We start from the raw sequence: 144179 nt of genomic DNA on the forward strand, positions 1-144179 counted from the left end.
ACATGGGACAAATGCATCCGATCCTGTACAGGCAGCACAACCCATCATAATGACTAAGGCAAGATGTGCATATTGCTGCTCACCTGAACATCACATTAGTAAGTGTCCCGAGTTCATTCAGAAGACAAAGGATGAGAAAATAAACTGGATAAAAGCAAACAAACGGTGCTGGCGTTGTGCTAGGACTCATCAGGCCGCAAAGTGTGACCTGAGGAAAGCATGTGCCACCTGTATGGGACTACATCTACAGATCCTATGTGATGTAAATAAGAGATCTAAAACTGAAACTAATCCTGTAGTGAGGACACTACACTTTGATAGACCTAATGATTGTCCCAGTGTCCTTTTAAAGGTTGTGAAAGTGCTCCTGCGAAATGGCAAAAGAACTCTTGAAACATATGCAGTACTTGATGATGGCTCCCAGCGTACCATTCTTCTAACATCAGCTGCACAGCATCTCAATCTAACTGGGGAAGCAGAGAGATTATCACTTAGAACGGTCCATCAAGAAGTTGAAACTATTCAAGGTTCTTCTGTAAGTTTCAAAATCTCACCCATCGCACATCCAGAGAAAACATACACAATTAATAATGCCTTCGCTACAAGTCACTTAGCACTTTCAGGCCACACCTACCCCGTATCCTCTCTTCAACGGAGATACAAGCATCTTCAAGGTATCCCATTAACCTTTACTAACAAAGCAGCTCCACTACTGCTCATAGGCTCTGATCATACCCACCTTATTACGCCTATTGCACCAGTTAGACATGGACCATTTGGATCTCCTGCAGCAGTCAAAACCCGCTTAGGATGGACACTCCAAGGTCCAATCACAGACTTCCAACCCCAGAGCAGTTCCACGCATGCCCAATGTTTATTCACATCTTCCAGTTCAGGTTCAGGAGAACCGCTCCAGCACATCCTTGTGTCCGCTGATGGCTCTGAATTCATTCAGCCACTTCATACTCTACCATCAGCAGTACCTATGTCGTCACCGGCAGTGCCACTATCACCAGTTCCACCGCCTGTGGCTGCCATTCCGCCAGTGGTCAGGGCGCTGCCTGCTCCTGCATCACCTGGTCCTGCCTCTGCCAAGCCCCGTACATTGCCCCCAGCACCTGCAAAACTGCCCAACGGTCTGCAGGTCTGGGTCTGCCGCTGCATCCCACGCGGTCGGCATTTGGACCTGCTTTGCCGCCACCGCTGGCTACATGGTCGGCCCCCTGAACTGTCTGGCCTGCATTGTCGACCTCTAGGTCGACCCCCTGAACTTATAGTAGACCTGTAGCATGTCTGATTCCTCTGCCCCCGCTTTGAGAAAAGGAGCATCTCTAATCCTTTGAACATATTTCTCAGTAGAAATATGGGAGCGGCTGTTGTAAAGGCTCACCTTCTAGCACATTCACTTCACCAGATGCACCTTGTTTCTTTTCCTCACCTTTGATTGGGTGTGGTGCTTGGCCTTAATTGCACTCACCTACCCCTCACTCTTTCTTCACTCCCACATGGGGCGGCAGCTGAGAGAGAGCAGTCCATGTGTGTCTTTCTTTCCTTTACCCGTTATACAATAAAACGACAAAACCTGCAAATGATGACTGCTTATTCTCATTCTAATCCGATGAGCCCATGATGAACTGAAACCCTGAACCTTCCTTCCTCCAAAACAATCGTTGTCCGGTCTTCTTCCTCTAGCCCCCCACCCCGCCCGGAACAGGATTTTCCAGAGGCTTAATATCCAAGTGTCTTCAGGCAATATACTGAACCCTGGGTTTCCTCTAATGTGTGTGTGCGCGCGCGTGTTTGTGTGCGTGTGAGTGTGTGTGTTATTAGGTGAGGCTTGTTGGCATTATATGCATACCAGTCGAGTGTTCCTCTCATGTGGCTGATGTGATCACACACAGATCTATTTCTTGACTCTTCATTTGTCTCCAGCACCTTACACTGCTGAGCTCTCCTCTCCAGATGAAGTGGCAGGAAATGTGCAAAGTGGACGCAGCATGTTGCTTTCATGGGACCTCAAAACTTCCTGTATCTCAGACATAACAGGCCATTATGGAAGTCATCATAGTGACACTACTGTAGTGTTGTCGGTTCATTCACAGCATAAACGGACTGGTTCTCTTTGAGATTGCATTTAGATTAGTTTAGTAAAAATGCCAGTGCAGCAACTGCACCATTCAGCTGTACTGTAAACAGGAGTTTGTGATGATGCACACACAGATTTACACTTGATGTGCACAAATTCACCAAAACTGAATCAAAGATCATTTAATCTTTAATCTCCTAGATAAAAGGTCAGTCTTAATTATTTATGACCACTTTATAACACTCCCTTTCTTCCTTCATCCTCCTGTACCATCACAATATTATGAAGGTCATTTCTGTTCTCAGTCCTTTAGCCCACGGGTTCTTGTGTGACAGAAGCAGATATATTAAGTAAAAGGGGTGAAGAGACACCGTTAAGCTGCTGTTGGTGCCAAAAGCCATCTGAAGATTATTAAGCAAATGGCTCTCTGTTGGATCCATACTCTCAACATCCTATTAAACAACTCAAGTCTGCAGGTTGCTGGGGTCAAAAGGAAGCGCTCCCTTTTTGTATTAAGTGTGTGACACACATGTACAGCCTCGTCGGTGGACACGCACACACAGTTCAGACCATTAAAGTGCTGTGATGACTCTTCAGAAGGCAGATTTTAAACTGAAGGAAACAAAACCAAAAGAAAAATGACACTTAGCTGCGTGTGGCTTCATTTAAGCACCAAAGTCACTCAGTCTGCTTCGTGTGATCGGTAAATGAACCGGTTTTTTTCTCCTCTCAGGAGCTCAGTCTGGGTAGAGCTTTTTTTCTCCTCCTCTCTTGTGTATTTCATAGTTTTTCTCTGACCTGTCTTCCCAATGTGATGTTTGTACAATGTGTGTATAGTCGGTTACATGTACATGTAATGATGCAAGTGACAACTGAAGGCATAATCAATCAATCAAAGCGTTTTATACAGCATGCCTCATTCACCCATTCACACAGGCACGATATTCTGCACTTAAGTGCTTTCACACACATTCATTGGAGAGCAACTTTGGGTTTAGTTCCTTGCTCAAGGATATTTGGCATGCAGCCTGGACCTGCCAGGGATCGAACCACTGATTAGCAGATGACCTGCTCTACCTCCTACAGCCAGCCTGTCTGCACGAACGCTAGCTGCTCGTTCAGGACCTATTAGGACTGAAAGGTTTTACACTAGCTCCAGTAAACTAGGCCCTGTTTACTGGTACTCAATCAAGCCCATCATTGCCATAGTCATGAAATCCTCAGCTGGCAAAAGTAAAATACGGACACTGGGCACTCCTCCTTCACAGAGGTGTGTGTCAATGATTGTTAGCAAAGAAACCAATAACTTCATAAATATCAAGATCATTTTTAAAGCTCTTAGAAAGCTGAAAAATAGGAGTTGTACAAAAATATTTGTGCTTCTCCAAAATGTCCATGTGAAAGTAATAATGGATTGGATTTATATAGCGCTTTTCAAGGCACCCAAAGCGCTTTACAATACCACTATTCATTCACACACTGGTGGAGGCAGCTACAGGTGTAGCCACAGCTGCCCTGGGGCAGACTGACAGAAGCGAGGCTGCCATATCGCGCCATCGGCCCCTCTGGCCAACACCAGTAGGCGATAGGGTAAAGTGTCTTGCCCAAGGACACAACGACCAGGACAGAGAGCCCGGGGATCGAACTGGCGACCATCTGGTTACAGATACGCTTCCCAACCCCCTGAGCCACGGTAACCAAAGTAACCAAAAGGAGAAACTGCACATGATGCAGCAGCCTGAACATGTTGTCCTGTGCCTCCACTCTGCACCAGTCTTCAGCAAGCATAACACAACACAAGTCAAATTAATGAGAATACAGTGTAAAAAAAAGTCTGAATACTGTGTTTGAACAGGAAGGGCAGCAATGACCACTCACATTTGTGTTGAGGTGGCAACAGAATATCCACTGGAAAACTTAGTTTCACTTAAAAACGTCTTTAAATTTAGGAGCGCTGAACTTTGTTATGGACAGATTGTCAATGACCACATAAAGAAACAGGAAGAACTGATTTGAAAAAATGTTTTTTTTAAAAATAGCTTTATTAATGTAATTTTGATAAATTACAAATGTTACTGACATGCTGGTGTAAAGCAGGTTGATAGTGTGGTACAGTCTGGAATGAAAGTGTTTGGCTAAATTAGCAGTATGCAGTACAAAGTTAGCTCCGGTCAGTAACAGGTTAACTAAACACACCATCAGGAAACAGGAACAAACCAGTCTCTTTCCAAAGCTATACCAGTCCTTGTTTGAATAATATAATATTACAAACCCAGCTTATTACGCTTGACTTTAATTTGATTGCTTTCACAGAAAATTATTGTTTATAAAAAAAAAAAGTGCAAAGGATGAAAAAACACAAGCAGACAAACATTAATATTTAGGGTTAAAATGCTGAACACCAGAATACTTATAATAATAATTTTTGGCAAATGTTTTTAGGTTTTTGGTCGTCATTATTCAGCCTTAGAATGAGTGTTATCATAAACAAACCAACGTGATTCGATTTATATGAGTAAACCTAACCCTAACCCTGAAACAAGCCCCTGTTAGAAGACAGCTGTTAACAGTGAAATCAAATATCAAGTCTTCTGATCTGTCACAGATTTGAGTTTTGATAGTGTTTCATCCTGTGTTGGTCGTTAACTTATCACATTTTGAGTTTTAACGAATAATTTCAGCTATGCAATAAATATATGAAAATTCACAACACGTCTGCTATGCAGTATTCATGGCAGCACAAGCAAACACAGCACAGCTAAAACACAGGCAGACTAAAAACATCAAACTTTACCAGTTTGACAACAAGTTCAAGAGTTACAGAAAATGAAGGTGAACAATGAAATGAGCTGAAGACTAAACTGTTCCCATGGAACCATGGCTGACTGTGACCTACACCCGTTTCCACACCTTGGCTCGTGTGATTAGGTAGGGGGTCCATTGCCCCTCTTGGGGGGGACACTCCCACAGGGCTTAAATCTGTGACTCTCCACAATTTGACCCTAGAACTGAAGAAGCTTCTCGGATGAGAGGTGAAACGTCTTCAAGCAACTTAAAGAAGTCCAGAGGCTTTTCTTTCCGAGCTCCGTAGACTACGATGACCTGGATGACTGAGGCTTCACAGACATGTTCCCATGGAAGTGACACATGGACAAACACACCTGCTATGAAATGACTGAAGTAACAGTAGTAATATTTGCATTTCAAATATTCTGATCACATGATTCAGACATTATTCCATCTTTAAGTCCTAAGTTTAGGTTACGATCAAATCATTCATTCATTTATTCAGTAGAAAGTAAATAAAATACTTTCAAACGCTGCATTACTACATATGCTTTACAGAAAAGTTCTAAACCTGTTTTAACATGATGTAATCAGCTGCAGTGTCAGAGCTATGTGTGCAGACACGGATAAAGCCTGCTTCTCTTTCTGGGTCACCTCTCATTCGTGATGATGACAGATGTGCCAGTGCGGTGTGGGGTCTCTCTGTGGCTCTCAGGAGATGAGCTGGAGCTGGGACTCTGGCTAGTACAGTTGTAAGACACCATCTCTTTACCTTGGTAACAATGGCCATCTGTTATATTGCTCAGTGAGGCAAAAGGGGAGGCCTTAATAGGACCAGGTTTGCCCAAGACTTGATGAAAGTTTAAAGACATATATGGAGCTCCTATACCTGTCAGCATTCTTGTGTCGTCTGCAGATCTGGACTGTGGCTCCGTGGCAGCTCCAAACTGCTGCTGGTCGTCAGCAGGTTGATGATATTCTGCAGCAATGTGACTGTAAGGGGTCTCCATCATACAGAGCATCTTCTTCTGCTCAAGCACTATCTGCACAGGGAGCGACTGGCCTATGCCATGCAACAAGCCACCATGCTCACCTTTACCAAGTACCAGGCTGCTGAGCACAGGGCAAGCCAGGGCCCTGTCACCTTTTGCATAATGTTGCATGTCCTGGTTTAAAGCTTTACTCCCCTTTGCGGCATGAGGCTGGGCATGTGGACAAACTTTGCTATGGACGAGTGTGTAATGTTCACAGAATTCGTCCTTTAGCCTGCTGTTTGAAAGATGGTTCATTCCACTGGGACAATCATCCTGGTACCTACGGTCAGCTGCCAGTACAGGCCCTATTAAAGAGAAGACATGTTCAGAAGTTGGCTTGCACCTTAATTAAAATGACATGAGCACTCTGCTGAATGGCTCCTAAGGAGTTTACAGTGTTATTCATAAGATGTCAGACTGTCAGTGTTTTAATGAATCCACCTATGATGTTATTGACAAATGCATGTTTTCCTGAGCTTGCATTCACTACTGCAGACTAAGCTTTAGTTTAACATTCTTCCATTCTGAAAACAACATGAATTGTGTGGATATGAATATGGACTTGCAAGTTAAACACCAGACTACAAAAAATGATTCTGTTGGCTTCAATATGGACTTCCTACTTGTGTTTGTGTAGTCTGGCATTTGTTCAGAACCAGAACTCCAGACCCTCAGTCCTCACTGGACCATTATATTTCAAACAGCTTGTGAAGCCCAACTCCTTTACCACTGCTTTCACCAGTTGCCTCTTCAGGAGAAACTTAACTGCTGTTTCCCTGTGTACAGATTGTTCTGCATAGAGCCAGCAAGCTATTTTGTGTTCTTGGGAGACCTGTTTGTGGGCACCTTTGCCATCAAGCTGCCTCTTCTAAGCCTGGACATGAAGGAAAAATACATACTTCTAGCTGCTGGGCTCACTCACCCGTCTTCCTGACCTCACAGCGCAGGCTTTTTCTTTTTGGAAAAAAAAGATCTGAATGACAAAATTCATCAACCACTGGGAGGTGGCACGAGCATTCTTTATCCCAAACGGTAGCACTTTAAACTGGTATAAGATATCATAAGCCACAAATGCTGACATCTCACAAACACGTTCTGTCAGTGGTACCTAACAGTACCCTTTCAAAAGATCAACCTTACGTACTTAGCCCTACCCACTTGGTCAATGCAGTCTTCCAGTATGGGGAAAGCATCTGAATTCGTGACATGACTGACCTTCCTAAAATTCACCTTCCAAAAATGATCTGATCATCTGCTGGTTATTAATATCTTGTTAAATGGCATGAGTCACTGTGAATTAGTCACCACCAGCACTGTGTGTGTGTGTGTGTGTGTGTGTGTGTCTGAGCATTTTAGTTCATGTTATTTGTTCAGTTAAATGTTTGCATGCTCTCTGTCTTTTGTTCATCTGTTCTGTGACAGAGGGGAGGTCAGATGAATTTGTGTAAATATCCCTCCTTAGCAGCTAACAGTACAGGTGAGCTCCACGCCCCATCTGCTGGCTCAATCACACCAATCTGGAGCATGTAAAGCACTTCCTCCTTCGCCACCTTCCATTTGTGAGGGGACAGATGATACATGTTGTTTGATTGGGACTGCCTCTCCCACATCCACATCATCAACAATCCTATCAGATATTCCAGGCACATCCTGAAATAGCTCAGAATAGCAGTCAACTACCTCCTGCCTCTGGAGCTGCTCTGGCCTCTGTGTTATATAGTCTGGCATTAACAACCTCAGACCCACATAGCAAGCAGGTCTGGCCCAGATTGGTGTCATGGCAGAGTGTATGTCAACCAGATGTGCGCCATGTCTGACAATGATGGCGCTATTTATGTTCCTTTTTTCCTATTTTAGTTAGAAAACCCAAATGCCATGTTGCAATACTATACTGTTATGGCAGCCAACGTTTCAAATGCAGATTTGACAGGTTTGTGAGTGTACACTTTATCCAAAACCTAGTGAGGGTTTACTCATGTTTGCCAGTGAGTGGCTGTAGCTCAGGAGGTAGAGCAGGTCACCTACTGATTGGAAGCTTATTGGTTCGATCCCTGGCTCCAACAAGCTCCAACAAGGTCCAACAAAGTCAACCATTATGTGAGCAAAAGGCTCATCCTCAACTGGAAAAAGTTGTAATGGTGTTACTGGGTTAGATACACTTGGCTCTTCGACAACCTGACAAACATGGCAGCGGCACCAAAATAATTTCATATCCTTCCACATACTAGGCCAATATAGGTGTTGGCTAAGTTTCTCCAAGGTTTTCTTTGCAGCCATGTGTCCAAACAATGACGCATGCACCAACTGCAAAACCTCCTGGCGACAACACTTTGGCAAAACGACTTGTTCTGTTGTGGCCCGGTCCTCATCAGCTGGCCTAGAAGGAGGCCTCCACTTCCTGAACAATGTGTCATTGTGAAAATAGTAACACTTTGGCACATCTTTAGCCTCCTGCACTTACTGCTGACCTCATAGCATGTTCCAGGGAAGGATTATTCTGCTGCTTCTGCACCAGAGACTCCCAATTCAGAGGGTCCTCCTCATGTTTTACTCACATGACCTGTTTATCTCTTCTGACAGCTGTGAAGAGCACCCATTCCTGGGTCATCACCTATACCACCACATGCTTTATTCCCATCAACAGATTGCACATCACAGCCATTCCAAGTGCTTAATAGGGAATCAGAGAGGTTAGTAAAAGGGTGGTTCACAGGGGGGCCACACATGCAGGAAAAACTTCAGGAAACTCCAGCTCTCTTGTCTTGGGGGAATCCACTGCGTAATCACTGACAGACAGAGCAACTTTAACCCAGGCCACATCATTGGCCATAATCAAATCGATAGATCTAAAGGAGAGATTTGTGACTCTGCTACATTACAAAGCCTGTAACCAGCTCAGATCTCAGGTAAAGCTTGTATACCTGCAGGATCTCATGACCCCTCCTACACCTCGCACAGTGGTGAACTGTGGGAGACAGTGGCCTCAGACATAAATCCATCATATCCCTGTAGTTCATTGAGAGACTCCCGAGCTATTGTTACAGACCTACCGGCCTGGTATTATTTTGCCTTCTTGGTAACCAGGGCACTGATTTTTCTTGTGACCTAATTTATGGCGCCAATAACAACGAGGCTCTGCAGGAGAATTCTGGCTCCTACTTTGGAATAGAGCTGATCCACTGGGCTGTTGTATCAAACTCTTTTCTTGTCCTGACGGGTGCCAGGTCCTGCTTCCACCCTGACCATATGGACCATCCTCACTCCTATCCTCATTAACTCTCCTCCTCCCCAGACTGACTCCCACCTTAAATCCATGGGCAACTTCATAACAATCGTCCAACTCTGTGGCCTCCGGGGGCTCACAACATCACATTCATTGAGATAAAAGTCAACCTCCCTGGGAGCACTCACTTTAAATTGCTCCAACAACATTAGGTCCTTCAACTTATGATGATGACCAAAAGCCTGAGATGAATTTATCCAACAATGCAAAGCAACTTCCTGTCTATGCCACATATCCAAATAAGACTCACTTGGTTGTCTCCCCAGCTCACGTCACTGCCTGCGGTAAGTTTACGGAACACCTACCATAAGAAGGCGTCATATTTCAAAAGTGGCATCTAGCGCTGCTACTGCTCTGAACCATCAAAGCCCACTTGTCTTCAGGCCACCCACTATCTATAGCAACTTTTTCAAACATCTCAAAAAACACATCAACAGCATCTTCATCAAATGAAGGCATAAAAACACGAGCTCTATTCAGATCGAATCTATCATCACCTTGGCTTCCTTAGCTTTGTTCACCTCTCATTTACCTAATCTCTCCAGGCAAGTCCCTTCCCTCTTTTAACTCTTTCCCTCCTTTTGCTCCATTATTTGCTGTCACTTTTCTCCTCCACCAATTTTCTACGTTGCCTTTGCTCTAACTGCACTTCTGGCCGCAAAACCTCCATTAGGTGCAGCGCAATTGCAGGTTTAGCCAGACCTTCCTCCAGCGAAACCTCCTCTTCTCCTGCCAGATCGATCAATTCATCCTTCTTCAACCTCCTGAACTGCTCGCTATGTCCACCTGTTCCTGATGTCCTCGTTTATAGCCACTATTTAAGGTAGCATCAGTCCTCGCTGGACCATTATATTTCAAACAGCTAGTGACGCCTGGCTCCTTTACCACTGTTTTTGCCACTTGCCTGTGAGAGAGAAACTTGCCCGGTTCCCTGTGTACAGATTGTATTGGAGAGACCCTTGCTAGAGAGCGATGAGCTATTGTGTTCTTGGGAGAACATCTTTGTGGAATTGAATTTTTTTTATCACTGTAAATAAAATCACTGAGCTGTAAAAGTGAGTCCTGCCTGCCCAGTGATCCTTGACGCCCAGGCTGCTTCCACCACAAATGGTTTAGTGTTAGGTCCCCACAGTGGCAATTCTACTGAGGTGGTTTTAACAGAAGTGGGGTTGGGTGAGAGTAGTTAAAATATGGTAAAACAAAATCTAGAATATGGAATGTCAGAATGAGATTTAATCATAGAAACCTAGACTATAAATCAAATTAAATAAAAACGTAACCTTTGTATTTGTTGGCTGCTGTGGAGTTGCTGATGTTCCATCCATCAGCCCCTTTACTATGCAGGGAGCCGATGATTTGTTGAGATAGCTGAGAGGAGGGAACTGAGCTGGGCAGCTGGCTCTGAACGTTCAGATGCTGATGATGGGATGGGTAATGGAGAGTCAGATTGTAAGTGGGGCTGCAGGACACCTGAACTCCTTCAGGTCTCAGGTTGGTTCTCGTCTCCTTGCAAGGGGTCATTGGGTACAGGGATCTGTCTTTCAACATCCCCTTTTGTGACGAGCAGTATGAGAGGTCCGGCTGGAAGAGGCGAGGAGCCTTCTGATGTTCATAAAAAATACAGGGATGGTTACTATCTTAGGATAACACTTTATTTCAGTATTTATCAAAGTAGCTCTGTAAGACAATAAAATATTTGATTATCTTTTTCCTACTAGATCCCTTGTAAGCCAAAAATGGTTTGAATTGTTCTTTGTTCACTGTAATCATCAGGGTCAAAGCTCTTCTGAGTAAAATTCAGCAGAAGCTTAAATGACATCTCAACTTATTCACTGTCGGTGGGTAAAACATTCTGTGTTAGTTCAGAAAGTATTCAGCACTTCATGTGCTTCAGTGTTTGTCATATTCTAAAACTGAATCCTTATTCTAAAAATTCATTTTTCATCTCAAGATTCTACACACAATACCCCATAATGACAACGTTAAAGAAATTGCTTCAAAGTCTTGCAAATTTAGTAAAATTAAAGAACAAAAACATAACACGTATATTATGTACCTGTTGTACATCTTGTTTCCACTGTTCATCTATCAAATGTTTCTACAACTTGATCAGAGTCTACTTGTGGTAAATTCAGTTGATTGGACATTACATGTAATTGGATTGGAAAGTACATGTAACACATTTTAATAGTTGGGATACAGATTTGAATATTTTCATGGGTACTGGACCACTGAACTTGCATTTCTTCACAACCTTAAAATCTCAACATGAATAATCACTTACATATATAATAAAAAAAACCAATTACATCAACAAAAAAATAAACAGAATACACCCCCAGCGGATGTGATTCAGCCCACATCTCAAAGTTGTGTGAGTCCAGCAATAAAATCTCTTCTTGTAGAATGTGCAAAGGAGCAGTGAAGTGCTACTCTGTCCTGGGACTTAAGTAGAATTTGTAAAGTTCATGGCTTGTCCAAAGAATTTCAGTTTCTTCTCAGATCAATCATCTCAACAAATCCTGGAGGGGTGGCTCGCCATCTTTGGACTGGTACACCCAAAAAACCTGAGAAAAGTAAACAACAAAACGGGTTCTCCTGAACCCTCAAATAGGCGAGGGTGCGGCGTCAGCACAACCAGAAGAATCCCAGCAATAATAAAACTCTCCTCCAACTAAACAACAGTTGCCTGGCAGCTTGTTTCCTCAGCAAAATCCGACTAAAGAGGCAACAACGTTTCTCACTCAGAGGACCTGACTTTTTTTCTCCCCCCTCTTCTTGATCTCCGTAGCTGCTTCAGGTAAAATGCAAGGAGGCAGTACTCCCAAACTGTATACTTTACAGACCATTGGGACATCATAAACACCGGCTCTTCAGTTATTTAAAAAATAATTTTACTTAATTAAACTTGATAATGAAAAAAAAGTCAACCTCAATGATAATGCACTGAAACCCTTAGTAACTAGGGTTACACCCACACCTGTCTATGTAAGGTCCCACAGTTGACAGTGCATGTCAGAGCACAAACCAAGCCATGAAGTCCAAGGAATTGTCTGTAGAACTCCAAGACAGGGTTGTACCGATGAGAGGGTCAGTCTGACAGAGCTCCGCTTGATCTGTGGAAAGAGGAGACCTTCCAGACAACCATTTCGGCGGCACTCCACCAATCAGGGCCTGTATGGTAGAGTGGTCAAGGTGGCCATTCCTCATTAAAAGGCCCATGACAGCTAACTTGGAGTTTTCTAAACAGCACTAGAAGATTGTCAGACCATAAGAAAAAACATTCTCTGGTCTGACACGACAAACACTGAACTTTCTAGTGTCATGTCTGGAGAAACCAGGCTCCGCTCATCACAAATCCGTACAGTGAAACTTGGTGACAGCATCATGTTCTGGGAATTCTTTTCATCACCAGGAACTGGGAGACTGTAATATAACCACTGGTGTGGCATGCAGCCAGGAAGTGGACCCCAAAGCAGGACTTGTCATAAGACAAGACTTAAATTTATAACAACTGGCAACTGACAGAGCAACAAAAACAATAGTGGAGCAAAATGATCAGAAACTGGGACTAGAGGTAGGCACAAACCTGGGTTTCTAAATATGAGGAAAACGAAATGCAGAAATAATACCTAAAACTCCAAATGCTGGGTCCCAGTCCCAGGATCAAGACTGAGATTAGTCAAGGTTGAGGGAAAGATGAATGCAGCAGTGTACAGCAGTGAAGAGTTGCTGTAGCACAGCTGGTAAAGCAGGTCGCCTACTAATCAGAGGGTTGGTGGTTCAATTCCAGTCTGTATGCCAGACTAGGGCAAAATACTAACCCCAATTTAGAGTCTGAATGTGTGTGAATGTTAGGAGTACTGACATAGAAAAAAGTAATTGGGTAAATGGGTGATTAAGGCAAGTTGTGCTCGTAGTGGAAAAGTACAATATAAGAACCAGTCCAATTGTTATTTGCAAACATCCTTGATGCTTCAAGTACAGTCCCAATCAAAAGTTTAGGACCACTTGATAAATGGCAAAAACTCGTATTTTTAACATGGATCTTAGCAAGTTGTTAAGATCCAGCATTGCAAAATATGAGTTTTTGCCATTTTTCAAGTGGTCTTAAACTTTTGATCAATCCATCTCTAATAATGGGCTACATACAACAGACCTTTGAGGTGGCAGAAATTATGGCTTATTTGAGGAGTTTCATTCAGGTTTCAGAGCCCATCACAGCACAGAAACAGCTTTAGTGAAGGTTACAAATGATCTTCTTATGGCCTCTGACAGTGGACTCATCTCTGTGCTTGTGTTGCTAGACCTCAGTTTAGCACGATATTTTTTTTACATAGATTAGAGCAATTCAATTCTGTTCAGTTCAGTTTATTTTATATATTCCCAAATCACAACAGCAGCCGCCTCAAGGTGCTCTATATTGTAAAGTACTGACTATGTATTTATACACCACTCTGCATTTAATCATTATTTATTATTAATCTCTGGCTCGCTTCCACACTGTGCCTTTTATCCCATTTTCCTCCCATCATCCCTAACTGGTCGTTTCAGATAGCCACCCCTCTTTAAACCTTGTTCTACTTGTGGTTTCTTCCTTTTAAGAGTTTTTCCTTCCCACTGTCGCCAGGTCCTGGGTCATAAAGGTCATCTCATTGTTGTGGTTTTCTCTGTATTATTGTAGAATCTTAACCTTCCAGTATAAAGTGCCTTGAGGTTACTGTTGTTGTGATTTGGTTCTATATACATAAAAATGGATTTAAGGGAATTTAATAACCTGCCCCAGAGCTTCCAACACAGCAATAACCTTAAGCACACAGCCAAGATAACAAAGAAGTGTCTTTGGGACAACTATGTGAATGTCCTGAAGTGGCCCTGCCACTGCACAGACTTGAACCTGAGTGAACATCTCTGGAGAGATCTGAAAATGGCACCAATGCTCTGCATCCAACCTAATGGAGCTTGACAGGTCCTGCAAAGAAGAATGGAAGAAACTCCCGCAAAATAGGTTTGCCAGACTTGTTACATCTCAAAAAGATATGAGTGTGTCATTGCTGCCACAGGTGTTTCAACAAAGTACTGAGCAAAAGCTATGAATTCTCTTGTTCATCTGAATCTTTATTTGTTTATTAATTAATTTCTATTTGTGTTATTTCAGTTATTACATTATATGTAGTATAGTATGATGATGTATAAGGCAAGACAGGCAAGACAAAAAATAATATAGAGGCTATATTTAAAAATAAATAAATAAATACAATAAAAATATAACAAAAAATCCTCCAAACATACAGCACCTGGAACACAAAAATTAGAAAATACTCGGCTACCTATAGTGAGAGAGAGAGAGCGAGAGAGAGAGAGAGAGAGCGAGAGAGAGAGAGAGAGAGAGAGAGAGAGAGTGTGTGTGTGTGTGTGTGTGTGTGTGTGTGTGTGTGTGTGTGTGTGTGTGTGTGTGTGTGTGTGTGTGTGTGTGTGTGTGTGTCTTTATCACACATATAGTTGATAATGAGGGTGGGAAGCTGTAGTGATGCCCCCAAAAACCTGGAAGGAGAAAGAGATGGAACCAGGACAACTGTGCCATCCACGGCCCCCAAGAGTACCAAAGACTCAATGCCAAACATTTTCCGTACATAGGCTGTGAATACTTGTACATGTTATGGTTTTGTTCTTTTTATTTTTAAGAAATCTGCAAAAATTCAAAGCAAATGTTTTGGACTTTGTCAAAATGGGGTATTGTGTGTATTTTTTGAGGTCAAAACTAATTTAATCCATTGCAGAATAAGGCTGTATCATGACAAAATGTGGAAGAAGTAGAATGCTTTCCAGATGGTAAATGGCCTGTATTTGTATAGCGCCTTATAGCGCCCTAAGGACCCCAAAGCGTCATCCTGTCATCCACCCATTCACACACTGGTGATGGCAGCTACATTGTAGCCACAGCCACCCTGGGGCGCACTGACAGAGGCGAGGCTGCCGGACACTGGCACCACCGGGCCCTCTGACCACCACCAGTAGGCAACGGGTGAAGTGTCTTGCCCAAGGACACAACGACCGAGACTGTCCACTGTTGATATCCTCCTCTGCTCCCCTTCATGTGGGGTCCCACAGGGCTCCGATTTAACACCCTCACCCCAGCCCACCGCCTTTCACCCAGGGCAACTCCAGACTGAGACAGAGTCCAGCCCCTCTCAAAGAGACTGGTTCCAGAGCCCAAGCCATGCTTTGAGGTGAGCCCGACTATATCTAGTTGCTACCTCTCAACTTCACGCACTGACTCTGGCTCCCTCCCTGCAAGAGGGGACATTCCATGTTGGAACTGCTAGTCTTGGTAGCTACGGCATCTCCTGTGCATGATGGGCCAACAGGAGGATGGGCCCATGTTCCTTTTCGGGCTGTGCCCGGCCAAGCCTCATGGATTAAGGGCCAGCCACTAGACACTCAACCTCGGGCACCCTCCACAGGCCTGGCTCCAGGGCAGGGCACCAGTAACCATATTGCTGGCAGGGTGAACTGTTCCCTTGATCTTATACTCAGAGTGTTTTGAATAGTTCTTTATCTGGTCCTTCACCCAGGACCAATTTGCCATGGGAGACCGTACTGGGGGCAAAAGCCCCCCAACAACATAGCCGCCGGGATCCCTGGTACTCACAAACCCCTCCACCAAATCAAGGTAGCGATTCACAGAGGAGATTGGCAGACTGGGGTGGTGGTTCCCATCTTTGAGAAGGGGGACCCGAGGATGTGTTTCAACTATAGGGGAATCACAATCCTAACCCTCCCTGTAAAAGTCTTTGCCAGGGTGCTGGAAAAGAGAGTCCATCTCTTAGTCAAATCTCGGACACAGGAGGAACAATGCGGTTTTTGTCCTGGTCATGGAACACTGGACCAGCTCTTTGCCCTCTCAAGGATATCTGAGGGTGCATGGGAGTTTGCCCAAACAGTATACATGTGTTTTGTGGACTTGGAGAACTCATTTGACCATGTCCCTCAGAGTGTCCTATGGGAAATGCTGGAGTATGGGGTGTCTGGCCCAACAACTGTTGCAAGAGCTTGGTCCACATAGCTGGCATTAAGTCGGACCAACTTAGACGATGTACTCAGCCAGGCCTGCCCTTTGTCACAGATTATGTTCGCACTTTTTATGGACAGAATTTCTAGACGTAGCCAAGTGGCGGAAGGTTTTCATTTGGGTGCTCTCAGAATCTCATCTCTGCTTTTCGCAGATGATGTGGTTCTGTTGCTTCATCAGGTGATGGCCTCCAACTCGCACTGGAACAGGTGGAAGCTGACTGTGAAGCCGTGGGAATGAGAATCAGCACCTCCAAATCTGAGGCTAACGTCTTCAGTCAGAAAAGGATGGGTCAGGGAGGAGTTCCTGCCCCAATTGGAGAAGTTTAAGTATGTCAGGGTCTTCTCTTCTTAGGCTGCTGCTCCCACATTTCAGCCCTGGATAAGTGGAAGAAGATGGATGGATGGATGGATGGATGGATGGATGGATAGATGGGAGAAGAAGAGCAGGAGATTGACAGATGGATTGGAGCTGCAACTGCACTGATGTGGCTATATCGGTCCATCGTGGTGAAGAGAGAGCTGAGTGTAAAAGCGAAGCTCTCAATTTACCGGTCGATTTACGTCTCTACCCTCACCTATGGTCACAAGCTGTAGGAAGTGACCGAAAGAATGAGTTCGTGGATAGAAGCGGCGGAAAGGCCTTCTCCAATGGGTGGGTGGCCCTGAGGAGTTCGGCCATCCGGCAGGGGCTCAGAATAGAGCTGCTGCTCCTCCACATCGAAAGGAGCCAGTTAAGGTGGTTCGGGCATCTGACAAGGATATCTCCTGGCCCCCTCTTGGGTGAGTCCCACTGGGAGGAGGCCGGGCAGCATGTCCCAGGACATGCTGGAGCGATTATATCTCTTGACTGGCCTGGGAATACCTTGGTTTTATCCCGGGCAAGCTGCAGGAGGTGGTCGGGGAGACGGAGGTCTGAGCTTCTCTGTTTAAGCTGCTGCCCCTGCCACCCGATAAGTGAAAGAAGATGTATGGATGTTCTATTTTTACGCTTGTATGAGCAGATATGTGTTGTTATTGTTTGTTTGTTTTTTACTGTGTCTTATATTTATTCTGCTGTAGACCACTTTGGTCCTTTCTGGTTGTTTTAAAGTGATTTAAAAGTAAAGTTGGTATGGTGGCTCACACAAACACAGTTTCCCTAGTTTTGTAGTTTGCAATATTAATATTTCTGTAATGAAACTGATATATTATTTTTTGCTATAAGAAAGGTGGGAAATATTTCATTTATTTCTATATTTCTCTGGAATCTTAATAATTTCTAGGTCACGTGGAAGTCCTACCTCAAGATAGGGAGCTTCTCTTAGTTTGGTCTTCATCTTGACTGCTTTGGTTCTGAATTGTCTGCTGTGGTCCAGAGAGGAAGTGAGACTTACACCACACTTAGTGACTTGACTCTGATCTTCAGATAACTGTAGTTCCTTGCTTTCAATGTCACTGTGTACAATAAAACAGGTATATAGTCTGCATTGTTTCATGCAGGTTTTACATTTTAGAAGGAGGCTGCTGACTCACGTGAGGACGTAGTTCACACTGACAATACAGTGAGGTCTGGATGAACGGCTGTTGTGGACAATGGTAGCGTAACTCTGCACCCATACCCAACCTCCATGCTTTGATAGCAGGCGGTAATACTTGGTGGTGACCTGACCCTTCACCAGCACTGTAGTAAACACAGAGATAAACTGGTCAAATCTCCCTATGTAATTATCTTTAGGTTAGTTCTTTTAATTTAGTTAGCATCTAAAATTATTATTTATTTGTCAGTAACCATGCACAACAACATTGTACCAGATTGAACTACTTTTCATCCTCAAGGCAAATACATACAACATTAATCAAGCTATAAATGCAAAATACAAATCAAAGACAATGTTTTAAACTCCTCACAAATGTTCACACATAAGTCACTCCATCCTCCCCCATAAATACCACTGAAAATATTTAAACTTACATAAATGATGAGCGTATCGTAGATGGAAAATGTCACAGGCATGAACGTGGTGGTAAAGAGTCTTGTCTATCAGGTCCTGAGGCTCGTAGCCTGTCAGCTCTGCCACCCTGACTCCCCAGAAAAGAATAACAGGTCAGGGCTGATTTGAACATTCATATGTGGAAGTGAATCATAATGTTCATTTAACAGCCCTAAAATGTTTTAAAATAGCTTTTTGTTAAGCTTATATACCAATATTTTTTTAAAGTGAATATCGTTTAAATTGCTTAATGTATTATACCTGCATTAATCCTTATTACTAGATTTATCTTTACGTTGCTCATTTATTGTGACGATGAGTTTTAACAGGTGACAGAATATCATAATGTCATGGTTTTCCTTTATCTACCCACCTTCTCAACATGTCTCCTACCTCATGTCCAAAAAGATGAGCTTGAAGTCCAGGCTGGCTCTGAACATGAACATGTTACTATGGAGTTTGATCTCAGTGATACCACTGGGAGGCAGGGAGTGTCCAACTGCTACCAGGCCCATAGTCTGATAGCATGAGTCATAGAGCACCATGTCCACCATGTACTGACGCACTTTCAGGTAGCCACTGCAGTGGATGACCTGGGAAACAACGGTAGGAAACAAACGTCAATGCATTCAAAAGGAGCTGGGACTTTTCCAAATCAAACTTCATTGTTTAACCAAGTAGCACTTTATGAAACAACTTTTATAGGATTAAATTTTGACAGTTAAACTATCATTTAACAAACCATAATGTTCAAATCACAGTCACCCAGATTCCACTGTGAAATGCAGCTTTCGTATTTGCGTGCATTTCATGTGGATCACATGCTCCTTTTTGTCGGATCTGATCTGGGCTCTAGAGAGGATGCTCAAGAAATATGTGTGCCACAGATGCACTGATTGTGCCCCTTTTAAGTTAACTTCTCAGACATACAGTATCTCAAAAATGAAATGTGTTCATTTAACAATTTAAAAACAACCCTCCTGTGCCGCTCCAATAGTAGTAGTAATAATGGTAATAAATATTTAATATTTTCAATATTTTAATATGTAAATATTTCAATTTTACTTCTATATTACTATAATATAAATTTTATAATATTTTTATAAAATGTAATTATTCAAATTATCAGAATAATATTGAAGTATAGAACTACAGCTTTAATTTAAGGGGTTAAATAAAATGATACATGCACTGGTACTGAAATAGCACTTTAATATAGCACCTCATCTAAATACACAAAGTGCTGTCTTACTACAAGCCTTATTCACACACACACACACACACACACACACACACACACACACACACACACACACACACACACACACACACACACACACACACACAGGAAAGTGCTTTTAACCTAACACATGCCTCCTCCACGACTCCTCCCGGCTGCATACCCTTGGGAACTATACTGGAACCCGAGTTGCCCTTGATGCATCTATTGCAGTGTAAATGAGTGTCAGAATGTTTGACATTCATGCACTCCTTACATAGAAAACAGCAGCTTTTTGAATTAATGAGTAAGCTTATAATTAACTGTTTGTTTAGCATTTACATGCATGTGGACATTGGAGCACTTCGCTCTCGCTCTGCAGGCCTACTTGTTGTTCCTAGAGTATTTAAAAGTAGAATGGGAGGCAGAGCCTTCAGTTTTCAGGCCCCTCTTCTGTGGAACCAGCTTCCAGTTTGGATTCAGGAGACAGACACTATCTCTACTTTCAAGATTAGGCTTCAAACTTTCCTCTTTGCTAAAGCATATAGTTAGGGCTGGACCAGGTGACCCTGAATCCTCCCTTAGTTATGCATGTTTCGTATTCACTCACCTTTTTCACTCACTATGTATTTATACATCACACTGCATTTAATAATTCAGTATCATTAATCTGGCTCTTTTCTGCAGCATGTCTTTTGTCCAGTCTCCCTCCCCTTGCCTCCAACTGGTAGATGGCTGCCTCCCTAAGCCTGGTTCTACTGGAGGCCTCTTCCTGTTAAAATTGAGGTTTTCATTCCTACTGTTACCAGGTGCTTGCTCATAGAGACAAAATAGGACAAAAAGTGTGCTTTAAAGTTCCCTGGAGCTTGTGTGCTATAGCATACTACAAAAGCAATCCAAGAGTTTTGCAAGGCAAGAAAATTGAATATATGTTAATGGAAAGTAAGTCATCTGATTTCAAGCAAAAAGAGCATTGCTTTCAATAAGTTCAGATGAAACTGAAGGCAGAGAGACCCACAAACAAAAAGCCAATGAAGGCAGCTGGAGTAAAAACCTGACAGAGTATCTCAAGGGACTAGACAGAGCATTTATTGATGTACATGCGGACATGGGTTTTCATCCAAGCATTAAAGACACAAACACACAATGTGTGCGGTGTGTCTGTGAACAATCTATACACTGAACTGTATTCAAAACACCATGAACATCCAAGTCAGTTAGTCAATCAGTAAATCTATTACAAAGGACGGGGGTCTTTGTTTTTCGTTAAAAAAAAAAATGCTAAAAAAAGGACTGGAAAATCATCAATAGGAAAAGGGAAATTTATTTTCATGTCACAAAGGAACCAAGATAGGAAGAAATTAGAAACAAACGCACCCACTGAACTTTGGTGTCCTTGTTGGCAGATTTGTCATCCACTGGCTTTACATACCTTATATCCTCCACATGTCAGCCCTGCATTTCGTTTGGCAAGAACACACTTCATCCTCAAGAAGAAGGACCGCTCAATTTCATACTCTGTCAAGAAACAGACAAAAAATAGTTCAGAGGCATTACGCATGTTATATTATTTATATTATGTTCCATTTTTAACACTTCTTCAACAACTTCCATTTCTCACCCGGTTGCCACTGCACAACCTTACCATAATCCTGTCCAAAAGCTCTGGGACAAGAGTTTCTTAGGAGTACAGTACAGTAAAAAATTGGGGTGGGGGTGGAATGCTCTTACGAAAGCTTTCTTTGTCTTTAAGCAGTTTACAGGAATAGTGTCCAGGCTTGCAGGTTTGTGGAAAGACATCCAAAGCTGGTGAATGGTGGCTACTTTGTGTTCCATTCTCGATCACACTGCTTCAGTAATACTGAAGTCCGGGATCTGGAGAGGCCAATCCATAGCTGGTGGTCTTTCGTTGTCTTTTTCTTTCCATGTATGCTTTTACTGTATTGGCAAGATTTCTGGAATCATTTTCATGCTAAAAAAGAAACCTCTTGCCAATCAGGTGCTTTCCAGAAGGTATTGAATTGCATTGTGGATCTAAATTCAAGCATTTGGTGTATCTTTTGTGTTCATAATACCATTAACTATAACAAGATCCTTAACACCACTGGCTGTACCCCCAAAACCATGACTGAGTCCCCACCGTGTTTATAAATGGCTGCAGATAATCACTGTTTTACTTATTTTCCTTTGTCCTCTGTAGATTCTGACAATGATTTGAACTAGAAATTTCAAATGTAGACTCATTACTCTGTAAGATTTGTTGCCACAGAGCCCAGGCGTTGCCGATTTGCAAAAGTAAAAACTAACAACTTGATTACCCCACATACATATTTTATGAGGGTTTTTTTTTACTCAGAAGTACCACTGCAGGACTTGGTTGTGCATTAGCAACAAAAAGTTTAATTTGAGCCTGAGAGGGTTAAGAATGGCTTCTTGACAGCCAGACTTGCACTGAGATTATTTCTGGTGCGACTTCAACAAATAGTAGATGGATCAAGTGAAGGGGCAGATACATATCTCAGGTCGCATGTCAAGTCTTCACTGGATTTTTTTCTGTTTCATAAAGACAGAAATTTGACCCATTTTCATCTCCTGTACACTTTTGTTTTGTCTTCTACTTGTCCAGTTATCTCATTGTTTTAGGATATATGACACAGCATGCTGAGATATACCAAGTTAATAGCTAATAGCTCTTTGTGAATTGTATGGTTACATTGTAACTTTGGTTCTCTGAGTAAGAGACTATATCTATTCTTTTACATATTCCATATGCATGGGAAATGAATGGGAAGGAAGTACCCGAAAATATATATGCCTGCTGCATGATATCTACAACCCAGTGAGACAGTCTGGCCTTTGACAAGCGTCTACCAGGACTCCAAAGTTAAAACAGGTAAAAAGCTGATCAGTCTTCCTAATGGTCTGAGTGCACCTAATATACTCTGTCAAGACTCAGACAGAGCACAGAGCAGCCTGGCACAGGCTGTCTTCTGTCCTGAGTTGGCCTGTAGGGTTGGTACGGAGGATAAACCCTGCTGCTTCCAGTAAAAACCTGCAACAGTCTTTATGGACTAATCACTAATCCTTCTGGAAAATGTTATGTCTATCAGAACAGCTGTTTTGAGGGAAATTCAGTTCAAATCAGCATCCTTGAGGCTTGAAGGCAGGTTGGTGAAGTGCACAAAGGTCTGAATCCAAATCCCATAGGGGAAGTGGGGATCTAGACTGGTGAATTGTCGCCCTCTGGGTACCTTTTAAAACTGGGAGCTGATTCATTACCACTGAGTGGAAATGAATCACCTCTGATTCACTCCGGATGAGTGATCATATTGGTCACTCAGCTGGAGGTGAGTGACCAATATAATCTGTCTTGATCAATGCCACAATACCTCGCAGGGTAACTGCTGATTTGCACGCCTCCAGTTAGGATTGCAAGAACTGCAGGATGATCTCCACTGTAGCCTCATGGTTGGCCATCTGGTGGGCCATGCATCAGGAGCCAAACAGTCCCCAGTGATACAAGTAGGCAGTCCTAGTGGGTTCTTGCATAGACTCTTGCATAGTTTGTACCACCAGTTCTGGTAGCCACAAGGCAAGGAGCCTTTTCCTCAGGGGCCACACATCAGTCTGTGGGAAAGGGGAGAATAGTGTTCCATTCACCTAAGACAGGAGTTTCCTTCAAACCAGGAGCTGGCTTGTCACAACCTGGTTGCCAGCTTGCAGAGGATGTTAGAGTCTAGGCCCCCTTCCTGTTGATGTAGGCTGCTGTGACTGTAGTTACTGTGCTGTCTGTACTGATGATGACATGATAGCCTCCCAGTCTTAGCAGGAACTGCTGGAGTGCAAGGAACAGAGCCATTAGCTCCAACACATTTATATCCAACACATAACCCTGCTCTAATTTGAGAGTACCTTCAAAAGTGGAGAGCTCAGTGGAGCCTCTGTGGCACCAAAGTCCCTGCCTGATGAGACTGCTGTGGGCAAAGGCCCAAACTCAGAAGGCATTGCTGAACATGCCATGAGGCCCATGAGGCAAAGAGCATTCCCCAGCTGACCCAAAAGTGTAGCCTGAAGAGGGCGAGCCAATGTCTGAGTGGCCCTGTTGGAGTCCAGAGTCATACCTAGAAAAGTTGTGACCTGGGATGGGTGGAGCTTGCTCTTTTGGTAGTTCAGAAGCCAACCCACAGGCTGGACATGTTCTAAGAGCACAACTACATGGCTGCAAGACTATTGTTCTGAGACTGCACAGACCAGCCAGTCATCCAGATAATTCAAAATTCTGAGACCTCACAAACTCATAGGTGCAGGAGTAGTTGTTACAGGGACTCTGTGTGAGAACTGTCCATGGTATCCAAGAATCACAGTGGACATCGTCCATGGTTTGTCCCTAAAGCCAACTGTGCTGCCCTCTGCTGACCTGGTGGCACAGTGAGACTGTATGGAGAGTTCAAGGCCACTCTCAACACACAGCTCTGCATGGATAAGTACCCAGTTCCACACATTGAGGACCTGTTTGCATCCCTTGCAGTAAGTTAGACTTATCAAATGCCTAACTATAGATTGATGTAGAAGAGAATTCAAAGAAGCAGTTGACAGTTTACAGTGCTTTGAGGTTCTCGAAAAGCGCTATATAAATGCAATCCATTATTATTATTATTATTACTCAAAAAGAGCTATTCTGCTTTAATTGTTTCCCCTTTGGGATAACATCATCACCAGGCTTATTTCAAAAGGCTATGGACCAAGTGCTTTTTGAACTACCATACACTCATTGTTACCTGAACAATGATGCTAAGCTATTATGTACATTTCATTCCTGACAGTGGCTACACTGTCCTGAATGAATTGCTCAATAAAGAGAAGAAATGACAGTAGACATCATACAGATACAGAGAAACTGGCAACTCATTGGTAGAAAAGCTTGCTGCTGCATTTGAGAATGATAGATAAAGAAAGAACCTGGCATCCCAGTGCCAGAAGGGTTCATTACAGTGAACCCTTCTGGCACTGGGATGCCAGGTTCTTTCTATATCCATCATTCGTAAACTGCAGCAGCAAACTTCCTACCACAGAGCTGCCACTTTCTCTGCACAGATGTTTAAAAAAAAAAAAAAAAGGCACCGGGTTACCAGTTCCCCTTCTCTCTATCCCTCCTTTGGGAAATGCAGCATGCTTTTTGGCACCAGAATGCCAGGTTCTCTTCCCTCATTCGCAAGCGCAGCAGCAAGCTCCTCTCCCAACGAGTTGCCAGTTTCTCTGCATCTGCTCTCCCCCCGCTTCAGGACACCTACACCAGGAGATGCCGGACTAGAGCAGCGCAGGTACTGAAGGACCCGTCCCATCCTGGCAACAAACTGTTCCAACTTCTGCAATCTGGTAGAAGGTTCCGCATCTTCCGGGCAAGGACAGAGAGACTCAAGAGGAGCTTCTATCCCCAAGCCATCCGTGCCCTAAACACACACACCCGCCCTCTCACATCATCTATAACTGACTGAGACAGGACTCTTCCAGACACTAAACCAAGGCACAATGTACATTTCAATTCCTTTAATTTTAAATATGTTTATATTGTCTATCCTGTAAAATAGTCAGATATCTATTCATATTAATGTACAGAATTCACCTGCTTGCTGCTACTACTGCACATTCACCCAGTACATATACTATATGTGTGTATATATATATATATATATAATGTTCTTCCTCTACACCCCCCCCCCCCCCCCCCCCAATTTTTGCACATGTCGAGGAGCGTGTCAGGCTACATTTCACTGTGTGTTATACTTGTATAACTATGCATGTGACAAATAATAAAGAACCTTGAACCTCTATAATTGCAAAAAGCAGCACCGAACCCTTTTAGCACTGGGATGCCAGCTTCTTTCTATATCCATCATTCACAAAATGCAGCAGCATGCTTTATAGCACTAGGATGCCAGGTTCTCTTTCTCTATCCCTCCTTTGCAAACAAAGCAGAATGCTTTTGACATCAGGATGTCTGGTTCTCTTCACGTATTTGCAAATGCAGCAGCAAGCTTTTGGCACCGGGATGCCAGGTTCTCTTTCTCTGTCCCTCATATGCAGCAATAAGCTTCTCTGCAGCTATCACTGCAAAAAGCAGCAGGGAACCCTTCTGCCTTCAGGATGTCAGTTGTCTGCCATCTGTCGTTTGCACAAAACAAAAACAAAAAACTTCCTGATACCAGGATGCCAAGTTCTCATACCAGTTTTTTGCTCTACTGTCCCCCCTTTGCAATTAGAAGTAGCAACATTTTCTGGCTCCGGGATGCCAGTTCCTCTTCACTCTATCCCTCTGTCACAAATGTAGCAGCAAGCTTTCCTTTCTGGGATGCCAGCTTCCCTGCATCTATCAATCTTTCACAAAATCTAACAGTGCACATTCCTGGCACCGGGTGCCCAGTCTCCTTCACCATATCAGTCATTTGCAAACACAGCAGTAAACATTCCTCACACCAGGATGACAGTTTCTCCGTTTTGTTCCCTCCTGTGCAGAATGCAGCAGCAAACCCTTGTGGCACCGGGATGCCGGGTTCTGTCCTCTATTGCTCCTTTTAAGAGATCTGAACTCCACCATATGCATAATTCCTCGAGGCGTCCCTTTTGAAATCGGCACAGTAGTTATTGCTACCTTACCCAAAGCAAATTAACCAGCCAGGCATCCCCTCTCCATCTTCTGCCCCAAGACAAGCTCACTTAAGCGTTTATGACCCCTCAAGCCATTACTTCAAGTCTCAAAATCCCAGCATACATCACTGTTAGAGCTTCAGTTCCGAGTCAAGTCATGTTGCTACATGATGAAGGGTTCCCCTTAATCATCTATCAAGGTCTTTCGTAATTTTGAAATTCCTTTGATCTCTTCTCCTGCAATTTCTTCCTAATTTTTCGAGCTCATCCGCTCCACTCTATGGAATCCTCCACCACCTTATTGAGGCCATGGGCTACTTATCTTCGCTAGCCTGACTACCAGTTATATTACTGCAGAGGTCTTTGACCTTTGTAAAGCACAGTTATTACTGCTTTTAGGGGATGCCTTCTTTGGGGATCTGCCATGCCCAGGAGCCGCGGCCAGTCCCCTCCGAGGCCTTCCCCAAACTGCAGCTCAATTCATGTTTAAGCCATTCACCTTTGTCTACTAAATTCAATTCAATTTTATTCAATTTTATTTATATAGCGCCAAATCACAACAAAAGTCGCCTCGAGGCACTTCATAGGTACAGAGAAAAATCCAACAATCATATGACCCCCTATGAGCAAGCACTTTGGCGACAGTGGGAAGGAAAAACTCCCTTTTAACAGGGAGAAACCTCCTCGGGGAGGGGCAGCCATCTGCTGCGACCGGTTGGGGTGAGAGAAGGAAAACAGGATGAAAGACATGCTGTGGAAGAAAGACAGAGGTTAATAACAGATATGATTCAATGCAGAGAGGTCTATTAACACATAGTGAGTGAAAAAGGTGACTGGAAAGGAAAAACTCAATGCATCATGGGAATCCCCGGCAGCCTACGTCTATTGCAGCATAACTAAGGGAGGATTCAGGGTCACCTGGTCCAGCCCTAACTATATGCTTTAGCAAAAAGGAAAGTTTGAAGCCTAATCTTGAAAGTAGAGATAGTGTCTGTCTCCTGAATCCAAACTGGAAGCTGGTTCCACAGAAGAGGGGCCTGAAAACTGAAGGCTCTGCCTCCCATTCTACTTTTAAATACTCTAGGAACAACAAGTAGGCCTGCAGAGCGAGAGCCAAGTGCTCTAATAGGGTGATATGGTACTACAAGGTCATTAAGATAAGATGGGGCCTGATTATTTAAGACCTTGTATGTGAGGAGCAGGATTTTGAATTCTGGATTTAACAGGAAGCCAAAACAGGAGAAATATGCTCTCTCTTTCTAGTCCCTGTCAGGACTCTTGCTGCAGCATTTTGGATTAGCTGAAGGCTTTTCAGCGAGTTTTTAGGACTTCCTGATAATAATGAATTACAGTCGTCCAGCCTGGAAGTAATAAATGCATGAACTAGTTTTTCAGCGTCACTCTGAGACAGGATATTTCTAACTTTAGAGATGTTGCGCAAATGGAAGAAAGCAGTCTTACATATTTGTTTAATATGTGCATTGAAGGACATGTCCTGGTCAAAAATGACTCCACGGTTCCTCACAGTGTTACTGGAGGCCAAAGTAATGCCATCCAGAGTAAGAATCTGGTTAGATACCATATTTCTAAGATTTGGTCACATGGCAAGTGGATGTTTACCACAAGTTGGTGCAGTAAGACAGAGGAGCTGCCACACAAATATATCACCCCAATGTGGCGAGTGTGCTAAATAATTGAGATGAGTTGGGGCTGGAGGTACTAAATTCACCTATTCCACTATTTCAGCCCTATTAGGGCTGGCTGGCTGGCAATTCCTGGTGGTTTGTTCTGAACTTTGCGATGCCAACAAGGCCCTTGACTGACTTCATCTGAAAGGTTACCCCAGACCTGGTCCAGTGGATGGAGCAGTGCAAAATGCCTTTCTTGAAGGTGAAGAAGGCTCTCTGTGGGGAACCACTGCTCCACACACCAAACCTTTCCCTCTCTTTTATCCTGCAGACTAACACCTAAAGCAGAGGCCTGCCGTCAGCAGATAAGGGGCGGTCAACTGCCCAGTTGTGTACATCAGCTGGAAACTGTCAGAACTAGAAACCTGGTATAGTACTGTTGAAAAAGAGGGCTTGGCAATCTGGTGGGCGGCACACTCTCTTTGTTATTACCTCCTGAGATGCCCATTCACCCTATGCTGGATTGTACCCCACTGCAGTGGCTCTGTTGCATGAGAGATGCCAACACCCAGATCACCCAGTGGATTTTGAAACTTCAGCCTTTTAAATTCAAGGTGGTCCATAGGCTGGGGACTCAGGTAGTTGTAGCTGATTTCCTTTCACAGGAGGCAGAGTTGGCTTGTACACACAATCCGAACATGGGGCACATTTTCTTAATTCTATGTTGTTGTTTTCAAATTCTATGTTGTTGTACTTTTTCAACATGTTCAAAATAAAGATTCAATCAATCAGTCAATCAATCAATCAATGAACTCTGCAAACATGGGCATATATTATAAATTTTTAAAATATCTTTTGTATGTATATCACATCATAACATCATTGTAGTAGGAGGGGTGTTACAGATGGTGCCAAGGGAGGCTGGCCAACACAGACGGTTCTAATCATGCATCCCATACTTCAGTAGCACACCGCAACCGGAGGAGAGACAAGAGGAGCAGCCAGGCATGGACAGCATCGAAGAACAAACAGTTAATTCACTTCAAGAATAAAATATCAACTACCACTGTGTGGCACACAATGGAGAAATAAGGTCTTTAAGTACCTGGCAAGAAATGTTGCTGTGGGGCCTGGCGGAGACTCAGCACTGCTGTCATCTCATCATGGTCTGATGGGTGGATGTACTCAAATATACTGTTTCCTGTTAGCTCCACCTGTGGCACACACATTTGGAACATTTAGTGATTAGTTGCACAAATGCATTAAATTCATATAGAAACAAAAGAGTGTTCTATTTATGCCATGTCTGAAGTGTGTTGAAAACTCAGTTGTTACATGACACATGCTTCTATGTTACTTATACATTTTTCTCCAGATTGTTTGGTTCAGAAAATCTAAACTTATTCCTGGGTATACTAGTCCACATGAGAGAGTGCTGAGGTGGATTGTCTTACCTGTGACAGACCAAGGTGCACTGATGCCGTTTCTGATATGTACATGATTTTTCCATCTGATGCAACAACAAAAACAAACCCATCTAGAGTCTGAGGGAGAGAGCAACAATGAAGGTACTATTAACAACAAGTTATGTTGACGATAACTACTAGACCTGCCCTGAGGTCTAGTAGGACATGCATAGATATGGGTCTGCTGTTATAGTCCATAAGAAAATCTGAAGCCGGACTGAAACTCTTGAAATAAATAAATTCCTCTGTGGATGATCAGTTAGGTGTTTACAGCTAAAAGGAGGGTTGGAGATTGGCCTATAATTAGCCAAGACAGTTGGGTCAAGTGATGGCTTTTAAAGTGATTATAATTACTGCCAACATAAAGTTCATTAACTGAAAGAAATTTTTCATATTTAAGATTGATGAATAAATTAATGGTAGGGCTTCTTTGAGCAGTCTTGTAACAATACAGTCTAAGAGATCTGTTGATGGTTTGGAGGAAGCTGAAGTTAACTCAGAAAAATAATTTGGAGAGAAAGTATCCATCCATCCATCTTCTTCCGCTTATCCGGGGCAGCAGCCTAATAAGAGAAGACCAGACCTCCCTCTCCCCGGCCACCTCCTCCAGCTTATCTGGGGGAACACCAAGGCATTCCCAGGCCACCCGAAAGATATAATCTCTCCAGCGTGTCCTGGGTCTGCCCCAGGGCCTCCTCCCGGTGGGACATGCCTGGAGCACCTCACATAGGAGGCGCCCAGGAGGCTTATCAGATGCCCAAACCACCTCAACTGGCTCCTTTCGATGTGGAGGAGCAGCCGCTCTACTCTGAGCCCCTCCCGGATGGCTGAATTTTCCACTCTATCTCTAAGGGAGAGGCCAGCCACCCTTCGGAGGAAGCCCATTTCTGCTGCTTGTATTTTCGGTCATTACCCACACCTCATTACCATAGGTGAGGGTAGGGAAGTAGATCGACCAGTAAATTGAGAGCTTCGCTTTTACACTCAGCTCTCTACACCATGATGGACCGGTACAACGTCTGCATCACTGCAGCCGCTGCACCAATCTGAAAGAAATAATTTAAATAAATAGTAATAGCATTCTGCAATTCTGGCAATAAAGCTGATGACAAGTTTAGTCCCACTTCTGGGTCCTGCATTTTGGGTCCTATCCTCCCTCCCACACACAGCTTCTCATGACAGATTTGAATTGAATCAGTTGGGTTATCACGTGTCAGTATAACTCTGGGTCTTGCCTGCACAAAAGCTCTGGCTGTACAAATAACTACCATATACCACAAAATGTGACTTCATGATCAAATTAGTATTTCGCACCCATCCATGAATCACCACCTTATCATGATGGAGAGGTTTGTGTGCCTATAGGGGCTATGTTGTCTGGAGCCCCTGGTAGGGTCTCCCAAGACAAACTGGTCCTAAGTAAAGCGCAAGAAGAGCACAGAGATGTCGAGCTCAATGCACAACTGGAGGTCTACTGGAGAGGGGTTAAACTCTTTTGTTGGACTTATGTGATAACCACAGTCTGCATAACTAACACCATGTTTGAACATAATTTATGTGTAAGTGTGTATGGCAGCAGATCATGGTAGACTGAAGATTGATGTTTGAATTTGTAATCGTACACTATATTGCCAAACTTATTCCATCGTTTGCCTTTCATATGCAAATTAACTTGAGTGGGATCCTATTCTTAATCCATGGGGTTGAGTATAATATCAGTCCACCCTTTGCAGCTATAACAGCTTCAACTCTTCCGAGAAGGCTTTCCACAAGGTTTAGCACCTTAACGCCTAGTGTGTCATATTTGTTACATACAGGGTTTTTTGTGAGTTTTTGAGACTTCAACATCATTAATGTGATACTTTCCCCCCCTGAAAAACCTCAATAAATTGCACATTTTTAAGCAAAATGCCACATGTAATAAATATGCCAAAATTAAAAGTCATGCATGGAAATTAAAATGTAATTAATTTTTTAAAAGACATTTTTTCTGATGGTTCAATAAACTCCTTTTTTTTAAATGGTTGAGAAAGCCTGGCTTGCAGTCTCCACTCTGCCAAATGTCTTTTGGTGGGTATTTTGCAGCACTGAGAGTTTCTTCCAGTGGAACTATGGGGCCGTGCCTGGCTTCTGAAAAACAACGCCACAGCAAAATCCCCCTCCACCAAACTGAGTTGCTATCATTCCCAATCTTTTTCACCTTTTTAACAGTTACCTTTGGAATATTTTGTAGTGAGGTCAATCAATCAATCAATCAATCACTCAATCAATCTTTATTGGCAGACTTCATGTCCATAAGAACAAGACAGAAACACCCCCCCCCCCCCCCCCATAAAATAAAACACAAGGTATAAACCTTAAAAATATATATATGTATATACATATAAACATATAAAGCATTTGTAAAAATATAAAACCATAATATACATAAAACACAATTACTTAAAAGAAATCAATAAATACACAAACACTTCAACCAGTGCTTTCTCAGACTGGATGAGTAATGGGAACCACTCACTGTCGGATCTGTGAGCGCTAAAATTATACTGTTACTAGAGCCATCCAGTCGTTCTCTAAAATTGAACATTAACTTTCTTAAAAGTGTTTTAAAAGTCCAAACACCCACAGCTACAAACATCTGGCTGGCACTACCCCTTCTAGGTAACCTGCAAAGGATTCTCATCGCATCATTTTATGCAACATGCAGCTTCTGCATGCTACATTGTTTGTAGGATGACCACGAGGGGGCAGTATATAGCGGTGTGCAATACGCTTTAAACAAAGCCACTTTAACTGGAAGTGAACAAAAGCTGAATTTGCGAGCAATAGTATTTGCCTGCACATAGAGCTTACACCGCTGTCTGTATATGTCGTCATCATCATTCATTTGCTCAGTAATAAACCTGGCTGGAGCCTACAAAGCCACACCCCTCCCCCACATTGGACAATCGGACCATCTCTCCCTGTTCCTCACACCTAGGTATTCACCACTCATCCAACGTGTGAAACCTGCTGTGAGGACAATTAAAGTGTGGCCAGAGGGGACAGACGCAGTGCTCCAGGACAGATTTAAAAACACAGACTGGAATATGTTCACGCACACAGACCTGGACCAGTATGCCTCATCTGTACTGGATTACATCTCCGAAACCACAGACAGTGTCACCACCCAGAAACGGATCACCATGTACCCCAACCAGAAGCCTTGGATGAACCGGGATGTTCGTCTCCTCCTGAAGGCCCACAACACTGCCTTTAGGTCAGGAGATGCACACGCCTACAGCACAGCCAGGGCTAATCTAAAGAAGGGCATCAAAAAAGCCAAACACCATTACAAAAAGAAGGTAGAAGAACACTTCTCCAACTACAACCCCGACGCATGTGGCAAGGACTCCAGCCCATCACACACTACAGGACCACCAAACCCTCCCCCGCATCCTCTGATGTCTCCTTCCTCAACGAGCTCAACAACTTTTATGCTCGTTTTGAGCGAGGGAACCCCACAACCACAACCAAAGCAGACATGACGCCAGACCACCAACCTCTGACTCTCTCCCCCACCGATGTAGGAGCGGTGCTGAGCAGGATCAATGTCCACAAGGCTGCAGGTCCTGATGACATCCCCGGGCGTGTTCTCAGAGCGTGTTCTGGGGAGCTTGCAGGAGTGCTCACAGACATATTCAACCTGTCCTTGGCCCACGCTGTGGTACCGGCCTGCTTCAAATCCACCTCCATCGTCCCGATACCCAAAAACTCCAACCCATCTTGCCTCAATGATTACCGCCCAGTAGCACTCACCCCCATCATCACTAAGTGCTTAGAGCAGCTGGTCCTAGCACACTTCAAATCCTGTCTCCCCCCCACCCTGGACCCCCACCAATTCGCATACCGCCAGAACAGGAGCACAGAGGATGCAGTCTCCATCGCACTGCACTCTGTCCTCTCACACCTGGACAACAACAACACCTACGCCAGAATGCTGTTTATAGACTTCAGTTCAGCGTTCAATACAATCCTTCCCTCACAACTCATCAGGAAACTGACAGACCTGGGCATCAGTTCCCTCATCTGCAAATGGTTACTGGACTTCCTGACCAACCGCCCCCAACATGTCCGGCTGGATAACCGCTGCTCATCTACAATCACGATGAACACCGGTGTACCACAAGGCTGTGTGATGAGCCCTTTCCTCTACTCCCTCTTCACCCACGACTGCAGACCTGCTGATGGTTCCAACACCATCATTAAGTTTGCAGATGACACCACGGTGATTGGCCTCCTCAGTGACAACGATGAGGCCGCCTACAGGGAGGAGGTGGATCGTCTGGCTGAGTGGTGCGACACAAACAACCTGCTGCTTAACACCGAGAAGACCAAGGAGCTCATCGTAGACTACAGGAGGAATGCTGACCCACATCCACCCATCCACATTAAGGGGACGGCTGTGGAGCGTGTGAGCAGCTTCAAGTTCCTGGGAGTCCACATCTCCGAGGATCTCACCTGGACGAACAACTGCTCCAAGCTGGTCAAGAAGGCTCACCAGCGCCTCTTCTTCTTGAGGACTCTGAGGAAGAACCACCTGTCCTCAGACATCCTGGTGAACTTCTATCGCTGCACCATCGAGAGCATCCTGACCAACTGTATAACAGTCTGGTACGGGAACTGCTCTGCCTCGGACCGGAAGGCATTGCAGAGGGTCGTGAAAACTGCCCAGCGCATCGCCGGAGCACCACTTCCTGCCATAAAAGACATCTACAGGAAGCGGTGTCTGAAAAGGGCTGGGAAAATATCAAAGACACCAGTCACCCATCACATGGACTCTTCACCCTCCTGCCCTCTGGGAGGCGCCACAGGAGCCTCCGGACTAAGACCACCAGGTACCGGAACAGCTTCTTCCCCACAGCTGTCAGACTCCTGAACTCTGCCTCCTGACATCTGACCCACGTTAAACTCATGGACTGAACATACACACACCCACAATGGACAACTGTACCCTCAAACACAATAATAACATGGACTGAACCACCACTCACAACCACCAGCACTTTATATAGCCTCTGTAGAAACTATCTACACCCTCACTTATCTTAACTGCACTACTGTATAGCTCTGTGTAAATAATCATTCTGTACATTCGATAATCTTTAATCCTACAACTGTTTACAACTTGCATAGTTCCCATTTCTGTATAGCTGTATATCCCAGATTCTGTAAAGTTATTTATTTCATATTCTGTATAGTTTTTCATATTTATATCCTGTCCATAGCCTGTACATAGTTTGTACTCACTACAGCCTGTACATACTTATAGTTATAGAATATTCACAACATACTTCATACCGTGTACATTATAACATACCATAATAGACCCATTTCTGTAATATACTCACATATCTATATTATTGCTAATATATATTGTAATATCAAGTCAAGTCAAGTCAAGTTTATTTATAGAGCACATTTAAAAACAACCAAGGCTGACCAAAGTGCTGTACAGTAAATACAGATAAAAATACAATAGAACACAATTTCGTAATAACACCTCGCTGATAAAAATAAAATAAAAATATATAAAACAAATAAATTAAACCTTTCTAAAAGCCAATGAAAAGAGGTGAGTTTTAAGAGCGGTTTTAAAAGTTTCTAGGCTTTTGGAGAATCTGATGTGAGGAGGTAAACTGTTCCACAGTCTGGGTGCAGCCACAGCAAACGCCCTCTCTCCCTTTGTCTTTAATTTATACCTGGGAACATCTAAAAGCATCAGGTCGGCTGACCTCAAAGATCTCCTGGGGCGATAAGTACTAAGGAGTTCTGACAGGTAAGAAGGTGCAGTGCCATTTAAAACCTTAAAAGCCAGCAATAAGATTTTAAAATCAATCCTAAAGGCAACTGGGAGCCAGTGGAGAGAGCAGAGAACCGGAGTGATGTGGTCTCTTTTTTTTGAACCGGTCAACAGGCGAGCGGCAGCGTTCTGCACCAGTTGAAGGCGATGTAGACAGGAACGATCTACATCGATATATATCTATATCACTAAAGCACTTCTGGATGGATGCACACTGCATTTCGTTGCCCTGTACCTGTGCATGTGCAATGACAATAAAGTTGAATTCTATTCTATTCTATTCTAAAGTGACCGAGGTATTCCACCTTTTTATGAACTTCAAGAGTTTTTGGGCCAGTTTAAACAAAGGGAAATTTAGCTGTTTATCCTGCTTGGTTCTACATATCAAAACAGCACTTTTAGCAGAATCTTACTTTATGTCATATTGCACACCATATTCAGTACAGACATTGAGAAGATCCTGTAACCCAGCACTGCTTGGACTAAAAACAACCAGGTCATCTGCATACATAAGATGATTTATCAATGTTTTACCTAATATACACCCAGTGTTACAGGCTCTCAGCTGTATGGACAGATCATCAACATATAGATTAAATAAAATTGGAGACAAAATCCCACCCTGTCTAACACCATTGCTGACACCAAAGGGGGAAGAAATACTGCTTCCCCATTTAACCTGCATGTTCTGATGAGCGTACCAGTAAGAGAGAATCCTCACCATGTATTGAGGAACTCCCCGTGTCTTCAGGTTATCAAAAAGTTTTCTGTGGTTCACTCGATCAGAAGCCTGAGAGGCATCAATGAAACACATGAGGACAGATGAATTTTTAGCCCTGTACAAACTGACTATTTCCTTGAGTGCATATATGCACATGTCAGTGCCGTGCTTTGGTTTGAAGCCAAACTGATTATCCAGAGAAGAGATGAACACACTAACTCTGTCAAACAAGATTCTTTCTAACGCCTTAGATAAAATACTGGCTAGTGCAATCGGCCTGTAATTATCCAAACAGCTCACTTTTGCAGCTTTGTCCTTCATAACTGGTACCAGTAAAATACACAGCACTGAGTCTGGTAATATGCCATGAATCATAAACCCAGTGAAGCAGAGCGCTAAAAGAGGAGCTAGCCTTAAACTAGCATGTTTTAAATGTTCTGCCGTGATGTGATCCAAACCAGAGGATTTATTATCAGACAACCTATGAATGGCTTCATATACTTCATGTGTCCTTACATTTATTGTCATTACTCATGTCAAAATTGTCCTCATATGGTTCACTTTTTATACAGTTAAACAATGCACTGTAATGCTGTCTCCATAATGCTGCAATGTTATCTGCCCCAGAAACACCTTCAACAGTTGATGGTAGAGATGGTTTACAGTTATTAAGAGCTTTCACCTCTTTCCAAAAATCTGCCATATTATTACACAGCATTTTCCAAAGAATCCGCTCTCAGCATTTGCTCATGTTTAGTTATAAAGCGAACAGCGTACTTATATCTGGCATTCGCACATTTTTTCTGTTCAAATTCTGGGCCTTGTTTAGGTCTTCCAGCCATGGCCCAACATTTATAAGCTATGCGAGCTTCATCATGGTACATGGATACATGTTCTTTCCAGCCAGGTCTGATGTTAGGTTTCTTATGCTTATATTGTTTATCAAGCAGTGTACCACTTTCATGCAGAGCAGTCACTATATCATCATACACATGCAATAATCCTTTCTGTCATCGTTGTATTTTTACTCAGTTGTATATAGTATTTGTATTTGTATTCTATTTTTATCTTATTGTATATTTATTTTATTTTATTCTACAGTATATAGTATTTTATTTTATTCTATTCTGTACAGTTGTGTACTGTATTTATTCTTATTGTATTCTAATTTTTGCCTCATAACTTTTGCACTGTCCACTTCCTGCTGTGACAAAACAAATTTCCCACGTGTGGGACTAATAAAGGTTATCTTATCTTATCTTATCTTATCTTATCTTATCTTATCTTATCTTATCTTATCTTATCTTACACGGAGCAGAGTAAATGTTTATGCACAGCATTCTTACAGTTGACATCTTTACACAAAATAGCTTCTTTGGGCAAAGAAATGTTGTTCAGATGTATATCGGTATCACTATGATAAGCTAAGAAATCATCTTCACCAAATGTTGACCAGTCTAATTTTACACTGGTAGCAATATTAGCAATATTATTTCCAGTTGTTGCTGGCATTTGTTCCACATTCACAGTAAAACCAAAAGTGTATGGTCTGACAGAGTTACCTCATACCTGATAGTCATGTTTGCTAAAGCTGCATGTCCATCAGCTGTACAGATACGGTGGTCCAGCCTGTCACGGCGGGGCGAGCTACGCACAGTAGCTCGGCGTGCCTGTGTAGCGTGCTGACTAGACCCAAGCGCAGCTACGGCTAGCGGTGGGTTTGGAGCAGACACGCAGTTATTCTAGTAACGATCAGTGCGCGAAGCGTGGCTTCGGAACTGTCGTTACAGACAGAGAGCGAGCGGAGCCGGGAAGAGAAAAAGGATTGAAGGGAAAAACACTCACGGTTGCTGAATCAGGTGGAGACTGACGTCGGCAGAGTTTCGGAGCTCCTGACACGAAGAGAATGATGTCTGAGCGGCGAACAGGTGGGTGGCGTCTCTCTTTTAACCCCGGCCCCATGATCAGCTGATCACAGCTGTTCACCGGCTGACAGGAACCCCCCCCCCGAGGACCGGCACCCGACAGGCCAGGACGGCGGCGACGGAAATCCGAGATGAGGGAAGGATCCAAGATGAAGCGGGACGGCACCCAGGAGCGCTCATCAGGGCCGTAGCCAGCCCAGTCCACCAAATACTGGACCCCCCGGCCCCGGGGACGGGAGTCCAAGATCCGTCGGACAGTGTAGACAGGACCCCCATCGATGATCCTGGGCGGGGGCGGGGCCCGGGAGGGGGGCGCCAGCGAGGAAGTGACGCGCCGCTTAAGCTGCGAGACGTGGAAAACCGGATGGACCTTCATGGCGGGTGGAAGCCGGAGACGGTAAGCCACGGGGTTGAGCCGGGCAGTGACTTCGTACGGGCCGACGAACCGGGGAGTGAGCTTCTTGGACTCACCGCGCAGCCGCAGGTGCCTTGTGGAGAGCCAGACGCGGTCCCCCAGCTGGAAGCGGTGACCCGGGCAGTGGCGGCGACGATGCTGCCGGGTGTACAGAGTGTTGGCCCGGGTAATGGCAGCCCGCGCCTTGATCCAGGCCTGACGACAGCGGCGGACCATCCGTTCAGCAGCAGGCACGTCGACCCCCGCTTCCTGATGGCTGAAGATAGGAGGATGAAAACCATGACAGACCTCAAAGGGCGAGAGACCGGTGGCGGAAGAGACGTGAAGGTTATGAGACAACTCAGCCCACACCAGGTAACGAGGCCAAAGCGATGGTTGGGCGGAGACGAAGCACCGTAAGAAGCGCCCCAACTGTTGATTGGTCCGTTCAACCTGCCCATTGGTCTGAGGGTGATAACCGGACGAGAGGCTGGGAGACGCTCCTGCTAACTGCAGTCGAGTTAGCAGGCCGCACGCTACACCGGCATGACAGAAACAGCGACTCAGGTAAAAGCAGAGGAGGGGGGCTATGTGTTTACGTGCATAATGAGTGGTGTTGTAACAGCAGGATCATTCACACACACTGTTTTCCTGATTTGGAGGTTCTGGCAGTCTCGTGCAGACCTTTTTACATCCCGAGGGAGTTTACAGTAGTTATTGTGATAGCTGTTTATATACCGCCGGATGCTAACGTTAGCACGGCTCTCAGCCTCTTGCTCAACACCATAAACAAACAACAGCTTGCCCACCTCGATGGGGTTTTTATTGTCGCCGGCGACTTTAACAAAGCGTGCCTAAAGACTGTGCTTCCTAAATTTGTCCAGTTTGTGGACTTTGCTACGAGAGGAGAACACACTTTGGACCATGTCTATTCAAACATCAGGCATGCTTTCAGAGCGACACCCCTCCCCCACCTGGCTGGATCTGACCACCTCTGCATGTCCCTCACCCCCACCTACACCCCCCTGCTGAGAAAAACAAAGCCCCAGACAAAGACAATAAAAACCTGGCCTGAAGGAGCCCTTTCTCAACTGCAGGACTGCTTCTCAACAACTGTATGGGATTTATTCTCCAGCCACAACCTCCAGGAGTACACGGACACTGTACTCTCGTACATCAGGAACTGTGCTGACAATGTCACCGTCAACAAAAGGGTCAGGGTGTTTCCAAATCAAAAACCCTGGATGAATAGCGAAGTGCAATCCCTCCTAAAAAGCCGCAACACTGCCTTCAAGTCAGGGGACAGGGCTGCGTATAGGGCGGCCAGGGCAAACCTGAGTAGAGGCATCAGGAAAGCTAAGGCTGCCTATAGGAGGAGGATTGAAGATCACTTTGCTGACAACGACCCCAGAAAAATGTGGCAGGGGATCAATCACATTACCAACTACAGAAGCAATAACCAGGCAACATCTAGGACTGATGCCTCACTGGCTGAGGATCTAAACCGTTTCTTCGCCCGCTTTGAGACGACCAAGCCCTCAGCTGCCACACCACTTCCACCCGCCCCCAGCACTGGCACACTAACACTTAGGGAGCACCAAGTGAGGTGTGTTCTAAGGTCAGTGAATCCCAGGAAGGCGGCAGGTCCTGATGGAATACATGGAAAGGTTCTCAGAGCATGTGCTGACGAACTGACCGGAGTCTTCACTAAAATCTTCAACCTTTCCTTGTCATCAAACACCGTCCCGCCCTGCCTCAAAACCTCCACCATCATCCCCATCGCCAAGAAGACAGCTGTGGCCAGCCCAAATGACTACAGGCCTGTTGCACTTACGCCTGTAGTGATGAAGTGCTTTGAGAGACTGGTCTGTCAGCACATCAGGGCCGGTCTGCCTCCCACTCTGGACCCCCACCAATTTGCCTACAGGACAAATCGTTCCACCGAGGACGCTATCACCATAAAGCTCCACACTGCGCTGAGTCACCTGGAGCACCGAGGAAGCTATGTGAGAATGCTCTTTCTGGACTTCAGCTCAGCATTCAATCATATCATCCCGGAGATCCTGGTCCAGAAACTGTCTCACCTGGGACTCTCCACCCCCATCTGCCTCTGGATCAAGGACTTCCTGACAAATAGACCACAGTCTGTCAGACTCGGCCCCCACCGGTCCAGCACCATCACACTCAGCACTGGGTCTCCACAAGGATGTGTTTTGAGTCCCCTCCTGTTTACGCTCTACACATCCGACTGCTCCCCTACCCATCTCTCAAACACCATCATAAAGTTCGCGGATGACACCACAGTGGTTGGACTCATCTCAAGGGGGGATGAGTCGGACTACAGAGATGAGGTCAACAGACTGACTGAGTGGTGTTCAGTTAACAACCTCCAACTGAACACCACGAAAACTAAAGAACTTATCTTGGACTTCAGGAAGGGCAGAGCAGACCCCACTTTACATTCACGGGAGCTGTGTGGAGAGGGTACACTCCATGAGGTTTCTGGGCGTGCAGATCTCTGATGACCTCTCCTGGACTGCAAATACCACGGCGGTGGTAAAAAAGGCCGAGCAGCGTCTCCACTTTCTGAGAGTGCTCAGGAGGAACAACCTGGAGGAGAGGCTGCTGGTGACATTTTACAGAGCCACCATAGAGAGCATCCTAATGTACGGCATAAGAACATGGTATGCAGGGTGCTCAGCTGCGGACAGGAAAGTACTGCAGAGGGTCATCAACACAGCCCAGAAGATCACTGGCTGCTCTCTGCCCAGCCTGGAGGTCACTGCAAACTCTCGGTACCTCAGCAGAGCTGGCAACATCATCAAGGACCACTCTCACCCCAGCAACCAACTGTTTGAACTATTACCGTCAGGCCGACGGTACAGGTCACATAAAACCAGGACAAACAGATTCAGGGATAGCTTCTTTCCCAGAGCTATCACCGTAGTAAATAAGCACAAAAACAATTGAACCTATTCCATACCGTCACTGTCATTATATTATGCTGCTATTCATACTGTCATCATATTAATGCTGCTATCCTGTATATATTGTACATACTATTGTTTGAGTACTTACGATTGTTGTTTTTTTTGTACTTTTTATATTTTACATTTATATTTATTATTGAAACTTGCACCAAGGGAGTGGCACTCCAATTTCGTTGTACTCTGTACAATGACAATAAAGGCTATTCTCTTCTATTCTATTCTATCAGGCGGCAAAAGGCTTTCCAGAACCTGGCGGTGAACTGGGGCCCCTGATCGGAGACTATGTCCTTGGGGAATCCGTGAAGCCGGACGACATGGTCCAGGAGGAGCTCGGCCATCCGTTTGGCGGAGGGGAGGCCGGCCAGGGCGACCAGGTGCACCGCCTGAGAAAACCGGTCTACAAAGGTGAGGATGGTGTCAAGACCGTCCACAGATGGGAGGCCGGTAACAAAGTCAAGACCGACATGGGACCAGGGCCGTCTCGGCACAGGGAGAGGGCGAAGGTCGCCAGCAGGCGGCTGGGTGGAGGACTTGGCCCGAGCACAGGTGTCACAGGCGGAAACGAAGTCATGGACGTCCCGAGTCATGGAGGGCCACCAGAAGGCACGACGGAGGAGCTGGAGGGTCCTGTCGGGCCCTGGGTGACCAGAGAGCGGGGAGGAGTGAGCCCAGAGCAAGGCCTCCTGACGGCACCGGGATGGTACATAGAGCCTCCCAGTCGGGGTGTCAGGCGGAGGCGGTTCGGCGGTCAGGGCATCCCGGATAGAGTCCTCCAAGGGCCACCGAAGGGGGGCAGCGAAACAATGAGACGGTAGGATAGGTCCAGGGTCTGACGTGAGGCCGTCCTGGGCGAACTGCCTGGAGAGAGCATCTGCCTTGGTGTTCTTGGAGCCAGGGCGGTAGGCGAGGTGGAAGTTGTAAGGTTCGAAGAATAAGGCCCAACGGGCCTGCCTTGGGTTGAGCTGCTTGGCAGAACGAATATGGATCAGGTTCTGGTGATCAGTTCAGATCAGAAACGGTTCTTTCGCTCCCAGGAGCCAATGCCGCCACTCTTCCAAGGCCCACTTGATGGCCAGGAGTTCCCGGTCACCGACACCGTACCGTCGCTGCGTGTCAGAGAATTTCCTCGAGAAATAGCAGCACGGGTGAAGTTTCCCATCTGGGCCGTGTTGAGAGAGGACGGCGCCAGCGCCAACATCGGAGGCATCCACCTCCACCACAAAATCTCCGGCAGGATCAGGGTGGAGCAGGACTGGAGCCGTAGCAAACCAGCGGATAAGGTCTCGGAATGCCTGTTTCGCACCAGGGGGGAGGCAGAAGGGCTTGGGCAGGTTAGCTGGTTTGGTGAGGGATGTCAGTGGGGCGACAATGGTGCTGAAATTGCGGATAAAGCGCCGATAGAAATTGGCAAAGCCCAGGAAGCTCTGTAGCTGCTTAAGGCTGGAGGGCTGAGGCCACTGGGTCACGGCTTGGACCTTTTGCGGGTCCATGGTCAGGCCATTGGAGGAGATGGTGAAGCCCAGGAAGGTGGTGGACCGCTGATGGACGGCACACTTTTCCAGTTTGCAGAACAGCTGGTACTCGAGCAGCCTGCTCAGCACGGCCCGCACATGGCGAATATGGTCCACTTCGGTGCGGGAGTAGATCAAGATGTCATCCAGATAGGCAAACACCAACCGGTCCAGCATGTCCCGCAAGACATCGTTGATCAGATGTTGGAAGACAGCAGGGCTGTTGCAGAGGCCGAAGGGCATCACCAGATACTCCCAGTGCCCGTTAGGGGTGATGAAGGCCGTCTTCCATTCGTCCCCTTCCCTAATCCGCACCAAATTGTAGGCGCTGCGTAGGTCTAGTTTGGTGAAGATGCAGGCCTGGGAGAGGGAATCGAGTGCGGTGGATAGCAGAGGAAGAGGATGGCGGTTCTTAACAGTGATTTTATTCAAGCCCCGGTAGTCTATACAGGGGCGAAGCCCGCCGTCTTTCTTCTTGACAAAGAAGAATCCCGCAGCTGCAGGGGAGGTAGAAGGGCGAATGAAGCCCTGTTGGAGAGCCTCAGCGACGTACTCCTCCATGGCTTTGTTCTCTGCGGGTGACAGCGAGAACAGGTGACCACGAGGAGGGACCGCTCCCGGGAGGAGCTCGATGGCCATGTCGTAGGAGCGATGAGGAGGGAGAGCAGAGGCTCGCTTCTTACTGAAGACCTCAGATAGGTCATGGTAAGCCGGAGGGATCTTATCCAGATCAATGGGCTCCGGGGGTGACGCCTCTTCTGACTTTGAGTCCTTTCCAGTGCGGAAGAGAAGGCAGCGGCGTGAACACTGGGGACCCCAGTCCAGGATCTGGCAGGAAGACCACGAGACGTGGGGGTCATGTTGACGGAACCAGGGGTATCCGAGGATGAGAGGAGAGGAAGTGGCCGAGACTACTAAAAACCGGATCTCCTCCTGATGATCCCCGACAGACATGCGGACTGGCTGGGTCTGGAACTGGATCGGGTAGGGTTGGAGTGGTCGCCCGTCTACTGAGGTCACCGGGAGGAATCGGTCGACGGAAGTCAACGGAATGCGAAGCCGAGAGGCCAGTTTTTGATCGATGAAGTTCTCAGCGGCTCCGGTGTCCAGGAGGGCTTCAGATGAGAGCCATTGGTGTTTCAGGTGAAATGTTACCGGTAACAGAAAACGAGAGGGGTCAGAGGAGTGGGAAGGGCCAGGTGGGACACCCCCGCAGTCTACCTGGCGTCGTCGTTTCCCGGCCGTAGCGGGCACTGGGGACGACGGTGTCGAGCTGATCCACAGTAGGCGCAGAGGCCCTCACGCCAGCGTCTCTCTTTCTCCTCTTTGGGGAGTCCACCCAGCTGCATGGGCTCCTCGCTGGATGTGCTGCTTGGGCTAGCCGTGGCTCCATCAGAGGGGGGTGGAGGTCGCGAAGACGTGGTCCTCTGAGGCTGGAAGGGTTTGAAGACCCGAGGGGTATGGCGAGGCCGTGACATCACACATTGGTCAATCTTCAGTGCGAGGTCCACGGCCTCATTCAGGGTTTTAGGGGCCTCACGGCCGGTCATCTCGTCTCGGATGTAGTCAGCCAGTCCCTCCAGAAAAATAGAGCGCAGAGAAGCGTCTCCCCACTGTAGCTTAGCGGCCAGGGTGCGGAATTGAGAGGCAAAGTGACAGACGGGTCGGCTGCCCTGGCGTAGATGAAGCAGCTGTGACTCCACTTCCACTTCGCTGCTCGGGGGAACAAACGTCTTTTTTAATTCCTCCACAAACAGGGCATAGTCATTGCAAGCTGCCGATTTATTGTAGTAGAGAGCCGCGGCCCATTCCTGAGCCTGGCCAGACAAGAGAGAGGTTAGTAGTGCGACCTTTGCACGGGCGGTGGCGTATTTAGTGGGCTGACACTCGAACAGCATGTCTAAAGTGGCAAGCAAACCATCAGGCCGGCCATCAACTCCGTTCCACTTGTCTGGTAGTCCAATCCGGGGTTCCGCGCTCACCGGCGCCGGCTGACGTTGCAGCGAGGTGATGGAAGTGGAAAGTTGGAGGACAGTTTCGGTGAGGGACTCCACTTTTGTGCACATCCGATCTACCACACCGCGAAGATATAGAACTTCGGCTTTCAGCCGTTCGAATTCCGCTGGGCCTATAGCGGGCACAGACATCCTGTGGGGCGAGCTACGCACAGTAGCTCGGCGTGCCTGTGTAGCGTGCTGACTAGACCCAAGCGCGGCTACGGCTAGCGGTGGGTTTGGGAGCAGACACGCAGTTATTCTAGTAACGATCAGTGCGCGAAGCGTGGCTTCGGAACTGTCGTTACAGACAGAGAGCGAGCGGAGCCGGGAAGAGAAAAAGGATTGAAGGGAAAAACACTCACGGTTGCTGAATCAGGCGGAGACTGACGTCAGCAGAGTTTCGGAGCTCCTGACACGAAGAGAATGATGTCTGAGCGGCGAACAGGTGGGTGGCGTCTCTCTTTTAACCCCGGCCCCGTGATCAGCTGATCACAGCTGTTCACCGGCTGACACAGCCATGATGTACTATGCCAGGCTTCACTTATGTATGTATAGCTGTCTGCAGGCAGTAACACTTTGGTAGACAGGATAAGATTGTTAACTTCACAAAAGTGGGTTAAGTGGTCAGCAAACCGAGAACTGCTGTCTGTGAGATCAGCATTAAAATCACCCAAAACATATATACTTGAATACTTGAATAAATAAAACCAGCCTACTGAGGTATTCTTGCTCATTTTGACAAGATTCATAGGGAGTATAAATATTAAGAATGATAAAACTGATATTATTCTGTGTATATTGTATACACCAGTCTACATTCAGTCTAACGGGCTTTATCACAGGGTCTATTTTTTTGTCCCAAAGCACAGCAACCCCTCCAGGTATTCTGCCTCTGACTATAGCTGTGCTGAGATCAGTTGTTGATTCCCCCACTCCCAAAAAACTTGCCTTTAGACAGTTAAGTTTTCCCAGGTCGTGTTTGGACAACCATGTCTCCTGCAAGCATAAAATGTCACATTCTGCAAGCAGACTGTCCACAACAATCCGTCGAGCTCTATCCTCTGCACTCTGTCCCAAACGTAGACCATGACAGTTGTAAGATAATACCCGGATAGACATCTTCATGTTGATACGTTGGTACCAGAAGGCGCAGTTATCTCCCCTGCTGGATCCACTGTGCTTGGCACCACAGTACCGGGCTTACGAGGTTCATAAAAACGCCGGACCAGAGCCCCTTCAGGCCAGAGTTCAGGATTGTACATTTCACCCACATCATTACATTCAGCAGTAACCTTGAAAGAGCCGAACCTGCTACGTTTACTAGCAATTTTTTGACAGGTCACATCTCTTTTGAGTTTCTCTCTCAAATACAGAGCAAGAGTTTCTGCATCTACATCCAGGGCAAATTTAGTGGCAAATACGCTCACCAATTTAGTTTTCACAGTTCTGATTGTACTCACAGCTCCAGGGCCGATAATCGATACAGGTCCAGGCCTCTTATTGTGTCCAGTGGTAGCAGCATGCATTCCTGAACCCGAATTAACCTTCTCCAGCTTGTGACGAGGCTTGCCATTTTTCACAACTTTACTCCATTGTGGGGAGCATGTAAGAAGCACTGTCTCAACGGGATCCTCCGTTGTTGCAGTAGTTTCCATATTACGACCTGAGGCTGTCGTCGGAGCCCGATCTTGACCACATAGCAACATCTCCGGACAAAACGCTGAAACTGTCCCAGTCCTTGAAGCAGCCAAAGCTCCAGCTCTCTGCCTTCCGCGCGGGCCGCCTTTACTTCGACTCCCCCACTGCTCCTCTGGGTGTTTCCCCAGGGCAGGGGTCAGCAACCTTTAACATCCAAAGAGCCACTTGGACCCGGTTTCCACGCAAAAGAAAACACTGGGAGCCGCAAATACTTTTTGAAATCTAAAATGAAGATAACACTGTTTATATTGTTTTTTTTTTACCTTTATGCTTTGTGTGAACAACTAAAGTAAGTAAGTAAAGTTTATTTATTAAGCGCTTTTCACAGACAGGCAGTCACAAAGCGCTGTACACAAATATTAAAATAAACAATACAATCAATAGACATTATGCACAATGTAAAAGATCAAATGTAAATAATGTAAAGAATATAAAATACTCAGATCAACAAAAGGCTTGTTTGAAAAGACTAAAGTGTGTTGCTTATGAAATCCATGAAGTGCTACAGAGCAAATTACATTTTATTTATGTAATTAACACATTTTGAACTCTTAAAGAAATATAACAAAAGGAAAGCTGAACTGAAATGATCCATGTAGCAAGGAAAAACTGTTGTGAGCCGCCACCCTCATATCGCCTTTGGGCTTTTGGAGCCTTGACCTGACTTTTAAAAAGTAATTGGAAAAAAACCACTATGCTGCTAAAAATAAATAAATAAATAGATATTTGCAAAAAAAGTCTGGCGCTGAACAGAAATTGTCGCGCTATGCTCCTTTGTTTATTGTGCATAAATAGTGAATTGTCCTGACACGATATTGTGTTTCGCTTCTGTTATTATGGTACATTGACAAAAACATATACCGTATTTCCCGGACTACAAAGCGCACCTGAATATTAGCCGCACAAGCTAAAATCAGGGGAAAATCCTGTTTTGTACATACATTAGCCGCACCTGACTAAAGGCCGCAGGTGTTTCAATGTTGACTTATCATATGTAAGAGAATATGCACAAAGGGAATTGTCAGGAAAGAGATGGCTGTTTGGAGACACACCCCTTTTATTAATATTTTGAAAAACAAGTTATGGGTACATATTTGCACATGTAGTACATAACAGTAACCTACAGCACACCAGAACAATAGATTCAGACTACCTTTTAGGCTCAGGTGCAGTGACACAGCTTTAACAAGAAGAAAAGTCAGTCATTCACCATCTTTCTCTTCTTCCTGCCCACTGAAACCACCAAAGTCCTCTTCTCCAGTGTCGGATACGAACAGGCTCAGGATGGCTTCGTCATCCACTCTCCGCTTCTCTCCTTCGTTGTCACTTTCAAAACCAAAGAAATCCTCGTTGTCAGAGTCGAACACCCTCAGAAGGGCCGTGGCGGTGTCCTCCTCTCCATCATGCAGCAGTCCAGCCCTTAGAAATCCGTTGGTGATCGTGGATGTTTTCACACTTTTCCACGCTGTCAGAATCCACCGGTGGAGTTGGGCATAACTTGCTTTTCGCAAGTTTATCGCCGCTCATCATCCACGCCTCCCGCTGAACGCGTAGCGCTACTTTGAAGTTTGTTTTTCGCGCTACTTCGTACGGCACTACGTTGCCTGGCGGACGGACACGTGACCAACATACCACTCTTGAACCCCGATCCTTCCGCCAGGCAACGTAGTGCCGTACAACAGCAGAACAAACAAAACAAATCCTCTTACGATATGACAACAATCATGGACAATCCATAGAAAAGCCGCACCTGACTAAAAGCCGCAGGGTTCAAAGCTGGTGCAAAAAGTAGCGGCTTATAGCCCGACAATTACGGTACTTTTATTCACAGGATAAAACAGTTGTTTTGTATCACTAATTGCCCAGTACGATTACAGCATACAGTCTTATTGTCACTGCTACATTTCTGTAACGCGTACCAGAAATTATTTCTACTACTAATTAATTACCATTGAGTTCAAAGGTCCTATTAATTAACGGTTAACGAATGTGTATTTATGAAGAAGATTTGTGAGACTGGTAAACTTATGATACGTACGATGGTCTTTACTTTCTACACGTGCATTTCAAGGTCCTGCACCCATCCGTCGGTAAACTGTACCTGGGCTTGTTGCAGTGACCTGAAGTTACTAAACTTCACGAGTGTATGCACTCACTCCAAGAACTGTGTAATTATAAATATGAGCGTGGTGAAAGTTGGGCAGCACGCTAACGTCTTTTGTCCCTCTGTGTGCTCGTAAGGATCTGACACTTTCACTGGTTTGATTTTTTTCCTTGTATCTTTTCTTTGACTTTTCATTAAGTCTGTCTTTGTACGGACCGGCATTGTTCTCCTTCGTTTTGTACATACCTTTTTGGGGGGCAAAGAAAAAGCAAGAATTTATTGGAACCGGAGAATGAACGTTTTGCGGTGCTGCAAATGCTTGCATTTGATGCGGTACTTGGATTGTTTTGCCACGAGTTCCCGGCATGCAATGCGCGAAAGTCACGTGGTCTTTCAGTCTCTATACTGTTGTGTTGGTGTGTGTTGGGCTGTGAGCTGAAAAGCTACAGCCGGCTGTGTGCGCACAGCAACCGTGTGTGAAAAGCGGTCAATAAAGAGATGCTGAAAAGCGTGTTCATGCAAACATCGTCGGGTCTGCTGTGATATGTTTACAATAAGACTTATGGTCCCAGGACTGTAAGCTGTCATCTGTGAGGCGTGAGCGGTGTTTGTTTTTAACATAGTTCAGGGTGGAGAACAGCTGCTGACATAATGTGGATCCGAAGATCCATAATTGGCCTACCTGGGGTTGAAAGTCTCGATAAATGCACGGCGTTTCGGGGGGTACACCGCTTCCGCGAGTGTGACGCTTATTTTCAGCAATGAAAAAATAATAAGATATAATTTTATTTTTATATTTCAAAATCACAATAATCTTCCAATTTAGAACTACAAGTTAAAAAAAGAACTAAACACAAATAAAATACACTTCAGCTAAATACCTAAATACTAATTTATTTTCCCAAACCACCCGGAGCCGCAAAATAAAGACTAAAGAGCCGCATGCGGCTCCGGAGTCGCGGGTTGCCGACCCCTGCCCCAGGGGAAAGTGGGAAGCGGTCCCTGACCCCATTCAGTGTAACATGCTCAGCCGGTACCTCAGGCCGACACTCAAGAGCAGTCACACGTTGGTCGACCTCCACAGCATTGGTCATAACTTGCTCGCAGACATCCGCCTGTAGTTTAACTACATGTTTTAAAGCACCCACCTCAGCGCACAGCTGGTCCATTCGCTGTAGTAGACAACACATCCATGCTGGAGTATGTAACAGGCGGCAAATCATCCAGGTGATGAGAGACAAATCTTGGGATATTCTCCCCACACTCATTCAGCACTTTAAGACATAAATTAATATTTATATCAGCGGTCCCCAACCTTTTTTTTTGCGCCACGGACCGGTTTGTGACCGACAATATTTTCACGGACCGGTCTTTAAGGTGTCGCGGATAAATACAACAGAATAAAACTAGTACCGGTACCGAAAAAAAGAAGATTTATTCATAACACACGTGAAAAGACCCAGGAAAACCGAGTTAACGAAAAAAAACGCTAACAAAATAACGCTGAAAACCGATAAAAACCCTGAAAACCATACATTTCACACCCGACTCTCACTCTCGCGGCCCGGCACCAAATGACTCACGGACCGGTACCGGTACCGGTTGGGGACCGCTGCTTTATATCCAACGACTGTGAGGTAGTGAGGCAGAGCTCAAACAAAACTTTCTTGGAGGCTTCAATCCCCTCAGATTCAAATGTGTTCGTGGCCAACAACAGAATTTCATCCTGACTTAAAGTTTTGATTTTTACAGCAAGGAAATTAAGTAGCTCATCCTCTACAATTACCTTTCCATCAGTTGTTTTATATGATCTGGTTTTAATCGTAACCGTATGAAAGTCGGAGCTACGTCTGCACCACCACCTGCTACATCCGCCATCTTGCCCACAAGGTATTTTCATGACTGAACTTGTTGCACAAATGGCATCCTATCATGATAACATGTTAGAATTCACCAAACTCCTCAGAGTGACTCTTCTTTCACAAAAGTAGAAGCAGTCTAACTCATGCCTAGGTGCTTGATTTTATACACCTGTGGCCATGAAAGTCATTCTGACACCTGATAATGATTTGGATGGGTGAGTGAATAGTGTCAACATAGTGTAATTTCAGATTTGCAGCTGCATGTTCTGGACTCTCGGGTGAAGAGAAGATGTTCCACACCTCTGTTGGTGAGGCGGCTATGCAGATCTGTAGCCTGAAATCTTTGGTGCTTGTCATGACAGTATTAGCCGCGCCAAACAGTATTACTGAAAAAGCTACACATAGCTTTTGGCACTGATGGTGCTTTTCCAGATGTGCAAGCTGCCAATTTCACAGGCACGAATGCACCCCCTTCCTATCAAAGGTGCAGGTTTTGAACTGAGTGCTGATAACAAGCTGGAGTCCTTAGTCCTGACAAAAGTTAATTTTAAATTAGCTTTGGCCCAGAGAAGATGGCAGTGATTCAGAATCATGTGTATTCTTCTTTGTATGATAGAGATTTATCACTATAGGTGAATCACATTTTGCACCCTCACTGTGAAAGTCTATGCCACGAGAAGAAGATTCCGTTCATTAGTCAAACCTCGGATACAGGAGGAACAATGTGGTTTTCATCCTGGCCATGGTACACTGGACCAGCTCCTTATCCTCTTGAGGATACTTGAGGTTCAAGGGAGTTTGCAAAACCAGACTACGTGTGTTTTGTGTACTTAGAGAAGGCATTCAACCCTGTCTCTCGGAGTGTCCTGTGGGAGGTGCTTCAGTTTGCTCAGTACTTTGTTCAAGTACCTTGGGGCGATCGTGGCTCAAGAGTTGGGAGTTCGCCTTGTAATCAGAAGGTTGCTGGTTCGAGCCCCAGCTCCGACAGTCTCGGTCGTTGTGTCCTTGGGCGAAACACTTCACCCGTTGCCTACTGGTGGTGGTCAGAGGGCCCGATGGCGCCAGTGTCCGGCAGCCTCGCCTCTGTCAGTGCGCCCCAGGGTGGCTGTGGCTACAATGTAGCTGCCATCACCAGTATGTGAATGGGTGGATGACTGGATGTGTAAAGCGCTTTGGGGTCCTTAGGACCAAGTAAAGCGCTATACAAATACAGGCCATTTACCTTTGACCACAATACAGCCTCAGTTTTTTTTGAGTATGATGATACATGCTTGGCACACCTATTTAGGGCAGTTTCTCTCACTCTTCTTTGCAGAACCACCAAAGGTCCATCAGGTTGGATGTGGAGCATTGGTGCACAGTCACATGCATGTTTAGATCTCTCCAAAGATGTTCAACCAGGGTTAAGCCTGTGTGCAAGTCTGCAAAGAGTTCAGTCTCTGTTTCATCTGACCAGAGTATTTTGTTTCTCATGGTCTAAGTATCCTCCAGGTGCTTTTTAGCTAACTCCAGGCAAGCTGTCATGTGTCTGGATGTGTTACTGACTACGATGACCTGGATGACTGAGAACCTTCACAGACACGTTACTGAGTAATGGCTTCCATCTGGCCACTCTACTATGCAGGATTGACTGTAGGAGTGCTGCAGAAATGGTTGTCCTACTGCTAGGCTCTCCACAGAGCAATACTGGAGTTTTGTCACAGTAACCATCAGGTTCTTATTCTCCATAACTAAGACCTTTCTATCCCAGTTGCTCAGACTAGTCGGGTGGAGGTGGCCAGCTCCAGAAAGGGTCCTGGTGGTTCCAAACGCCTTCCATTTATTGATGATGGAGGGCATTTTGCTCATTTGGATGAGGTGGAATTTGAAGACAATTCAGGTAAACATACCTTAATGACTGCCAAAAGCTGCCGGTTCTCCCTACAATGCTCTTGTCCAATGTATAGTCCTTATGGAAAAAGATGGATGAGCTAGAAAGCTTGGGTCACACTGAAACATGACGTGAAAAACACTTGTGGCCTTCATCAAGACATGGCTCTGTATCCAGATCAGGAGAAGGAGCTGGCACTAACTGCATCCCTTTGTGTCTGGACCGTTCAGTGGAAACCACCAACAAGCAATGGGGAGGTGTGTGCTTCTACATCAGAAACGGTCCTTTAACACTGTGGTGGCTCATGAGAAGCTCTCGTGACATTGAGCTGTTAACAGTCTCACTCCGACGCTTCTACTTGCCCTGTGAATTTCGCCAGATGTGTTTCACAATTATTTACACTCAACAAAAATATAAACGCAACACCTTTGTTACTGCTCCCATTCCCCATGGGATGGACGTAGAGACCTGAAATTCATTCCAGATACACAATATAACCATCCCTCCCAAACAGTGGTCACAAATCAGTCCAAATGTGTGGTAGTGGGCACATCTGCTATATTGAGATAATCCATCCCACCTCACAGGTGTGCCACATCAGGATGCTGATCTGACATCATGAGTAGTGCACAGGTGTACCTCAGACTGCCCACAACAAAAGGCCACCCTGGAATGTGCAGTTTTGTCTCACAGCAAAATGCCACAGATGCCACAAGCAATGAGGGAGCGTGCAATTGGCATGCTGACAGCAGGAATGTCAACCAGATCTGTCGCCCGTGCATTGAATGTTCATTTCTCAACCATAAGCCGTCTCCACAGGCGTTTCAGAGAATATGGCAGCACATCCAACCGGCCTCACAACCGCAGACCTCGTGTAACCACACCAGCCCAGGACCTCCACATCCAGCAGGTTCACCTCCAAGATCGTCTGAGACCAGCCACCCAGACAGCTGCTGGAACAATTGGTTTGCACAACCAAACAATTTCTGCACAAACTGTCAGAAACCGTCTCAGGGACGCTCAACTGCATGCCCGTCGTCCTCATCGGGGTCTTGACCTGACTCCAGCTCGTCGCCGTAACAGACTTGTGTGGGCAAATGCTCACATTCGATGGCGTCTGGCACGTTGGAGAGGTGTGCGCTTCACGGATGAATCATGGTTCACATTGTTCAGGGCAGATGGCAGCTGAGAATGTCCCAGTTCTTGCATGGCCAGCATACTCACCGGACATGTCACCCATTGAGCATGTTCGGGATGTGCTTGACCGGCGTATACGACAGCGTGTACCAGTTCCCACGAATATCCAACAACCTCGCACAGCCATTGAAGTGGAGTGGACCAACATTCCACAGGCCACAATTGACAATCTGATAGACTCCATGCGACGATGTGTTGCACTGCATGAGGCAAATGGTGGTCACACCAGATACTGACCGGTTCTGGGTCCCCAGACCCCCAATAGCGCAAAAAACTGCACATTCCAGGGTGGCCTTTTGTTGTGGGCAGTCTGAGGTACACCTGTGCACTACTCATGATGTCAGACCAGCATCCTGATGTGGCACACCTGTGAGGTGGGATGGATTATCTCAATATAGCAGATGTGCCCACTACCACACATTTGGACTGATTTGTGACCACTGTTTGGGAGGGATGGTTATATTGTGTATCTGGAATGAATTTTAGGTCTCTACGTCCATCCCATGGGGAATGGGAGCAAAAACAAAAGTGTTGCGTTTATATTTTTGTTGAGTGTATTTAATCTGTGTGACGATGCCTCTGTTGCATCTCTGCTGATTGCTGATGTAGCACAGAGGCTTGACACAATTTGTCCAGATGCCCAAAAGTGCGTCATCTTTGATTTTAAACATTTAAAACTGAACATTTGTGACAAGTTGTGCGTCCACGTCGTTGCCCCTGCCTTCCCTTCGATCACCATACCACAGCAGTGTGTATTTATTGCACCCATACACCCTCTTCATGGAGACTCCCATGTGAGGTATAACTTGTGAGATGCTGGTCAGAACACAGCATCTCATCTCTTCAGGCTTGCTTTGGCTGGTATCATTTTTATAATACATGTGGTAACAACATTAATGATCTCTGTTAATCTGTCTCATCCGATGTTCCCTCTAATGTTTCATGTGTCTGAGCGAACACACAAACTCCCTGAGCGTCCCTTGGACCACTGTGAGCAACAGCAGACGTGTGCACTGTGGTCACGCCAGCATCCAATCCATCCAAGTTACATGTTTATTAAAATAATCAAATTACTACGGAGCCCCGCAGGGGACATGGGAGAAAAAAAAATTAAGACAGACTTTTGCGAGATCTCGCAAAACTATCTCGGGATCTCGCAAAACAAACTCGGGATCTCGCAAAGCTTTTGCGAGATCTCGCAAAAGTTTTAGCCGCATTCTTCCCGTTAGCTCGAAGCTAACGGGAGGTCGAGACCTACTACAGCTGGGAGGAACACCGCTTTCCCGGCACATCGTGCCTCGACCTCCCGGTCGGCTTCGAGCCGGCGTCCGAAGAATGTGGTTAAAAGTTTTGCGAGATCCCGAGTTTGTTTTGCGAGATCTCGCAAAACTTTTGCGAGATCTCGCAAAAGTTAATTTTTTTTTCTCCCATGTCCCCTGCGGGGCTCCGTAAATCACAGCATTTATGTTAGACTACTTTTAATTACCTGCTTTAGTCCACTTACAATGAAAATTTAAATAAATCTTGTTCATGACCTGTGCAGCATTTTAACACTATTGGAAGGAAAAGTAACCTGAACTCCAATTTCGAAAACACAACTTCTTCTTTTTTATTTTTTTATTAAGCTCTGACTGTATTATGAGTCTGTGGTCTGGGAGAGAGTCCTGTAACTCTGTCTGCAAATAACAGTAAATAATGACCAATGCTGGGCAGTTAATTATATAGTTACTTCTTCAAAAAAGTAACTGAGTTAAGCAAACAAAGTTTTGCAGCTTTTACCTAAAAATGCAGCCAAGGCGTTTTTTAAACAAACATTTCAAACTATTTACAGAACAATCAGCTGTTCTGCATCAAATCTGATGCCACACAAATTATTTGTGCCGCTCCAAAAAATAATTTCTGTCCACTATGAGATGAAGGAGAACAGCAGCCTGATACCTGCAGGCCTGACAGCAGCAGATGTGTCACTGCTGTAACACCTGTGACACTCAGCAGGCGCCTCATTGTTCAGTAAATATAAACAACGACAGTATTCAGGAAGAAAAACAAACATTGCAGATATTTTATCATAACTCTGGTTTTACGTGGCCGATCAACACGATTTAAAAACTGGTATAAAGTCCACACTTTGTCCGTCAGTTGTTCCGTCTGTCCTGCTCACATCTCCAATGGTTGTACACGTTGTCATTAACGTGGCTTCACTCCACATCAGCCGCTTTGCTAAAACACCGGCACATAAGGACGCTGTCATAGCCTGTTAGCCACGTTGATTAGCTGCATACGAATGTGAATCGCATCATTGGCTGGATTATGGCATAAGGTGGCATCGTTCTAATCCCATCCAGGAGCAGCCAGTCACTGACTAACATGCAGAACAGAATTGTTAACGGATTTATTTTCATTTCAATTCAGGTTAGATTTTTTTTTGTGTGCAACGCAGATTTTCTGTGCGCAGAGAGCGAGCCAGCATTGCGCAGCTTAGAGGGAACATTGGACTCATCATATATCACTTTTGTCTGGACTCCACCTAAAAAGTTATTTATCCAAAAAAGAAACGTTGGATAACCAAGGAAATCAAAGCATTCATCAATAACAAAGAAACTGATATACAGATGTGGAGACGTTCCTGAGAAAAAAGCTTTCTCCAGAGAGGTACGAAATTAAAAACGCTAAACAAAGTATAAGGCTAAAATTGAGGTGAATTATAGAAATAAAAACCTTACAGCTCCCTGGCAGGGAATCAAAAATATGCCCTCCATTAATCAGTATGCTAATGCATAACAGCTGTACTTGCATGACTAGTAATGGAAACCTTTGAAAAGATCCTAAAAAGTATTATTGTGTCCTTTAAGGTCAAGGTCAAGTTTATTTATATAGCACATTTCAAACAGCCGATGCTGCACAAAGTGCTTAACAATATAAAAATGGTATTACAAAGCAACAATGTAATACAATATTAACAATAAAAAACAATAATAGGACAATAAAAGAATTAAAACAATAACTAAACTAATTCAAATAAGACCAAAATGCTTGGGTCATAGTGTGTTAAAAGCCAGGGCATAGAAATGTATCTTTAGTAATGATTTAAATTGCTCAAGTGTTTGTGCAGATCTAATATTTAAGGGGAGACTATTCCAAAGTCTGGGACCTGCCACAGAGAAGGATCTATCACCACGAGATTTGAGATTAGTCCATGAGATGGACAACATTAGTTTTGAGCTAGACCTCGTGGTTTTTCCTGGAGCATAGGCAGAGAGGAGCTCAGGCATTAAGTGACTTAAAAACAAAAAGTAAAAGTTTAAATTGGATCCTGTAGGAGACAGGAAGCCAGTGTAAAGAAGCTAAAACTGGGGTTATATGCTCTCCCCGTTCGGTACCAGTTAACAGGCGAGCAGCTGCATTTTGAACCATCTGAAGACGATGGATGGTGGCCTGATCTAGACCATAACACAATGAATTGCAGTAGTCCAATCTGCAAGTAAGAAAAAGGTGAATAACACGCTCAAAGACGTTAGCCGGGAGGGATGGCTTTACCTTGGCTAGCTGTCTTAACTGAAAGAAGCAGGACTGAACTGCTGCACTCACCTGCTTATTCAATTTAAAAGAACCATCAATGTAGACACCAAAAAAAAACCCAGACACAATAAGCAGTCTGAGACATGAAAACGGAGAACTTATACAGTATATATAAATCGGTCCACCACTCATTTACACATTTGCCAGTTCTTTTTAGTATGTAAACCAGGGGTGGGCAACTCCAGGCCTCGAGGTCCTGCAGGTTTTAGACGTGTCCTTGATCCAACACAGCTGATCCAAATGGCTAAATTACCTCCTCAACATGTCTTGAAGTTCTCCAGAGGCCTGGTAATGAACTCATCATGTGATTCAGGTGTGTTGACCCAGGGTGAGATCTAAAACCTGCAGGACACCGGCCCTCGAGGCCTGGAATTGCCCACCCCTGATGTAAACCAACAGCTGCTGGACTTGGTATGAGAAAAGATTTATAATTACGTTTTCTGATGACACTGTCCTCTTGTCCTTGCTTCAAGGCAGGGGCGGATCTAGAGGGGTGGCATGTGCCACCCTAAACTGATCTCTTGCCACCCCTATGCATATGACAGTGTTGTTTATTAAAATAAGGTAGCATTAACACTTTGATCCCAGCAGCAATTAAAATTGAATAAAATTGAACTGACCACCACCACAAATGGTTCAGCCCATAGCGTGGACCGGCTTTACTTCTTGTTGTCAGTAGCAACAGATGCCTATGACCGTGCCAGAGCACATTTGAACAACACCATGGGCATTTCAGATTTTACACAGGTGGTGGGTTGGTCTGGAAATGGAATGAAGGTGAGTGTTATTAACCCTCTGTGGTCCACGGACACGCTGCACCTCCAAATCACATGACTGATGTAAGCTGACACAGCAACAAGCTGCAGCCACGCTGAGTCTGTGTTTCAGCTTGTTTTGAAGGTTCGGACTTCAAAGTATACACCAGTTTTTACATTTTAATGACAGGCCACTAAATCCAGAGTTATGATTAAAAAAAGAAGTATAAGCAGTTTTTAAAAAAGCATTTTCTCAGGACAGCATAAAAAACAGTAAAGAAAGAACAAAAGCCACCTCTTTCCTATCGGTGGAAAAATGTACCATAGATAAATAGTTGTATATAACTTTACTGTTTACAAATATGTGCACAGCTTTTTCAAAATTTACACGTTAAATTTGCATTTCAAGTTATATATAATAAATCATTTACTAAACATTTCTGTGTTTTTCACAGTAAAATAATATAACTACTACTAGGATCTTATATTTTGTGTGTGATTTCAGATCAGTTGTGTTAATACAGTATGTCAATGAAAAAATAACTGCAAATTCAGACACGTGAGGTTGAGCTGAAAATGATGACAAAAAAAACATTGTGAAATACAAATGTAAAATCAAAAGCAGTGAAAACTGGACATTTTGGACCTCAGAGGGTGAAATCATGAAAAAATTAGATTTAAATTCTTGTTCATGACGGTGCAGATTTCTGACATTTGGTGTAAATTTAAGCAACAATTTTATTTTTTCTAACAAAAACTTCAGTTAGACTTGTGTTTGTATGTGAACCGCCCCATGTTGTGTAGCTTTCTGGATTTTATACTTATTGGGCTACATATTTATTCATTCTACAGGCTGTACAGTACATCTAATCAAAGTTCACATGTGTTATGTAAATGTTTAATTATGTGGGCTACAGAAATAACTAAGTTATAGAAACACGTGTATACTTACTGCATTTGAATCATTTAACCATATGTAACACCTGCATATGAGTTTGTTTTTTTAAAGGCTTTAATTTGGCCACCCCATTTGATTTCCATGCTTCCAGGTCCTGAGCCTGTCCATGGCCCTGTTTTACCCAAATTTGTGAAGTGGAGGTTACAAACAGAGCAGTCTTTGACCATCAACTCAAGTTTGATATGAACACATAGTCCTTCATAAAACAGGTTCAACAGAGAATATACTTGTTAAGAAGATTGAAATCTTTTAATGTTAATAAGAAAGTTTATCTTGTGCGTTTATAGAAAGTCTTAAAATGTTCTTTTATTCAGTGTTTTTCTATCAAGGGCAGAAACTCCCTCAGCAGTACTGTTAAGCCCTGCTCCAAACTCACAGGGAGAAGAGAGCTTTGGGTTCACTCTGGGAAAATAAAGAAGGCAAGAAACATGATTATCCATCCTAGACATATTTTTTCATCTGAGTCCAGGATGTTGTCTCAGGTCACCGTAACCTTGTAACCGAATGTAGAACAAACAGAAGCTTAAAATCCTTCCATCCCTCAGCCGTTAGATGACTTAACGCTGACAGGGAGTATTTAGACGTTTGTACTTTTAATATATTTATTCTTGACCTCATGGTTTGTTGATCTGTACCTTGACATGCATCAGTGCTTGTGATTAGTATTTAAAGACTGCAGGTTGTGTGAGCAGGTAGTTTGGATATGCTGTAAACAAACTGGGGTTAATAGAGTTATCTGAATCTGTCATCAGGATGGCTGTGTGCAGGAGGAAATCATCTCGTGTGTCCCAGGAAACTGTTAGCTATGTGCTGACACCATCATTTAATTCATATGATATTCTTATCTTTCTTCTGCAGAGATATGAGGACCATATTGCATCAAAAGTCATTCCCAGATGTGGTGTAAAATGCAAATGTCAGAGGAACCCAAATCATTTAAGGAAAAATAATCGTTTAAGTCCAAATTTAGCTCTTTGTCATATCAAAGCACACCAGCACTCGCACGCAGTAATCTCATTTTACACACGGCGTCAGTTTCATACAACACGTGATAAGTTAGAGGAAACTGTGTAAGAGCATAGAACGATGACATGGTGGGTTATTGGTTATACTGACTTGTAAAAGGTGGGTACCCAGCTCCTTTGCCATGTTGTCCAGAGGACTGAACCTTGTTGACTGCCCCCATCCATCACCCAGACCTGCACAGAGAGACAGACACAATCAGAGAGACAAAGGCTGGCTCCATCGGTCATACGAACCAGACTACGGGACAAATTAAAAATATATCTTTGACAAACACGCACACGGTCACTAGAACAAAGTTAATGTCACACATTCATTTTCTTTTTTACATGAAGAAAATATTCTTTCACAAAGTTTTTGGGCAAATGAAGCCGACCTTAATAAGATTAAATAACTGAAGCATCAGACATGCTGATTTTTTATTTCACTACAAAGCCAAGCAGTGGAAACTTTATTTATTTGATGCTGATGCCATCAGAAGAGTATTAAAATAATGTGTCATGATTTATATACAAAAGGTTGTTGGAAATTTGTCATTGTTTGTTTTCATTGGAAGAAAAAACAAGTTGGGTTTTTCGTAATTTTTACAATCTGGGTGGAATTAAACCAAAAATATTTAATCTCTAGAAAAACTTTTAGAATATTTGGCACATTTTTCTACTATAAATGTTTATTTATGTGTCTAATTAAGGGTAAAAACATGATATTTGTGACACTGTTGCTGCTGTCCAACATACAGGATCAAAAGAGTTCAAAGCACTTTGCACAACTTTCCTCATTCATTGAATTCATACATGTGCTTTTTTCTTTGTTTCTGTTTTCCATTGAAGTGCTTTCTATCTGACATTTACACATATTTATAATGTGATGGCTGCATCGGAGAGCAGCTTCGAGGTTCAAGGATATTTGGCGTGCAGACAGGAGCAGATTGAACCACTGCTGTTCTTCTAGAATCGGACCGTGTAGTATTAAACATAATTCAATTTTCAGATCAACAGGAAATCTCTAATGTTAACTTTCCTTTTCCAAGACTATTCTCCCACCTATGCATGAGATTTGCCTTCAGCTGTGTATTCTGTATGTTGGCCAGCTGACATACAAAAATGAATCAGTGGGAGTATTCTGAATATTCTGAAAATATGTATTTTACTATATAAAGTTATTACAGTGTTCTATAATTGAATAACATTATTGACCTGCATCCTTCTTTGTATACACAATGGAACGAATTACTACCTACTGTATGTAGGTATGCTGTGCCGTATTTACACAGTATGTGTGGGAAAATCTGAAAACGGACAATAAGGGGGCGATGAAATATGAGAATCGGCCTGAAGCGTTAAGGCTTGACATAATTCATCTAAACTCTTTTTTGTCACCTCGTCATGGTGGTGTCCCAATCACACAGTGGAAGGTTTGGTTTGGTTTTAAATCTATGACTTGGAAACTAAGTGAAGCATTTTCAGGCTACATAAATATGGAACAGTTCATCTCTGCACAGTCAGGTCCTTCAAAGACAGAACTGTAAACCAGTGTCTCTGCTAATCAAGCAGTTTGAACTAATTCTGCTTTTAATATCAAAGTTATTTCACATGAAATCTGCTGAAAGCCAGTGAGTGAAGAGATGTGAACACAAAGTAAGTGTTTGAAAAAAGAAGGAGAACAAAGTTAAATTGTTGTTGTTGTTTTTTTACATATTGGAGTGAATTGTGTTATTGTGTCATTAATACAAAAACGTCCAGTTAAATTTCTCTAACTATGCCAGTAATCCAGACATTTGCTGCCAGCACAATAATGTCCTCACAGTCAGTCCTGACTCCAGGCTCTGCTGTGGACTGGTGTGTGCATGGAAAAGAGACAGAAGCAGCTTTACATTGAAAAAGGTTTTATACTGCAAGTATAAAAAGTTGACCTGCCATCAAATGACTTAATATATGTTTCTGCATTTTTCACACTGTATGTCCGTGCTTCACGCTCCTATCATGAAATTTAACCATACGTCTGGGACAGACACATTTTAGCTGTTAAAAGACATGAAAAGTATCCAACAAAATGAGACATAAAAAGCACATTTTTAAAAATCCATATTGAGACAAGTGAAACAAATAAAAAAAAAAAACAGTGAGGTACACTCTACAGCGTGTTAATACTGAAGAAAGGTTGTCTCGATGCATGCTCGAGAATCTGGGCACAGAAATCAAGTTGATTCTCTTCATCCAGGTCTGAAAATATCCACAAAAACAGGATCAAGTTTCTGGGAATGCAAAAAGTATTCTCTGAATTCCAGTAAAAAAATAATGCTATCCTCTATTAGAGGTCGAATAAACTGTAAAGAGTAAAGAATATTTCTCACAACCTCAGTTTGAGATTGTTGGTATTTTCTCTGGATTGTTGTTCACTCTCTACATTACAATATAAATATAATGTCATAAACAGCACAAGAAGCTCATTTCTCTTCTGCAAAGACACCTGAGTGACCTGCTGTCCCAGCACCCATCAGAGGTCAAACCGAGGTACGATTTCTTCCCCAAGGCCGCTGGAACTACAGATGAAATCAAATAGCAAAATCAGAATAGCCACTGTGTAGCTTTCAACATGAGTACTGACATGATACAGTTTCACTCTGCAATACTATAGCTTTTACTTTTGAAAAACAGCATATATATATATATATATATATATATATATATATATATATATATATATATATATATATATATATATATATATATGGTTTTTACATTTATTTTTATTTATTTATTTTACATTTATCAGTTGGACATGTTGGTATTTGAAATTATACTACATTTAAATTAGGGTTGTTGCTTTTTTAAAACAAAATATTAAACCATTCAAATAAACTGTAAAACAGTGATAGGAGTCATCTCACAGCCCGCCAAGCGTCCACTGAGGAAATAAAAAAAATCAACAGAGTTTTTATTTTGCAACAGTCTCTGGAGGAGCGACTGGAATCGGGTTACACTTGCCTTCATTACTCACAGAAGGCTGAAACGACACTAGTCATCTTTTAATAAAAAGAACGTGTGCGGACTAAAGAGTAGTACACGTGTACCTAATACTGCGTAAACTGTAATGTTCATTTAAATGGAAGGAAAATAGAGCAAAATAGGTCATATTAACCCGCAACACTTAAAAAGTCACGTAATCACACTACTATAATAGCATGTAATTATATGTAATTATTTAACGTAAAGAATGTTTGTATGTTCACATTGTTTTGATGTCAGGTGAGTATTTCTACTTTGCTTCAAAGCCAAACTAATGTGACGGTAACTCGATTTCAATCCTTTGAGTTCAAAGTTTATTTTGCACAACGACACTGATGAGCTAATAAGACCAGAACAGTTTTACAAACGAACAACAGATATTAATAATTAATAATAATCAATAACGCAATAAGATCACGTGACAAATATATTTCAACGTGTATGTGACAGCAACAGAAGTGAAATGCATGCTTGTGTATTTCTTTTGAATTTATGTATATCTCGGTATGTGGGTAATATTTTTTAACACATGTAAAACTGACAATTTGATACGAAAAGATGTTTTTTCATGTTTACATTCCACTTGAAATTTCAATTGAATGAAATATTTTCTGTTTTTTAACTGCAAACAGAGAAAAACAAGAGTCCTGCATTGTAACTGTTACAGTTGTTGTAATCCTGTTCGTTTTAACAGATGACGCTGATGTCAGCCTTCAGGCGGGATAAATGCTGTCAGATTATCCCGAGGCTCCCGATGTGGAGCGTTTAGCTTCAGCCAAAATGATGCCAAACTAAACTCTGAACATAATAAACATTTAGCAGAAGAAATAAGCTCTCCGTATCAGAGCGATGCAGTGAAAGAAACAGACTATCAGAGACAAACGAAGCTTCCTTCGTTAAAAGCAGCCTCAGCCGTGCAGTAACAGGCCCACGCTTATCGCTGCGCTCACTTTAACACAGGCTCAGCGCTGCTAACACGTTTGACTTTGTCACATTTACAGACACGAGTCATTCTTTCACAGATCCACAGAAAGTACAGGCCACATCTGGAAGCTGAAACCCATTTTCAAATGTAAAAAGAATGCAAGCTGCGATCTCTGCTGGCGAGAACAACAACAACAACAACAACAACAACAACAACAATAATAATAATAATAATAATAATAATAATAATAATAATAATAATAATGAAGCGCTTCATAACCTCGCTCCCCCATATTTATCTGATCGTCTCCATACAGAGAGTTTCCCTTCTGTCTGTTCCACCTGCCCGCCTGACTACCGTGGGGCTACCGTGGGACTTGTTCTGCCCGAGTCTTTGGATGCACTTTCAGCAGATCTCCGGACTACAGACCTCCTCTCTACTTTAAATCGCGTTTTAAAACCATTGATTCTAAGTCGATTTTAACCTTGTTTAGTTTTTATACTTTCATTTTTGTTTTTTTATTTTTCATTTACCTTTTGTTTTTATTTTGTTGTACTAATGTAAGGTGACGGCTAGAAATCAAATGTATTATTATTATTATTATTATTATTATTATTATTATTATTATTATTATTATTATTATTACATTCTATTTTTATGCAATATTATTAAACCAAATAAAGCTCTCCGTATGGAGACGATCAGATAAATATGGAGGAGCGAGGTTATGAAGCGCTTCATTATTATTATTATTATTATTATTTCAAAGATCGTTGGACTTCCAGCATGAGAACACGTTTGTGCTGAAACACAGCGGCGTCCCTGAGCAGGACTCTGTCTTTCGTCTATGACGCCTTTAGAAATCCACGTCTCGTGCATCTGTATGATGAAACTTTGTTGTCATTCGTGGATTACAGCTGGATTAGTCTTCAAACTCGGTAAGAATCCACGCGAGAACGACCAACGGGCAGGTCAGTGACTGAAGCAGACTTTCCGAGTGTTGACAGAGTTTTCCCGCACTGCCCCAGTGCCCACGGGCACTAATGAAATAATTCATCTTGATAAATGAGTCGTTTGAAGCAGACATCAGTGTTTAAACTTCCAATCTACTGTGTGCATCTAACTAACAAAATAGTGATTAATAATTATTGTTATTATTATTGGAAGAAAACCTCTGTCTGAATCGGCTACAAATGAAAGGGTGTCGGGTGCCTACCGTCGGGGAGAATGCTCCGCATCCGGAGGTAGCTGCTCGTCAGCCGGATGATGGAGGCCTTGTCCAGCTGGGAGGTGATGGCCGCCGGCAGAGGCAGCAGCTTGGCCAGCTCATAAAACTCTCCGTTCTCTTTCTCTCTGCGCTTTTTCGCGGCATTCTTTGATTTTTCCTTCATTTGAAGAACTTTCAGTTAAACGCTGCTTGCATGAAAACACGCGACGAGTCAGAAACACGGCGTTTCCGTGAGAACGATGTGCTGAGTGCCGGAGAGGTCCGAGAGTCCCGGGCCTCCTATGCCCGTGCAGCAGCGCAGCTCCCAGCCCTGGCAACTTTACACTCTCACCTGTGCCACGGCACGCGCTTTCACAAGCTGCAGTCCAAACTCGCGAATGCCACGTCCACTTCACCCGGTTTCCGCGGCCCTCTGAGCTACAGCCTTACAACTATTCAAGCACAGTCACATCAGAATATAGACAGCAGACCTGTCTCTCCGCCCGCTGCTCACTGTGTGTGTGTGTGTGTGTGTGTGTGTGTGTGTGTGTGTGTGTGTGTGTGTGTGTGTGTGTGTGTGTGTGTGTGTGTGTGTGTGTGTGTTTCTATTTGTCCTGTAGCTCTGCAGTAAAACCAGTATAAGTCTTCTGCGCACTGAACCTTAAAAAATTAAGAAGATAAAGAAATAAGAAAATATTTTACACATTAAAGTTCACTAAAAATCACAGTTTTGCCACTAACTGGTCTAAGTGCAACCAAAAACCAGTTCAGATGTTTTAAAGTAGCAAGACTATTTCTCAACAAGCAAACACAGGTCACAATGTTAACAACACAGAACACACAACAACACATTTACTGAAACGTTATGAAGGCCTCAGCATAGCAGGCGTTTCCCCAGACAGCTCAAACATGAAGCAGAATCCTGCAGACTTCCTGGAGAGGGTCTCTGTCAGTGAATCATTCATGCCACCAAAACTGTAACACTTATTCCACACAATAAGATGACAAAATTGTATTATTTTAAAATAATTGTATTATTGTAAATCATTCTCATTAGCAGAACAAGAAGGAAAACCTCCTGACTTCTGTTTCTTCCCTTTGCCACACATCCACACAGCCTCCATGTTCACGACCTGCACCTGTGCGCTCACAGCGTTTGATAGAAGACGTGAGAAACTACATTCAAGTTTCTGTCACACGTGTTTCAAAGGTTGCCCACCGAAAGGACTGATCTGTGACGACTTCACCAACAGAGTGATTCTGACACATGTTGATGATGTTGGAAAGAAGGTCAGCGGTCAGAAGCCCGAGTGGGTAAATGCTAGTTCAACAATCGTTTTAGTGCTCCAAGGTGTCACAGAATCAATTCATCAAAGTCATTTTACTTTATAACGAGAGGAATTTCATCCTAGCCACAGCAGCTGAGTGTGGACTGGATAGTAACTGGAAGAAAAAGGTTTCTTACATTCCTGTAATCAGGCCATTTATTTGCACTGGCAGTAACAGCACGGCTATCGTTTTCTGCACGGCTGTCTGTGGTGATGGATGAACATTGCTCTGGCTAGTTTGGAAAAATCTTTCCAAAGGTACTTCCTGTAGACTTCTGAATCTGGGCTTGCAGTGTTTTAACAACCAGATTGGACAGTTAATATGTTTTATGTCATTAGTTTCATCGACACGTCTGTTCATTATTAAAACACCTTGGTACAATATGACATAATTCAACTGGATCACACACTGCAGCCTCGAAAGTACACAAAGATTTAAACCAGAGAGCAGAATGTTAAACAGCCTGTGCCATATTATTAAATACAGCAAGTACCAAATGTGTTTCTACAATACTGTCTGCATCGTTACTGTGAATTCCATCCGTTTAGATTAGCCAGTGTGTAAAGCAGAGCATGAAAGGAATTAAAATGAACTGTTTGATTAATCGGAGGACTTTGAGTATCTGTCACTTTTATGGTTGGTGTAGGCGAGCAGCAACTGTTGTGTTCACACACTTCCATACATTCATCATCGTCTGCATTACAATACAAACTGCAAACATTAGTGAAGCATGTCTGAGTGATTCACTCTAATATTCTCCTCGTGTAAGAGAAAAACACAGCTGGCAAAAAGTAAGCCACAAAACATTCCCGTCCACAACGTTCATACTCGTGTGCCTCGTTAGCAAATCCACTACCTTGGTAACATTTGAAGAGAGCTCTGTGCTGCTGAGACGGTCAGTAAATCTGGTCCCAGTGTCCTCCAGATGCACAGTGAAACTAACCAGCAGTGTTCAGGCTGTTAATGCTCCACAGGTAAGAGTTCTGTTTGAGTAAAGAAGGCCTGTAGTTTAATTTTGTTCTTGTAAATGAATCCAGGGTTTGTATACTAAACTTGTGAAACTGCCTCTGCATGTGTGAGCGCTCTGTGTCCCATGGTGCTTCTCCAATGAACCTTGGCGCTGTTTTGTGATCTCAGGTTTGTTATTTTAATCAATTAGGTCATCAGAACTGCTCTCTACTATTTAAAACATATATCAACACTTTGAAAACAGACTCCTACTCCAATCAGTGACGTTATCAGATGACTGTTATGGGGATTAAAAATCTCTAAAAAACAAAGCAGATCTGGTGATTTGGCACACAGAGCAATAAAAGAAACATTTTAAGTCAAGTGAGTTTTTTTATTGAGTGCAGTCTCAGTGCTTAATGTCAGATGTTGTTTAAATGTATGCAGTTTAAAGTTGATACATTAAAGGTTACTGTCCCATATCTCACAAGAAGGATGATAAATAATAACAGACACATGGACATTTATTTAGTTTGCAAAAGGGAAATTCATTTGCTTGGTTTTATTGATTATTTTTGATATGTGTGCAATTGATGATCACCGAAGTGCAGAACACTGTAAAAGTTTATTCAGGGCCCCAAAGTGTCGACCAGGTATCGCAGGCTTCACAGTTTCAGGTTTCGAGGTTGATCTGCACAAACAGAAATCTGACTCCAGACGATCACAGACCGAGAGCGTACCTGCCTGATGCAAAGATCCGAAGACGACTGAACATTTATTCCAACATTGAGCAGACGGCTCATTGTGACTACGAAGGGCCACACAGGAAGGTGGAGAGACCGGACGACTCACATTTAAAGAATTTACTTCTGGGTCACTGAGCTTCAGTAAACTAAATGAAGTATCCTTCCACAGGAGTAAAATCACACTGTTGCCTTTCATGTTAGCTAGGTAGTATAATAATAATTGTATAGTGCTTCTCAAATCCCGTATCAATATTAAAAGATTAAGATGGAGATAAACTAAGAATGTTCAAAAATATCAAATCTATACTAAAATATATTTATAAATATAACCTTATGATATAAATGAGCCTTTAACAATGAGCTGAGGCAGAGCAGTCCTCACAGCAAACGCTCAGTGGCTTCTGTCTTTAAGCTTGACGTATGAAAAGCTAGCACATTACTGCCCGAGGACCTGAGGCTGCACATTGGTTGGTTCAGGAACAACAGCTCGTGTCAGTAAAGATTTGAACAGTAAAATCTCAACGTTAGTTCTCAAACTAATGGGCAGCCAGTGCAGAGCCATTAAGACTCTGCTTGGTTTTCTTGGTTCATGTAAAAAGCCTGAAGTTAATTTCTGATACGTAAAAGTTGAAATACCATGACTGAGAACCTTCACAGACTAAAACTCAATATTCAACTCAAGTCAAGTCAATTTTACAATATAAAGCACATTACAAACCAACAAGCGCCGACCAAAGTGTTGTACAATTTGGACAATATCAAAAGAAAGACATTATTTAGACAGGTTTAACAGCCTGGAAATAAACTAGGTTTTTAAATGAGTTTTAAAAAGATCTGCCTATTCCACAGTTTCAGCTCAGCTACTGCAAAAGTCTGGTCTCCTCTATGTCTGGTATTGATCGAATGCTGCTGTTTATGTTTGTACAGGTTGAGATTCGAGTCAAATATCACACCAGGTCTCTGACAGCTGATTTTATATAAACCGATAAAGGATGAGACGAGAGGATCACGATGGTCTGAACACAAGATCAGTTTTGTATTTTAATGTCAAAACATCTCCAGTGGAGCACAGGTCAGACGGGACAGCGATAACAGAATCCAGAGCTGTTTTGGATTTCATTTCAAAAGTTTAGAAAGTTAAGACATTCTACACTACATGCTGTGGTTTTATTTGCAGTGGGATGAGCAGGAGGTGGGTCTGGGTTCAACCTGCGGCCCTTTGTCACACGTTTCTTTCCCTCCACTTTCCTGTCAGTCTTCACCGTACCCATCCAATGAAGTCAGAAAAAGGCCAAAATAATCATTAAAAACACAAAAGATACAGCACTACAGGATTTCAAAAAAGAATCCAGTGTTATACAGAAAGAGCTCTGGAGCTCTGAATCAAAGTGCTAACCGGATCATAAATGAAGCCGTTAAAACCATCGAGTTAATACTGAAGCCCTGCATAAAGTCCAAGTAAATGGTAAATGGCCTGTATTTATATAGCGCTTTTCTAGTCCCTAAGGACCCCAAAGCGCTTTACACAACCTGTCATCCACCCATTCACACACTGGTGATGGCAGCTAAATGTAGCCACAGCCACCCTGGGGCGCACTGACAGAGGCGAGGCTGCCGGACACTGGCGCCACCGGGCCCTCTGACCACCACCAGTAGGCAACGGGTGAAGTGTCTTGCCCAAGGACACAACGACCAAGGCTGTCCAAGCCGGGGCTCGAACCAGCAACCTTCCGATTACAAGGCGAACTCCCAACTCTTGAGCCACGATTGCCCCAAGTTTACACATAGTCATGTTGTTTTAAATGAAATGACACATAGTTCACAGACAGGCTCATCTTTTTCTACGATGTGATTTGAGCTGATCTTAAAAATAAAGTCATTTAAAATATGAGTCTTGCTGACTGATGTCAGGCTGCCATCTACTGGAGTGGAAGAGTTTGCACAAGTCGTGTCTGGGGAGGAGGGCCCGTATTTCACTGGTAGATTGGATTTAGAAAACATAAACACATTACATCCTCCAATGTGTTTGTGTTTCATTTAGGTGTGTATACCATCAGCATAGCACAGGTGGAAAGTGTCAGAACCAGAGCGCTCAAAGACAAAGAAGAAGAAAAGACATGATGGGTAATCACAAAGATTCACATTGCAAGGAAAACCCGTTACACCATAAGCAAGTTGAGCCTGTGACATTTTCCAACTATTTACTACTTCATTGTTCAGTGTGGGTGGCTGCTCTGTGACTGTCAGCCAGTCTCTTCTTTCTGATGATGCGAGGGATCTGAACTGAGTTTCTTTAAAGGAAAATATATTTGTGTATTTAAAGCACACGTACACACTGCAGTGGCTACACAGCCATAATATCACATCCACTACAGACAAAGTTACAAAGTCAAATGCGATCAGATTGACACCTCAGTGTCAACTATAGATGTTCAATTTGTGTAACTGGGATTCCTGTGATTAGAGCTACTTTGTAACTGTGAAATATCTCATATTAAATGATAAATGGAAGGTTTTCTACTCTACCTGACTCAAACAGCTTTAAACTACTGGGCTCATTATCCTATTCATACACACACTTTCAGTGCTCTCTGTCTGTACTCTGATGGATGCACCGGAGAGCAGCTTGGGTTTCTCCCAGGAATATTTGTCATGCAGACTGCGGCAGACAGGAATCAAACCACCAACCGTCACATTTTTATTTCATTTAGTTTAGTGAGTTCATGTTCTTACTAACTTGGAGTAACTGTGGCCTCATAAAGTATTCTCATTCTAAACTATGACACGTATACAGAGCTAATGAGAGGGGGAAACATTTTTAACATACTGAAAAAAACCAATCATTAAAAGTATAGGGCTTTAGAGCGTGATGTCACAGGAGGGGGCGTGACCGCCGAGGCGCCATTTTAGCAGGCCAAACAAAGGGCTAAAGGAGCGAAAGCATCAGCAATGGTTCGCCCTTGTTGTGTTGTCAGTTGTTAGATCACACGATTGGGAAGAGAACAAGCTGGAAAATTTTAACCGAGACCAGTAACACAGAGCTCTGTCTGACCATGTTAATCACAGTGTTTTAAGTATGAACAAGTCTTCTCTCTGGACAGGCTGGAGATCTGCTGTACTTTCCTCGGGGAACCATCCATCAAGCCAGAACCCCGGCAGGAGTGAACTGCTCCATCCACTTAACTCTCAGCACCTACCAGAGAATGTAAGCTTCTTCTTCTTCCCCTTTTTACCCCAAGCCCTAAAAGGCTGATAGTAGCAGATAAAAATTTTGCGAATGTGCTAACTGGAGACCGAGGTAGTTTCAGATTGATACCATAGGTCAGGGGTCTCGAACTGCAGGCTTCGAGGGCCGGTGTCCTGCAGGTTTTAGATCTCACCCTGGGTCAACACACCAGAATCACATGATGAGTTCATTACCAGGCCTCTGGAGACTACAAGACATGTTGAGGAGGTCATTTAGCCATTTAAATCAGCTGTGATGGATCAAGGACACGTTTAAAACCTGCAGGACACCGGCCCTCGAGGCCTGGAGTTCGAGACCCTGCTGTAGGAGCATCTACTAACTCAGAAGAGTTCAAATTCCATGGCGTTGACCACATTGATATGAAAGTCTGCAGAGACTCTCACTCGGAGGGAGTCTAGGCTGAGCCCTATGAAAGTAATGCATTGAGTTGGCGTCAATGTGCTCTTTTCCATGAGCGGGGCCACTGCTGCCTCGGTGCATTTCACAAACACCCTTGGGCTCAGTGAGAGACCAAAAGGCAGGACTACACACTCGTATGCCATCCCCTGGAAAGCAAATCTCAGATACTTTCAGTGTGGGGGATATATGGGGATGTGGAAATAAGCATCCCTCAGGTCGATTGATGTGAACGAGTCGCCCGCTCGTACAAACCGTAGCAGCGAGGCGTGTGTCAACATCCTGAACTTGTATGTCCTTAAATGCCGGTTCAGGGCACGGAGATCCAGAATGGCTCTCATCCCCCTCCCCCCTTTCTTTGGCACAAGGAAATACCTTGAATAAAATCCACTGTGCATTTCCTCGGGAGGGACAACTCTTATAGCTCCTTTGTCTCTCAAGGTGGAAATTTCCTCCAGGAGAAAACTGGCGGACTCGCCCGGAGCACGAGAGTAAACGAATTCTTTGAATTGTGGTGGAGCGACACTGAATTGCAGCCTGTAGCCCTTTTTCAATGTCCTCAGCACCCATGCTGACTGAGTGCAGGTGGCCCAGCTCTTCATGTGGAGAGACAGAGGGCTCACTGGCCACTCCACCGAAGATGGCGTTTTGGCGCCCCCTTGTGGTCGCAGCGCGAACCACACGCCATTTTGGCGTCCCGTCACCTCTGTCACAGGCGAGCGAGGTGACGGGCTCATCTGCGTCATCACAGCCATGGAAACGCGAGTCTCCACGGGCTGCGTTATGGCAGACGGTGCTCTGTTTTTCAACATTTTTTTTCATGTGTTTTGCAACACTCGACAGCGCCCTCGGCAAACTGCCTGGATGCGCGTGTCGGGGCTTTTTAATACAGAATGCACGAAATAAGTGCCCGTGAAACAACACTGTGAACTTTAGCAGAGTGAAGCTGACCCCCCACCCACTTGAAACGTAAAGGCAAATAGGCGGAGCGGTTAGTGCTACGTTTGTGCAGATTTGTGCAGGTAAAATTTTCGTTTGTGCTGCTTCTGTTTTAAAGATATTAATGAAAATGTAAAGGTCAACCAGCCCCCCCACATTACCCAAATCCAACAAAAGTGGTATCAAACGTTTGTGCTACGTTTGTGCTGCAAAGATTTTCGTTTGTGCTGCTATCATTTTAAAGATATTAATAACAATTTCTAGAGGTCATCAGAGGTCAACCAGCCCCCCCACATTAATTAAATCAAACAAAATGGGTGTCAATCAACTGTGCTACGTTTGTGCTGGTTTGTGCTGCTAAAATTTTCGTTTGTGCTGCTTCTGTTTTAAAGATATTAATGAAAATGTAAAGGTCAAAAGGTCAACCAGCCCCCCCACATTACCCAAATCCAACAAAAGTGGTATCAAACGTTTGTGCTACGTTTGTGCTGGTTTGTGCTGCAGAAATTTTTGTTTGTGCCGTTATTATTTTAAAGATATTAACAAAAATTTCTAGAGGTCAACCAGCCCCCCCATATTAATGGAATCAAACAAAATGGATGTCAAACGTTTGTGCTGGTTTGTGCTGCAAAAATGTTTGTTTGTGCTGCTAACATTTTAAAATGTTTAATAAAATAACGTCTTGATGCGTGCTTAATCATCCAGGTAAGTAAATCCCAAAAGGTTGATTCTGTTCATCTGGACATTTTCAGTTGGAGAAACGTTTCGTCACTCATCCAAGTGACTTCTTCAGTCTCAGCTGACTGCAGGTTTCCCCAACCATATAAACAGTACATTTGCATAGTGAAGGAAACTAGCGCCACTGAATGAACAATGTGCCGGGGGGTTAATTCCATGATTGTTAGTATGCAAATTCTTATGACCATTGATCAATGACAACTAATCAAAGCCTATTGATCAATGGCCATGAGTACCATTCACAGAAAGTGGGGAATGGCTACAATCACAGCATTGTAGGATGGCGAAAGATGTACCCTTGGGCCCCCCTTCTCGATCCAGAGATGGTCAGCATCCTGACAGCCCGATGGACGAAGCTGTCTCTCAGTCTGCTGGTTCTGGTCCGGAGGCTCTTCAGTATCCTTCCTGATGGCAGCAAACTGAAGACGCTGTTGAAGGGATGAGTGGAGTCACCTGTAATGGAGACGACCTTCCAGATGAGGCAGGTGCAGTAGATCTCCTGGGGAGGGAGGCAAGAGAGGTCCCCACAATGCTCTCGGCTGCTCTCACTACCCGTTGTCATTTTTTCCTGCAGAACCCAGTGCAGGAGTCATACCACACAGTGATGCAGCTGGTGAGGATACTCTCAACTGTGCCTCTGTAAAAGGTGCTCATAATGGGGGTTGAATCTCTTGTGCTTCTCAGTTTGCAGAGGAAGTAGAGTCACTGTTGGTCTTCTCCACATTCAGGGACAGGTTGTTGTTGCTGTACCACTCTGGCAGATGGTTAACTTCACCCCTGTAGTAGATCTCGTCGTGGGTCAGCAGAGTGAAGAGAAGGGGGCTCAACACACATCCTTGGGGAGCCCCCGTATTCCGTGTTCTTGGGCTGGAGGTGTTGCTGTCGACCCGTACTGTCTGCTGTCTTCCTGTCAAGAAATCTAGCAGCCCGTTATACAGCAAGGTGCTGATCCCCAGCAGATCCAGTTTGTGAATGAGTTGCTGGGGAATGATGGTGTTGAATGCTGAACTGAAGTCTATGAACAGCACTCTGACATATGAGTCTCTAGTGTTCAGATGTGTGAGGGCTGAGTGAGGGGCAGTTGAAATTCCATCATCGGTTGAGCGTTTTGACCGGTATGCGAACTGAAATGGATCCAGGTTGGGGGAAAGCAATAATTTGATTTGATGCATGACTAACCGTTCAAAGCACTTAACTTAATAATGATGGAGGTGAGTTTGACAGGACGGTAGTCCTTAAAGCAGGAGATAGATGACTTCTTGGGTTCAGTAATGATGGTGGAGGGATCTCCACACACTGTCTGGGGATTGTGTCACCACGGTCTGTAGAGTGGGCTTGTAGTCTGTGATGGTTTGTATTCCTTGCCACTGCCTCCAAGTATCTCTGCTGTCGCTGAAGCTTTGCTGTAGCTGATGCCACGTGACAGGTTTGCCCTTGCTGTTCTTAGACTCACCTAATTCCCGGCTCTGAAGGCTTGCATTTTTCAACTTTAGGAGCATTTAAACCTGACCTGTGAGCCATGGTTTCTGATTGGCCCAGACAGTGATAGTCCTGGTCTCTGTGACATCATCGATGCATTTTGGGATGTAGGCAGTGACAGTTTCTGTATATTCCTGAAAGTCTGTGGTGTTGTCGTGTGTGGCGGCCTGTGGTGGAAAAGCAGTGCCTCTGAGGACCCTTCTGGCCACACCTGTACCTGCTTACGAACTGGTTTGGTGACTTTGACCAGGGGCCTGTGGGAACCCATGGCACACCTAGATTTCTGCCTGTACTGACCCTTATGCAAAATAGGTGGAATTAAGACAGTTCCAAAAGCAAACACAACTGATCAGTGCTGAGAGTGGTCCTGTTGCTGAGGTTGGGATGATCCTGTAATCTCTTATGAACGACCTCCAACGCTTCTATGACTGGGATGCAAGTGAAGACAGATGTAACATCTCTCTCTCACTGTACATGTACTGTTTATAAAATTAGGGAAACATAACCTGCACAAACAAAATAATTTGCAGGACAAATGTTTGACATCAATTTTGTTCGATTTGAAGAAGGTAGGGGGGGCAACTTCACTCACGGGTGTTTATATGGTTGGGGAAACCTGCAGTCAGCTGAGACTGAAGAAGTCACTTGGATGAGTGACGAAACGTTTCTCCAACTGAAAATGTCCAGATGAACAGAATCAACCTTTTGGGATTTACTTACCTGGATGATTAAGCACGCATCAAGACGTTATTTTATTAAACATTTTAAAATGTTAGCAGCACAAACAAACATTTTTGCAGCACAAACGTTTGACATCCATTTTGTTTGATTCCATTAATATGGGGGGGCTGGTTGACCTCTAGAAATTTTTGTTAATATCTTTAAAATAATAACGGCACAAACAAAAATTTCTGCAGCACAAACGTAGCACAAACGTTTGATACCACTTTTGTTGGATTTGGGTAATGTGGGGGGGCTGGTTGACCTTTTGACCTTTACATTTTCATTAATATCTTTAAAACAGAAGCAGCACAAACGAAAATTTTAGCAGCACAAACCAGCACAAACGTAGCACTAAAAAAGTAGACCATTTTGGCCCGTTTTGGAGCAGTCTGGGGGGATGGTGACCTTTGAATGACCTATAAAATAAAGTTTAATATCTCGGAAACAGAAGCAGCACAAACGCTAATTTTACCTGCACAAATCTGCACAAACGTAGCACTAACCGCTCCGCCTATTTGCCTTTACGTTTCAAGTGGGTGGGGGGTCAGCTTCACTCTGCTGTGAACTTTGGCTCTCTTTCCCTCTGGCGGGTCCGGTGACAGGAACGCCGGCCCGAGTTAAGCACTCTGTGTGGAACATGTCCCGTTGAACTTGCTCTGGAACGGAGCTGGGAGGCGGCAGGGTGGCCCATGAAGGGGGAAACTGGGTTCAGACTCCTATAAACTACTAACCTATACTTTCACTGCTCATCGTCATATAGGAATGTTGAGTCATATTGCAGAAACAGTCTTTTTTCTTGAAAGGAAGATTGATCCACTGTAATGTAAGGTTGGTCCAGGACATCTCCGAACTGAAGACAGTCACTCCTCTTCTCCACTCCAATAAAACCTTTAATTCAGTGGAGCATCATTTTATGTTGACGGTACCTGAATTTTCTTTGTGGAAATAAATTCAGGTGACTATCCAAAGGCACCTCTCCCCCTATTTAATACACACACACACACACACACATACATATATATGGAAGAGAGAGAGAGAAAATGAATTACACAGAGAAAATGTAGGACGCCATTAAGTCTGTCCCATCTCTCTGTATGTTTTCATACTGGTCACTTAATTTAAAAACGTGTAATGAAAGTCAGCGGTTATTTCAGTAACTCTTATCTGTGCTTCCTGTGGGCAAACCTGCTGTTCTAGGCTCCAGGACCTCACCTGCTCAGGTCTTCCCATCTGTGAATATCACCCTGTTGTCTTGTCCCACAGCAAATTCAATTAATGACCCTGGAAACACATGAATTTGAAAATAATCAAACGTTTTTTAACAATCCCCAATAGGAATAGAAATGAAATAAAAAAAAAACATTTGGCAATAAAAATGTAAATCAAGTTCAAAATAACAAGTTTCCAGAGTCCATGGTGACGTCACTAATGCACTGCAGCTGTGATGTCACGGAGGGAAAGCTCCGTTTTACAGTCTGTGTTTCACTTGATTCCGTGTCTGTGAAATGCTTTTACACCCTAAACGTGTTCACAGAGCGACGCTGGTGACCGTCAACAACTTTCAAGGCCGTGACTTGTTTCCGATGCTGGGGGAGAGCTCCCGGTGTCCCGGTACAGCAGCCGAACACGTCTGCGTGTTTTCTGTGAGTGGGTTTGTTGAGCCTCCGCTGAATGACTTCTCCAGCGCATGCGTGTCGCTGGTCCCGACAGCGAGCAACGTCCTGCTCCTGTTTTCCTCTCGGACCATCTGACACGTGTAAAACGCTAAAGTCCCCGTTTGTGTCTCACTACATGTCCCGTGTTCTGACGCTGGTGTGAGTTTCCAGTCGGACATAATTTGGAAAACACTTGTGAAGTCACACGTGTGGCTGACCGGGGTCGTCATCGAGCTCGAGTGGAGGTGTGTTGGGAGGTGAGTGAGTGCGTGGGGTTGTTGGATGTGGTGATGTGGAACATAAAGCCGTCGCTTTGCTATGGCTGTGATGGAGCTGTCACGGCGTCTTCGTGATCCGAGCACCGCTTTATGACCGAGCACCTTCACCGGTGCTCCGTCAGCCCATCCTGATCCGGGACCATCCCAAACACCGTTCGGGTAGAAAACTCTGTTCGCAGCGATGCTTGCGGTGTGGGCTGTGCTGTGTGTACAAGCTTGTATGGACTGAATCTGAACGTTACGAGCTTCTGTGGGTGCTATTACTCCTTCTGACCAGAGGTGTCGCTGTGTGAGCGGTGAAAGAGGCGGGAGAAGCTAAGAGTTTGTCTGCTCCACACAGCTGATCCACAGACTGGCTCAGTGGGATGATCAAGTGTTCCCAGTTTGCTCCAGCAGACTTTGGCCAGTTTAAGTAAGACACAGCTCAACAGCGCTCACCGTGCAAGAAAAGGAATTTGATATAGGAATGATCAGATAATGAATTCAGTAACCTTCAATGTGTTGCTTTAACTCTAATACCGGTAATATTCTCTGGACTTGTGTGCAGACTGAAAAGATGCCAAAGAAAAGCAAAACTCCGAGTGTGAAGAGACGGATCGCTGACCAAGAGCAGCCCGCTGTCAAACGAAGCAAAGAGGAGCAGAGCGACACTTCACCCCTTTGCTTCCAGAGCCCAGCCACACTGTTCGAGAGCCTCATCCAGCCGATGGGGACAGATCGGTTCTTCTCAGAGTATTGGGAGAAGAAGCCTCTTCATCTGCAGAGGTCTGATCCTGGCACAGCCTCGTACTACCAGTCCCTGTTTCAGCTGTGTGACCTGCAGAGCCTGTGTTCTCAGGGTCTCGAGTACTACAGGGACATCAACGTCGTTCGCTGCGTCAACGGCAAGAAAAAGCTTCTGAACAAGGAAGGCCGAGTGAAGCACAGTGTTCTCAATAAGATCATGAGTCAGAACAAAGCCACCGTCCAGTACCACCAGCCGCAGAGGTTCAAGGTGAGTGTCATGGCTTTGCTGCCTTTGGACCAGTTTGCATTCATGGTTCATCCACCTGTTTCCTTTTTGTGTATGCAGTGTGTTTGGTGCGCTGCCGATACATGGCCAGCTGTGATGAGCAGTTGTTGTCTGCACAGCTGTGTTGGCGCCCTCGCCTCTGGACCACACACATCACCAGTACATGAAACTGAAGACGTTTCTATGGCCGAGCATTGTTCACAAACCCGTGTCTGGATGTTCCATGTACACATTTCTCTCAGACCATCTCATTTCCTTTTCACCAAACAATTTCATTTCTTGCCGAGCACCTTTGTTTCTTCTTTTCAACATCCACCACCTCATGTTAGACTAAACCAGTAGCACTGCATCCTGGTCTCCCATGAGGCCTCACGGGTGGGGGCTCAGTCAGGCTCGGCTCACTGTTAGTCTCTGCAGCCTGTTTGCTGCTGTGCTCAGTCGTGTTTCGTGTGATATCTGTGTTTCTCCATCCATCCTGACCACCTGATCTGATGTGTTGTTGAATGTAGTGGGGGATTTGTCTCCCACTGAGTTTCTGCCCTGTGCTCATTGATCTTCCCTCCTCCTCCTCATCTGTGTCTCTGTGGGGATTTTCCTCTTACTGTCCTTTGAAGAGTAGCTCTGCCGGGCTCGTCCCAGTTGTGGATTGTGACGTCCTTCCGGAGTTCCTTTTTCCAGTCTAACCCCTCGGATTGTGCGATGTGCATTCCTTTTCACGTCACCGTTTACTTGTGTCCACGTGGGTGTCAAAGATAGGAACTGTGTGCCGCTGTGTGTGGATATTGTGTCTTATTTCTGCTTTAATGTCACCCTGGACATGTCTGCAACCACTCCCAGCACATCTAGTTGAATTGCAGTTTCCTTGCTGAGTATTGGCTCTCCTGTTGCTTGATGCAGTGAAGTCAGCTGGCATTACAGATCTACTTCACCAACGGTACATGTCACTGTGTTTGATCTCTCATTACAAACGTATAGTTTGGCTCTGATTCTGTTTGCACACATCTCACTGTTGCTTTCCACTGTATTCTCTACATGATCGTCCTGAGGCACGCCTGTTCCTTAGCAAAATGACCCCCACGTTTATCTGTTTTCTCTTTCCCATCTTCACAGTGTTTGCTTGTATTAAAGTTCCCCTCCATCGCTGCCATCTGCAGCTTTACTCGTTCACACTGTTCCTTGATCTCTGAAGTTCAAACCAGTGTCACGTTGGCTTCTTGCAGCAACTTTCCCTTCACATAGTCGAACATGTGTCACCGAGGCATCCACCTCCTCGGTCAGCTTTCCGTCTGTGGTCAGCCGCCTCGTCGCCCTGCAGTCCAGCACGACACGCTCGGCGTAGCAGTCAAACTTCAGCAAAGGCTTGTTGTCATATTCCTCGATGAGCCTGTGCTTATAAGATTTAACTCCGGCTCGGCGCTGTCACATGTATGCGACACAGCTTTTGTTCAGATTAAAGTCTTCACTCCAATCAGCCTGAACTGTTTAATTCAACACCCACTGTGAACATAGGCCAGATTTCAAAGATCATGACACTGTCCAAGTACCTGTGGAGCTAACACTGTGCATGTGGAGGCCGCTCTCAGCAGGTCTTCTGTGTGTTGTCAGGATGAGCTGTGGAGGATTCAGGAGAAGCTGGAGTGCTTCTTTGGGGCTCTGGTGGGCTCGAACATCTATATCACCCCAGAGGAGTCGCAGGGCCTTCCACCTCATTATGATGATGTAGAGGTACAACAATAACTGTGGATGATGTGAGTAATGTGCGGTCCAGCATACGTGTTGCTAATCTCCATGGTGCTCTGTGCACAGGTGTTTATCTTGCAGCTGCAGGGACAGAAACATTGGCGTCTTTATAATCCTACTGTTCCACTGGCAGCTGAATACAGCGTGCAGTCAGAGGACAGTATTGGCATCCCAACTCATGATATTATACTGAAGGTACAGCACTTTATATCAGCTAAAGCAAGTATGATCTGATTCTGCAGTACATCTTCTGTTCAAGGTTTAATGTTCATTTTTATTCAAACGTATGATCATCTTTGGGAATGTCTTTGTAGGAATGGGCAGGGGTGCAGAAGTCCCTGGAGGAGCAGTAGTAATGGTTCCTTAAACGTTTCTCCCACAGAGGCGGAAAAGAAAAGGAGCTCAAATCAGACGTGCTTGACTCTGTTGTCTTTGTTAAATCCAGAATCAAGGTTGAAATCCTTTGTCTCGCACATGGTCTCAAATAATCAGACCCAGTCGTATCTTACAGACCTCATAGCGTGGTATTGCTTCAAGCAGAATGGGAGGCAGAGCCTTCAGTTTTCAGGCCCCTCTTCTGTGGAACCAGCTCCCAGTTTGGATTCAGGAGACAGACACTATCTCTACTTTCAAGATTAGGCTTCAAACTTTCCTTTTAATAAAACATGTAGTTAGAGCTGGATCAGTGACCCTGAATCCTCCTTCAGCTACACTGCCACATGAGAACAAAGGGCTGGGTTTGAATTAGGAATTTCATGTGAATTTTACTGATGGGTCAGTGTAGCACAGACCTACTGCTGGAAGGCCAAGATAATTCTACTACAACAGCAAGACGCAAGTCACTAAGTGAGAAACAGAACCCTCTCATAGGATGTGTCCCTATAAAACACTACAGCCCCCCCACCAACAGGCTGGGGAGGTGGTCCGAGACAAAGGAATGTCTTTGATCCTGCTGCTTGAACTAAGACTTACAAATTTAAGTAACACAATGACAACATGTAACAATTTGACTCAACATTTACAAGGATGGGTCACATTCCAAGTATTGCCTCATTGTGTGAGGACTACTTGTGGCTGATGTCACTATGAGGTCATACAGTTATTATGAAACAAAGATACTTTTTGAAGTTTTTACACAGAACAAAGATTTTTGATTTGAATTCTTAAACTAAGTTTGAACAGTCATGTCATTGCTTTATTATGTGAGACATAATTGAACTTATTCTGTGTTTATATGTACAAAACCTTTAACCGAGACCAGTAACACAGAGCTCTGTCTGACCATGTTAATCACAGTGTTTTAAGTATGAACAAGTCTTCTCTCTGGACAGGCTGGAGATCTGCTGTACTTTCCTCGGGGAACCATCCATCAAGCCAGAACCCCGGCAGGAGTGAACTGCTCCATCCACTTAACTCTCAGCACCTACCAGAGAATGTAAGCTTCTTCTTCTTCCCCTTTTTACCCCAAGCCCTAAAAGGCTGATAGTAGCAGATAAAAATTTTGCGAATGTGCTAACTGGAGACCGAGGTAGTTTCAGATTGATACCATAGGTCAGGGGTCTCGAACTGCAGGCTTCGAGGGCCGGTGTCCTGCAGGTTTTAGATCTCACCCTGGGTCAACACACCAGAATCACATGATGAGTTCATTACCAGGCCTCTGGAGAACTTCAAGACATGTTGAGGAGGTCATTTAGCCATTTAAATCAGCTGTGATGGATCAAGGACATCTAAAACCTGCAGGACACCGGCCCTCGAGGCCTGCAGTTCGAGACCCTGCTGTAGGAGCATCTACTAACTCAGAAGAGTTCAAATTCCATGGCGTTGACCTGAGAGGTTACACTTAATGAAAATCTCATGAATCCAGTGACTTGACAACAAGGCGATGTAGAATTTTGAAAGTGATTTGTTTGTTTGTTTGTTTGTTTTTACAAAGTATCAACTTTCATAAAAAAAAAGATTCTGTTGAAATCGCACTTCCTTTTCCTTTATTGGCATGTCAGGGAGTAAGTGTGCAGTAAAACTACTGCCCACTGATCCGGCACACAGACTCGTACTCGACTCAGTAGAACAGACGTCTGCTCAGCAGAGTAAAGTCAGGGTACATCATCAGGTTTTCAGCCAATAAGAAACAGAAGAACTGGTCCTGTTCAAAGCTCCAAACACTGATAACAGATGGGTTTGATGATGATTGTTTCTGTCGTGCTCAAACAAAACTGGTGTGTGAATGAGATCCAGAAGAGTTCTCTGTTGCTAATCAGTCCCACACTGTCTCACTGTCCCCGCCTGCTGTCAGGTCATGGGGAGATTTGCTGTTGGACGTATTTCCCAGCTTACTGTGTGGCCGCAGCAGGAGGGAAGTCAGCCTCAGAGAGGGGATGGCCAGAAGACTCTTACTGGTAATCACGACAGTATGAACACCATCTCTGTATTCCCATGACATATTATTCCAAACTGATCCTGACAGATGCTTTTTCTGTCTGTGACTGCACGCTGAAGAATCTATGGCAGTATATGAGATGGTTTCATAGTACCAGTCAGGAGTTTGGACACAGCTTCTCATTTAATGGTTTGTCTTTAGTTTCATGACTGTTTACATCGTAGAGTCTCACTGAAGGCATCCAAACTATGAATGAACACATGTGGAATCATGCAGTAAACAAAAAGTGTGAAGTAGCGGTCAAAGCCAGCCTTTGCTTTGCTCACTCTTTCATTCTCTCCATGAGCTTCATGAGGTCGTCTCCTGAAGTGGTTTCCAACAGTCTTGAAGGAGTTCCCAGAGATGCTGAGCACCTGTTGGTCCTTTTGCCTTCACTCTGCGCTCCATCTCATCCCAAACCATCTCCACGGGGTTTAGGTCAGGTGACTGTGGAGGCCAGGCCATCAGGTGCAGCACTCCATCACTCTCCTTCTGGGTCAAACAGCCCTCACACAGCCTGGAGGTGTGTTTGGGCTCATTGTCCTGTCCTGTGGCTGCAGGATGCTGTGGTAGCCATGCTGGGTCAGTCTGCCTTCAGTTTTGAATAAATCCCCAACAGCGTCACCAGCAAAGCCCCCCACACCATCATCACACCTCCTCCATGCTTCACAGTGGGAACCATGCACGTAGAGACCATACGTTCACCTTTTTAGCAATTTTATGCACTGACTGACCTTCAGTTCTTAAAGTAATGAGGGACTGTTTCTAACAGTTGTCAAACAGGCCTGTCAGCTGTGCACCAACCTGACACAAACAACAGATGGTCCCAACGTCATTAAGAAGGCAAGAAACTCCACAGATGAACCCTGACAGGCTCACTGTGAGGTGAAACCATGTCAGGTGACTACATCATGAAGCTCACTGAGAGAAGGCCGAGGGTTTGCAGCGCTGTCAACAAAGCAAAGGGCGTCTACTGTCAGGAATCTGAAATATCCATCCATCCATCCATCCATCCATCCATCCATCCGCTACCGCTTATCCTTTTCAGGGTCGCGGGGGGCGCTGGAGAATCTGAAATATATGTAGAGTTATTTATACATTTTCTCTTTGCTACATAATTCCACCCGTCATGCTTATTATATTAATGTCTTCAGTTTGTATCAGTTTGAAGAAGTAAAAATAAAGAGAAAGCATTAAATGAGAATCTCTGTCCAAACGTTTGACAGGTAGTGTGTGTAACATCTGCAATGTGCTGTTTTTAATTGACTCATAATTACTTAAAGCTGTTCTGTGATCTTTTTCCCTGAAACTGGAGCAATGTTGAGGTAAACGGGTCCTCATAATGCACTGCTTTCATAGTTTTTAGAAGATTTATCTTCTAAGAATGAATATAAAACGAAAATAGCTTCAGAAGAGAGCGAGGTCTGTATTTGTGCCTCTGTCATTACAGCTCAACTTCTAATGCTTTCTGAATTATGTAAAATATGAATGAGATGCATTCACAGTCACATGCATGTCTGTGTGTAGAGCAGCAGTGCAGGCCTGCACACCAACCAGCGGCTGGCCGCCAGCCTCAGAGCTCTGGCTGACGAGATGGAAACTGGGGCGCAGGACCTGGGCTTCACTCACATGAAGAGAGACTTCATCATGAACAGACTGCCTCCTTACTGCCAGCAGCAGCTGTCTTCACCATGTATGTCATGGATGCATTCAGATCGATTTTTCAGTGATGTACATTTGTGCATATAAACATATGGTGTGTGTCACAGCTGGAAAGAGTCCTGCCTTGGAGGATACAGTGATTCTGACCTTTAAAGACCATGTGGTAATAACAGTGGAGCCCCGCCCACAGAGCACAGTGAGTCCTTTAAGGCTGTAAGTACAGAAATGTGCAGCCCTGTTGGGGTTCTGTGCGTGCGCTCTAACAGTGTGCTCTGAACTGTGTGTGTTTCAGGACGACGCCACAGAGCTGGTAGTATTTGTCTTGCATTCTTTGAAGAACCAGAGAGAAGGTCACATGATGGGCGACAGCTGTGATGACCAGGAAGAACGCAGCATCTCCACGGTAATGCCATACCTCGCTGATGGTCCTTTCATATTCATAACACATGTTCAACAGTGTTCTGCTGCAGAGGTGCAGAAATCCACCGCCACAGATATTTATCCTCTGTGACGAAACCTCGAACAGCCACGAAACAGTTAGTGTGACCCGCGAAAACCGAAACATTTGTCCATGTTTGGTTTAAAACGAGTGTTTTTAAGGGTTTTTATCCTCAACTGTAAAAGCTGGTCGGGTGCTGTCACTCGGATCAGGCAGTGTAGGAGGTTCACACTGACACACAGGTGCTGCTGCTGAAGAACTGGACCAGTTCAAGTCTGTGACCTCAACATAAAGGTCAGAGGTCATGTTCTCTGAAAGTCTTGTTAATGCCATAACTGGAGAACAAGCTGGCGTAAGATTTTGACCCGATAGGTGTGTGTACTGGGAGGCTGAGGGTTAGCACTGGCAGCTTTATTTATACAGCACCAGTTCACAGCAGTTATCTCAAGGTGCTTTACATTCCAAGGTAAAGACCCCAGACTGTGAGGCTGAGCGTCACATGCTGAAAATATCCACCAATCAATACCAGTGAGATGTGCAGCTGTGTTATATCATCAGGTATTTGAAGAAGGACCTGGGTTTACCTTCTGATTGGACATGGACAGTGAGACAATGAAGCGCACTATATGGATGTGTGTTGAACATGTGTGTTGAAAAAGGTCTCCACCCTAACCATATGTCTGTGTCTGCAGGGCTTGCAGTTTCCCCTGTCCTACCTCCAGGCCCTGCGGCAGCTCCAGCTGGCAGAGCAGCTGGTTGTTGCCCAGCTTCAGCTGCCCACACAGGAGGACAAACTCAACCTGGCCCTTGCTCTGTGGAGTGAGAACCTGCTGCGTGTCCTGTAGTTCACCTGCAGTCAGCTACTGATGTACACCTGATTGTTATCAAAACGTCGTATTTGTCTTTGACCTCTTTTCCTGAATAAAGCTGGTATTTAAAGATTGACCTTTACAAAGTTTTGACAGTTACTGCTTGAGTTCAAATGTCTTCTTGTATAATGAGGATTAACAGGAACGTCACTGGGAAAACCTGCATGGCTCTGTGTGCCTGTGCAGTAACAGTAGTAATAGCTGCTCACTGCTGTAACCATAGACTAGACTTGTAAAATCGACGGGCTCATCTAGTTTGTTTTTAATGTAATTATTGGTTTCTGTTATTAGTTTGAGTGTGTCAGTAATACAGCAGTGCCAGGAAAACACAACTGGTCATTCCTGCGACGACGTGCATACAAAAACAAACGGCGCCTAATCGATGCACAAACACAATCCGCCATCACAGTCAGGAGACCTGACCCCAAGCAGGAGACAGGGAGGCGGCCCACACGGAGCGGTCGCCATCATCATGATCTAATGTGACATATATGCATGATTGTGTCATTTGTATAAAATATTATAAGCTGTTTATGCAAAGCTTCATTAAGAATGGTGCAACCGTACAAGACGAGATGCTACAGTCATGATGAATGTAGATGTTGGCCAGTTCATGGAAACACTGATACCAGAGACCGAGGCCAATCTTCACAGACAGGTTCATAACATTTTTAGGATTTCACCTCTGAACATCACAATAGTGGTTTTTCAATGAAGATGTGATTTAAGAGCAGATTTTCAGCTTGGTTTCACAAGTATTAAGTAACTATTTAATTACCATTTCCACTGCCATCTCTTTACAGCTCTCCATTTTCAGAGGCTCAAATGTAATTGGGCAAATGCCATGTCCTTCCTTGAGATGCTGCTAGACCTGTACTGCAGCACCTGTGACCTGCTGGTTACAGAGGGATTGAATAGGACGGCTGAATCTGCAGCACATGAAAGGAGGAGGCGACTTGAGACACAGCAGTAGGGCTCACAACTGTTTGACTTGGAGCATGTCACAGGCATAAATGCAGAGGACTGCATCAGGATCAAATGTTTTCCAAATCGAGCATGCATATCATCGTTAAGATTTCAGTGCTGAATAAGGCATGGCTGCTTTTGACCGAGGACAAAGGAGGAGGCTGGGGCCAGGAGACCAGAGGAAGGAGGGATGGGCTGAAACCGGCCAACAGTAAGACCGACAGCCGCAGTTCTAAAAACAGACGATTAACTCTCCGAATTTATTTCAAAATGTTTTATGTTAATGAAACACTGTGAGATCACCACTGAATTCGTGTTCACCCACAAACACCGAAAAATGATTGTTATCTTTTTTTTTTTTAAAGAAAGGTTTGAAAGTGGAACCAAAGTGCGAGCGTCACAAACATCACCGGGCAGATTTCACCGGCGTACCCGGGAGCCTCCAATGACAGGTAACGCTCGACAACAACATCAAGGTAAATGAATGTGTTTGTGTGTTTGTGTACAGCCTGTGTGTTTGACCGCAGAGCTTTACGTTCACAGCCTAAACTGGGACGAAGCATTTGGAGCTGCCTGAGCGAACATCGAGTCAGCGCAGGGAAACAAACGTCCGGCGAGCCTTTGTGCTAATATTTGTTTCTGTAACACGGCAAACACGCTGTGCGTGAACCGAGCCTCAGCTACTTTAAGTGTGCAGATCGTGCAAGTTTATAATAATACGAGTCACAGATTCGGTATGTTCACTCATAATAAAGCTGCTGACGGCCTGACCAACATTTAGTTATTGCTACAAACCGACCAGCTTGTAGGAATAACTAAATGTTGCACGGCTGACAAGAATTTCCTTTTTTTAAACCTCGGATGTCTCTGTTATTTGGGATTTTTATCCTCTTTAGCAAAATGCGCTGCGCAGTGATTTTCTCGGATTGTTGTGCAGCAGCTGGCGGGCACGGAGCTGACCCTGACTGTAGTCACAGCTCTTCACTGGCACAGTGCTGCTCTTCTGTCTCGGTGCCCACGTTTGAGCAGCTTTGAAAACCCTGACCAGGGATCATTTGGATGGTCAGCATCTGTGGGCCACTTCTGCAAATCATCAGCGGGTTTCCCACAGTCGAAATTTCCACAACTACTCCTGTGAGTGGTTTCAACTTTGGGACCAGCTACAGCCAGTAAATCGCCCTTTTAGTGAAAATGTCTGGAAAGGGATTTTGCATCGGTGGAAGGAGCTCACTGTGTCCTTGCCAGATTTGGTTTCTAACAAAGACAACACATGACAACTACAAAGTCATCGCATTTAAACAGACAAACACACCATAAGCTCTGAACAGCAGATACTGTCCACCTGTTCTGTTTGGACAAACCTGCTGATGTTTGTCTTGCAGTTGATGCTGGCCTCTCTGTCCATGATGATGTCACATGGTTTCAAGAGCAGTAAGCAGGACTTCAACTTTGGACCATGGAAAGTGACTGCTTCCAAAAACCACATCATGAAGTCCAAGGACATTGAACGGTGAGATATTTGTCACATTTTAATATCATCTAAGCTGTGTCGGGACTGTCAGAGTACCAAACAGTAGAGTCTGTGTGTGTCCACATGAGTCGTGTTTACATGATCAGCTGTTTTTGCCTGTTTATTGCATCACAAAAGCTGTAACACGTCCTCTTCATCAGACAGCAACGCACCGAGCATCATCACATCTTCTCGCTGTGATGTGATCACATGGTGGAAAAATAGAAATAACCATAAATGAATAATGTAGACACTGAAAGAAGCAGCCGCGACACGTTAAAGAAAACAAACTAATATTGTTGCAGGCGCTGCTCGATTTGTTTCTGATGTTTTGAATCCTCCCAAAACGACTAGAATAGATGAGAAAACCTGATTGATATCAGTCTTCACTGTTTGACTTTCCAGGCTAGCAGAAGACATGAACATGCCTTCTCTTCCAGAGATGTTGTTTGGAGACAACATACTGCGCATCCAGCACACGGACGGTTACGGGATTGAATTCAATGCTGTTGATTCCTTGAAGAGAGTCAGCAACATGGAGGATAGCGTCAAGGTGGCGTGTGCTCAGGAATGGCAGGAGAGCAGGTAAGACGCTCACTGTTAGCTTCTGTCAGATAATCTTCTCTGCTTGGATAAAAACCCACTTTTAGACCAGTACTTGGGACTCGGCGTGCTGCTGTGTCTGTCTACGGCGTTCTGCGGCAGATTTTCTGCGACGCCGCTGCGTTGCACCAATTTTCTGACTGTCAGCTACTGTCCAATGTATTTGACAGGTCTTGGTGTTTCAGTCATACCCTAGAGAACAAAGTGTGGTGCGTTCATTCTGTCAGCTAAAGGTGTAGTATAGGCTCAGGGTCACACTGGCTTACTGAGCTAAACATCTTGGATGATATCCCTTCCAGAGCTGATTCTGAACACTCTAAAGATGTGATCCGACCTTATGACTGGACGTACACCACAGACTACAGAGGCACTCTGACAGGAGAAAGCATGCAGATAAAGGTAGGCAGGTTTGACACTGTTCACTCTTCAGTCACAGGTTTGTAAGAAAGTGATGTGAGGTTTTCGTGTGAAGGTGTCTGAGACTGCCGAGCGTATTGACATGGAGAAGCTTAAGGCTCGGGAACACATCATGTTCTTTGATGAGGTGCTGCTGTTTGAAGATGAGCTGCACGACCATGGAGTCTCTATGCTTAGCGTCAAAATTGTGAGTGCCGTCTTCCTGTCCCGTGGGACTGCCAAATCCAAATGAGCAGCCGATTTAACACTGATGATGACGATGATGTTTCTTGTTGATGCAGCGAGTGATGCCGACCAGCTTCTTCCTGTTGATGCGTTTCTTCCTGCGAGTGGACGGAGTGCTGATTAGAATAAACGATACTCGACTATATCACGAGGTAAGTTGTTTCATCACCTGAGAGTGTGCTGCCAGACTTCATCACGGGCAGGTGACAGACTTCAAAGTGACTCACGTGATGTAACGTTTGGTTTCAGGCTGGGAAGGATTACATGCTGCGAGAGTTCACTACGAGGGAAAGCAAAATCTCAGAGCTGAAGGTGAGCAGTGACACAGAGCTGTGATTCTGTTATTTGTTTCCACTTACTGGCTTCTTTGATCCAAAGCAGAGCCCGAATATTTTCATGTTCACGAAAGGCTTTGTGTGAGTTTGAACGTCGTCTGGCACTTTATTCTAGCACCGACTCCTTTTGGATTTGTTAATAACTATCGTAGGAAGGAAAAATATATGTCAATGCTTTTGCATTCTTTCGGAAATGTAGCTGGGTAATTATGTCATTGGCATCGGTGAGCCACTGTCAATATGTGACATATTGAAGTCGCGTTTGAATTTGCGCTTGTTTTTTTGCTTTCACTTTGCAATCGTGCGAACTGTGTATAGAGAGCAACAGCACTGATCTGTGAGTGATGATAATTTGCACCAATTCCTCTGACATCGTCTTATTAATCGTTAGCTTACTATGCAAACATGACAAGTGAAATCTCCTGCAGCTTAAACATGTGAGAGGTTGATCGCGCAGAGAATCGCTGAGCTTATGTGAGTCCGTGTGTAAAAGCAGCAGGATATATATTTTAGTTCTGCTGAGCCAAATAAGACAGGTCAGGGTGAAGAAGTGACAACCAAAGAAAAGCTTACCACAAAACGGAGAAGTTATGACAAATCAGACTATAAGGCAAAAAGAAAGTGCAGCTTTATGGTTTCATGGACAAAAGAATTTCTGTGGCTGCAATATGACGAGCTAAATAACCAGGGCTGCACATAAGTGGTCCGCAGGTGCGCATTCGCTGTCAAAATAAAAAACACGCACAAGATATGAAGTTGCAACGCGTGTTTGCGTACATAAGATTTTCAGGAGGAGGACAGACGTTTGTTTAAAACTCTTAAAGATGTCGAAGAAGCTCCTTTAAGCAATTACTTTGGTGTTCCTCCACCTCCAAACAAATGTCAGGAGTCCGAACCACAAAAGAAGCATGTATTCTCGGAAAAGTGGTTGCAGGAGGTGAGCTGGCTTCAAACAAATGATGAACGCACAGAGATGTGGTGCAGAATGTGCCGTGAAAATCCCACTCTAGGACAAAAACAGCCTTTTATATGGACGCAAACGCGCGCTGCAACTTCTTATCTGGTGCGCGTCTTTTATTTTGACAGCGAATGCGCACATGCGGACCACTTATGTGCAACCGTGTAAATAACATAATGTTCTGCCGGGTGTGTTGTTGGTTTTCTCTCGATTTCTGAGTCGACAAGCGCCTTTGTTACTGGGACCAGTCATTTTAAGAAAGACCCCATTAGAACCCATGAGAAATGCAAGAAACACATTATTGCTCAGTCTGCAATATCTTTCCCAGAACAAACACCAATCGCAAATAACATATTAAAAATAAACCTGAAAAATCTGTTTAGAACAGCTACTATGTTGCAAAGAGTGAACTACCACTGGCAAAATTTAGCAGTCTTTGCAAACTTCAAAAAGCAAACGGCCTCAATCTTGGTTCCACTTGCCTCTTACCGTGACTTCAGTGGAAATGTCAGATTCAGGCTCTGACACAGACTGATTCGTGTCCTACACAGTTCTTACAAGTTCATAGAAATTTCTGTTCAATTAGAACCAAGTATTTGAGTTGATGATTGTCATTTTTATACAATGTTGTAATTTGTTTTTCAACAATTTTTTGATTAATGTTTTGTTTCCGTTACAATATTATACATTAATGTATAATATTGTAACGGAAACAAAACGAGAAACAAAACATCAATCAAAACATTGCTCTCTTTTTTATTCGGGCTACTTAAATTTATTTTGGGCTAAAACTGAAGAGTCCCTGCCCGAAGGGCTACCAGGGAGTTTGAAATTTTGCGAGGCCTGATAATAATAGTACATTTTAAAAGCACCTTTCAAGACAACCAAGGACACTTAACAAAGAGTAAAACACATAATAGATCAATAACAAGATGAAGAACAATAAAAACAAAAAAGCACAAGATAAAATGAACAAACATTAGGTTCACAGTGAATATGCAGATTTGAACAGATGGGTTTTGAGTTGAAATTTAAATTGGGGGAGAGAAAGTGTTTCTTATATCTGGGGGAGAGAGTTCTTCAGCCTGGGAGCGGAGCAGCTGACGGCTCTGCTTCCCATGGTGGTGAGGCGGAAGGAAGGCACAGCAAGCTGGACAGAAGAAGAGGATCGAAGTGAACGGCAGAACAGGTGGTGCTTAACAGGTCAGAAAGGTAAAAAGGAGCAAGGTCATGAAGGGCCTTGAAGGTGAGCAGAAGAAGTTTGTATATTATTCGGAATTTCACAGGCTCCCAGTGAAATTCCTGAAGAACAGGGGTGATGTGCTGGTAGGAGGGGTTCTGGTAATAATCTGTCTGGTAATAATGCAGGCAGCGGAGTTTTGAACCAGTTGAAGCTGATGGAGGGATTTTGGGGGGAGACCATGTAAGAGAGAATTACAATAGTCAAGGTGGGAGGTAACGAGACTGTGGATGTAGACTGGGTGCAGGATGTAATCTGTTAATGCTGCATAGATGGAAATGGGCAGGTGAGATTATTGATGTGAGATTTATAGGACAGTGAACTGTCTAGGATGACACCAAGGCTCTTAACCTGAGGAGAGGGGAAAACTGGAGTTATCGATGGTGAGAGAGAAATGGTTCGCCTTCAAAAGGTTGGATTTGATGCCTGTAAGGTGGATTTCAGTTTTATCCTCATTGAGCTTTAAAAAATATAATCTACTGACTGGACTGGTTAATGTGTTAGAAAAGGAAGGATACCACAACATGAAATGAAATGAAAATAATCACAGGCTGAATTCAAAGACAAGCTGTAAATCAAAGTGAACAAAAATGTGCACCAGGCTAGTGCTTGTTGCCAGAATGGGCCTCAGTAGTGTTTATGCCGCCACATGCATGCCTGACAACATGGGACCATGCTCCTCCAGTGCACTAGCAGCTCTTCTCACAGATCTGGACCGAGCTCCTGGACAGTCCGAGGTGCAACCGAACTATGATGTCCCTGAGGTGTTCAGTTGGATTGGGGTCAGGTGAGGGTATCCATGGACATGCCTCCGTAGACCATCACTGACCCACCGCCAAACCGGACATGCTAAACGATGTCCTCCATGGATGTCCTTCAGGGTAAACTTGCCAATCAGGCTCCTCGGTCCTGGGCAGCAAACACAGCGCCCCCTAGAGTACGTCATGTCCTCGTGAAGTTGGTGAAGTCTGTTCTGCTGCTTAGATGGAAACAGGATAGAACAATATGAATGGGTGAATAAAGCATGTTGTATAGATCACCTTGAGTGCTGTGGGAGAGAAGAAAAGTGCTATATAAGAATCAGTCCGTTTACCAATACTGTGTCGATGGTAGTTTTGCTAAAAAGATGTCAGACTCTGAAGCTTTCTGTGGTCCCCTCTCCACCTGGACTAGTAGCGTTCTCCTGTCTGAGCAGTGTCCAGAAAAACAACGTGGGTTTTATTGGCAAACTTTGTGGGAAAACCTGGACAGATGGTGTCCATCTGTTTCCCTATGAATTAATGCTTCGGGTTTTAACAGGATGAATCTGTCTTTATTAACAGGTTACATACCACGGACTTCCAACCCTTACTTGATCCAGCTGCCTTGGCTAATTATAGACTGATATCTTATCTTCATTATAGACGTTTTGAAAGAGAAGTAATCAAAGAGTTAACTCATCATCTCCAAAAGAGGAATATTATACTTGGTCCTAAAAATGTTAAAAGTTGATGTCCAACCTGATACTTTGCTCAGATGGCCTCAGGTGTACTTTCAACAAATACGTAGAGCTCGCCTGATTCATTTGTGCAATGTCATTAAAGTTAGAAACATCCTGAGTCAGAGTGCTGCTAAAAAACGGGTTCATTATTCTCAGGATGTCCAAAACATGACCTGAAAAGCCTTCAGTTGACTCAAAGCTCCGCCCACTGGCACTGCAAAGAGATTATTAGCTTCTCTTCAGTGGCTCCCTGATAAATTCAGACTTGAATTTAAAATCCTTCTCATGTTCAAAGTCTGTTCAGCCACATCCTCAACACCTCACAGTTATTATCCTGACAGCACGTCGCTCTCAGACCGCTGGCTTACCTGTGGATACTTGTTGGCTGATGTATCAGTAGAGGACGCTCCAAGCTATCAAAATGTAGGATGAAATATTTAATTCTAAAAAAAAAGAAATCAGAACAAAACAGTTAAATTCATGTTGTAGAGGGCTAAGGGTGACGATGGAAATGTACTAAAACTGTATCACAACAACAATAATAATGAAACCAGCGTCAGACAGCTGCCTGTGCCCGTCCTGGGACGAGATGTCAGTGTGCAGAAGAACCCCAGCATGTTAGCAGTGTGTTTGCAGAGGAAGCTGGGAGCTGTGGTGAGCTCAGTGTACTCGTGTTGTCTGAAGCAGCACCAGGACTGCTCACACTGACATGCTGACTGTGCTGCACCATCACACGTTCATGATGCTGTTTATACAGCATTTAGGATTTTTGTTTTTCATGGGTGATTCTGAAGTACATTATTATTTGTTGTTTTTTATATAAATATGAATATTCAGATCAATTTTTACTTTAATATGTGGTTTTTATTTTGACTCCAGATTAGTTCTTCAGTTTGATTCGTTGTGTCCTCCTCTTCAGAATGTTCCGGCTCCACTGTTCACCGATCCCAACGAGGTGGCCCAGTACTTAACCCTGAAGATGACCGAGTGTGAGAAGCTGGAACTTCCTGTGCTGCAGACTCACACAGCTGATAATAAAGTCATTGAGTGACAGTATAGTGAAAGATCCGCGCTAACTGTTCTGCATAGTGACAAACAGAAATATTAGTCTTAAACTGTTCCTTTATCTCACACCAACACAAAGCCACGACTGCTCTTACAATTATCTGTACAGGAACAACTTTTTTCATATAGTTTGCCCTTAAAACTAGAATCTGCTTCCTGTTTTGTTCATATTTGACATTTCTTATTATGAGACTTGCTTTGTAACATAAAGCATTGTAGAATAACTGTTTCTAATATTAGTTCATCGGTACAAAACAAAACAAACAAATCCTGTATTTTCCAAATTCAAAATCAACAGTTTGTGTAAATATCCCTGCTGAAGGTGAAGAAGTGTATTTTTCCTTTGTGTCGGAAGCACCTTCAGATTCAAATGTCTCCCATATGGCCACATAAATTTTGTTTGTGTAGTAACTACGTTGCTTTGTGTGTGGTCGATAGTTCTTTCCTGACAAAACAGTATCAACATTTTTAAATCATTCCCTCTATCAGACAGCGTTCCGGTTGGACTCCAGCTGGGAGCGCTTTGAGCCTCACCAGGTGAACAATGAGAACATGTGATGATAGTGTTTTGTAATAACAGCATAATGGCAGTAATAATGTTGCACAAAAAATGTTTAAAATATGAATTGTTATTACATTAAATAATGTAATTTATAACAGACATAATCGTCATTATCCAGAAAGATTTCCCTGAGTGTGTATAACAACCATGAAAGAGAGTTGGGAGCTCCACTCTTGCACTGGCAGAATATACAGAGTCGTGTGTGATGATGTGAGTGCATCATATTTTTAAGAGCATGTTGTTCCAGTAAACCTCTGCCACAGGATTGGTGGTAGCTGGCGTTTTCTAAAAGGCCTGTTACAGTACCCACCTCCTGTGGAAGCAGCTCCCAGATCAGACTCAGGAGACAGACATCTGCTCAACTTTCAAGATCAGGCTTCACATCTGTCTTCACTGAAGGTGGTCCGTAAGAGATGACAGGATGACCCCAACCTCAGCAACAGGACCGCTCTCAGCACCGACCAAGTGTGTTTGAACTGTGTCTTCATTCCACCTACTTCACATACAAGGGTCAGTTCCACAGGCAGAAACATGGGTGTGCCATGGGCTCCCCAGTTTCATCCATTGTGGCCAATTTGTACATGGAAGAAGTGGAAAAGAGGGCTTTGCTATCCTACCCTGGAACACCACCAAGCCATTGGTTCAGATATGTGGATGACACCTGGGTGAAAATCTGATCCGTTTGTCCGGGTTGGAACCCGGTTAATTGCATAAGTACAAGGAGGCGGGACCTCACAGCAGAAATATACTCCAAAATGTGTTGTACATTATTATATGTAGCCTATATTATATGTAGCGTGGTATTTTTTCAATTATTGTATTTACCAACATCGAGAAGTCACAAGCAAAGACCAAACCATGGTGCATGTTTAAACAAGGAAAGTTTACTGGTCAAAATTATTTATTAAAGAAATAAACAACATTTTTTTCACCCCCATAAATACACGTTTAAAGCAACACAACGGTGGCCCAATATCAGGCAGAACTCCACTCTATCGAGTGGGCAATCATAATGAGGCAGTTGGTTTTATTTTGTGGATTCAAGCTGCTCTTCATATATTTGGCCACCAGATGTCACCAGAGTGGACTGTGTTGAAAAGCTTCGAGTAATGAACCGTTTTTCTATCCGATTGTTCAGTCTGACGTCACTAGCCGTGTCTGGGCCTAAACTCCGCTGCAGGTCCATATATCAAACGATCACTATGGCATTACTGAGAGTTGAAAAACTGTCTAAAGTCTTTCATCTTTAATAAAATGATCAGCGTTCTGCTCTACCAGGTGTAACAATTGAGTTTAACATCCAGGCATCCATGAAAACGGAATTTTTGACATTTAACGGAGTTAGAAGTTAGCAGGGAGTTAGCTCGCTAGCTTCTATCTAAATACAATATAGCATGTCCTGACTGCGGGGTTTTGGAAACAAATTCAAACGTACAGCTCTGTTATCACTTCCAGCATAAATGAAGACAGGAAACTAAACAGCAGTGACGTTTGTAGGGTTACTGAAGTTGGGCTAGCTGGTATATAATGATGTGCTACGTGACCGCTAGCGACACAGCTATGTTAGCATAATATAAACAAGCTAACTTTTTTTCCACTCGATAAAAGTTAACGTGAGTGTTCTCGGTGGTCAGGAACAAATGTAATCGCGTGGCAGGATGCTGTAAAAGGACCAAATTTCAGCCAGGAGAACAACTGAGATAATCCATCCACAATACGAGGTTAGTCATTCATATACTGCTGCATGGGCTGGGCTGTAGTTACATCCTAAGGTTTTAAAAACTGAGCTTAAATAAATGATTAGTGGTAATAAAAGCCGAGGGAGGTCAACAGTGATCACTGACTGTTTTAGGAGCTTTTTGAGATCAAATAGTAGAAAATACATAACATTAAACATGTTAACAACACAAAAGCCATATTAAACACAGACTACTTTAGACCCGGAAGTAGGATTCGTCGCGTCATCACTGAACAACAGTATAGAGATTGAAATACCACGTGACTTTCGCGCATTGCATGCCGGGAACTCGTGGCAAAACAATCCAAGTACCGCATCAAATGCAAGCATTTGCAGCACCGCAAAACGTTCATTCTCCGGTTCCAATAAATTCTTTTTTCTTTGCCCCCCAAAAAGGGAATGTACAAAACGAAGGAGAACAAAGACAGACTTGATGAAATGTCAAAGAAAAGATACAAGGAAAAAAAATCAAAGGAGTGAAAGGGTTAGACCCTTACGAGCACACAGAGTGGACAAAATACGTCAGCGTGCTGCCCAACTTTCACCACGCTCATATTTATAATTATACAGTTCTTGGAGTGAGTGCATACACTCATGAAGTTTTTAGTAACTTCAGGTCACTGCAACAAGCCCAGGTACAGTTTACCGACGGATGAGTACAGGACCTTGAAATGCACCGTGTAGAACGAAAGACCATTGTACGTATCATAAGTTTACCAGTCTCACAAATCGTCTTCATAAATACACATTCGTTAACCGTTAATTAGTAGTGGAAATAATTTCTGGTTCGCATTACAGAAATGTAGCAGTGACAATAATACTGTATGCTGTAATCGTACTGGGCAATTAGTGATACAAAAAAACTGTTTTATCCTGTGAATAAAAGTATATGTTTTTGTCAATGTACCATGGTAATAACAGAAGCGAAACGCAATATCGTGTCAGGACAATTCACTATTTATGCACAATAAACAAAGGAGCATAGCGCGACAATTTCTGTTCAGCGCCAGACTTGCTTGTAACCTATATTACCAATTATGTTATGAAAAATGACGTATTAACTACAACAGAAGACTGACCTTTGTGGGAATGCTTGGAGCAGACTAACATGTGAGCTGGAGTGTTCTGGGACGTTATATTTGGTCTTTGAATGGCTGCAATCCAGGCCATCCATCACCTCTTTGTTACTTCGGAAACATGGCTCGAACAATTTCTCTTCAACGACGTAATCCGATAACAACCGATCTCTTTACCCGTCGGCTTCCCGTGGCTGTCATGCGACCGGCTATTGCAGTTAATAATACAACAGCTTCTTGCCATTTTTTGTGTTTCTTTTTATCGCTGTGTAATGTAATTTCAATTGAAAGCCTGTGTGGCAAGAGGTACTAGCTAGTACCTCTTGCCACGAGTTCCCATAATCCTTTGCGGTTTTACCCCTGAATGACGTCACATTTTCAATCTCTACTGAAAGCCTGCGTGCGCTAGTACCTCTTGCCACGAGTTCCCAGAATTCTTTGCGGTTTTACCCCTGAATGACGTCACATTTTCAATCCACATAATATAACACACCCTGTGCAGTACAGCGGAACAGTGGTTTGCTCCGTTGCCTGGCGGGAGGAGCGCCCTGAATTTGAATCCTCCATCTGACCCGGCTGTGTTCTCCCGTGTCTGTTTGTTCTCTCTGGGTGCTTTGGCTTCCTCTCACAGGCCAAACAAAGCGGTGAGAAAAGGTGTAAATTCAAAATGTTTGCTATCTACGTGACTGGAAGGCATAATACCTGAAAATGTGAAGATTATGGAAAGAAGAACATAACGCACCAGGTTATTTATTTAATATAATGCGAGAAAGAGAAATGAGAGAGGAGGTCGGTTCGATGTGTCTGTAACTCTCAGGAAGTAGTGATGTGTCGGTCGCGAACGAAATGGCTCTTAGAGCCGGTGTTCTGACAAAACGTCCTACCTTGTCAAAACATCCTACCGTAGCGTAAATTTACTGTTCTTTGACGTGGACGATGCGAGCCGGCTCCTTATGGCGAGCCGTGGGTTTTCTTTTTTCTTTCTCTCACTCTCTCTCTCTCGCACTTTTTTCCCGCTTCACTCCGCACTCGAGCCTTGTGCTTGCGCTGGGAAGAGGTGGGAGGGGCAGTAGTTACACTCTCAGTAGCACAGGAACAGAGCGGGAGGGAGAGACAGAGAAAGAGAGCCAGGGACAACAACGTCACAGGGCTCTAGAGTGCGACCAATTTGGTCGCAAATGCGACCAAATTTCTCCATGGTGCGACTAATAAAAAATACTTGGTTGCACCGGTGCGACCAAGTAAAAAAAATACTTGGTCGCACCGGTGCAACCAAGTATTTTCTCGGAAAAAAAAAGTTTCAGCAACCCTGAAAGTCTCCGTGTGTTCAACAACAGACACACATTATGCCCATGTCGTGTTCTAAACCAATCAGAGATACTCAGAGGCGGGGACCTCTGTGATTGGCCGTGGTCCAGATATTCCTGCAGACCTACTTGTGTTTACGTTTGAAAGTGCGGGCAGATAGAGATGGGTGAGTAGCCCAGGTCAGAAGTGTATGAAGTTGGTATTGAGAAAATATGAAAAGAACAATTGATAACTTTTTCGTAAAGTTAAGGCCTGATCAGTCCAAAATTCTGAGCCAGCGCTCTGACACGGAGCCATCAACCTCTCCGTTTTTGTCAAACACTGGTCCGGAGACGGCATCAGAAAATGAGCCACATACGATCGACTCCCAGCCGGAGTCCACTGAAAGTAAAAGTGAGAAAATGTATAGATTTCGAATCGAGTGGCTTGACCAGTTTCCCTGGCTAAGATACAGCCAAGCTGACAATATGATGCACTGCATTTATTGTCACGAGTGTGGAAAGACCATGGCCGGCAACACAGCATTTGTCACTGGTGCTAATACGTTTCGAATTGAAACGCTGAAAAAGCATACAGCATCGAGAAGACACATTATATGCCGCGATAAATGCTCTGCCAAAATGTCCCCGCTCCCCACTGCCTTTCAGCGGCAGGCAGGAGTAAACAGGTCATCGGAGGAGGCCGAGATGATCATTAAGTTTAACATCGCCTACAATATTGCAAAAGAAGAAGTTCCGTTTACTAAGTTCAAGTCAGAAATAACTCTTCACAGGAAAAATGGCTTGGACATAAACCCCACATACAGCAATGATGTTGCGTGCGCCCAGTTTATAGGCGTAATCGCTGACACACTGAAAAAAAAGACGTCAGTGGAAATTGCGAACAGTACATACATGGCCTTCCTGATCGATGGAGACACAGACATCGCCACAAAAGAATGTGTCATTGTGTACGCTCGTATCTTACAAAAAGGAAGACCAGCGAATATACTGATTGGACACATTGAGGTCCAGCATGCCCATGCCCAAGGTAAGCCATGTCATGTCACGTAGCCTATGTATATGATTAATAATATTACATCGTGTTACTGAATTAACCATATCTAGCATCATTGAAAATTAAACATAGCAATAATACATGAATATAGAAACTCAAACTGAAAAAGACTGCATTGTAAACTCTTGATCTGATAAGTAAATGTTTTTGTTTGTTTTTTTTGTTTAGGAATTTATGCTGCCTCAAAGAAAGCATTTGCTGCTCTTGGGGACCAGTGCAGTAACTGGTTGGATAAAATCATTGCTATGGGGGCTGATGGAGCTGCTGTTAATTTGGGCAGCAAAGGGGGTGTCAAGTTAATCATTTTGAAAGGTTGTTAGTTAATCATTTACAAATCAAAAAAAACGTGAACATGTAAAACTGCGGTGTTAAGTAATGCAGTTAAAAAATTTGGGTACGCCTAACTTTTGTGCTTGTACGACTAAATTTTGTGCTGGTGCGCCTAAATTTTATTTTTAGGCACACCAGTGCAACCATGGCAAAAAGTTAGTCTAGAGCCCTGCGTCACATTAGAAAGGTATAGTAATCATCCACAACTATTTTCAGTTGCGGATGATAACGGATACAGAAAGTTTATTCATGCAGGCCCATATGACAGAGAATATGCATCTTCTTTTTGTTTTCATATTTTAATTTATATTTAATTGTGTTGTGGTTTGCAGTGTTCTGTGTTGTTTCATTTTAAATTTGTTTAAAAGGAAAATTTAAATAGATAAAAGCTGAAATGTGAATAGTTGGTTTTTGTATTATATGATTTATTTATTACATTTTATGTGGAGTGAATAAATAAAAGTATATTTACGGTGGCCACTAACAAAGCACATACAAACTCCAAAACATGTCCGAACTCTGAAGCACGTACAAACCCTGAAGCACGTGAAAACTCCAAAACATGTACAAACCCCGAAGCACGTGCAAACTCCAAAACACGTACAAAAGACAACAGAAGTTCTCCAGGATGCTAGGGCGCAGTGTTGAGCTTTTGTTACCTAGTGGCTACACAAGCCAGCAAGTACCAACGACCGGATTTGGTGTGTGGTAGTAACAGGTAAATGAACTTTTTTTTTTTTTAATTGTTTGAATATATATGAGTGCTGGTGTATAAATATACAAACAATACACATATGCTTTCAATGTGTAATTTAAGTGATCTAGGTAGCTCTGTTTTGGAAGTTCAGTTAACGCTAGAAATGTGTTTTGGAGTTTGTTATGATATTTTGATACCACGGTAAGCATTTACAGGATATTGTTTTATACAGGAAAACTGTTACTCAATAAGGCCAATCTACTAGTTGTTTTTCTCTTTCTCTGTGACCCAAGAATTAATGTGTAGGACTCACAGGCTGGTACCAGAAGGTCGAAAACACCACAGAGATGAGACCACTTCCTTACTCCCATCCTCCCTTTTTCTTTATCTCCTGGAAAAGGCTCGTTAAAGGCTAGGTGGTTTGTTTCAGAATTCACTAATGAAAGAACTCTGTATTTTATGTCTAGGAGTGTATTTTGCTGGGATGATCATAAATTGTAGCTGAACTGATAAACTACACAAGGGATACTTTGCTCAGAAGGCAGGAAGACGTTTCCTTATTTAGTCTGTACCGGTTTGAACTGGGAAAGCTGACACACGAACCTTTTTTCATCTATATAAACTGCTGTGTATCAAATAAACCTTTGAGTCGATTGGGAAGGCAACCTAAAGCAGTCTCTGTTTTCTTGTTCTCCCAAGCTGCTCCCGAGCTCGTACTAACACGCTGAATGGCATACCTGAGTGTTACTTTAAATAATTAGGAATCTTAGAAGGAAAGGACAGAACTCTGCTTATCGCTCACGCCACGGAGGAAACCCGGGAAGGCAATTTCCTTCAGAGTTTGAACGTGCTTTGTCTCTAGGGGCCACCGTATATATTTATATATAAACATATATAAATAAAGCCACTTTTTTTTTTACATTAGTAATTCCTTTTGTGCATAATTTTATATTGTTGTTAATAATAAATTAACTAAAGAAACAAAACAACCTAAAGAGTCGGTTAGGTGCCGAAAGTATCGGGTCCTTTTATTGAGTCGAGCTGAAAGAGCCGGTTCTCTAAAAAGATCCGAAATCCCATCACTATCAGGAAGATCCTAAAATGTTTCAGCAGGACTCATCTCACTCCAAGCCAGAGGGGGGCGCCAAACACAGAAACAGACTGGGAGTAATATGGCGCACAGCTCTCGGCTCTGACACACGTCCAATCAGCTTTCTTCCTTCCTGACAGCTGGCCAATCACAGCGCCCACGTTCAGGGTGAAAACTGTTCAACATGGAGACAACAGTTGAAAAGCTTGAGGCGATGGTAAGCACAGCGTCAAACTCCTTTTCCCGACTGTATCTTTTGGCTGTTGAACCGCTATTGATCGCAGCTTTGCACACGGTGTGCCGCTCACAGCAGGCGACTCACGGTTCTCTGCTAAGAAATAATCCAAAGTCAGGCCCATCAAATACCGCAGGACCGCGAAGGAGCTCGGCTAGTTTCAACATCGCCGCCACTCGAACGTCACAGAGCAACTCGGAGCAAGCAGTCCGCAGCGGGACCAAGTGTAGCATCGCTCTGTTGTTTTAGGACTTTTATTCACAGATTGTTTGTTTTTCGAGACCGTCTCAAACACCAGCTGTCTCCTGCACATGGCTCAGTGCATCAAGTCTCACGGTGCCAAAGACAAGCGTGCTTACTTCCCCGTAACTCTTATTGCAGAAGGGAAATGGGAGGATGTGCAGCCTGTAGCTGAGCTCTGTCTGTCTGTGCTGCTGACCATCTGTACAGGTTGTGCAATCCTGGGACTAGTGCAAAGTTTACCGTGTGTGAACCTCGAGCTGTTGGCAGATGCTCTGACTTCATTGCACTACTGTATCAGACAACTAGTAGTGCAATAGTATTGTCAAAGCATCTGAAAACTGCAAGGACCACCTCTGTGTTTACACACCTTCAATAAATGCATTAAAGATGCACTTTATTTACCTCACAGCTGGAATAAAGTCAATATCAGATAATTACTTATCTGTAATCCAAATGTAAATACAGCCATTGAAAATAAGTCTAAATACAAATATTACCTTGTAATACAAGAACAATATTTAAAATAATAATGTGTGTGTGTGCGCGCACACATCGATCCTTACTTCTGCTCAAGCTGGAGTAATCTACACATTTGTGCTCTCTAAACAACGAATCAGACGACTTCCTTCTTAAGTTCGCTCCGATGTGGCTGCAGTACAGCTGTCAGGGTAGCAGCAGTGACGGTGCTCTCTGAACCACTCAATCACTCATCAAATCAGAAACTTGAACCACTGGCCCCCTACAGTGAGGAGATCTGATGGCTGATGTTGTCTGGGGACTGCTGGACCATAGACCATCTTTATCCGCTGTCCCTCCTCTGCACATGTCCAGACCTTTGCAGCCTTGTGTCTCTGTCCTGAGAATGCATTGGTCAGTAGGTGGTGAGTTCATACCTGTTGATCTCTGATCTGGAACGTTTCTTGGTGATTTCCACCCAGTGGTACAGAAGACCCCGGTTTAATCCTGAAGCTACCTGGATATGCCAAAGTCCTGCTGCCTAGTACACACTCTGTCCTGGAACAGGAACATGGGCGCTGCACTTGATATAGTGTAACATGATGAGGTTCACATAAAGCAATGAGCTGTAAGTGTGATTCCACCAGGAATGTTGAGTCAAACAGCAAAGAATCTGAACATGGTGCAGGAAGTTCAGTGCCACAATGTGATGCACTTTGTCTTTGCAGTTTCTGAAGGCAGAGGCAGACCTGGATTACATTGAGAAGCGGTTGAAGCTGGACTTCATCAACAGCAGTGCAGAAAATGGATGTCCAGCTGAGGTGACTAACAGATGACATTTCTCCCAGCATCTGCAGGCAGATCTAGAGAAAATCAAAGAGCTCTTAGTGAATTACTGGCTGCTAACACTGCGGCCTTTGTGCTTGGAAGTTGTGTATTATTTGTCTTTTGTTAAAAAAAACATGATGTCATCAGGATACACAGAAGAACAAACTCCAACTAAAGTGAAAGTAAGATGAACCGGCCTATACCCATAAAGATGCTAATAGTTATAACCGTACCAACCAGTACATGTAATAAGACATAGAAGAGGGACGGAAATCCCAGAGCTATCATTCAGTTCACCTGGATGCAGCGCTTCTAGTGGGAAAAACAGTTTGTCGCTCAGTGATACGAGTGATGCATGAGGTAGAACATTTCATGTTTGCAGAAAGGCAATAAGAGAAAATCAGGTACACACCTGAGCATGTAGTCTGTGGGCTGATGATTGACCATGTGCTTGTAGAACAACCTGGCAGTGGTGCTGGAGAACCTGAAGTCTATAAAGTCCAAACACTCAGCCCTGTGCTCGCAGGTGAAGGAGCTCACGAGTGCACAGAAGGAGTCTGTAGACTCGATCAGAAACAACCTCAGCGGCGTCATGGAGCTGCTGCAACACTTTGAACAGACCACTGATATGGAGGTGGGTAGATCGACACCTTATGACTGTTTAACATAGCTCACTGATACAAGTACTACTGCTGTGGGAGGTCAGATTTGATTAACCATCTAATCAAAGGGAAAATGTGCAAAGATACGTTGTGGTGAACTTGGCGATGAAGTGAGGAAGGCGTGAGAGCACTTGAAGTGCTAATTCAAAGTTTAAACTGGTCTTCCTGTCCCAGAGTACCTGCGCTTGGCCCAAGAAAGCATCAAAGTTGAACACACACAGAGACTGCAGAGAGCGCTTTGACGTGTCCTAGGTGTGGTGTTTTCTTTTCATTGGTTTAATCACAGTTAGCTGCCTCCAAACACTGTGCAGCTACTGCAGTTATATCCATAACATGTGTGGAAAGCAGGCCTAATGACATTTAATCACATTAATTGTGTGTATTGTTCACGGGTTTGTGCACACACCTCCATCCTGCTGCAGTTTGTGGTTATCGTGCAGATCGACATTTCTCCTGAATTCTCTTTAAAGTTTCCATTCAGGATCTGCTGTGTTTCCTTGTTGGTGTCTCTGCAGGTTGGGACACTGACCGAGTCAGAGCGAGAGTCTGTAGCACTGCTAAGTGCTGTCAGTCGCACCACAGCCGAGGTAAGCAGTACGACACCTTTAGACGGCACTTCTTTGATAGTGGACTAGAAGCATATGCTTGGTTTGCTTCAGTGGGAGCTTAACAGGAGGAGCCAGGGCTGGACTGGCCCGGGAGGCCAGTGGGTCGATCGAAGGGCCGCTGAGCAACAAGCCCTTTGTTCATTTTCATTACTGCCCTATCACATCTCCTCCCTGTGCGCCGTGCAGAGCAGAGTTTAGTGTAGAGAGATGTGGAGCCGAGAGAGAAAAAGTCAAACTAAGTACAGCAGTGGTAGCTGCACCATCATCCACAGTGGTGCCAGCAGCACCTGCCATTGAATGTGTCCCACGATGTATCATTTTAAATAAATTACACGAGTTTACATGTCAGTAAGGAGTAAGAAGGATGTAATCCCAGCCCTTCTCCTCACAGTGAGCCACAGAACGTCTCTGCTTCCAACCTGGACTGTGTACATTCATCATCATCATTATTCTTAGGTTTATTTCCTGCTGGTCTCGGTGCTGAGTTCAGTCCCAGGCTCCTCATTTCACATTTAAAACCTGATAGTGGCCCCCAGTGATCCCCCAGTCCACCTGTAATATTCACAGTATGTGGTGTTGTAGCATAGCACTGCTCCCCACCCGCAGCTTCTTCTTTTTTCCTTTTTTGTTAATCTTTGCCACAAACGCGACTGTCATTTCACCAGAGCACATCAGTCTTTGTTTGCTCTGTTTAAACATAGCGACAGAAAGATGCTCTGAGCCTGAAAATGTGGAATCGTAAAGAATCAAAGGCCATGTTCGCACTAATGTGTTTCCGTTTGAAAACGCATCTTTTTCCCTCCGTTTTGGCCTCCCGTCCACACTGAGGCGCCGTTTTTGCTCAAGGAAAACGCAGCGTTTTGAAAACGCTCTCCAAAGCGGATACATTTGAAAACGCCGTTTTCGTGTCGCAGTGTGAACAGCGAACCCGGAGCCTTTTTGAAAACGATGACACATGTTAGTCATGTGATGCAGTCATGTGACCAATTAAACTAAGATAGCGGAGGGCGTTACACAGCAGCTGTTTTGTTTGACAGCCCTATTAAAGATTAATCAGTCTGCACGTGCTCCAGAGAGCTTTTCTTCAAATTCTTTAACTCGCACTCGCTTTTGCAACTTTATACTTTTGTGTTACTTAGAGCTGGGCGATATGAGATTTTTTCATATCACGATATGTTTTTTTCATTTCAGGCGATAACGATATCTATCACGATATAAGCCAAATAACTATATTTGTAAGATTTAAATGTGCTGTTGCTCACAAGTAAAATGTGAAATAATCAGCAGCTTGTTTTTATTTAAATATTTATTTCCCATAATAAGTTCAACAGGGTAGATGTACTTAAGGAACACGAGACTTTTTCAGATAAATAAAGGCAAATATTGCAAACTACACAAAAGGCAGCCGCTAAAGCGTTTAAGTTTCAAAATAGAACAAACGAAACAGACTAAACTGTCAATTCCACTTAGAAACAAAGTATTAATTCTAAAAATAAATCTTAGTTTGTTTTACAGAAGAACAGACAAAACTGACTAACTTTTGTCAATATCAAATAAACTGAGAACTAAAAGGAAATTCTCAATCTCTCCTTGTTGTATAGCTTAGCTTTTCAAACAGTTTTAACAGTTACGTTAGTCTGACAAAAGCCGAATGACGAATTAGCGCTTCCAGTCAGAGACTGAGGCTACGTCCACACGTACACGGGTGTTTTTGAAAACGGAGAGTTTCCGTTTCAAAAAATAATCCCGTCCACACATAAAGGGAGAAATGAAGGAAAACGCTGCTATGAACATGCCAAAGCAGCAGGTGGCGCTAGATTCCTAACCGTGCAGAAATGTTGGCCAATCAGAAGTCTAGAAGCCTCGGTGGGAAAAAGTAAACAAAGCTGGGGCATAGAAGCAGAACCGAGTCGTATGTGTGGAGGGACAGTAACTGTGTGTATATGTAAGCATTTAAACACTGCAGAGAGTAGAATTAACAGTATTGTAGAAATTCATTTCACTGAAACAATAACGTGGCGCACAGTGTGACGCATGCACCAGTTTATTGTATTTCCAGACTTGCTTTCGGCACAATTTACAGTGCAGCTACTCTGTTTTTTGTCAGACTTGAAATAGCCGAAATACCTTCACACTACGGAGCTTCTATGGCTCTTCCGTTCGACAATCTCTCCGGCGTTGGAACCATCATCTGTTTTCTCTTCGGTCACGCTCGGTTGATTTTTCTAGTCGGTACACTCATTTCCTCCATTACCCGCTGGCTTGTACGTAACAAGTCACGCGACGTGAAGCTGCGGCTGTGATTGGTTCGGCTCTGCGCTACTTAATTTGGATCGGCCGACCTTTTTTTTTTTTTTTTTTTTTTAAGAGGACAAGAGCGGCGAGGTCTATCGCGATAGCTTAATTTCTCTATCGAGTAAAAGTTATATCGCGATACATATCGTTATCGTTCTATCTCCCAGCTCTAGTGTTACTCACAGCTACAATTCCACCTCATTGTGAGTCCATTTAACAAACTCGGTGCTTTTCCTCGACATTTTGCCGCCACGTTTCAAAGAGCCTGAAAGTAAATGAACGGCAGACAGAAATGAGGCGGGCTGAATCTTCTTGCGCTTCACACATGCGCAGGACTGGACGCACACCTTTATGAAAACGATAGTGTGGACGCGTTTTCAGACGAAAACGCCGTTTTCAAATTTATCTGGGGCTAGTGTGGACGTAGACAAAGTGTTACATAACTTTAATACTTTTACACACAGCAGACGGCTGCAGATACTTGTAGTGAAACACGGCTGAAGATTGAATTTTTGGTATAAAAATGTTTTTGTGCTGTTAAACAGAACGAGGACATCGTTTGCACATAGGAACTGAAATCCTTTTTGCTGAATAACAGCCTCACACACGTCTGCTGAGCGATCCCAGTCTCTCAGCTTTATCTCATTTGATGGTTTTCTGACGTGGACTCTGGTCTCCAGTTATACATTTGAAGTTCCCACTGGCTGAAGTTTTTGTTGCCATCTGTAAATTAGACCTTCAGTTTAACTTGATGTTACAATCTTTGAGCTTTACAGAACTGAAGCCCATCACAGTGGTTTATGCTGTGGATCAATAAAAACCGATAATATTGACCCTGGTAATTCTGTTACTCTGTACAAAAATAAATGTCGATGAATATGAATCAGTGCTTTACCTTTGGTCAGAAGCTCCTGTTTCACTGCTACCTGCTCCATGTTTTCTTCCAGGTGTGTTCAGCTGTAGCAGCTTCTCACCACGCGCAGCCACAAAGTAAGTCTGTTACATTCAAGTTACATTCAAGTTACATTCTGCCCGTCTGCTGATTGGTTCAGGCTGAAAAGTCTTTGCAGCTGTTGGATGGACTGAACAAAACGCAGATGTTAGTCCCCACAGCTTCAATTGTAGTAACGTTTCTCTGAAATCGAATATGTAGATTTTCTAAAATGCTTCAATTTTAAATTGTAGATTTTTATTATTGTAGAGTCTCAGTGCTCTCATAAGATCATTTGAAATCATCTTGGTACACTTGTGGTGAGCCACTGGTATTTCGTCAAATGTTCGTAGCCTTCAGAACCTAAAGTAACACTTATTAAAATTTATGAGCACACCTATTCAGCGTTGGTAGTTCATGGTAGTTTGAGGGTTTGAATGATTTCTTTGAACATTTCTTCAGCATCACCCTGAAACAGGATGTTTGCATTTTGACAGCATTGTGCAGCAGATGAAACGAGCCAGTCCTCCAGACCTCTCTGTGTGTGGTTACAGAGTTTTCCTCTATTCACCAAATGTTAGATTAATGAATAATAAAATGCTTTTAGATGGTTAGTTTCAAATCACATGTATATTCAACTCCCCTGTCCCTCCGTGACCAAGTTAAAGAGTTTCCCAACCTGTGATGAATAAAATAATAATGATCCATGTCTGATCTGTCATTGTGTCCCCAGGCAGTGAGTGTGAGGAACTGACTGCAGCCATGCTGGAGTCGCTCCCCCCGAGCGTACGCTCCAACATCAAGCTAACTGACCTCAATACGTTCTACCAGCAGCTGCAGCAACATCTGGGCAAAAGTAACAGGTTGGAGAAAAACAGCTGTTATTGTGAGAGGCTATGGAAAAGTAAACTGGTTCATTCTGAAAAAGCTTGTGATTACATGTTGAGTCTGGATTGGCTGTCACTGTATAAACGTATGATTACAAGCAGCCTGTAGTCTAAAGAGTTTTGAGTGGTCTGTTAGGCCAGAAAATCAGTTTATAAATGTGAATCCATTTCCATTGCAGGGGATCACTTAGCGTGCAGAAGATGAAGCAGTTGAAGATGAATGTGAGCGATGCTAAGCTGAAGGTCCTGCAACAACTGTCTTTAGTTGAGCTGGACAGTAAAGGCCATGTTCGTCTTGTGCTCTGAGCAGAGCGATGGTTGTCACAGTATGTACTGAGTTCTTGAGCAGAAACTAACCACGTGGGTGGGATAGACACATACAGGCCACGAGATGTCAGTTATACTTTCAGCCGGCGCTATGGTCGGTCTGTACGTTGTATAAATGCTCAGATAGATTCACCAAAGTACAGCGCTGTCCTTTGAGCACTGGGGCATAAGCTAGCCACAGTGATGCTGTGAAGATGCACAGTGTGTGCTGCCTGTTCATGTTTTTCATGTTATGATAAAGTTTATTGTAAAAATATATGATTACATTTTAACACAAGACCCTTTCCCCTGAGTAAAATGCTAAACCCTTAAAGATGCTAATAGTTATAATGTATTTTTGTCACCGCTGTATCTCATTTAAATGAGTAACTAACTTACAGAGTTTCTAACAGTAAAATCTACCTTCAGCTGTGATGATTGAAACTCGAAATCTTAATACTTTAAATGTACAAAGAACAATGATGGACATTAAAATAAATGTAAAATTGTAATGTGTGGTCCTCTCACTTTGTGAGGTGTGAAATAAAAGATAATGCTAAGGGAATAAGATTGTTTCATTCATATACATATATATATATATATATATATATATATATGTGTATATATATATATATATATATATATATGTATATATATATGTATGTGTGTATATATATATATGTGTGTATATATATGTATGTGTGTATATATATATATGTGTGTATATATATGTATGTGTGTATATATATATATATGTATATATGTATATATATATATATGTATATATGTATATATATATATATGTATATATGTATATATATATATATGTATATATATGTATATGTGTATATGTATGTATATGTGTATATATATATGTATATGTGTATATATATATGTATGTATATGTATGTATATGTATATATACAGTGGGGCAAAAAAGTATTTAGTCAGCCACCGATTGTGCAAGTTCCCCCACCTAAAATGATGACAGAGGTCAGTAATTTGCACCAGAGGTACACTTCAACTGTGAGAGACAGAATGTGAAAAAAAAATCCATGAATCCACATGGTAGGATTTGTAAAGAATTTATTGGTAAATCAGGGTGGAAAATAAGTATTTGGTCAATAACAAAAATACAACTCAATACTTTGTAACATAACCTTTGTTGGCAATAACAGAGGTCAAACGTTTACTATAGGTCTTTACCAGGTTTGCACACACAGTAGCTGGTATTTTGGCCCATTCCTCCATGCAGATCTTCTCGAGAGCAGTGATGTTTTGGGGCTGTCGCCGAGCAACACGGACTTTCAACTCCCGCCACAGATTTTCTATGGGGTTGAGGTCTGGAGACTGGCTAGGCCACTCCAGGACTTTCAAATGCTTCTTACGGAGCCACTCCTTTGTTGCCCGGGCGGTGTGTTTTGGATCATTGTCATGTTGGAAGACCCAGCCTCGTTTCATCTTCAAAGTTCTCACTGATGGAAGGAGGTTTTGGCTCAAAATCTCACGATACATGGCCCCATTCATTCTGTCCTTAACACGGATCAGTCGTCCTGTCCCCTTGGCAGAAAAACAGCCCCATAGCATGATGTTTCCACCCCCATGCTTCACAGTAGGTATGGTGTTCTTGGGATGCAACTCAGTATTCTTCTTCCTCCAAACACGACGAGTTGAGTTTATACCAAAAAGTTCTACTTTGGTTTCATCTGACCACATGACATTCTCCCAATCCTCTGCTGTATCATCCATGTGCTCTCTGGCAAACTTCAGACGGGCCTGGACATGCACTGGCTTCAGCAGCGGAACACGTCTGGCACTGCGGGATTTGATTCCCTGCCGTTGTAGTGTGTTACTGATGGTGACCTTTGTTACTTTGGTCCCAGCTCTCTGCAGGTCATTCACCAGGTCCCCCCGTGTGGTTCTGGGATCTTTGCTCACCGTTCTCATGATCATTTTGACCCCACGGGATGAGATCTTGCGTGGAGCCCCAGATCGAGGGAGATTATCAGTGGTCTTGTATGTCTTCCATTTTCTGATGATTGCTCCCACAGTTGATTTTTTCACACCAAGCTGCTTGCCTATTGTAGATTCACTCTTCCCAGTCTGGTGCAGGTCTACAATACTTTTCCTGGTGTCCTTCGAAAGCTCTTTGGTCTTGGCCATGGCGGAGTTTGGAGTCTGACTGTTTGAGGCTGTGGACAGGTGTCTTTTATACAGACGATGAGTTCAAACAGGTGCCATTCATACAGGTAACGAGTGGGGGACAGAAAAGCTTCTTACAGAAGACGTTACAGGTCTGTGAGAGCCAGAGATTTTCCTTGTTTGAGGTGACCAAATACTTATTTTCCACCCTAATTTACGAATAAATTGTTTACAAATCCTACCATGTGGATTCATGGATTTTTTTTTCACATTCTGTCTCTCACAGTTGAAGTGTACCTCTGGTGCAAATTACTGACCTCTGTCATCATTTTAAGTGGGGGAACTTGCACAATCGGTGGCTGACTAAATACTTTTTTGCCCCACTGTATATATATGTGTATATATATGTATGTATGTATATGTATGTATATGTATGTATATGTGTATATATATATATGTGTATATATATGTATGTATGTATATATGTGTGTGTGTGTGTGTGTGTGTGTGTGTGTGTGTGTGTGTGTGTGTGTGTGTGTGTATGAAAAACTCTGCTCTCGCCGTTGTGGGCGGTCTATCTTCCAAGCTCGGGACTACCAGAGGCCTGGGAGCTTGAGGGTCCTGCAGTATCTTAGCTGTTCCCAGGACTGCGCTCTTCTGGACAGAGATCTCCGATGTTGTTCCCGGGATCTGCTGGAGCCGTTCGCCTAGTTTGGGAGTCCCCACACCGAGTGCTCCGATTACCACGGGGACCACCCTCACCCTCCACATCTTCTCCAGCTGGTACACTACCAAAACTTTGGACACATTTAATGTTTTTTCTTTAGTTTCATGACTGTTTTAGAGTCTCACTGAAGGCATCCAAACTATGAATGAACACATGGAATTGAAGGAGTTCCCAGAGATGCTGAGCACCTGTTGGCCTTTTTGCCTTCACACTGCGCTCCATCTCATCCCAAACCATCTCCACTGGGTTTAGGTCAGGTGACTGTGGAGGCCAGGCCATCTGGCACAGACATCACTCTCCTTCATGGTCAAACAGCCCTCACACAGCCTGGAGGTGTGTTTGGGCTCATTGTCCTGTCCTGTGGCTGCAGGATGCTGTGGTAGCCATGCTGGGTCAGTTTGCTTTCAATGATGCTTTTCCTTAGTCGTGGTTTCTTTCTTTCACCAGTGTGTGAATGTGTGTGTGAATGGGTGGATGACTGAATGTGTAAAGCGCTATACAGATACAGGCCATTTACCATTTCTTAGCAGCTGTTTGACCATAAAGGCCTGATTCACACAGACTCCTCTGAACATGTAGAGATGTGTCTGCTGCTGGAGCTCTGATCTGAGCTGCTGCTAACTTGTAATTTCTGAGGCTGGTGACTCGGGTGAATGTATCCTCAGCAGCAGAGGAGACTCTTGGTCTTCCTTTCCTGGGCCGATCCTCATGTGATATAGTTTTCATCAAATTTCGTCAAATAGGCCTGTCAGCTGAGTTATTTATCACTTTTTTGTTTGCTACATTATTCCATAAATCTTGCTTCATATATTAGATGTCTTTAACATGTATATATAATGTAGATGCAGTAAAATTAAAGAAAAGCATTAAATAAGAGGCTGTGTCCAAACTTTTGACTGGTATATATAATTAGGGATGTTCCCAGTGACTAATTTCTTAGTGGACTGAGTTCAAAGAAACACTTGGATATTAGGTTAAATTTACATGAGTATAAATGGCTCTTACAGGTTGCGCCAGCCCTTTTATAGTAACAGACCCTTGAGAGTTATTTCCAGGCGACTAAATGTAACCAAATCAGTTATCAAGTGCACCAATCTAGAGGGGAGTTGCCAGGACAGGTGTGACTGGTAGGACCAGGCTTGCAAGGCTGCCCAGGTCTCTGTTTTTTCTTATCAGAGGAGGCAGGGAAGACACCTGGATAACAGAGGCAGTCAGTACTGGGCTAATCCCCTCACCTATCAGGCTCCATCTAAGCTCTGTACTGCCACAAAGACCCATAGCATCAGAGGTTGGGACTTTTAAACAGAGAGCCAATCCAGACTTCTTGGATTGGGGTACCGTTTCCTTCAGATTGACACACTGCTGAAGTACTGCTCTACTTATTGTTGAGATGTTACCATGCCGTAGGAAGGAAGTAATGCTTTGCTTAAAAACTTTCTCTTAAAAGATATTTGGTAGAAACAGGGACAGTCTCTGGAACAAGAAAATGAATTTAGAAACAATGTTGTTCACAGCGTGGATTCTGCCTATTAATGACATTGGGAGGTTGTCCCATGTTTGGAAGACCTGCTTCATTTTGGAGTAAGCTCCAGTTGGGAGAATAGAAGCAGACTGAGTGTAGTAGTAGGGCCAATTTAATTTGAATCTTTTTAAGAGATTCTCAAAAGGTTCCAGAGTTGGGGCCAGAGACTTTATAATTCTGCATGTCTGTGATTGTGTATTATCTTTTGGATAGTTTGTGGAAAATTATCGTCAGCAGCTGAGATTCTGGATCATTAATATGCAAATTGTCATGACCATGATCGACAACCATTGATCAAAGGCCATGAGTACCATTCACAGAGAGTTGGGCAGTGGTTGCAATCACAGCATTGTACTGTTTATAAGGTTGGGGAAACCTGCCGTCAGCTGAGCCTGAAGAAGTCACCTGAATGAGTGATGAAATGTTTCTCCCACTGAAAACATCCAGATGAACAGAATCAACTTTTTGCTTACCTGGATGATTGAGCATGCATCAGCACACTCATTTGTTGTCTTGGCTGTGTGGTTAGGAATGTTGTCCTGTTAGAAGATGGACTTTTGTCCCAGTTTGCGATCCATAGAGCTCTGGACACATAACTGCATTCATCTTTCCCTCGACCCTGACTACTCTATCAGTTTCCCAGTTCCCTCTGCTGAAAAACATCCCCACAGCATGATGCTTCCACCACTGTGCTTCACTGTAACGATTTTATTGGCAGACAAGGAGTGGTGCCATGACGCTTGGCATTCAGGCCAAAGAGTTCAACCCTTGTCTCATCAGACCAGAGAATTGTGCTTCTCGTGGTCTGAGAATCCTTTAGGTGCTTTCTGGGAAACTCCAGGTGAGCCGTCACCTTCTACTGAGGAGTGGGCTCAGTCTGATGACTCTACCATACAGGCCTGATTGGTGCTGCAGAAATGGTTGGACTTCTGGAAGGTTCTCTGTCCACAGAGCAACACTGGAGCTCTGTCAGAGTGACCATCAGGTTCTTGGACACCTCCAGCTCCAGGTAGAGTCCTGGTGGCTCCAAATGTCTCCCATCTATGGATAATGGAGTCCACTGTACTCATTGGGACCTTCAATGCTGCAGAATCTCTTCGTACCCTTCTGCAGACCTGTGCCTCGATACAATCCTGTCACTGAGGTCTACAGACAATTCTTTGGACTTCATGGCTTGGTTGGTGCTCTGACACCTGTCCATGGTTTGGACCTTACAGAGACAGGTGTGTACTTTCCAGATCAAGTCCAGTAAACTGAATTTACCACAGGTGGACTCCAGTCAAGTTGTAGACACATCTGACAGATGAACAGTGGAAACAGGAAGCACCTTAGCTCAGATCTGAATGTCACGTAATGTTTTTGTTCGCTATTTTTAATAAATTTGCAAGAACATCAAAGTCTTGTTTTCACTTGTCATTTTGTGTGTAGAATTTTGAAGTGAGAAATGAATTAAATTTTTGAATTAAGCTGTAACATGAAAATATGAGGAAGCGCCGTGAATCCTTTCTGGATGCACTGTAACTTGTTTCTGTGAATCATTGCAGTCTGCTGATGCACTGTTGTTGTCTGACCCCTTTGCAAAGACAAATTAAACCTCACATTGACAACCTGTTTGTGCAGATTCATTTATGTCTAATTTCCATAACATGGTATGGGGCATTTTAAAATGTTTAGCAAAGTAAACCAAAAAAAGTGTTCCTCATAAGATAAGTAGGAAAATATTCAATATAATATGTGTATGATATACAGAAGCTGGTTTATTGGAAATAACTGTTGAATGAGTGTGATCCGGTCAGCCTGTGAGGAGCCCTGGTTAACCAGCTTCTTTTTAATCCCTCTAGTTAAGCTAAATCTGTGGTAGCCTGGCTTATAGCATCAACTTGACTAAATATGTTCATTCCTCCTGATGTTGACTGTGGTTGGTGAACGTGTGTGTGTGTTAGCCAAGACGCAAGGAGAGAATGTGTTGTTGCATTTGTCCCATTACAACACAGTGATATGGGTCCAAGAAAAGATCTGCCAGGGCTCTAATTCAAATGTAATAGAGTTGAATAAAGCAGCGCCACCTTCTGGTGAAGATGGCCTACATGTACTGACCTATATAAGAATACAGTGCAGATGTCACAGAGCCCACTCTGGTCACAAGTCCTGCACCCGTTCACTGACTTCACAGAAATGAGCTGGAAGCTGAATGGCAGATGGCAAAGCTAAAACGCCAGTAAGTGAAAAGAAGTGATGAAAATCACATGATGAAGCAGCCCTGAAGCCCACCATAGACCTGTGGAGCAGAGGTTAGCACTGTTAGCTCACAGCAACAGGGGTCCTGGTCCTCTGTATACAGGAGATTGATAGTAACGCATTATTATCGGCACAGGGTCGAGGCAGGGCTTGAAACTGATGGTGCTAAATGACTGCATGTGGATTTGGGCCGACTGACGTGAAGCAAAACCAACATATGGGCACCTTCTCACGAAATTCCGACAGCACTTAAATGTAGCAGAGCTCTGCCGGGAAACAAAGCCCTCTTTGTCACTTCTTCCCCTTCTTCAGCTTTTTCACGTGAGCGAGGTTAATAAACGACCACTGATCATGTCTGATGACACACTTCGGGCGCAGAGTTGTGCTTTGTAACTTTTTCCTGCTGGTTAGACCTTTGTTAGAGCCCAGTCTGGAGCGCAGGAGAGAGAAGGAGGGATTTCCCTGTTCCAAAAACTTTTTCATCCAGTTTCCATTAAGGAGGGGGAGGGAGGATGGACATTCCTCTCATACTGAGGCCAGGCGGTGTGGGGGGGAGGGGGTGCTTCCTGCCACTTCTCATGTACCGCTTCTTTCTTTACTCCCAACATGGAAAAAGATTCCTTGGCCTCTAACAAACTCTTTTCCCCGGTGAAAGAATAAAAAGCCCTCGGTGACGTCCAAGATGGAGCGGCTGCAGCAGCGCGTTTCGTAACTTCAGGAGAGTTGGTGCCGAGGAGACGACAGAGCAGCAGGGAGCGAACAAAAGGATGTTTCACTGAACTCACGGGCTCGGAAAGTAAACCAGGTTCTTCAGGTAAATCATTTACGTGTGTGCGCGCACATCAACCGGATGCTCCGCTTATCTTTGTCACACTGTTTCAGTCCTGCTGTTGTCATTTTACGGCACCAAACTAAACGGCTGAGAAAAACCAGACTTTCAGCGCGTCGTTCGTGAAGCTTGGATTGGCTTCGGACTCAGTCATGTGTGCTTTGAATTAACTTCAATAATCAGTGCCAATTCACTGACAGCGTGACGCGTAGGTGGGTGTAGCCTTTACTGCATCCTGGCCTTATCAGTAGGACTCCAGTTAGCTCTGTGTGACATTTGAATGTGAACGTGGGGTCCTTGGAGTGGGTCAGTCTGAAGTGGATGACTCAACAGTTGTTTTGCATTCACAGCGGTGTACTGTCAGTTATCACAGGCGCACAGTAATCTGCGTATGTGACGTTTGGACCTCAGAGTGAGTAACAGAAACTAAACTGGAAATCTTTAACTGACCAGATAAACAAGAAAACTCACTCTATGCAAAAAGCCGTAGAGTGATTTTAATTGGGAAATCCATCCATTCATTTTCCCAACTGTTTATCCAAATTGGGCACGAGCTGTGTCCCACGAGCCTGCCCCAACCCTTACAGGGGGTTCGGCATTTCCACCCAGCATCATGGCTTTAGTTTCTCTGTTGACACACGCAGACTAAATTCTGATAATTCTCATTTAATTTAAGACTAAACAAGATTGAGTTTAATGATTTAGATTAACTTGTATTTGTAAAATATTTGAAATTGTAGCTTTTAAATAAGCTTGAATTGCCATTAAACACAAAGACTCCAACTGCAGGCCTCGAGGGCCGGTGTCCTGCAGGTTTTACATGTGTCCTTGATCCAACACAGCTGATTTAAATTGCTAAGTGACCTCCTGACCAGGTTGAAAGTTCTCCAGAGACCTGGTAATGAGCTAATCATTTGATTCAGGTGTGTTGACCCAGGGTGAGATCTAAAACCTGCAGGACACCGGCGTTCCTGGCCTACAGCTGGAGTTGGACATCCCTGGAATAGAAGGTGTAGCTGTACAGTCACTGGGCCTTTCTTTTGATTTGAAGATATTTGTTAACAGCACTCTTCAACGAAAGACATTTGCTGCTCCAAAATTTGGAGTTCAGCTTGAGGTGAAAGGGGCAGTCCATGCTAATGTCTAATGTTGGGGTAAGAGTTTCTTTAACTGAAGGGGCCGGGCTCAGCTCCTGTGAAACAGCCCCGCACCATGATCCTCGCTCCACCAAACTGTACACTTGGCACAGCGCAGTCACACAAGCATTGTTCCCAAGTGTGACACTGAACCGGCAACTAGCAGAAGTAGTGAAGGTAGATGACTTTAATCCCTGGGGTTGAGAGGTCGGCAGAGGTAGAGACCAGCAGCCGGGTGGATTTGTGACTGAAGGATCGCAGCTCAGAAAATGGGAAGATTTACAAAATGGTGTTTAGATCAAAAAGACAGGAGATGTTCAAGTTTTCACTGCGAGTGAGCAGGATGCACAGGACAGAGGCTGAGACGGTTTGGACGCGAGCGGCAGCTTTTGATTATTTTAGTAAACAAGTATTCCATTTCTTTTTCGAGTAATTGGATGAGACATCGTTTTGTTTTAATAATCAGCAGTAGAAAAATACAGGTCCTTTAAAATAAACTCCTCATTGGTTTTCATGCTAGAAATGTCAGAGTTCTGCATAGTTTAACTAAACAGAACCTAAAGGAAGTGAGGTCAGAGGTCACATTGTAATGTAACTCCTGTATCTTTACTGTAGACTTGAGTAAACCAAACAGTGGAGGATGGGAGAAGCTCACAGGTTTGCTGATCAGTGGTTTGATGGAGCACCGAGCTAGCGTTTCCCTGTAAAGGTCTGAATGGTTATGACAGTAAGAAGCACTGCTAGAAAAATGTTTTCCCTGCACCAGAGCTCGTTCTCGTGGTTACGACCTTTTGCTCCTGATCATTTGTGTGTAGACAAACTCCGTGTTAAACTGTGACGTTTATTTTCACTGCTGCTGTTGTTTTATCAGCCGTAGCAGCCAGTTTGCTAACATGTCAACAGTTTGCTGATTGACTGGGATCACAGTCCGACTTACAGCTGGTTACACCCCCAACATACCGTTTACCCCCGTTATCCTCTGTTATCCTCGTGCTAACCAGGCCTCACCCTGCTTAGCTTCCAAGATCAGAAAAGGCTGGCTCCAACCTTTAATGTGCTATATCTTGTTTTCACCAGCCACATACCCCAGCACGTACTGCACCCGTGTGTTGTACCTGATTCTTGAATATTGTATCTGACAGTTTAAATATCTGCGGTTGCTTCAGCATCATTCTGCTTGCTTCTTTCATTTTATGTGTCGTGAACAATCTGCACTGATCTTAAGAAACATCTGCAACATGAACGACGGACACTGAGTCAGCACTCTTCTGTTATACTGATATAGAAAGTCCAGAATAAGGACGTCTGCCTTCAGACAGTTCCACATAAACATCTTGGTGGTCTTCACTTAATATCAGATGTGTGAGTGGATGTTGGTGCTCCACAGATCTTTAAAGAAGTGTTGCATGTTATACTGTGCTGAGCTCAGGTGACAGAAGCATGTTTGCATGAGCCGTCTCGAGGACAAGTCTACACATTGTTCTTGACTCTTATTTATTTTATTAGAATCATCATGGGTTTTATTTTTCAAGTCCTGAATATTTTCATGCTTTATCTTAGACCGAGTAAATACATGTGCAATAAAGTGCAGTGCGTACATTTAACCAGGAAAGGCATCTGCAGTATGAAAGCACTCCCACTATTTTGTCTTTCTATAGTTTTAAAGACAACAGGAGGAAAAATGTGATCCCACAGTCCATCCTGTTGTTCATAGAGTCACAATGTCATGGTCTGAAACACTTATCACAGAGACGGTTGACAGTCAATGCTGGTTAAGCAATTACACTAGTGCACAGGTATGAAGGTGTGGCTTGGAGCTGAATAGTTGCCAGGTCCACCTCCGAGCTCCACCTGTCAGAGTGTGGGAAGAAACGGGAAAAGAGGTGCGTTGTTTCAAACCTTCAAAACCCAGGTACACATCGCTGTGAGTGGAACAGACATTTTTTCACTGGGATTGCTTTATAAGGAAGGATTCTTTGAGCCACACAGGTATGATATCATTTTAAAAACAAAGAAAAGGTCTGGACAGACGCTGAATTCAGGTTTGAGCTGTAGAGATAAAATCAGCGCTTTACTGCCATGCAGCAGAGACCAACAGGTGGGAAGAAAAATGTTGCATGTATTTTTTCTGAAGGCTTCACTCTAGCAGGGATCTCTGAAGCATTACATCTGAAACTATTAACACTTTTAGCCAGTACATGTATCAAATGTGCTAAACTGAATGCATACGCTGGACTCTGTAATATAATTTAGCACGATGTAAACAGTCAGAGAACATCAGGAGAATGGAGGCTTACTAAATAAACATGGATTCCTTATTTTTCAACATTATTTTAAACATAAGTGTATTTTAACTTTTGATTTAAGTTCATGTTTCCACTTTCATTGCATGAACAAAGGATATAAGAACCAACAAAACAAGAGGTCATGGGTGTTACAGTAGCATCAGTTGGATTATGTCTTTGCTCTCATGTATGTCAACAGGTGTTGTTAATGGTCGGTTGTGCCGGCAAGATAGGAATTTTTTTCCATCGCTTTTCTCCCAAATCCTTTTGTAAACAGATGGAGTCATTTGGTCTAATAAATGAAGGTGTTTAATTATGTTAATACAATTTGTGGGGGGTGCTTCTGAAGCCAACATTTTGTAATTTTGCTGCAAACATGACAGGGTGTCTGTACATCAGGAGGTAGAGCAGGTCATCTGCTGACTGGAAGGTTGGTGGTTTGATCCCTCGCATGCCAAATATCCTTGGGCAAGATATTGACCCCAAGTTGCTCTCCGATGCGTCCATCCAAGTGGGAATGTTAGTGAGTACTTAATACAACATTCACTTTCTTCTATTATTTTAATACTTTGAGTACCCCAGGAGAGTAGATAAGAATCAGTCCATTTACTTTCAGAAGGTAGGCATATTTACCCATATTTTCCGGGATATACCTGAGATCTGGAGACCCAAAGCTTGTATAAACCAAGATACCCAGGGTTTGGGAAATAATTGCAGCAACATCCTTCCATATGGGATATGTGGCTGGTGGATATGATGAGCATGAAGAGCCAGCTGAGTTCTGCTTTGACTTTTCCTTGGGAGTGATAAAGAAGCGGATCTGCTATTTTAGATAATGCCAGGTGATTGGTAGTTATTGAGTCTACAGTGCTTCAGTGGACATGAAAATTTCCAGTGCATCGCAGAGGTATATACAAGGTGTCCTCAAATTGGTGCCTTGAAGCACCAATGGTTGCTGGCTGCTACAATATTTAGTGATGAGACACGAGGTCTTGAATGATCAGGCCCCATCTTATCTGAAAAACCTCGTAGTACTCTTTTACTCCATTGGAGCACTTTGCTCTCAGACTATGGGCTTACTAGTGGTTCCTAGGGCTTTTATGGGAACAGTACGGGAGGCTGCTGACTACAGTATGGGAGGCAGCCTTCAGCTTCAGGGCCTCTCTTCTGTGGAACCAGCTCACAGTTTGAATTCAGGGTGACCGATACACACTCTACTTTAAGGACTTAAACGTTCCTTTTTGGACCAAGCATTTAGTTATGTCTGGAACAGTGCAGTAAATCTAAGCTGCTGGGGTCGTCACATGATGCACAAAGTGTTTCTTCTTCACTCACTGTGTGTTTATACGCCACTCTGCGTTTAATCATTAGTTATTATTAATCTCCAGCTCTCTTCCACAGCGTGTCTTTGCCCTGTCTCCCCACCCCAACTACACGTGGTAGGTGGCTGCCCCCCTGTCCCTGAGCCTGGTTCTGCTGGAGGTTTCTTCCTGTTAAAAGGGAGTTTTTCCTTCCCACTATCGCCATAGTGCTTGTTCATGAGGGGTCATGTGATTGTTGGGTTTTCTTTATTCGCCTTGCAAAATAAACATCTTGAGACAACTGTTATTTTGGTTATATATCCCCAGACACTGGTGTCAAAGTTGTTTACAGAAACAAATCCTCAAAAATCCTGTCCTGAATAAGATTTTATTCATTTTTCCACATAAACTCTGATCTTGGCGTTTAGCAAAATTTTGTTACGTTTGTCATGTTCTATGGAACGTGCTGCGTGGAGTGTCTGGACCCTTGTTGTTGGTTCTTGTACAGCTGTTTCAAGAACTTGGTTCGCATTACCAGGAACAAGTCGGACTTGTTCCCAATGCGTTGGACTCCGTCAGGGCTGCCCTTTGGCCCACATCCTCTTTATTATTTTAATGGACAGAATTTCTCGGCGTAGTCAAGTGATGGGCTTCCACTTGGGGACACCCCAACCACAGCCTGTTCAGACTCCTGCCCTCCGGCAGACGGTACCATGGCCTGAGGTACAACGCTGTGCGGGGCTGTGGAAGCTTCTTGCAAACCGCCATAAGACTGTTGGAACATTTTTATAGAACAGGGTCAGCTGAAATGGTTCAGCTGGACATCTCTTGGTGAGTTACACTGAGAGGAGATCCATGGGCAAACCCAGGATTATGATAACAAGCTGAAGGCGACTCTAGACACTTACAGTGGGGCAAAAAAGTATTTAGTCAGCCACCGATTGTGCAAGTTCCCCCACCTAAAATGATGACAGAGGTCAGTAATTTGCACCAGAGGTACACTTCAACTGTGAGAGACAGAATGTGAAAAAAAAATCCATGAATCCACATGGTAGGATTTGTAAAGAATTTATTGGTAAATCAGGGTGGAAAATAAGTATTTGGTCAATAACAAAAATACAACTCAATACTTTGTAACATAACCTTTGTTGGCAATAACAGAGGTCAAACGTTTACTATAGGTCTTTACCAGGTTTGCACACACAGTAGCTGGTATTTTGGCCCATTCCTCCATGCAGATCTTCTCGAGAGCAGTGATGTTTTGGGGCTGTCGCCGAGCAACACGGACTTTCAACTCCCGCCACAGATTTTCTATGGGGTTGAGGTCTGGAGACTGGCTAGGCCACTCCAGGACTTTCAAATGCTTCTTACGGAGCCACTCCTTTGTTGCCCGGGCGGTGTGTTTTGGATCATTGTCATGTTGGAAGACCCAGCCTCGTTTCATCTTCAAAGTTCTCACTGATGGAAGGAGGTTTTGGCTCAAAATCTCACGATACATGGCCCCATTCATTCTGTCCTTAACACGGATCAGTCGTCCTGTCCCCTTGGCAGAAAAACAGCCCCATAGCATGATGTTTCCACCCCCATGCTTCACAGTAGGTATGGTGTTCTTGGGATGCAACTCAGTATTCTTCTTCCTCCAAACACGACGAGTTGAGTTTATACCAAAAAGTTCTACTTTGGTTTCATCTGACCACATGACATTCTCCCAATCCTCTGCTGTATCATCCATGTGCTCTCTGGCAAACTTCAGACGGGCCTGGACATGCACTGGCTTCAGCAGCGGAACACGTCTGGCACTGCGGGATTTGATTCCCTGCCGTTGTAGTGTGTTACTGATGGTGACCTTTGTTACTTTGGTCCCAGCTCTCTGCAGGTCATTCACCAGGTCCCCCCGTGTGGTTCTGGGATCTTTGCTCACCGTTCTCATGATCATTTTGACCCCACGGGATGAGATCTTGCGTGGAGCCCCAGATGGAGGGAGATTATCAGTGGTCTTGTATGTCTTCCATTTTCTGATGATTGCTCCCACAGTTGATTTTTTCACACCAAGCTGCTTGCCTATTGTAGATTCACTCTTCCCAGTCTGGTGCAGGTCTACAATACTTTTCCTGGTGTCCTTCGAAAGCTCTTTGGTCTTGGCCATGGCGGAGTTTGGAGTCTGACTGTTTGAGGCTGTGGACAGGTGTCTTTTATACAGATGATGAGTTCAAACAGGTGCCATTCATACAGGTAACGAGTGGGGGACAGAAAAGCTTCTTACAGAAGACGTTACAGGTCTGTGAGAGCCAGAGATTTTCCTTGTTTGAGGTGACCAAATACTTATTTTCCACCCTGATTAACCAATAAATTCTTTACAAATCCTACCATGTGAATTCATGGATTTTTTTTCACATTCTGTCTCTCACAGTTGAAGTGTACCTCTGGTGCAAATTACTGACCTCTGTCATCATTTTAAGTGGGGGAACTTGCACAATCGGTGGCTGACTAAATACTTTTTTGCCCCACTGTATGCTGTTTTTTGTGTTTTCAGCTTTTTTCCCATTTTTGTGAATTTGACGTCTTCTTGTCAAATTTGGCAGATTCAACATTAAATTAATATTTGAAACTATACAAATTAAAGTTGTTATAGTTATAATTCCAGCTTGGTTCTGGATGGAGTATTGAGAGTTGGAGGTGGCCTCGCTGCTGCTGCGATGCCAGAACATATGAAGCATCCAATCATTATCCCAAAGGACGTGCGTATGACCACACTGCAGGACACACACGAGAAGATTGGACACTGTGGAAGACTGTATATGCTCTCAGAGCTGCAACAGAAATATTGGATTCCTTCTGCTAACTCGGCGCTGAGGAACTTTCTGTCAGGATGCATAATCTGCTGGAACACTAAAGGCAAACCATTGGAACAAACTGGCCAAGAAGACAGACTTCCACCCGATGAACTCCCCGTTACTAATGTGGGAGTGGATCGCTTTGGATTGCTGATTTGAAGCTAGGCCGCAGCACTGTGAAAAGATATGGTGTGCTGCTTACCTGTAGTACAATGTGCACAATTTTAATGTGCACACAATAAACACTGATTCTTGTCTAAATGGCATCTGACTCCAGTAACGGATGACCCAACAGACCCTAACCACTTGCTGCTGATGAGGAAACGGCCAGTTTGCCTCTTAAAACATGTTTGCAATTGCAGGAAATGGCAATATTGAAGTATGCTCGAACTATACATGTCTGTGCTGCAGTGGAGTATGGGTGCACGTATTTCATGTAAGAATAAGAGCAGTTAAATTACTATGCATGCTTATTTCTGGTGCCTAAAACATATTTTCCCAAAACCTGAAAAGATTTCAATGCCAGAGATAAGCAGTTTCTAGATTTGTCATCCAATATTTGTTCATTGTCCAGATCCTTTGTGTGTATTTAAACAGGAAACAGATTTGGCTGTCATTCAGTATGTGTACACCAATGTTTTCTTCTTGTGTTGTCAAATGTTTCAAACGAACTAAAATGCAGATTGCAACAGGAAGATCCATTGAAATGAATATGACAAAAATAACACGCATATGTAACAAGTCTGTAACTGATTTTGAGTCCGCATAAAGTCACCATTTTGACCATGTTCCTTCTAACAGGAAGGCCCTCTGACAGAGCCAGGCTTGGGAGAAGCAGCCGTCTACAGGGCCACGTGGGAGGTGAGGGGCAAAGAGAAAGTAGAGAAAAACGGTTACGTGGAACGTGGTGCTCAGAGGACTCATTCCATTATGAGGAGCTGCCCACCACCTATGGCACTATAATAAAGGAGGATTCAAGGTCACCTGATTCAGCTCTAACCAAATCTGAGATTTAGATTATTATTGCTGTCAGATTTCTTGAAAACAGACGGGTGGTAGTTCAGTGCAACCAGACGTCCTGTTCCCCATTCTGCTTTTGATAGCTCTAGAAACCTTTGAGAGTTGATCTCATACTAATACACTAGACTAAGGTATAATCTGGCACGAAATGAATGATCAACTGGAATTTGGATTTAATGAAGAGGGGAGAGTCTCTCCTCCAATAGAAAGCTGACATTGCCCTTCTGTGTCTGTGAACAAAGCAAGTTATTCAGCTAACAGCTGCAATTCTCTGTCGTGTTTAAACGCAGTCTAGTCTAAAGAGCTTTGAAAGAAACTGACTGGATGTCTTTAAGTTTCCTGACAACATTTCATCTCTCATCCAAGAGGCTTCTTCAGTTCCTCTGGGATGAGAGAAATCCAGTCACTTCCATGTTCCTTAAACTAGTATAACCTGGATGACAGAACATACACTGACAAACATGCAGTCTAGTTCGTTCAAGTATAAACATGTTTATGTGAAAAGTCATGTCGGAGCTGCCACAAGCTTCAGACTACAAGGTGACATGTGGGTGAAAAATGACTTTTACAACTTCATTTATGTTACATTAGCAATTCGCTGATAGGCTTTCAAATTAAATGTCAGAATCCACACTTGTGTGAATGAACCATGAAAAACAGCCATTCGATATTAAGTAGATATGCCAAAGTGCAACCAGGTGGTACGTGATATTGGAAGCTGCCTCTGTGTTGCTTTAATATTCGTTAATGACATTGACTGTTAAATTCTAGAATAATAGAAAAAGTAGCTACTGAACATACATCTTTATAAGAAGTACTTTTTGAGTTTTGTTCCCAAAAAATTCTCTGTAAAATGAATCGAAACGACAGCACCACAGTCTGAGGAAGCCGGAGGTTTCTTCCTGTTAAAATGGAGTTTTTCCTTCCCACTGTCGCCAAAGTGCTTGCTCATAGGGGGTCATATGATTGTTGGGTTTGCCTCTGTATGTAGGGTCTGCCTTACAATATAAAGCACCTTGAGGCGACTGTTGTTGTGATTTGGTGCTATATAAATAACATTAGATTGGATTGAGCCACTGTTATAGCTTAGGAAGGCTGTCAGACTCAGGAACGTTAATATGTTGAATACAAATGTTTCTAACTTTGACTCTTTTGTTTTGTTGTATATGTATTTTGCTGAAGTGCAGGCATCTCACCAACACTAACTTATTTCTCCTTTTGTCTCATATTTTATTTGCCAACAGATGTTTCGGAAAAAAGCATCTTCCTCCTTGAGAATGAGAAGGATAACAGAAACTAGATGTAATGATTTTCTTTTCTCTACTCTATCGAACAGGGATCACATTCAGTGTTGTCAGTGAAACCATACTAATTTGAATGCAACAGAAAAACTGTGTATGTTTTGCTGCAAATCCTTTGATATACTTTCCCTCAGTTTATTGCTGCTTTGTAGAACTTGTGCCTGAAAGTGGTGACCGTGCACCAGGAAGCTCCCTGCCTACCACCATTACTTTCAAAGAAGAAAGTAGAAGAGACACTACCAGTTTCCATGCTTTACCAGTTATAAATACTGTGAGCAATATTGAGATTAGATGATTGTATTCAAAAAAGAAAACTCCCAACTGGGAAAAGCCACTTTTCCCAGTTGGGAGGTAACGGCACTCGTCTAGACTTTCCACACCTGCTTAGGTTGTTTTCTCAACTAGTACTTCTCAAGGCTCTTGTGCTGCTCCTTGGTGGAGTTGTTATCTGTGATTGCCACTTCTATCAAAGCAGTTTTCTGCTCCTTGCCAACCAGCACAGTGTCTGGCTTCTCAGCGCTGGTCTTAGCCTCTTCAGGTATTTTGCCCCACAGATGATGCATCATCATGGACATCACTGGAGTGTGGGATACCCAGGTACTTGTGCCTATCCTGCTACACTATATTGTCAAAAGTATTAGCTCGTCTGCCCTCACACACATGAAATTGAGTGATGTCCCATTCTTAATTCATAGTGTTTAATATGATGTGGGAATTTTGACCGTTCTTCCCAAAGGTCAGGCACTGACACTGACCCGACCTGGCTCGCACTCTCCACTCGAATTCATCCCAAACATGTTCTTTTGGGTTGAGGTCAGGACTCTGTCCTGGCCAATCAGGTTCTTCCACATCAGTGTGTTTTTAGACTTTGTGCACTGTTGTGCAGTCCTGTTGGAACAGTCAGGTTTGTTAGCGGTGTGAAATTGCCCAAAATTTGTCGGTATGGTGAAGTATTAGGAGTTTGACTGCAGCTAAGAGGCTGAGCCCAAGTCCTGTTTAACTCTAACACGCTGTTCTTGAGCTCATCTGAAATGTCTATAGTGACTGACTCTGAGAAAGTTGCACACTGTGCATTCAAGCATCTTCTGACCCTGCTCTGTGATTTTCATGAATCATGGCGTGCTGTTACCTTTTTGTACCTATGGATCATGTTTTTTTTTCTGCTCATGTTTACTTCTTTACACTGATTATTCATGCTTTCCTGTGGAGGGCATATCTCGAGTGTGTTGGACCTCTTTTATCCACGAATTTCTAGAGAAAGGAGGAGACCCCTGGTGTCTTTCCTGAGATGGATAGCAGGCTTCCAAATATTGAGAGTCAGTAAATATATCATAATGAGTAGGTGCCTTGGTAACATATTGTACAGGACCACATGATTGTGAATCATGCAGTGAACACTGTCCCGTTAGGACTGATCTTTTCGTGTTGGGACACTACTTGCAGATGAAACGGACTGCTCTGGTAACAGCGATCCTTCATGGATGTCCTGCAGGATTTGCAAATGAATCTCAGAAACTGTTTTCAGAATCTTTACAATGACAAGGAAAGGTAGCAAATACCCTGTGCCATTTGCAGTTTAAACCCTTTTATATCACTTTATATCTGCAATTGTTGCATTTTTAATGGCATATTTTAAACTTAAAAATAAATGAATAAAAAAACGTATAGAAGTATGAAGTTACATTTTCATAGGAATCATCCAAACTTTGGATCATATCACCTTCAGGCAAATTGAAGACTTTGGACGTGACCCAGGGTTTGAAAATATAAAAAATATCCACATAATGATTATTTTCCAAGTTATAACTAGTGTTTCTAGAATTGTGTTGTATTTGAACGGGTCTGTCTACTGATATTTTTGTTTTTGTGTGAAGATTTGTCATATTTGCTCAATCCAGCATGAAATCTGAAAGCAAATCATTCACAGCTTGTTGTTCAACGTTTGCACCATGAAATTGTAATGCAAATAAGTTTGAGCAGAAAGCCCTCGTTGATTGGAGAATGACCTGTGTGTCTTATTGAGACGGGCACGTGAACAGTAACAGTGTTACTCTTACAGTGTTTACAGTTAAATGCCCAACGGCCGCCGCCGTCTTCTTTCTGTGGTTTTAACTCCTTAGTTGAGCGTGTGATCGGGGGTTGAGGGCTTGGGTGAATGGTTTCTAATGTTTTTCAGGAATTGTTCCTCCTCCACTTGTGTTCTGTTGTTTGCGCGGGGCAGTGGTGGTGATGGATGCTTCCTGTTCCTGTCTGACCTGAACGTTATTTCTTTCCTCTCGTATCAACTTTACTTTCTCTTTCTTTGACTGTCGATCTCTTGACCCACTAAACTCATTCCTGTCTGTACTCACTGTGGCACTTTCCCTTCTCCTCTCAGGGAATATCGACCGTGGGCGAAGCTTATCCTTCCACGAGGTTTGTGGCCAGCGCGAGGTGGAGATGAGGGCCGCAGCCGAGGAGTCCTCAAACAGCAGCAGTAGTGTAGGAGGCGGCGGCAGCACAGTCCTGCAGCGTCTCTTACAGGAACAAATGAACCGGAATTATGTGCTCCAGCAACAACAAGGTGGAGGAGGAAGTGGTGGAACAGGAGGGGGAGGAGGATACTCGGTGCAGGGACAGGTTGGGCCATCTGATGATCATTCCATGAGCCCCCACATTGCCCGGCAGGAGCCACAGGGACAGGAGTTGCAGACAGACAGCGGCCTGGAGAAGCTGGGCTCCTCCAGAACCGGAGGAGGAGGTGGGAGTAGTGGAGGGGGAGGGGGAGGAGGTAGTAGCGGAGGAGGGAGCAGCCAAGGACAGTGTCCAAACTCTGAAGACCTCCCTACATATGAAGAGGCCAAAGTGCAGTCGCAATATTTTCGGGGCCACGGCCCCCCTCCTCAACCTCAACAGCAGAATAACCAGGCCCAGCAGCCTCCTCTACAAGCGTCTGTGGGCGCCGCCTTCTATGTCACAGGGGTGAACAGCGCCAAGGTGCGCACTGAGGGGCGCCCCACGGTGCAGCGAGTTAGCGGCATGGGGAAGGTCCACCAGGACGATGGGCTGAAGGACCTGAAGCAAGGACACGTTCGGTCGCTTAGTGAGCGACTTATGCAGCTCTCATTGGCCACCAGTGGCGTGAAAGCTCACGCTCCTGTCACTAGCGCCCCACTTTCTCCCCAGCTGCCCCCTCCAGGGCCAGCTGGTGACTTATACAAGACGCAGCATCGTGGCCCACCTCCTGACTACCCGTTCAAAGGTATGGGTTCTCCTACCAAGCAGCAGGAGTCGGGAGGCCATTTTTACCAGGAGCAAAGAGGAAGGGAACACTCGAGGGAAGTGCCTCATGTCCGATACCAACCCCCACCAGAGTACGGCTCGTTCAGGTAAGGAGCACGCCCTCACGCAGTTATAGGAAAATACGAATGAGCTACAACTTTCAGCACACTTGTGTTCAGTAGGCTGGAAAACAGACTTCTACAGTAGTTACTATTCCAATAAAGGTGTAGTATTGGTTAAAGTATTGGTTGTTGAACCATTCCCGGATCTTAAAAAGTGACAAGTGGTCTTTTCCTTGTTCATCAAAAACCTCGGTGTTCTCCAGCTCTGCTGCGACTCTGTGCTGTTTACAGCTCAAACACAAGTTTAATCTTTCGGCAAACAACTAGAGAAAAAATAAAAGTACACCAAAATATCCTAATACTACCTTATACTCGTGGCTCAAGAGTTGGGAGTTCGCCTTATAATCGGAAGGTTGCTGGTTCGAGCCCCGGCTCGGACAGTCTCGGTCGTTGTGTCCTTGGGCAAGACGCTTCACCCGTTGCCTACTGGTGGTGGTCAGAGGGCCCGGTGGCGCCAGTGTCCGGCAGCCTCGCCTCTGTCAGTCTGCCCCAGGGTGGCTGTGGCTACAATGTAGCTGCCATCACCAGTGTGTGAATGTGTGTGTGGATGGGTGGATGACTGGATATGTAAAGCGCTTTGGGGTCCTTAGGGACTAGTAAAGCGCTATATAAATACAGGCCGTTTACACAACCCAATTGTGTAGTATGGTGGAGGGAGTTTTTACAGAAGCATGCGAAGGCAGCAGTCCACGAGGACCGTGGCCTAGGACTCCCATGTCAGTCAGCACCAGAATGATTGGAGAAAGATCCGTTTTAGGTTTGGGAATGGCAGCTTCAAAGCGTGGAGCTGCGGCGTCTGTGAGCTGAACAGGCGTTGATCAAGACGTCCCAGAAATATTGATGAGCTGAGACTGATTTACTTTTCTCAGCTTACACTGAGTTATCACTTAGTGTGTTCAACAAATAAATTAGAAGTAAAAATAATAAGGCACCCAAAGCGCTTTACAATTCCACTCTCACATTCACACACTGGTGGAGGCAGCTACGGTTGTAGCCACAGCTGCCCTGGGGCAGACTGACAGAAGCCAGGCTGCCATATTGCGCCATCGGCCCCTCTGGCCAACACCAGCAGGCGGTAGGTGAAAAGTCTTGCCCAAGGACACAACAAGCAGGACAGAGAGAGCTGGGGATTGAACCGGCAACCTTCCGGTTACAGATGAGCGTCCCAATCCTCTGAGCCTGTGTGTGTTTGTATGTGTGCATTCATACACTTTGTCTCTACCTCAACATATCCGAGTCCTTCCTTCCTTCCTTCCTTCCTTTAGCACAACACTCTACTCAGCTGTTAAATGGATCAGAAACCTCTAGTTTGGGATTATTCAGCACTCCTATGCTAACCATGCAGCTGTGCTTTCAATTCCACGGCTAAACTAAAGTCAAATAAACAATTATCAGTCGGTAAAAAACAAGATTTTAGTTTTCATCGGGGTAAAAATTCTCCAAGCAGAAGGTAGAAAAACAAAAACCGACCCTGGTTTCTTGGATGCAAAGACGGATCCTGTTGGGCCTGTTTAGCACTTACCTCAGAGCAAACTGGATTTAAACAGTCATGAATACAACCAGATTTTAATTGTCAGGGCAGGACGTGCTACGACATGACCTGCTGTGGTCTGATGTCATTCCTTTGAAGACAAAAGATATTTTCTGAACAAACTCAGCTGAAGCTGGTGTGTTCCCATGTTACTCAGAAACAAGTCACACATCACCCAAGCAGACAAACCAATGAATCAGACAGGACACGTGATAAAAAGCCTTAGTCTGTATGTAAATGCAACTAGTGTGCATGCTGGGGGAAATTATTATTTGACCTCCTGCTGAAATTTGAAGTTTGCTCACTTACAAAGAAGAAACGGTCTCAACCACAAATCTCAATGCAGTGAATTCGTCCTGTAGCCTTAAACAGCAACATGTTTCTACCTCTGTGTGTGACTGTGGGGACTTTCTGCTGCTGCAAACATGGCAGGTGTGTGTGTGTGTGTGTGTGTGTGTGTGTGTGTGTGTGTGTGTGTGTGTGTGTGTGTGTGTGTGACACAGGTTAAATGTGAGCTTTTGTGTGGTCAGCTAGACTAGAAAGGCGCTGTTTGTTTACTGTTTGTTTACTGTTTGTTTACTGTTAAAATGTGATTGGAGCAAATCATTTGGGCTCAAATGAAAATGAAAAAAATGTCAATAAAATAGCTGTGGACACATGCTGTGTCTGTTTCAGCGAACTGTATGCTAATAAATGTTCAACAGTGTGCAAAAACAACTGACTTACAGATGTGTAACCATGCTTTCTGCAGGTCCAGTAAGGAAGGCTTAGTTTACACCCAGCGACCCCTTCAACAGCACAGTCCCACCTCCTCTGTCACCTCAGTGGGCTCTTTATCGCGCACTCAGTCCTCAATCCTTAGCAACATCCTTAGTGCCTCCCACTCCTCTCATCCTTCCTTCCCTCATCAGCAACCCCAGAACCAGGGAGAGCCCTTACTCACGGCGGTCCCTCGTAGTCCACATAGTACCGGCTCCCACCAGTTGGCAGAGTCTTTTACCTCAGGGTCGCTTCACCCACCACAGAGGAGTCATGGTTTTTGTCCAGATCCCTATGGCTCCACACCAAGGATGCACCATCATCATCATCATCATCAGCAGCAGCAGCAGCAGCCTCCCCATCTGTATCATCATCAGCAGCAGCAGCAGCAGCATCATCATCAGCAGCAGCAGCAGCCGCCATTCCAAGGACCTTCCCAACCGCAGCTGTCGGTCCATTCTGGACCTTTCCCCCTTTCACAGTCCTACACTCACCTGCAGGGGGAGCCCTTTGCAATGATGGCCCGTGCCCAGCAGATGGTAGATACACTGACAGACGAAAACAGGATGTTGAGGCAGGAAATGGAGTCCTGTCGCGAGAAAGTCACTAAATTACACAAGGTAAGAAGTTTAGCAGTCATCTGTTTAGATACATGTGCAGACAGTGTTGCCCACTAAGTTTCAGATGTTAGTGTTCAACATGACCTTTGACCTGTTTGAAACCAGAGTACTCCTTCAAACCTGATGCTGACACGTTCAGCCTAACAGCAAGACAAGTGCAGCACTGTGTGAAGAAGAAGATGTTTTTGGTTATAATCTGTTTTCTTCATGCGTTCCTGAACAGTTTGGTTGAAATGTGTTTCAAAGCGCTAACAGACAATAGAACAGTGGTGTTGTTGGTAAGGCCAGTTTGGACCAGTAACTGGTATACAGTTTCACTCTTTCTGTATCTGTGAACAGCTGGAAATGGAGATCCAGCTGGTCTCAGAGGCCTATGAAAACCTGGCAAAGTCTTCCTCCAAGAGGGAGGCCCTGGAGAAAACTATGAGGAACAAGTTGGAGCTGGAGGTGCGCCGGCTGCATGACTTCAACAGAGACCTCAGAGGTGAGAAACAGTGAAGAACATGACCAACATTCCTCAAATGACTTCAAATGTAATGATGACCTGTAACAGCTGTACCCCGTCTCAGCTCCCAGCGTTTACAGAAATACGGGATCGGTTGGATGGACTTGGATCTGTCCCCAAAAGGACAGATCCAAGTCCTGGCTCAGCCGCTTCCAAGCATTTTGGCCCCACACTGTGAGAGTGTGACTTAAGTAATATACAGTTACACATTTATTTATTTATTTCATTTTTATGAGGTGAAATGTCTTGAAGAAACTTAAAGTCCAACAAGCTCTTTAGACTGTCTGGAATATTTTTTAAAAAGAAGGAAACCAAGCATTTTGGTGTCAATGACTGCAGATTTCCCTTGATTAAAAAGAGAAACCTTCACAGCATCTAGCTTTGCTGTTCTTGGGGAGGTAGGTCTGACATTTTAACTTTCCTTTCTGCATGAAAGCAACACTGAAAGCAACATAAATAAAGAGAGTTAGCACGCGTTCCAGTTATTATAAACTAGAATCTAAATGAAGATCTGAAAGTGTCTTGGGAAAGGAAAAGAACAGCTTATGAGTCCTGGTAAGCATACAGAGCAGCCAGTGGAATCAGGTCTCTGCAGCTGATGGATGTAACAGGGGAACTCTGGAGTGTGTGGGGATACAGCCTCTGTTTTTAACGTTAGTTTTTCCATTTTCCTCAAACGTTTACAATAAATTGAGGGAATAAAGGAAAATGTAGCGGGATGAGGAAGGACAAATGACAAAACCAAAGCCCCACCCAACTTGTGTGGTGCTACGTAAACAACAAAGAATGTCTACATTTGGGTGAGCCGCAGAAAGATTCCACTTCTCCTGTTGTGGGAATTTCCTCCGTGTCTCGCCTTTGCTCCAGCCTCAAAGGATCACTTTGAAGCCAGTTTGGTGTAACAACTTTCATCACTTTAAACAGGTAAATGTCCTCACCATGAATGACTTCTGGAGATAAGAAATCTGGGAGTGTTTTGTAACATTTCCCAGAAAGATTGAACCTTTTCACATTTCCAAAAACTGTGAGCCAAATTCTCTCCATTGTCCAAGAACAGGCAGATGGATCAAAGCCAATCATCCGGTGATAGTTCAGTCTCCATTCTGATTCCCATTTTTGTTTTATATACAATGAACATTTCTATTAACTCACTGGCCTCCTGAGAGAGATGCTTCTGATCTCAGTGTTATAAAACGTGTCCTAAATAAGTCAGAGGTATGCAGCTCAAACTCCTGCCTGAGCTTCTCAGAGGACTTACCACACGTGTACAGTTCATGTGCATACTGCTGTGGTTCCCCAGTCCTTCTGCACTATCCAGTGTGAGGACCAAATCAGCATTTTACAATCTACCTTGATTTTGTGTTTGACTACCAGATCCCACCAGACCTTTAATGTTGCCGTGACAACAGGATTTGGATCCCTCAGATATGTGTACATTTAGTCCGTTGGGTAAATTGAGCGCAGGCATAGACTGAGGGTGCCAGTTTGGTTCAATCCTTTTGCATCGCATTATTAATCGTGCTGTCTCATACAGTGTGTTTAGACCTGTTGTTAGACGGGCTCCCAAATCCCATTTAAGTTTGTACTTCTGTCTGATGAATTCAATCCTTCCTGCACAATATTTGAGTCTCAGAAATATTTAATTTACATCCAGATTTTTCTCTAAACTTTTCTAAGATGGTCCAGAGCTTGAAGAATGTGTCAACTGGGTTTTTAAGGTCTAGCACGATATTGTCTGCGTTCTTTGTTCTTCCTGTGCTATCAGCTCATTGCTTTGTCTCGTATACGTCTCAGACCTGACCTGTTCCTGTGGAGAGCTCAGAGCTAGCTGTCACATTTATTTTCATTCCAGCCGCTGGCTCATGACACAACGCTGGTATACGTCTAATCAAAGTCTAGTTGAAACCCTCAGCATCCAGGCTCACTAAGGCTGTGGGAACGCCACGTTTGTTGGCTTCACTTATGGGCGTAATGTGCGTCTGATGTAGTCCCGTGTGTGTCGACCTTTAATAAATCCTGTTTGATCTTCATCTGTCAGGTCTGGGAGTTTACAGCCAACATTTAAGATATCGGCCGATAGGATTTGCAGTACTCATTCTTACCTTCTTTTTGTAAGACTCATATCGCGACCTGTTTTCACGAGTTTTGGCCTTTTTAACTGTCCAGCTGAATGAATCCAGTAAAGGGGGGCTAGCTGTACCATTCACTGGGGTAGCCAAACGAATGGTACAGCCTTATAACGCTTTGCTTTAGTGATCAGTGAGGTTAAGGTGTCACTGGAAAGGTTCCTACAGAGGGGACGTCTAATCCAGCAAAATAATCTACAATTTCTTTTTCATCCACCAGTTCAGACGGGTCATGCTGAGTTTTAAAGCAGTGTAGAAATTTTGACATTTTGCTACCTTAACTGTGTCCTATGTTATTGTCTGTTCTCTCTGCAGTCCTGGATTTCTTTTTTTTTGTTAAACACGCCATTTTCCATAATGTTCGTCTGTTTATTTTGATGCATAGTTAAATAAATAGCATTATGGTCAGATATGTCTGCTGTTCCCATTTTACTGCCACCACCATGCTTTGGTGGGTGTGCGTCCCTCTGCAGAGCCCCGTCTCTTTTATAAGAATGATTTATTATTTCTCTATTTTGTTTAAAGCTTGTTGTGTCCTCGATATTGTTAAAGTCGTATTCCAGTCCACATCAGGAATTTCCGTCACACTTGGTGGTAATCTTGTCAAATGTGTGTCCCCCTCTGGAGGTGCATACACACGAGCTACTGTGACACTCTTTCCTTTCGCAGTTGCATATCTGCCTTCTTGATCCTCATCTTCCTCAATCTTTTCAACATTAACATTGCTTGATATCAGGGTAGTTGCACCTCCTCTCCTGCTATTCTTATGTGAGCTGAAGATGGAATTTGTATATCCAAACCTTTTTGACATGTTTCATGTAGAAATATCACCTGTGTCCTGTCTCTTCCATAAGGAGAGGATCCTAATTGTCCACCGCCTTTACTCCTGCTGTTGGTGCCGCTTCTCTCTTCTAATGAATTGAAGCGGCTGTGACATTGCGTGTTGTATAGCAATGGTGGCAAAAATGCCGACTGTGGAGCTGAGCGAAGCGCTCACCGAGTGGAGAAGTAATCAAAACTGTGCAGCTTGAGGCTGGCTTCATGTGCGGTGCTGTATACACGGCCTGGTCCTCTCAGTGGATTCATATTCTTGTGTAGGGTGTTTTGAAAACGTCCCTTCCTCTTCTTCCCCAACTCCAAAAAGTCAGGTACTGTCCCTCCTCGATCAGCTTGTTTTGAATACGGTGAGCGCTCCGCTCAGCTCCACAGTCGCGCCCTCATTTCCCCACCTGTGGCCACTCTCTCTGATACTCCTTTCATTTCTTCAGTTGTTTTGTCCAGTTTGTTGCCCATTTCTTGGTGTAGAGAATTAATATCCTTTTGTAGACTGTCGTGATCCTCTTTCAGTTCCGACCTGAGTGATTCTGTAGCGCTCACCAAATCATTCGGGGCTCCAGGGTTCGTGTTAGCTTGCGTTGCAACATTGCTAGCTTTTGCTGATGAGTTGTTTATGTCTCGGGCGAATTTGGTGTTTTGGGCATATTTGTGTTTTGTCAGTCTCCTGCATTTCCTTCCCCACTATTTAACTCTAGAAGAATTGCCTATAAACAAATTTTTATATCTCCATGTAACCTTATATATTTTAAAATTAAATAATGAAACATCCTAACCGAAAATGGATTTAGCTACATTCTGGACAGTGTTTCCGGAATGCAGTAGCTAGCGAGCTGATTGGAGACCGTTACAGCCAATCAGAATATTTGCATCCAAGTCTGTAATTGGTTGGTTTTGTGGCACACTTATGACGGTTTGCAGAGATCTGAGCAAGCGCAAATACCAACAACTGAGCGAGAGCGGCTGTTATTGTGTGTGTGGATAATAGCAAACACTGGAAGTAGAGCAGGGCGACATGACCAAAAATATTTATCACGATATACATTTGAAAATTTGCGATAACGATATAACTGACGATATAATTGACACTATACTAATATATTTTCACTTAAACAAGCAGCTGTTTTTTATGTGCATTAAAGTTATGTAAAAATGTAACAGTGCATTGACAGTTTAACCAAAAGGCATTTCCAGTGGAAACTGGCCGACATATCCTCAGCATAACCATGTATAACATCCACACAACTTAAAAAGAGGTCATACACACAGTACGGTAACATTATGTTGAAGCACAGTACGTATCACTCCGCGAGGCTCCGCCTACGATAGCCGTAACGCTCCCACAATCTATCAAGCGGTGCGGCTTCGTGGCTTAGCAAAGTCGTACTGAAACATTTGACAGATTTTCGAGCGCCGTGCACATAAAATCGTTTCGAGGTCAGTAAACACAACCAGAGTTCATACATAAGGCACACGGGATTATAAGGGGCTCTGTCGACTTTCAGAGAAATCAAAGGATTGATTTTAAGTGCGCCGTATTTTCCAAACAACACGGTAATAACGACGGCCCGCTAGCATGCGCTACCAAAAATAGTGCTTTGTTGTGTATCTGACGGACGAAAGCTAAACCAGTTCCACCAGTGAAGCTGCAGCATTTTTACAAACCAGTTCAGGTTCATCGTTTCATTCAACGATCCACTTTCGCCCTTCTTATTCTCCGTCGCCACCATGCTTTTTCCTTCCATGTGCGTAGGTAAACAAAGGCACTGCGCACTCTATCGCCATATTTCATTTTCTTATCGTTGCCCAACATTACACCGGTATTACCGTGGACGGTATGATATGGCCCAGCCCTAACTGGAATACATTTCTTGCATTGAAACATTAAACTTTTCTTCCCTCCAAATAATTTTTTGCGTGTTGTTGGTTTTTTTCTTTTGGTTTTTTACATGCGCTCAGAATAGAGGCACAATGATAACGCCATACCAGTGTCATTGAAATGCATTGTGCTGTATGTGTGTATACCCAGGCACCAAGATTTTGTGTTATGTGCTGTTGTTTTTAAGAGCGCATGGAAACCGCTAATAAGCAGCTCGCTGCTAAGGAGTGTGACGGCTCGGAGGACAACCGCAAAACCATCTCCCAGCTCCTGACACAGAGTAAGTGCCACACATAGACAGCATCAAACCAACAACCTTCCTGAGGAATAATGACGAGTTATTATTATTATTATTTTCTAATATAACACCTGTCAGCAGAATGCAGGCTATTAGAGGATGATGCACATCACTGTTGCCTGTTGGTGTCCACATGGAAACTAAGCAGACAATAGTTTTGTCAACTCTTTTATGTCGGGACGACTTGCTTGTTGAGCTGGACAGACTGTGTCTGACACTCAGCTGTTCTATGTAGGTGAGCCTCTCAGATTATTTTCTGTCATCAACCTGTATCAGTAAGTTTTTTCATTAAACAGTCCAAATGAAGGGCCGTAACCTGCGGACCCTCGCTGGTAGGGATGGGTACCGGTGTCCGGTGCCATGATGGCACCGGTTCTGACATAAACGGTAGTAACCAGACCGAAAAGCAGCGCACATTTCGGTGCTTTATTTCGGTGCTTTTTTTTTCCCTGAGCTGTGATACACTTTAGATTCTAGCCAATCATTTTACGTTTCCAAGGATAGTAGGCGGGGCCAGGTACGTACGTTCTGTTAGAGCAGAGCTACAGATTAAAAATGTCCAAGGCGAAGCGGTCAAAGTCTGGCTGTACTTCACAGCAAAATATGCAAACTCAGCAGCAACAAGTGCTTTAAGCTGATACTGTGATACTGTCAAAGGAGGTAACACCAAGAATCCGATGAAACACCTGGCGATGCATAGCGTTTTTTTTAAAAGCCCAGAAATGCGCCGTATTTGATAGCTTGCTGCGAGACCTCACACCGAGCACATCTACTGCGGGTGGGTTGCCTGTTATGCAACATCCCCCAAAAACACGAAGAGGAGAGTCCTGGCCCCTAGCCCTGCCAGTGTAGCAGAAATGATGAGGATGATGATGCAGCAGCAGCCGTTCTTCTCTGCGTAAGTAGCTAATTTACGTTGAGTAGGCTAACCACGTTATTACATTAATGCATGTAAGGTGAACTAGCAAACACCATCATAGCTACATGCTGCTGTCTTCTTGTTTGATGGCAGATACTCCCTTCACCCTGGCTAAAAAGGCTAAAATGACCAAAGAAAAAGTGGAAAACAGCTAAACATGAGAGGTTTTGGACAAAGTTTGTGTTTTTTCCATTGTTTAAGCACTGCTTCCAGCCAAGAGTGATACCATATATGCCCCATAGCTGCAGAAAAGGCTAACATTGTTATATTTTTACAAAAAACAGCTGAACATGAGAGGTTTTTGGACCAATTTTGTGTTCTCCATTCTTTAAGCACCGGTTTGAGCACCGTTTGAGCACCGGCACCGTTTCAAAAGTACCGATTTGGCACCGGTATCGGATAAAACCTAAACGATACCCATCCCTACTCGCTGGTGGTCAAACCATCAGCATGTCCCCGATGTGAAAGCAGTGTTTTACACTTCATCGGTGCCACAAACACACTCAGCTTTCACTCATTCGACATTATCTTTAGCAGTCCATGGAGCTCACACGGCAATGCTGCAAGTCACCAGGTTTTAATGGCAGCCACCTTCAATCATCTCATAAAGGACTCGCATTAAATAAAAGAGGTCCAGTCTACTCCAGCTGAGATGATTAACAGGCAGCACAAGAATCACAGCACACAGTGCTGAAAGTCTCAGAACTGTTACAGCATTCCCGGCGTTCCCTGTTTGGATATTAAAAAGTAGAGCGAGGTGATTATTCGGGGCAGAAACTTGACCTGCTAAGTTTTTATTTTGTTTTTTACTTTTGGGGTTTCTGGACTCACAATTAACTTCAAAATAATTAAGAACATGATACAAACTGTGAAATTCAACCTGGCACATCAGAGACAGCCTCACAAATTCTGTGAACTTTCCTCATTTTATCGGTTGTCTAACTGTCAGGAAGCAGTTTGTGTGTAAAGTGTTATTATTCTTGTTTGGGACGTTATGTGGACTTCATTTAAAGCTCGTTTGTCTGAGACCTGTCAGGTTTCGCGCTGACAGGGTTCATATCAAAGTGTGTCGAGCCTTTCTTTCTGACAAATACACTGACATCACTCCTTTGTGTGAAGTTGAGAAATGTGTGGTGTTCCTGTTTTGTTGTGAAACCGTCCCTTTCATGCTGTACTGAATCAGCCCCTTATCTGTGGGAGGGGCTTGCTACTGCTGTGCCTGCCTCGGTTGGGGCGTATCCGAACACAGAGACAACGACGGACGTGCAAAAGTAGTGACTCCTGTTCACTTTACTCGGGTTTGTTGGGTTTCTCTGTGGACGAGCCAGCAAACACTGTCAGCTGACAGATGTGCGCTTGGAGCCTGGCGCTCACTGACTACGTTTCTAGTGGACGCTTGAACGTGTTCGTTAGACTCACATGTTGCGTTTTCTCAGTGCTTGACGGTGCATCCTTAAAGTTCGTGTGATCATCATAGCAACAACACCAACGATCACTCATAAGGAAGCTTCTGGAAACTTCAGTGCTGTCGCCTCACTTGGTGAAGCTGTGAAACAGAGTTCAGCTGATCAGAGGACAGTGCACGCTCTAACCAGTCGTATCATGTCAGGAGTTTATCTTAAGCTGGATGGTTTTCTTGTCATAACAAAGAAAGAAAGTGATAATTACAACGAGTTATCATTTTATATAAGATTATACAAATATAAAATGTACATAAGATGTTGGGCTGATCCATGTTTGACATAATTGTGTTTAGTGTGGCATCAAATGTTAACTGTCAGTCATTTATGTGTCATTGAGTGTGTATCTGAGGTCTGCTGTGGTGAGGTCAGTGTTCAGTGTTTCATGTCCTTCTGTGCGCTCAGACAAAGAGACGCTGCGTGAGAAGGAGAAGCTGGAGATGGAGCTGAACGCACTGCGCTCGACCACGGAGGACCAGAGAAGGCACATCGAGATCAGAGACCAGGCGCTGAACAACGCCCAGGCCAAAGTCGTCAAGTTGGAGGAGGAGGTGTGGCGTTTTTGACTACGCTGCTTTCATTGACTTAGACGCATTACATTTATAGATGTTGAGTAAACACTTTTCTAGGGCTGTGTATGAAGAATACACACTTAACAACACACACATATGACATGTAAGTTTAGTGGTGCAGATCAGCCTTTAATTACTTTCTGAGAAAAACAACTCCAAGAGTACAATGAGGCACAGCTTCTACAGGAAATCCTTCACGTTGCCATTAGATCAGTGCGAGGAGATAAATAAATGTACAGACTGATGTTCCTGTTTGCTTCTGATGTGGCAGACGCAGTTTGTCATTTATAAATGTAAACGTTAGGATTGTCCTCTGGGAATGAGTTTCTATGCCGATCAGAGTGGAATTATTTCTATTGATGAAATGGATCAGCCTACAGATGTAACTGATCTGTTCCTGATAGGTTTACTAAGCTGTAGCTTAAACACGGTGCATAAAAAGCTATAAAGCTTGTGTAGCTAAACGAAAGAGTTTCTGAGAACGTGGCAGGTTAAGGTCACACTCTGAGCACAGCCTGGTAATATTCAGAGCTCATCTAATGAGTAACAAGGTTCACATTTGACCCTGGACACGTTTTAGGAGCACGCTTTCCATTTTCACACATTCACACACAAATTCCACAGAACGTTTGCTCCTCATTACAGAGAAATATTCACCTCAAACAGGAGAAGTTTTGCAGGCACAAAATGATAAATCTTGTATCCTGTCAGGAGCTGCTCATGATCTTATTGGTCCTGACCGTGTAGGGAGTGGCTCTGCTGGCTGAGTCCCTGTTACAAAGGCGACGTTTATGTCTTTGCACGTGCGCAGTGTGAGCAGTTGCGGTGACACCCTCACAACGGTTTGAAATCCTCACGACCAAGCGATTGATGATCGGGAGCTGGTCGTGAGGTGTTAATCGCTTCTCGTTACCCGGCGTATACTACACGACGCACGATGAAGGCCAAACTCACCGATCACCAAAACGGTCGCACGACTGAAAAATCGGCTCACAATGGGCCAAAAATCGCAGAGTGTCTGCACACCACTAAACGTTTTATTCAGAAAACATACCCATCACAGGCTGTTGACTATCAATGGCTACCAGGCCAGTGTGTGAGCCACCAGCCACTGGGGCACAAACGTCCCTACGAGAGCAGTGACTTCAGGTCAGAGTAATGAGCGATCTCACTAACTAACCAGCTCCAATTACCAGTTTTAATTCACTTTTTATATAAATACTAGGGGTGCAACGATATTCGTATCGATATTGAACCGTTCGATACAGTGCTTTCGGTTCGGTACGCATATGTATCGAACAATACAACATTTGTAATTTATTTTATCAACTTTCCTTCTGACGATGCTGTCTGTGTTGAGCGCTCAGTGAATCTGCGTTCGACTACTCCGCCTAGGCTGCACTGTCGAGCGCAGATCCACTGAGCACTCAACACAGACAGCATAGTCAGGAGGAAGAGCGCAGGGCAAGCTAGCGAGACAGAAGTTAAGCTCTCCTTGCAACATGGACCTCCCCCACCCTCATTCAGATCTGGCGTTTGGAATTATTTTGGTCTTCATGTGACGTATGACCCTGAAGGTAAGCGAGTCATGGACTAAAGTAAAACAGTATGTTGGATGTGCCACGCAATGCTCAATTACATGGGTGGGAACTAGTGTGTTAGCGCAGTTAGCTCGTTAACGTGTTGGCCGTCTAGCCCCTCTGTATAGGGTAGCTCGTTAACGGAGATTTGCCGTGTTGTGGCGTTAAGGTCATTTCAACGAGATTAACCTGAAAGCACTAGTGGGAACACAACGAATATGACTGCACATTTACGCCGACATCATCCTAGTGCAAAGACAAAAACAACAAGCATGCTACTAACTTTAGCCGAGTCATTTAGACAGCTGTTAGCACAGGATTCTCCTTATGGAGACCTGATATGTTTAATATGCTGCTGAGAATATAGCCCAGAAGAAGCGGATAGTATAGCTTTTATTTTGGAAAGAGACATTTCTCTGTAATAAACTCTCTTTTCCAAAGATGAGTGATTCCTCAATCAGATACAGGGCTCGCAAAATCGCTAGCCCGACGTCCTGGGGCTAGCGATTTTTTCAGTCGGGCTACAAAAATCTCTCTTCCCTGCCCGTCGGGCTATTGTAGGAAAAATATATGTCAATGCTTTTGCATTCTTTCAGAAATGTAGCTGGGTAATTATGTCATTGGCATCGGTGAGCCACTGTCAATATGTGACATATTGAAATCGCGTTTGAATTTGCGCTTGTTTTTTTGCTTTCACTTTGCAATCGTGCGAACTGTGTATAGAGAGCGACAGCACTGATCTGTGAGTGATGATAATTTGTGCACCAATTCCTCTGACATCGTCTTATTAATCGTTAGCTTACTATGCAAACATGACAAGTGAAATCTCCCGCAGCTTAAACATGTGAGAGGTTGATCGCGCAGAGAATCGCTGAGCTTATGTGAGTGCGTGTGTAA

At 43.9% G+C, this 144179-nt stretch overlaps 4 protein-coding genes across 17 annotated transcripts in view; 3 read left to right on the forward strand and 1 right to left on the reverse strand.

Moving 5' to 3' along the window:
• Positions 1-4363: 4363 nt before the first annotated feature.
• Positions 4364-65218, reverse strand: sim2 (SIM bHLH transcription factor 2). The gene is made up of 11 exons (XM_026182153.2): positions 64768-65218; positions 59712-59794; positions 29181-29270; positions 28832-28940; positions 20886-20971; positions 18628-18827; positions 18216-18322; positions 17777-17924; positions 17545-17698; positions 10471-10792; positions 4364-6212 (listed from the first exon to the last, which is right to left on the reverse strand). The coding sequence occupies exons 1-11, from the start codon at positions 64940-64942 to the stop codon at positions 5524-5526; spliced, it is 2163 nt and encodes a 720-aa protein (XP_026037938.2). The 5' UTR covers positions 64943-65218; the 3' UTR covers positions 4364-5523.
• An 11590-nt stretch (positions 65219-76808) lies between these two features.
• Positions 76809-85460, forward strand: riox2 (ribosomal oxygenase 2). 5 transcript variants are annotated; one of them, XM_026182167.2, is made up of 10 exons: positions 76809-76946; positions 77784-78230; positions 79854-79973; positions 80055-80183; positions 81320-81423; positions 82282-82384; positions 83932-84097; positions 84174-84262; positions 84359-84469; positions 85198-85460. In XM_026182167.2, the coding sequence occupies exons 1-10, from the start codon at positions 76809-76811 to the stop codon at positions 85348-85350; spliced, it is 1560 nt and encodes a 519-aa protein (XP_026037952.2). In that variant the 3' UTR covers positions 85351-85460. The 5 variants fall into 5 exon arrangements, with proteins under 5 accessions (XP_026037952.2, XP_080163547.1, XP_026037953.2 ...); XM_026182168.2 differs by lacking the exon at positions 76809-76946 and adding an exon at positions 76988-77215; XM_026182169.2 differs by lacking the exon at positions 76809-76946 and adding an exon at positions 76988-77203.
• A 1245-nt stretch (positions 85461-86705) lies between these two features.
• tiprl (TIP41, TOR signaling pathway regulator-like (S. cerevisiae)) lies at positions 86706-109993 on the forward strand. The gene is made up of 13 exons (XM_026182175.2): positions 86706-86816; positions 87723-87850; positions 88256-88435; positions 88753-88852; positions 88926-89057; positions 89152-89247; positions 89345-89407; positions 103693-103785; positions 104250-104426; positions 104970-105041; positions 108305-108347; positions 109022-109151; positions 109355-109993. Exons 2-13 carry the CDS (start codon positions 87726-87728, stop codon positions 109479-109481), a joined length of 1338 nt encoding a protein of 445 aa, XP_026037960.1. The 5' UTR covers positions 86706-86816; positions 87723-87725; the 3' UTR covers positions 109482-109993.
• A 2148-nt stretch (positions 109994-112141) lies between these two features.
• The window catches only part of amot (angiomotin), a 45949-nt gene continuing 13911 nt past the window's right edge, over positions 112142-144179 (forward strand). Inside the window, exons 1-8 of one of the 10 annotated variants that reach the window (XM_026182122.2) lie at positions 112143-116090; positions 125297-125356; positions 126760-126817; positions 129194-130184; positions 132482-133109; positions 133449-133593; positions 138641-138733; positions 141536-141681. In XM_026182122.2, coding sequence (XP_026037907.2) covers positions 116064-116090; positions 125297-125356; positions 126760-126817; positions 129194-130184; positions 132482-133109; positions 133449-133593; positions 138641-138733; positions 141536-141681 — 2148 coding nt within the window. In that variant the 5' untranslated portion in view covers positions 112143-116063. Of the gene's footprint in view, positions 116091-116470; positions 116925-117199; positions 117352-119969; positions 120065-125296; positions 125357-126759; positions 126818-129193; positions 130185-132481; positions 133110-133448; positions 133594-138640; positions 138734-141535; positions 141682-144179 lie in introns of those variants that run through there. The other 9 variants (XM_026182125.2, XM_026182124.2, XM_026182126.2 and 6 more) reach the window with 9 other exon arrangements.

Source organism: Astatotilapia calliptera, chromosome 10, assembly GCF_964374335.1.
Source record: "Astatotilapia calliptera chromosome 10, fAstCal68.1, whole genome shotgun sequence".
In the NCBI taxonomy this organism is placed as follows: domain Eukaryota; kingdom Metazoa; phylum Chordata; class Actinopteri; order Cichliformes; family Cichlidae; genus Astatotilapia; species Astatotilapia calliptera.

What these genes read in the sequence shown, in the direction of transcription:
- riox2 (XM_026182167.2), top strand. Translation starts at nt 76,809, where the DNA reads ATGCTTTTACACCCTAAACGTGTTCACAGAGCGACGCTGGTGACCGTC. An exon ending in TGGCCAGAAGACTCTTACTG is followed by an intron (nt 82,385 to 83,931) that starts GTAATCACGACA and finishes GTCTGTGTGTAG; the next exon opens with AGCAGCAGTGCAGGCCTGCA. An exon ending in AGCCCCGCCCACAGAGCACA is followed by an intron (nt 84,263 to 84,358) that starts GTGAGTCCTTTA and finishes TGTGTGTTTCAG; the next exon opens with GACGACGCCACAGAGCTGGT.
- tiprl (XM_026182175.2), top strand. Translation starts at nt 87,726, where the DNA reads ATGCTGGCCTCTCTGTCCATGATGATGTCACATGGTTTCAAGAGCAGT. An exon ending in CTATGCTTAGCGTCAAAATT is followed by an intron (nt 89,058 to 89,151) that starts GTGAGTGCCGTC and finishes TTGTTGATGCAG; the next exon opens with CGAGTGATGCCGACCAGCTT. An exon ending in AAAATGGATGTCCAGCTGAG is followed by an intron (nt 103,786 to 104,249) that starts GTGACTAACAGA and finishes ATGTGCTTGTAG; the next exon opens with AACAACCTGGCAGTGGTGCT.
- sim2 (XM_026182153.2), bottom strand. Translation starts at nt 64,942, where the DNA reads ATGAAGGAAAAATCAAAGAATGCCGCGAAAAAGCGCAGAGAGAAAGAG. An exon ending in ACAGCAACATTTCTTGCCAG is followed by an intron (nt 20,972 to 28,831) that starts GTACTTAAAGAC and finishes GTTTCTTGACAG; the next exon opens with AGTATGAAATTGAGCGGTCC. An exon ending in AGTGTGAACTACGTCCTCAC is followed by an intron (nt 17,699 to 17,776) that starts GTGAGTCAGCAG and finishes TATTGTACACAG; the next exon opens with TGACATTGAAAGCAAGGAAC.